Genomic DNA, 144179 nt, shown 5'->3' on the forward strand with positions numbered 1-144179 from the left:
AGTGACTTTATCACCGTACACCAGATTTTCTCAATGAAAAACTACAGTTGCTATTGATTACTTTCATTCCCTAATCCTGTAATGCTAATTCATCAGCAAGTCCTGTTCACTTTATCTCCAAACTACATCCTGAATCTAGCCCTCATGTACCACCTTCACTGTAAGCACACTCAAGTCAGCACTGCTCCTGCAGCGGCCTGCTGCTTTCCCCTCTTGCCCCCTAACCATCCACCTGGCAGCCAGGCTGACCTTTTAATAATGTAAAGCAGATCAAGTCACTTCCTACTGAAAGTCCCTCAATGACTTTCCGTTGCACTTAAAAAGCTAACTCTTGCATGACAGAGGTAGGCATCGGTCAATTCTTTGGTTATCCAGAATCCTATCCTACTTTGCATGTTAGAGAAATTCCCTGACTTTTGGGTTTTGATGGGTGATAGATTCTACATGCCACTCAAGAATGCATCAGATACTCACTTTCAGACTCTTTTGTGAAGTGAGTAAGTGACCACTTAACCAATCAGCTCTCCTTGTCCACCATGATGGTTATCTTTATTTGTCAACTTGACTGGGCCATAGGATGCCCAGGTATTTGTGAACCATTATTCTGGGCGTGTCTGTGAGGGTGTTTCTGGATGAGATTAGCATCTGAATCTGTAGGAGTAAAGCAGATTGCCCTTCCCAGTGTGCATGCTCAGTCACTTAGTCGTGTCCAACTCTTTGTGACCTCATGGACTGTAGCCAGCCAGGGTCCTCTGTCCATGGAATTTTCCAGGCAAGAATACTGGAATGAGTTGCCATTTCCTCTCCAGGGGATCTTCCCGATCCAGGGATCGAACCCAGGTCTCTTGCGTCTCCTGCATTTGTAGGTAGATTCTTTACCACTGCACCACCTGGGAAGCCCCCTAGACCTCACTCCATCACCAAAAGCTTTACTTGACCAATTGGCTGAGAAAGGAAGAATTCCCTTTCACTGCCTGTCTTCGAGCTTAGACACTGTCTTGCAGAAGACTGTTCTACTTCTGCCTTCAGGCTTAGACTAAAATTTATTCTGTCTGCCCTCTTAGTTCTCCAGCTTGCCAACTACAGATCTTGGCACTTCTCAGCTCTATAATCATGTGACTCAATTCTTTATGATAGAACAGATGATTGGTAGATAGATAGACAACTCACATCTTACTGGTTATGTTTCTCTGGAGAACCCTAATATGCCCACATACCCACTATAAAGCATCTGCCCGCAATGCGGGAGATCTGGGTTCGATCCCTGAGTTGGGAAGATGCCCTGGAGAAGGGCGTAGCGACCCACTCCAGTATTCTTGCCTGGAGAATCCCATGGATGGAGGAGCCTGGTGGGTTACAGTCCATGGGGTCGCAAAGAGTCAGACACAGCTGAGAGACTTCACTTTCACTTTTCGCTTGGTGACTACAGGGACCCAGTGCAGATGGCAGCATCAGTGGCATTGGCTGCCATCCAGTGGAGTATCCAGTGACAGGGATGATGGCAGGAGCACCATGTCAGTGTCCAGCTGCCGTCCCTTGTTCTTGCCACTTTTCTACACCTGTCCCTGACAATCCTGTGGGCTATCCAAGTTCCTTACAGTAAATTCTTTTTCTGATATAATTATCCAATCATTCTCTATTACTTGCTGTTACTTACAGAAGGGTTTATAAATGTGGCTAATGAAAGCTGGTCACTGCCTCCTTCTCCAGTTTCATCACATACCACCTCCCTACTTAGTCCCTACACTCCATCCCTTGGAGTCTTTTTCCCCAAACTCTTCCCATCTTGATTCTTGGGTCTTCCCTGGGTATATGTACAGGCTCCTTCTTGTTATTAAAGATTCAGCTCAATGGATCCCTTTCAGGGAGAACTTTCCTGACTGTGTGACTTAACGCAAATCCTTCTTCATCAAAGTGCGTTTACTGATTAGTTTTCTTTATTGCATTAGTAACTACCTGAAAGTTTATTAGTCATGCTTTTACTTGTTTATGGTCTACCAAGCCCATTAGAAGTTATCTCAGTGGAGCAGGGACCCCTTCTGTCCTGTCAATGCTGCCTCTGCAGAACATGGAGTGGTGTCAGGCACATAACCAACCTGCAGGAATCACTTGCAGGAGAGAGAAAAGGGAGGCCCCTTGAGGGAGAGCCATGGTGGCCAGACTTCATGCTTGAGCATTGATTTCTAAGTGCAGTAAACTCATGAATTTTGTCTTTCTGAGGATCCAAGCTTTGCCCCCTCAGGGTGTCAGCAGGGGTGGTTCTGTCCATGTGGATTGCTGCCATTTAAACCCTGAAAACCGCTCGAGTGTTTGACAGTAAAAAGTTAGCAGGCCAAAAGCCGCAATCACACTGAGCTACAAATGTTATCAAGAGAGCCCTGGCTGTGTTGTCAAGAAAGGGCACCCGGGGGTACTTTTCACTGAGAAGCAACAATAACAACAACAAAAGATTTATTTCTTTGCTCTGGTCTGTCTTCATCTCTTCCTATGCCTTTTGCATAGGAAGGGGCGCAAAGAGGAAGGGGGACAAAAAACAGAGGGTCTGGTTTTCCAGGCTTTGAAGCAATGTCTATAGGGCTAGCTTGGCTGACATGGGCAGAGGGAGGAAGACCAAGGTTACAGGGAAAGGAGGAGGGGAGAGAAAGGGTGGATGAAAAGAACAGACCTCAGAAGGCTGAAGGGAGCTGGAGGGAATGAGAGGAGGGAGCAGGAAGGACAAGGAAACAGAGGGAAGTAGAAGAGGATGAGAAGGGAAAAGGAGAGGAAAGGAAGAAAGGAAATGAAAAGGAGGGGTGGGGAAGAGCATGAGGCTGGGGAAGGGAAGGCAAATTCCGGGGACTGTGGATCCCAGGCCAGGTTTTTATTTTGTTTTTGTTTTCTTGAATGATGATAAGAGCAAGTTCCATCTGGGAGTTACTGAAAAGAACTCCTGTGCCTTTAATCTGGATCCCATCTTCCCCTCCTTTGTCTACTCCTTCCAGTGAAGTGAAAGTTGCTCAGTCGTGTCTGACTCTTTGCAACCCCATGGACTGTAGCCCACCAGGCTCCTCTGTTCATGGACTTCTCCAGGCAAGAATGCTGGAGTGGGTTGACATTCACTTCTCCAGGAGATCTTCCCAACCTAGAGATCAAACCTGGGTCTCCCACATTGCAGGCAAATTCTTTACCATCTGAGCCACCACTCCTGTTCAGCACCCATGGTAAGCAACAGGCCCATGTACGGCACTGACCCACTGACCTTGCGCCAAACAGTGATTTACATGTGTTGACTCATTTTTGAAAAAACTTTATTGAAGTATAACTGATTGACAATGTTGTGCCATTTTCTGCTGCACAGCAAAGTGACACGGTTATACACACATGTACATTTTTTTTTCATATTACTTTCCACTATGATTTATCACAGGATACTGAATATATTTGCCTCTGCTATACAGCAAGACCTTGCTGTTTATCTATCCTATATATAATAGTTGGCATTGGCTAAAAACCTTTGTTGACTCTTAATCCTCAAAGCAACCCTAGGAGGTAAGGTCAGTACTGTCAGCCCCATTTTTTCAGATGGGAAAACTGAAACACAGAGGGGTTACCTAACTTGCCAAAGTTCATACAACTAACGAAGTGAAGGAGCTGGGCTTCAATTCTAAGCAGTCTACCTCCAGAGTCCACCTTCTCAAATATCCACTCATTCACTACATATTTATTGAGGAGATACTATATTCCAAGCACTATAAAGTCTCTTCCAATCCTCCAGGCAAAGCTAATTGTTCCTGTCTCTTTGCTCCCAAGATGTGTATACCCTGATCCCACAGTAATAAGTTGTACATATGCGATCCGCCACCCCCAGGAACCCATACATTTCTTGAAGTCACCATCCATGGCTTGTTTTTCACCCAGCCCTCTGCTTTCTACAGAGCAGGTACTGAAAAAATAGTTGTTGCATAATTGGGATTCAGTGATTGATTGATCAATATTATTTGGTGTGACTTTGGAAATAGTGCCCCCGAATTCTAGAACTGTAGGCTTCAGGTAGGGACAATGGCAAAGCAGCAGTTAAGGCAGCCAAAAGAGAAAGTATATATGTGCCCATCTGAGCCCTGATTCATCTACAGCAAAGGGGTGCAGCCCAAGGCAAGATTGGGGTGGGGGAGGGGGGAGCAAGGAAGAGTGATCTTGAAAACCAGGGTAGGAGGCATTTTGCCACAATTCCTAAGGAGCTGTGCACATCCCAGAAGGGTTCAGTTCTGATGTTGTGCGTCTGGGTTCTGAGTCAGGGCTGGGACTGCACTTATTATTTGCTTACATCTAAAGGGCCTGGGTGGAATGCCACACAAGAGAAAGGTCATCACCTGTTCTCAGCTGATTCTGAGAATCTGAATTGCAGACCCTAGAGATCAACCGATCCAGTGGTTTTTTACAACCTTTTTCTTGCTTTGGGTAACAGACCTTTCTTCTCACCAGATATATAGATCAGATAAACATCAGGTAGCTCTGGGTAAATCAAGGGTGGGGACTCAAAGTCCCACCCACTCCCATCCCCATGTTTACTGAGAATTTCAGAAACCACTGATATATCATGACCATCTCATTTCAAAAATGGTTGAGTCCAACCCCACAGAACTTAAATGACACCATCTGAAGTTACCTCGGTGCTGAACAGCCTTTGGGTGGGGTTCAACAGATCTGAAGAAGTTTCCTCCATTATGTCCTTCTGCTTCTTTTGTAATAAATACAAGTGCACTAAAAACAATGATGAGGATGGTACCCTGTGCTGTCCAGCATGTGGCTTGCAGGGCACTCTTCTGGAGCCCATGGCTGAAATGCTGCTGCTCATTGGGACATCAAGAGACTTTTTAGACAAATAACGAATCCCTGAGTTATACTCAGTGCACTTGTCGATTTGTTGGCAGATCGACAAACTCTTTTTCAGATGTGGCAGTATAATTTGTTGGAAGATTAATTTGTGTGACAGGCAGGAGCTGCCAGAAGACAACATTCCCTCCCTTTTGGAGCCTTCATTTTTTAAAGCCTCGGTTCATAGAAGTCATTAGGCTAGCTTTTCCCAGAATGAATGAGGAGGCAAGTGGGGACTTGCCAGGGAGGCTGGGGATGTAACTGGGGAGACTGTTGGAGACTCAAAGGGTGTAGGAAATGGAAAGCCTGGCCCCCAGGTATCTAGACTCTCAGCCAAGAAGACCAAGAATTGAGTACCCGCCTGCTAACACTTAGCCTGAATTATCTCATTTAATTCTACAAACAACCAAAGAGCTAGAAGCGGTTCTTATTTCTATTTAATAAATGAGGCAGCTGAGGCTCAGAGAAATTACATGACTCACCTGAAGTCTTACAGCTAACAAATGGCAGAGCTGAGATTAAAATTCAGGTCTTCTTGACTCCAAACATTCATCATTATAATGTTCTTTTTACAATTTTCTTAATCTAAGGTAGAAGCTGATGGAATACTCCAAAGTATAATTCGGCAAAAACATTTCTGGGGTTATGGTTCAATATAGCCCGTCCATGCAAACAACTTTCTTATGTTCATGGAGAGAACTTACCTTTCGTAGGAGAGAAGAGATGAACTTTTTATCCTTTAGATGATTGTGCATAAGCATTTTTTCCAACAACTAGTCTTCTGATGGATTCGGAATGTCAGGGAGTTGGAGGTTATACGGCTTGACAGCTATTGGTATGCAGCTATTATATTTTGATTGTTGGTTATAAGCAGGCTAATGCTTAACTAATCAGCCCAAACAGGGGTAAGGATTGACATTCTTATGAGTAGGGGAACTGCAATCATTGGAGAACAGTTCAAGGAGAAAGTGATAACTCATTGCTATCTGAGCAGTGAATATCTAATGTAACCCTGGTGTGGTCCAGCTTTATTTTAATCATGGGCAGCTGAACTGTAGATGCATGTGTATGATTGGAAAATACCTCCTTTTCTTTCAATTTCCTTTAGACATCTAAGAAAAGCTAATAATCTTCCTTTTAAAATTCACTGAATAAAAATCAATCCAGGCACACTAATGCACCTTCTACTTTCTTGGCCTCTTTTTACTTACTAAAGGATATTATACTTGCAGATTTAATTAACCTTTAATGAACACACACACCTTATCTGGCATTCCTCTAGGCCTTCTCATATGGATCATCTTTATCTAATAAATTGACTAAAATCTATTATCACGTACTTCCCCAACTCTGTTTTTAACCCAAACAAACAAATGCATGTCAGCTTCTACATTTGTTAGAGGTAGGCCCCAAAATATAAGGTCTATAAACTTTTGGTAGCTAAAGTGATATTTCTTATCTGAAAACATCAGGTTTTTGGTATATCCATGCAATGCAAAATTTTAAGCTTCATTTACATGTGGTGATCTAGAGTGATAATCATGATACAGTATAAGTTAAAAACATAAGTTGCAGAATATATAATAATCCCATTTCTTTAAAGAACAAGAAATATATATATAAATATATATGCAAAGAGAGCTAGATAGATGATAGAGATAAAGATATATATTTGTATAAAATAGAAAGCTATGGAAGGAATCATATCAGAGTTCATATTGTTGACCTAAGAGGGATTAACAATTAATTTGAAAGCAACAAATTGGTTGCTTGGTGCTGGAGAGAACTGGAAAACTTGCAGACAAGGAGGGTGTAATTCCTCCAGTATCTTCCTGTTCAGTCAAGAGTGTCTGTTTAATGGCTGAAAAATGCTACCCAAATGCCCCCAGACAGGAAACCTTCTAGTAAGAGGAGCCATCAGCTAGTCAACCACGTGGAAATGCGACAGAATTTTAAGCTACTGAACTGTAGGGAACTTCTGTTTCCCAAATGTGGTCTGTGATGGATTAGTCTGGAGTGACTGTAGAGAAGGGGAATAAGAGTCTGCCAGGCACACCTCTGATTCCCCATTGCCATGGAATGTTTTGCTTCCTAGAATTTCCTTTTACCTGGGGATTCAGCAGCAACCCAGCAAAAGAAGTTGAAAATTTCTGATTCCATTGAGAGAGACTTTGGAGCCAAACAAAATTTGCTTAAATTCCCTGCATCTTAGTTTCCTCATTTGTGTAATGGAGACAAAAAGTCCTACCTCCTAGGACTGTTGTGAGGATATGATGAAACAATGCAGGACTTCCCTGGTGGTCCAGTGGCTAAGACTCTATGCGCCCAATGCAGGGGGCCCAGGTTTGATCCCTAATCAGGGAACTAGATCCCAAGTGCCACAATTAAGAACCAGCACAGCCAAAGGAAAAAAAAAAAAAAGATGAAATAATGCAAGTAAAGTGCTTAGTACTTAATAAATGGTTGTCTAAAAGGAAAAAAAGTTCACTTGAGCTGTAAACAGAAGCACACGTAGGGCAAGTGATGGGCTTGTAATACCTTTCACAGTATCATTAGCTTCAACTTTCCCTGCCAGCTTTAAACATTATGCATTTCAGAGACCTGAGTTAGCCTGGACTTGTGGTTTTTACGCACACATGTTGAGCACCTGGGGAATTCCTCCTTCTCATCCTGGGGACTTCCACCTCTGCTGTGACTCACGAATAGATACCTTCTTGTATCTGAGGCCAAGGAAAAACATGTGAGGCTTTTACTGAATGAGACTAACCCACGTATCCTGTCTTGATTGAAACAGGACAACAGAAGCAGTTTGACACAGTGCTTTAGAACCACACTCCAAAGCCAGACTCCCTGGATTCAAATTCTGCCTTGGCAATTTACTATGTCAAGTTACTTGACCTCTCTATGCCTCAGTTTCCTCATCTATAATATATTAAACATGGTCATTGAGAGGATCATATTAGTTAATGTATGTAAAGCACTTAGAACATAATAAGAGCTATATAAAGGTGTTATGTGGTTATATATATAACCACATATATATATATATATAACAAAGGAGTTATATAAAGGTTAACAAATAAACAGCATTCCCCATACCCATGTCCAGGGAGACATCATTGATTGACAGCAGCATTCTGTTTCACTGAACCTGTTTGAGGTTCTAGTATCCTTCTCGAGAAAGCCACATGAAGAAGTTATTGATAGATTAGGTCACCGAATGAATACCATTTTCACAGACTAATATCATATCAACTGGATGTAAGCAGTAGAGAAAGTCAGTTAACTCTTTCCAGTTTTTTAGACCACCCACCCCCTCAAGAGTAAAGCACACCCTGATTAGAGCAAATGATGCCATATAAGGGAGGTTTGGCACTCAGGTCTGGTGACTTGTCACGTCAACACAAATGTTTTCAGCTGCCCTAGAATGTCTATTCACATCCTGAGACAAATAACCACTACAAAAGTGCTTGCCTGTCCTCATTCTTCATTAGCTATAGAACAAAAGCAGCTGCTAAGCCACAGACCACAGAGAAAAAGGTCAGCCTCATACAATACACCAGGGTCTTGCTGATATGCTTGAAAAAGCACGCACACACTTCAAAGGCAACGGTGGACAGAGACACCTAGAAGAGCCACTTGAGAACATGCATTTCAATTAGGAGCCTTTACCCTGAGGATCCAGCCCTTGAGAGGTTAACACCGCCTACCCCCACAACCCCATCAAATCCACATCATGAAAGCTGCATTTAACCAACAAAAGTGGAATCGACAGTGGAGGAGACATATGGGCGACAGCTTGTTAATTTATAAGCAACAATAACAACTGTTGGAGCAAAGGAAAGGTGGTATTTTCACCCCCACTCTCACTGATCTGCAATTTCTGATTTGCCCTCTTTCTCCAACGCTTCTCTGCATTTCAGACTCCAGCCCATGCTGCAAACACTATTATGTTTTTCTCACAAGGCTGGAATGAACAAGACTGTTCTTTTAAATACAGAGGGGAAAATGTCCTTGAAGGAGATGAGTAGGGTCACGTGGTACATAGGTGAGAAAGCAGACGGTGAACCTGGGAAATCAGTGGTTGATTCTGGAGCCTCACATTAAGTTTGACTTCAACCACCATTCTCACCAACATTCAGAGGAGATGGTATTAATAGTAGGGAGCAAAATGGGTGATTCACTTTCTCTTTCTTTGCAAAATTGAAGGTGAAATGAAATGGCTAAAACCTCATCCAAAGGGCAGAGGATACATGGAGCTTGCCTGTCTATATAACCAACTAGTTTATAGTGATGTTGCTGTTTAAAATTCAGAGATCAAACGAACTAGAGCTTGCCTCTCAACTCGACCACTCCTAGCTGTGGGGTTTAAAGCAAGACAGCGAGCCTCTCAGAGGCAGTTTTCTGATCTTTAACTGGAGATAAATCATACCTACCTCCTAGTGTTATTTTGAGGCTTAAATAAGGTAATCTGTGTAAAACATCTGTTGAAGGACAGGGAGAATAAAAAATACCTATGAACTAAGAAGTTATCCTGAGACCAAAAAATGAGTCAGGCAGCTCCATTTAATCATTGAACCAGTTTATTAAAGAGTAACTTACAGGATGGATTGCAGAAGGAAATGGCAACCCACTCCAGTAATCTTGCCTGGAAAACACCATGGACAGAGGAGCCTGGCAGGTTATAGTCCGTGGGATCACAAGAGTCAGACACGACTTAGCAACTAAACCATCCACCACTACAAAGTGAATATATGCCTAAAGATAATGTGTGAAAAGGATATTTGCCATATACTAGCTAGTTTTTTGGAGAAAGCAATGGCACCCCACTCTAGTACTCTTGCCTGGAAAATCCCATGGATGGAGGAGCCTGGTAGGCTGCAGTCCATGAGGTCGTGGAGTCAGACACAACTGAGTGACTTCACTTTTACTTTTCACTTTCAGGCATTGGAGAAGGAAATGGCAACCCACTCCAGTGTTCTTGCCTGGAGAATCCTGGGGACGGAGGCCTGGTGGGCTGCCGTCTATGGGGTCGCACAGAGTTGGACAAGACTGAAGCGACTTAGCAACTTGGCAGCATAGGATGGATTGACCAGACAAAGATCTGGAAGCATTTGCAGTGCACCCCACACTGCTGAGGGGCCACTGGGACAATTTTATACATAACCTAGGGTATGGGGGACTTGCTTGGCATCAGAGAGTGCATTCCTAAGTCAAGATTTATGAAAGGGTAACTAGTCTCATGGGTACTGGGAATACAAAGGCCTTTGTCATTGTTTGGAGACTATCAGAACATAGAGGCCAGCTGGTTGCAATGGTTATAAGGAATATCTATTAACTACAAAGCTGTTAGCAACAAAGAAGGGATTTACCACAAAGCACAGTCCTGGGTAGGAACAGTGGAAGGACAGGAGGAACTGTGTGGGTCCAAGATGGTGTCAGTTACGTTAACCAACTATACAGCATCCAATATAGACCCAGGTACATAGTAGGCATTCAACAAATGGTAGCTTTCATTATCATCATTACCATCGTCTGCATCATCACTCTTAATATCCAAACAAGGCAACCTATCAATTATCACTGTTATTTGATCAAAACATTTAAAGATCCCAGTGATCTAAATAACTGAGTGCATTCTATGGGAGTCAAATATGTGGTGTCATCTTACAAGGCAAGAGTAATCAAAAATTAATTCATTAAAATTAGTTGAATACTCATTAAGTGCAAACAAGCATGAGATAAATTTTGGAGAAAATGTTCTAAAACTATATCATGGGGATGGTTGCACAACTCTATAAATTTGAAAAAATCACTGAATTGTACACTTACAATGAGTAGATTTTATGGTATGCTAATTATACTTCAATAATGGTGCTTAAAAAAAAAAGTTCTCCTTGGGCAGAAGCTGAAGGGGGATTTAGATAACAGGAAGAATAAAAATTACCTTGTAATAGTATAAAAAGGAAAAAAGAAGGGAAATATGAAAGATTAAGTGACATGGAGGGTAGAGTGAGATGCTCTAAGATGCAATGAATTGGAATTCTAGATGGATAAGAGAAACAGGATGGGCAGAGACAATTTTAAAAGAGCTAAGAAATACCCTGTATCCATGAAAAACATCAAACCATAGATTCAGAGTCCAAAAAAATCTCAATAAGAAATAGAAAGAAATTTGATCTCTGGCTGTTTCTGTTTTGTAAGTTCATTTGTATCAATCAGAGCTTAGACATTTCATAGTGAAATCAAAGACAGTGTTAGAAGCAACAAAGAAAAAAGATAACTCTCTTCAAAAGGACAATATATTGATCTGACTTTTCAACGACAATAGAAATCAGAAGAGGGCATGGAAATAAGGATGTTGAAAATTTTAACTGCCATTCTTGAGTTTTAAATCCAGTGAAAAAATTTTTCAAGAATGAAGGTGAAGACATCGCCTTTAGACAGCAAACACAAGAAGACCTGACATCCACAGATCTTCACTAAAATAAAGTTCCTCCTCTGGTTTTTTACAGTCATCAAAATTCTTCATTTCTTCCACATGTTGGAGCTTGACTCCTCAAATCTAGACAAGGGTTATCTGATTTAGCAAACAAAATATAGGGACACTGTTACATTTGGATTTTAGATAAACTACAAATATTTCTTTAGTATCTATGTCCCCAATATTGCATGGGACATTTAACTGGGTGTCGTCTATTTTATCTCACAACCCTAGTCTATACTGGGAGAGAAATATCAGAGACAGAGTTGGAATCATCTTACCATGACAGCCACATCCCAGAGATGATATGAAATAGATCAGGGGTTGATGGGAGCATATCAGATGAGAGAAGACATGAAGGACCAGACCTTGTGCAATTCTCATCGTTGAAGGGGTGATGGAGGAAAACAGAGCAGGAAGACAAAGCAGAATAAGGGGGGCAAGTTCCAAGGAGGAGCATAAAATTTCCTTCATTCAAGAAGTACTGCGTGTCTTCTATAGACCAGGCACTGTTCTAAATAATAAAATAATTGAAAAGTGTGTTGTGAAATTGGCATTTTGCAGATCATTTTCTTAGTTTTTCAGAGAGCGAATTTCAGTACACCAGTGAGGATCAGGCCACCTGCTACAGTACAGAGGGTTTTTGAGACACTTCTGCTATGGACTGAATTGGTATCCCACCAATTCATATTGAAGTCATAACAGTAACTTCCAGGATGTCAAAATTGACCCTACTGGAAATAAGACCATTGCGGACATACTTAGTTAAGATGAGGTCATACCAGAATAGAGTTGGCTAACCCAACATGACTGCCATTCTCAAAGAAAGAGGAAATTGGACATACATACACACACACAGGGAGAACACCACGTGAAGAAAATAGAGATCTACAAGCCAAGGAACGCCATCGATGGCTAGTGAACCACAGGGAGCCAGGTGACAGGCAAGAAACAGATGGACAACCTTCAGAAGGAATCAGCCCAACCCTGCCAACACCCTGATCTAGGACTTCTAGCCTCCAGAAGACAATGAATGTCTGTTGTTTCAGCCTCCCAGTTTGTTAAACATCATTATGGCAGGTGTAACAGACTAATACACTTTCCTTTACAGGTATCCACTGGAAGGCTGCCCAGCTGGTACTAGCCAGGCTGGTCCCAAGGCCCCTCCTGGGAGTACGTGTGCAGGGTTTCTTCATGGAGAGGCTGGCCCTACTGGGCCCTCCCAAGTTCAAGTCTAGGGTGTAGCTCTCCTGTCTTATTTCTGTACCTCCAGCCCAGGAGGGTCTTTGTAGCCTCCACACTGCACAAGAAAGAGAACTTCTGTCTCTTTCCCTTCTTCCCCAAACCTGCCCCAGCTACCCAAGCCCTCCTTTTCTCTATTTCTCTTCTCCTCTTTCCCACAAGGCAGCTGGGTGTTCCTCGGTGAGGCTGCCAGAAAGAAGTTTCTTAGTTTCCCTTCTCTCTTCTCCCCAAAGCCTCAGCCCTAGGATGAAATGAAGCTGCCTTTCCAAGGTGCTGGTCTGGGTAAATGTATATTTCCCATCTTTCCAAGACCCATTTCCTCCCAGACAGCTCTCCCTTACTCTGTGCTGATGGAATGTTTAATTATTCATTCAAAAAAGATTAATCACTCATGAAATATTGTGCTAGAAGCCTCAGGAGCATCTGAGAACACCTGTTTCTCAAGAAATCTTGAAATGTGGTGATCATTTAAGGGTGACGGGTGAATCTCTCCTTAGGCTAACTCCCACTGACAAGTACAGGCTTCCTAGAGAAGCTGAGACTAAGGCATCTCCATGGGACAGAGTGCTGTGATAGAACAGGGATGACTACACGAACACAGATGGGGAGAGGCCAGCATGTTAAGACCAGGTACTTGTCACCGTGGAGGTGCAGAGACTCCACAGACCACTGAGTGAACTTGGGCTAGTCTTCACTCCTAGCAACTTCTCAAGCAATTTAACCTCTGGAGTGTCTAATTAAATATTTTAACAAGTGAATGATAACCTGTGAAATCAGAGACCTTAGCCCATATAGGTATGCTAATTCTAACACTGAATATAGTACAGGTGGGGAGGAGCTAACACAAGAATCAAAATAATTATAGTACCAGGCAGAATAGATTGTAAGAGCAAATAAAAAAGGATGGGTACCAAGTGTCATGGGGATTCAGAGGCAACTTGCAATGCGATTATTTGCCCGGTCTTGAAAGCTGGGGGCTTGCTGGGAGAGAAGAGACAACATGAAGTCGGAATGAATGGAAACACAAGTGTGGGGCACGTTTATGAGTCTATGGTAACATGAGAGAAGAATGGAGGGAAGGCTGGAGCAAAATAAGAGCCTTGAATTCCTGGTGATTTTAATAAAATTTTAATAAAACAGAGACATCTCTCTAGCAAAGTCAAGTTTCACGGCAAACTAGTACAGTTTTGTTTGCATTTTAGAGGAAGACAGTAGCTAGAAGCACATTTCTGACCAGAGTTCTATGTGGGGTACCTGCTGGGTTACGTTGGTAGTTGGTACAAGAGCATCTTCTTCCTTCTTAAGGAGCCTAATCAGCCTAATGACAAAAGTTACCATTTTTGAGTGCTATTTATGTAATAGGCATATGAACAGACTTCAACTGAGTATAATGAGGCAGTCACCACTGTTATGGGAGATGAGATTTCAAGAGCTCATCTGTTCAGTGTCACAGAGCAGTAAGAGGTCGGGACAAGGCTGGCACCTTTGAACCCAGAACGTTGACACCAAGCATCTACTTGATTAAAGCTGGGTCAGTGAAGGAAACACCTAGACTAATACAACAGGGGCTCTGGACTGCTTCTAACTCGAGAGTGCACATACAGGAAAAGTCTAAATGACACTGAAAATATGTATAAAGGATTTTCCTGTTTTGTGGTCAATTAGCATTCATTCTTGTCTGTAATACAATAATGGAAAATGCTTAACTGAAATGTGGGTCTATTTTTCATTGATTATTGATATGTTTCTGGTCACACCACTCCCCCTCAAGACTTTAAAAGGATTCCTCTTCATTACAGGTCACCTTTAACCCCTCTTCACTCTCCTTTCAGGAGTTACTTCTGCAGGAGTAGACGCCATGACAGTAAAGAAAATAAAAACTGATGGCATCTGGTGTGCTTACCTCATTTTTAATATAATTTTGTGGTTCAGGGTGAGTATTTTAAGCTGGAATAACTCTTAGGCTCTATGCAGGGTTCACTGGTCTGGACAGCCCTCCTGAATACAAAGGATGCGCCAGTCACAAAACATACTGAATTAAATAATACAAGTCACCTCCCTCCAAGCAAATGATACAATTTTGCCCCAGAAACAAGTGAGAATAAAGACTAAAAGGTGGGGCGCGAACATCTCAGGATGGATGTTCAAAATCTAAGCCAACAAGAATACAAACCATTTTCTCAAGATTCCTCATGTCAACCTTGTGAATTACTTCACTGTTCATATTAATTTTTAGACAATCTCTTTCAGGAGGAAACAAGCTAGTTATATCAGATTGAACCACATAAAATTGCTGCTAACCAAGATGGGTCATTTCACATGAATCAACTTAATAATCATCCTAGCAAGGTTTTCTATATTACTTTTCAATTTAAATGGAGATCCTGGGCTGTAAAAATAAAATGAAAAAACACAGCATATACAAATTCTTAATAAATGTTTTTCAAATCTTTAAGTATACAAATCCTAGTGATCTGATAGGCTTGCATGTACTTTACACACTTTACACACACGCATATGTGCATGTGCTCAGTCGCAAGGTTATGTCTGACTTTTTGTGACCACCAGGCTCCTCTGTCCACAGGATTTTTCAGGCAAGAATATTGGAGTGGGTTGCCATTTCCTTCTCCAGGGGATCTTCCTGACCCAGGGATCGAACCCAAGTCTCCTGCATCTCCCGCATTGGCAGGTGGGTTCTTTACTTATGAGCCATCTGGGAAACCTCACCTTACACATACTAGGTACAAACCATTCTAATGTCAGGGTGAATGCACTTTAACACTTTTAACACTTTCAAGTTTAATTTCACTGACTCTGAAATAATAAAATAAAAATTCCATTTGACTTTATATTTACACTTTTATTAGAATTCTTTAGAACTGTGAACAGTTGGACAACATATCAGGAAAAAAACACATAGAACATCAACATCCTTTAAACTTGCACCGCTTACATATTTACACATAAAGTTACTGTATATATAAAAAATATTTTCAAGGACTCATGGGATTGGGAATATTCAAAAGACATTATTGCTACATTTCAATATTTACAAAAAAAAGCCACAAAATAATTTCAAACATAAAGCTACTGCAAAGAAACATCAGATGTAAAAAAAAAAAAATTATAAAAATATAAACTTTCAAGAATATCCAAGACAAAACTCTCAGTGAAGTGCCCCTGAAGTACCTAGACATCTACAATTAACAACCACTTTTCTTACTATAACCAAAGTCAATAGAAATGCAAAGGAAATTTTCAGACAAAAGTGTGGCAAACAGCAAAAACGTCTTACATTAGCAACAAAACGCCCCAACCTGTTACCTTTGGAAAGGTGCGAGAGCATAGAACTCCAGTGCAAATGGTTACTTTCAGATAAATGGCCACAGTTCTCTAAATGAAAGCAAAGAGACCTAGGAGGGGAAAACCGTGAGGGCAGCATACCTGAATCTTGCGAGACAACACATAAACCCTGCCATGTAACCATGGACCTCTTATAATTGGGTAGAGGCAACAAACAAACAAACAGGTAACACTAATATCCAGGCTACAGCCTAAAGGGTAGAACTGAAATATGTTTCCGTAGGAGAGTAGCATTAACAAGGTCTAAGGAACAGGTACAGTATGTTGAGTATAAGTAACAGAGTGCCTTAAGTGCAGGTGGATTGCAAATAAATACGGACTTAAGCACTCCTCTATGTAAGCTTTTGGTAAGCTTCTCTACACAGCAAGGTGAAGTGAAACAAAAGCTGGGCTGCTGCTGAAAGCCAGGCTACTTCTTCGGTGCTGAAGGACCCTCCTGGGCTCAAGGCAAGACTACTCCCAAAATGTTTTGTCTACAAGCATACATACACACGCACACATACACACTTATATAGATACTGGCCAGGTGTCCAGGACATGCCTGTGATGGAGGCTGAATCTAAAGTTTATTTTTGGCTACAGAAGAATCCAAACTAAGATAGCACTGGTTGTCACTCCTGCCAGAGTCATGCAATGAATCACTTTTTCAAACGGCATCAAATCCACTGAACACGATGACATTCTGAAGCTGGTCGGCTTGTTCTGGACAATCTCTAGAGCAAGTTCATCGGCTACAAAAGGAGATTTTTGTTAAGACTGTGCTTGGCAATAATTTTTTTTTTTTTAAAGCACTGTTTCCTTCAAACTTGTTCTGGCTCATCAGTTATTCCTATACACAGCAGACTCAAGCCAGAATTGTATTCAGAAACTACACCTTGTGGGTTTTCCCCCCTCAAATATGTGAATGCATATAATTTATAGATGAGTATATACAAAATGTGGGCTGGGAGGCCGTCTCTCCAATTCAGCTACTATTAATGAATTTGATTTAGAAACCAGGTCAGAAGCATGAAGGCTCATGCCCAGCAGTCTTTATTCAGGCCTGGAGAACATTTTTCCATGGCCTGTGTCTTACTCCCAGCATGAAATACTAGATTTCTTGAGCCCAGATAGTCATAGGCTTCTGGCCTTTGAATAACATTCTATTTTCTGCATCAAGGGATAAGGTTTCAGCTTCTAGTCTTGCTACATCATCATACCATCATGGATGATTATGAGGAATGAAGGTGACTACTCTTATGTACTCAAAACTATCAACTACATTTTTCAGATAGAAATTGGAGAAACCTTGGGAAGGACTCAGTGTGTCTAGTCCATCCCACCCTCCCTTTCTACAAGTCTGAAGTTTCCTTGTTAGCAGGGGCTAGTGTGCTATTAGGAACATAGGCAGCTTGATGGTAGCTGATGACAAAAATCATCAGTCACTAAAGGGTGCTCATAAAGACAGGATTACATCAGGGTGTCCACTACCCTGGAGTAGGATTCGAGTGGAAGGAAAACAAAGGAACCATTGTGAAAACCAAAAGAGAGGGGGGTCGGGGTTGTCAGGAGACCCCCAGATGCAGACTCTGCTTCAGACATCTTCGTGGACAAGCAGAGGCTGCGTGGAGGAGGCGCTGCTGCCCACAGAGTTGATGCGCACAGAATGGTCCACGGTGGGGTTCTCCCGGTGGGGACTGCAGTTTGCTAAGTTGGAATAAATCTGAGGAAAATAAATCCACAGTCAATACGCCAGTCCCCACAAGGAACAAAGGGGCACATGTGCAGCTTAGGAACTGCAAATAACTTAGGAAGATTCTTACAGCCAGGAGGTTGACAAGACCTTACAGCCAAGAACCGAATCACACTGACCAAGGATAAGCTTTGTTTTATCCCTCATTTTCCCATGGTCTGATTACGTAAGAAGTGCTAGTCCAAAATGTGCTTTTCTGCTGGAATGCATCCAGGAATGAGAATGACCTAACTTTTTTTAAAAGGTGCATAAATTTCTGTAGCCAATTCCCATCTAATGGCTGATGTCATTCACTAAGAAATTGGTGGTTCTTCCATTGAGAACCAAGCACTTGGGTGTGAAATGCTGTCTAATTTGAAATGTGCTTTGACACCCAGAAGAGCAAGCTTCAACCTGAAAGTATCAATGGTATAATCTTAAGAAAAGATGGCTCCAAGCACAATCCAGAAGAAAAAAGCAGCTTAAAAAATAATCTGAGTCGAAGTAAGGATCACTCATTCCTCCTTAAAAGCAAAAGAAATCATGAATTTGAGTTTTGAACTCCCTGCTTCTCAAATCACTAGGAGGGATCCCTCAACTTCAAGCAACTCTTCATTCTCTACGGTTTGTGGCCATGAAAGCTATCTGCCATGTTCTGGTTATTTACTTGAGCAGAAGGTTTATTTTACTGCAGAGAACAACCTGTCTTTTCTACGTGCCTTACCCCAACCCTCCAAAGGCTGAATGGCCTGACACGTGAGACAGAGAAGATGCAAAGCCCCATGACCAACACTTGGGGTAGAGAAGGAAAAGTGGCAAATCCTTATGGAAACTTCTATGCCCACACTTCTGAGTGTCAAGCCCTCTACTCTTTCCCCTCTTCATCTCATATCCCTTGGCTCAGAGTAGGGGGCTAAGCAAAAAGAACTTGCTTCCATTGCTTCACTTTCCTACTCAATTTATAGCCTAAGCAAAGAAGAGAAAGGGTGGGTAGCTTAGTCCTCACCCCCAGAACCTGAGAAGGAGGACATGCTTTGGAACCAAGAGAACAGAGGTCCTATGCCTGGCTAGAGTATACTCACATGATTGGTGCTCTCTGAGATCTGCTTCTCAATCAGCTGCACAATCTGCTTAAATGTTGGCCTTTTCAAGGGATCAGCATCCCAGCAGGTCTTCATGATGTCATACCTGCAAGACCAGGGCCAATTATCATTCCTCAATGCCCTTAACTGATCTGCAGGTATATGCCATTCAACAATTTTGAACATAATTCCAGGGTTACACAACTGGACATACTGAATGACATGGGTATAAAATAAAACTGTGTGTACTGAGACTCTGCCAAAACTTTATTTGGTAGCAAGTTTTATGAAACTCAGTGACAGAAATAACATTTGCCCAAGATGTCATAACAAGGAACCAAATGACACTTCAAGCTATGCTTGGTGAAAACCCTCAATATACGGGTTTCTGTTTTTAAAAAAGGAAAACAAAAGAGGAAATGTTATCTGAAGGAAGGACATCTGGGCCCTTACATTTCCGCAGGTGCATGCTCGGGGCTGAGCATTCGGAAACCTTCCTTGATCATCTTGTAGAACTTAGAATCGACTGGCATTCCAGGGTAGGGGCTGCTTCCTGAGGCACAAACAGTTTGCAAATCAGCATGACAATCAGCAAGGAGAGCACTGGTAGCACCTTAAAGAAGATGCTGAGTGTGATTAAGGTGCCTTTGGCAAGGCTCACTTTACCTAAAGAGAACAGCTCCCACAGAAAAATCCCATAGGACCAGACATCACTTTCAAATGTGTACACACAGTTGAAAATACTCTCCGGTGCCATCCACTTCACAGGGAGTCGAGCCTGCAATGGAAGCACAAAAGATCCAACAATGTTAATCACAAAGCTAAAAAAAATCAAAACCTGAATAGAAAATATTCCTATAGAGAGGTGGGGTGAGAACTTGATGGGCATCTCACAAAGACCTTCTACCCATATGACCTCAGAGGACCCTGACTGATTATGTTATGTGTGGTTATTTTAGTTTGGGGTGGTTTTTCTTTTGTGGGGTGGAGTGGGATATGCATACCAAGCAGTGGGCAGGACCCCAGTGCCCTGACCAGGGACTGAACCCAGGCCTTGTCAGTGAAAGCCCAGAATCCTAACCATGGGACCAGCAGGGAACTCTTGTGAATTATGAATTTTCACTTTTTTTCTGACTACCTCTGAAATAAGTGGATCACCAGTACAGCTGACCCCTGAACAATGAGGGTCTGAACTGCATGGGTCCACTTATACAAGAATATTTTTCAATAATAAATGCTACATGATCCATGCTTGGTCGAATCCAAGGACGTGGAGGAACCATGGATATGGAGTTCTGGCTTTCATTTATACTGAGATTCACCCCTGCCTTGTGCAATGGTCAACTGTATACTATCTTCTGGAGTGGGTTGCCATTTCCTTCTCCAGGGGATGTTCCCTACCCAGGGATCGAACCTTGGTCTCCTATACTGCAGGCAGATTCTTTACTGTCTGAGCCACCAGGGAAGCCCCAATACTATCTTCATTTTCAAGATGGGGGTCACTGAGTCTGTACAGCCTGGTGGTTATGAGCACAGTTGTCAGAGACAGATACCTGGGTTCTAACCTGGGCTCCACCACTGGCCTTGTGTAACACAGAGGTTAGTTACCAAAGAAGGTTAGTTACCCTTATCCCTTAATAGAAACGTGGCCTCCCAGGGTAAGGACTACATTGCCCAGCTCCTTCATAGCTGTGTGCAGCCACGTGGCTCGGTTTTGGCCACTAAGTATTATATGACAGCTTTTGGAAAACTTCCTTAATATGAAGTTGGCATGTGTCCTGTGGCCTTTTCTTTCTTGTCTCTTCCTCCATTGTCTTGCCTGCTGGATCTGTTGGCTGGCTTTCTTGAGGCCATCTTGGACCATGAAGCTAAGGGCCACACCAGGAATGGTGTAAAATGGAAAGGTTGAGGAATTTGCTCCCTGGTATAGGACCTCCATACCAGGCCCGGCCAGCAACTTCTATCCTTATTTTACTTTCCTTTTGGGTGTTCTGTCAAATACAGCCACAATTATCCCTCACTAACACACTGGGAACATCACATACATCTGTAATAGAAGCCTCAGGATATTCTTCCGTAAAGCAAAAATTGTACCTCAAATTCCATGAGTTGTCTTGTGGGTTAAATGAGATAATGTGGGTACCAGTGCTTAGTTCGGTATGGCTGATACACTAGGATCTGAAAAATTATCCTGTACAACCAACCACTTGATAAGACAGTAGTGGCTTATGCTGACTATGACTATTCCAAGGTGGTGAGCGGCAGATTCAGAGTTTAAATTCAACAGTTGAACTTCACATCCTGAACTCCTTCCACTAACATCCAGCCAAACTTTCTGTGACTATTCCTCTTAGAGACATTTCTGGATTCTTGGATCTTAATTTACCACAGAAAGCTAAATCAACCCTTCCCATAATCCATTTAGGACCCAAAACTGGGAAGACAATTTTTTTCTGGTCTTACAGTTATTTTAGTCAGCAGGAAAAAAATAAAAATGCTTTCCAGTATCCCCTCCCAGATTTTGTGCTAAAGTTCTTATAGGGGCTCTTAACTTGAGATCTATTAATAAAAGGTGTCTTGAAATCAGAGGTGCTGGGGTCATCTTTACCAAATACGACACACCCACCAAATGACAGAACCAGGTTCGAACTCAGCAAGACTGGGCCTGGAACCCATTAGCCTTTTGTCAATATTCAAAGGCCTGGATAGAGAACCACCTTTCATTCTTCCTTCCAGTAGTGCACCAGGATGGTGGGGACTTGGTGTTATTAACACTCCTAGCCTTAGCGAATTATTATTATAGAAACGCATGCTGTCATCAGAAAGTAAACCCAGCAACATTTCTACAAAAACCAAGTCTAGTACAGCCCACCCACAGAGACGCCTTAGTGATGGAGAAGGAAATATTACATTATGTGTAAGCACACAAATAGCTACCTCTAGGAATAGCTCTGGACTGGAGCTATGAGCCTGGGAAAATAGATGGAGAAAAATATATGTTCAGGACTACTGGCTTCCCATACTAATGGGATATTGCTCTGGGAATCATAGGCTCTGGTTTCAGCCTCTACTGATCCGTGTCATCTCAGACAAATATCACTAAAATACACTGTGCTTTTAGTTTCCCCAACTTTTAAAATGTGAAGATGCTGCATTCTAATGCCAAGGGGTTGCCCTGATGATAACAAAGAAAATTGGCAATGAAATAAAGCACTTTGAAATAAAATCACTATGTTCCATAAGCCAATTATTCCTTATGAACGTCTTTAAGAAGCTCTCTTGATTTTAAGATCCAATATTCTATATACCTAATTCTGAACATTATCTTAGATTTTAATCTTTTTCATATAGCCTCTCAATCTCAAAATAAAATTCTCCTGCTGTGACCTTCAGGTCCACATTTGTTTCACTTGAACAAAATCGAGTTCATTGCTATTCTCCAGCTATAATGAAAATTAAGGCTATTTCTGTTTCTTTCACATGCCCCATAATTACACAATTAGAATTAGGAATTCTATTATTGGAATTTTGCTAAAGTATATTTAATTTGACTGCTAAAATGCATGATATCGCAAAGGTAGGATTTGCACTATGAAAATCATAAAAAGACAATATTTTTTAAAAATTGAAACAAAAATCTTTTGTTGGACTGTCAAGAGAGAGTGAGTACTCACGTTTCCTTTGACCACATAATTAGAATCATTCTTGATGTCTCTGGCGAGACCAAAATCACAAATCTTTGTGATTCGACCATGAGTAAGGAGGATATTTCTGGCTGCCAAGTCTCTATGAATACACTATTAGAAGAGTAGGAGACAAAGAAAACCATTTAAATTTATTTTAAACTTTTTAAAGAGTGAAAGCTATATTTAATGCTAGAATGCTGCTTATGTTATATAGAGCCAATAGTTTTGCTTTACATTTAAACTATTTGGTGCACCAAAAATAAATATCTAGATTACGCTTTGAATGATGTTCAAATTTGTGTTTTACATTGTTAGGACTTTAATTACTATAATTGCTTTCAAAACCAACTTGAATAAATGCTTTTTCCCCCCCACTTAGGACTGCTTTCATTTTACATGCTTCTCTTTGAATATGTCCTTTTAAAAAGAGTTTCTAAAATGTCTACAACTTGAATTTGACCCCCTCAAAGGACAAAGGGAAGAGGCTCTTTATTTCAGCCATCCTATATCCTCTTTTAGTTTGGTAATTGTTTGGAAATGTCACCAATGACACTTAAGGGTAGGATCTGTAACCTCATCCTATTCTGTTAGCCTGGTTTCCTAAGAAATTCCTCTCACCCTTCTAGAGACCATGTTTCTTGTTTTGGTTCCTTCATTCTCTTCCTATCCTCAACCTTTTGATCAAATGTTTATTACTCTCTCTCGATTCCTTACTTCCCCAGCACTTGGTAAACCATACATGCAATATTTGAAGTCTAACTTCAAAAAGACTCAAGTATATGCTTCATCAAGCACTGCAACTACAAGAGATACCCTTTCCTTTGGCTGATAAAATAACCATCTCTTTATTTTCTAAGAGCAGCTCCTACATCCTAAAAGCCAAATTCTAAATGAATTCATTGCATATAAAAAATATATTCATAGAAAGCTCATTTAGACAGGCTTGCACTTTAAAACTTATGAGAACAGGAATTTCAAAGAGACAGCAGTTGGAACATGAAGAAACTATATTTCCTCTGCTTTTGGTTACCACACTTCAAGCGACACTCTGCATTCTAACTATGGCTCTAAATACTCCTTGGGGGTGGTGGGGGCAGGGACAGGACCCTTCTGAGAATCACCCCCACTTACATTCTTTGAGGCAAGGAACGCCATGCCTTTTGCCACCTGGTAAGAAAAGCTCAGCAAGTCCTCCAGGTCCAGGGCCAGCTCATCATCTTCCATGATAGCAGGAGTCACGTCTCTTTCTATGTATGAACCTGTTAGGAGAAGAAGGATTTTCTTAGCAATTAAAATCTTAAAGACAAGGAGAGTAAAAGACAGTGACAACACCACCAAGGGCTGGTAATCAGGGAATTGATATGAACTTGCAGGCAAATCCTCTCCCCAGTGTTAAGGACAGGAAGGTGCTGAATCACAAAGTTAATATTCCCAATCCTGGGCTAAGTTACAAAATCTTTAAGGAAGAAGAATGGTGGATGAACACAAAAGTCTCATATTTTTTTATATGTATCTGATGTATTTTGATATTCATATGTTATATATGCAACAAGATGCATATATATGTATCTGAATACAATAACACAGGCTCTGACTCCAAATACCCGCTTACCCTGAGCCTATTGTAAAGAAGAACCAGTTACTACCAGGAATGATGTTAGATTCCACGGTGATATGAGAAACTCTGAGTCAGTGAGGTTGTTCTTATTGTTTGATAGGTACCTACCTATTCTTGCAGATCTCCTCTTGTCTGCCTTGGTTGGTACAACATAAGAAACTCCAGGTTTCATGTCCATGTACTCATTAGTACTATCATTGCTGGGAGAAATGAAACGTCCATCAAATCACGAGTAAATAAAATGGGAGATGGGGGAGCATGTGAGAGGCAGGCTATCTCTCCACTCCCTTTTTTACATAAGAGGCTGATTTATTTAAATAAAGTATTGCCAAGTTTAAATGAAGAAAATCTTATTCAGTAAGATATGAGTTTTTAATATTCAACATTTGGGTCCAATCCCTAGGAATTAGATGGCCTTTTTTTGTATTCAACTGTAGAGGGGACTCTGGTTAGAAATGTCCTATCTCTCGACACCAGGGATTTAATGAGAAACAGAGAACCAAAACCATTATCCCACATCACTTCAAACTCTCTAAATTAGCCTCAAGAGAGAGAAGATGAAAGAGACAAGAAAGAGACAAAGAACCAGAGCTCCTGAGATGTGTTATTAGTGGGGGAAGACAGGGATCGTTAACATATAGCGACTGATGGAAGATAGTTTAAAAAAACCAAGTTTGGTTCAGATAAACACCAATAATTTGGATGATTTTCTGAACCATCTGGACCTCTTGAATCTGTAACATTTGGCTGGAGAGTCTTCAAGATTTCTAGTACTTCCTGCTTCTGATTAGCATAGAAACACCATGACAACAATCTCCTTCAGAGCATGCTGGTGGTTCCAATCCCATATGGGATCCCAAAGCACAAAAAACACTACGTAGGATTGAACTATTTAGGCCATTATTTCAGAAAATCAAAAAATATATGTGAGGCCAAGGTTTTAGAAATAAGGCAAAGTGGTTCATTTATTCATATAAAGAGCATATGTGCTAGAGAAACAACCAAAGGTGGTTTGGCTTACATTGTATTTTACTGCCTCTTAACACCACTCAAAGTTTACAGGATCAAAAAAAAATAAAAAGCTTCATCTAGGGTTTAAAACTTCAGCCAGAGGTACAGAAAAACACTTTAAGAGGTAATCGCCCATCAACCATATTTACCGAGGTCTCCTTCAGGGCCTGGGGTTAAGTTCAGGAGACAAAGTCTTGCCTTCTCAAAATACAGGGGATATGGTAAATAAAAAGGAAAGAGGAAACCCATCACACAACTGCAGAGATAAAATGTATAAGGGATTAGGCATGATGAATATGATTCTGTCGGGCTGCATAAATCTAGAAAATCTTAAATGGTGGATCTTAAAAGAAAGAAAAGGCAAAAGATGGCAGAGAATTCTATTCTGATTGTAAACTACACCAATTCTTCTTAAAGGAACTTGAAACTCTTGACATATTCAAATTCAGAATGGTATCAAGGATAAAAGAGATGAAAATAAGGTGCAGAATTTTTAAAAATGTGCTACAGTAGTTGTGCCTCTTGATAACCTAAGTTAAGGAAAGAGAGGGCAAGGAATACAGAAATAATTCGGAGGTAGATGGTGAGAAACCTCGGTACAGAGAGCTGTTTGGAGCTCTCTGCCATTCTGTTAAAGGTTTTAAAGGAATTCACTGTGACAACTTGGCAGCCTTTCCCATGTTCCCTATAAACAGTCTCTCACTCTAAAGATGCATATAGGACCCTATTGTACAGTATAACGAGAACGACACACAGGAAAGAACCACGGTAAGAGAAACAGGTACGAAAATCATACAGGACCCTGGCTCAACAGTATAAAGAGAATGACACACAGGAAAAAAACACAGTAAGAGAAACAGGTACAGAAATTATACAGGACCCTGGCTCAACAGTATAAAGAGAACGACACACAGGAAAGAACCATTCTAAGAGAAACAGGTACAGAACTCATTCAACTAAAGAGAACTAAAGTTCAGAAAAACACTAAAGATACATTTTTAAAAATCAACAAAAACTTAAGTTCAAGACTATTTGAATCTGTAAAAACAGTTTGAACTTTCTAAACCGTTAATCACATTTAAATGATTTAATAATTCTGATTTTGCACCTCAAAGTACCTCAGTTCACTTTTTTAAAGAATCAGCCTTGATTGCAAACCCTTATGACCCCATGAACTGCCTATCAACAGCTATTTATGTAAATCAGTCTTACCAGGAAGACTCCTTTGAATGAAGAAGGTTCTTATAAAGCGCCACTTCGGCGTGATCTTCCTGCTTTGAGCAAATAAATGAATCACGTTTTCTTCTCAAAAAATTCAGAAGATCACCATAGCAACAATATTCTGTAATGACCAGGGTGGGCCCTATGAGCATTTAAGAGAAAGTTAGAGGGAGGTAAGATATACAGACCATCCAGTCTTCCATAAAAATACTCAGTGGCAATCACGGCCATTCACATTCAGGGTCAATGCTAAGCCTACCAAGTACGAGTACAATCCTATCTATGAACATTGCTTAGCAGAACGCAGGATTCTGTGGAGTAAAACTAAACAACCTTTGTAACCTGAATTTCTGCCTGATTAGGGGTCAGGTGTGACTGCTGGTTTTAGACAGGAGTTACAGCTTTCATCATTAGTTATCAAGCTTCCTACGTGAGTCCTCTGATTCACTTCTGTTTACAGAGAGGGCTTCACGCCTTTTGTAATGTCATTATGGAAATGATGATGAGCATAAGCACAAACAGCAGCATAATAGGAAAACCAACCATCGGAACCACCAGCTGAGACTGGAAGGTGGGAGAAACCCTGAAAAGGAGGGCCATCACGTGTGTTCGGGGCTCTATCAGTTGAACTTGTTTTCTTTCCCTGTTGTAAAAGCTTAAAAAACTATAGCTCTGAAGTTATTTAACAGACAACTAATTAACTCGGGCAAAAATCTCTCATGAACAATTCATGATGTCGGTGAAGCAACATTTATGGGGGCTGTTTTAAGAAATTACAGAAAGCTGTCAACTTGACCGTGGATCTCTCCAGATCTTGAGGAATGGCTCATTTTAACACATCTTTGTTCCTTTAGACCAAAACGTTTTCTGCAAACATCGTAGAAAGCCTTGATGGGAGGACTAATGAATGCTTCAAAACTGGAAATTTCTTATTCTATCAAAGTGAAGTCTTTGCTCATTTGGTGTAGATTTGAGGGCTGGTAGGCTTGGAGGCCTATTTTTAATGATAGCATGCAGATAAACATTAACTCTTTAGTGGCTAAAGAGTCATCCAGCCTATATAAAAGCTTGCAAGATAAAAGAAAAGCTTTCTGGAGGAGATGAGACATTCTCAAGATATTCAAGAGGTCAATGCTGGTGTGACATACACGACAGTAACTAGGTATGTCCTGGGTGTTCTACCCCATGATGAAAAACACAAAATATAATTCTTAAGAACAAGACACATGAACCTGGGTCTCCTGCATTGCAGGCAGATTCTTTATCGTCTGAGCCACCAGAGAAGCCCCATATATTCTTATATACATGAAAATATACATTCTTAACATTCAGTGGGGTCGGGGGGAATCCAGCAAGAGGTTAACCATTTGGGTCAAAATCCTGCAAGGAGCTTATAATCAAGCATTGTCAAAAATCCTATCAAAATCTCCCGCCTTTTGATAATTTGACCAATTACAAGAGGCAGGTTGGCCACAGCCTTACCTCCAATGGTGCACGCTCCCAGAAGATTCACAATATTCATATGATTACCGAGGTAACTCAAGACTTTGAGTTCAGACATTAGGGCTTCTCGTTCTGTTAAATGGGCGCTTGCTAAAATTAAAAACATCTTATTTTAGCAAAAAGCAAATCTGGGACACTGACGGTGAGCACCCATAACAGCCTGCAGGAACTTACGTTTGAGCATCTTGACAGCAACAGTCATGGCTGCATCTGATTTAATTAAGCCATAAGCGGTGGCCTCAACAACTTTCCCGAAGGCGCCAGCACCCAAGGTTTTCCCTGTAGGAAGGAAGACAAGGGAATAAGTGGTGGTGGTGGAACTGAAGAAACATTTGTGTCATTTCAAAACCAATAAAGAAATTAGGGACAAATGTGTCAAGATACACTTCCCTAAAGTGTACTTGATGCCAAATCTACCAAAGGCAGTGAAATCACAGGAAAAAACCTTATTGTTTCAAGTGAAATAAAATAAAGAAAGTTGTTGGGATTCCCTAAAGGCAATGCGATGTCAAAACAAAAAGGTGTCATGGAAACCCCTGTAGTATACTGACCAAAACTCAGCCTGTTCCTGGGAAACTCCCATTTGTGATCATAAGGAAGTTGTGTTGGGTCTATGTAAACATAATTGTTTCCATTTATCTCCTCGACAACTTTCCACTGTACTTCATACATGGGTTTCTGTGGAGGGAGAAAGGGAAAGGAGTCATCTTTTAATGGTTAATGGTTCACCATTACAGCATTTGAGGGAGAGAACAAATAAATGGTTACCTGCAAATATTTGTACGTAAGAATCATCACGAAGATACACATTAAACCAGCTGCGATCACAAAACCAATCAGCAACGGCGTGAACAGGGTGTGAGCATGGATTTGTTCTAAAATCAAAGAGGGATGTGGAATCACAACCTATTAGCTGCGTCGGATCGTCACACAACACCTCTCACCTCCAACTCACCCACCTCCCGCACTACCTACCGCCCATCACAGCAGGAGTCAAACCAGCTGCATCTGAGCTCCCTGACTTGGCTATTATCTTACTCTAGGGATCTTTTAACATAAGCACTTTCAACCAGAAAACTGTGGGAAAGAAGCTGAGATTTCCACAGCACAAGAATAATGTTAGGCAGTTTTTCAGTAAAAAGTGACATCTGAGTGAACTTTGCACTTCAAATTCCTGCCTTGAACTTTTATGATGTTTCCTTTATGGATGTTTTATTACTTTATTCTTTATGCTTTCCTGTATTTCCCAAATTTTCTACATGGAGCATTGAGTATCTTTCACAACTGAGAAAAACATTTTTTAAAGTGTTCTTTGCATTGCCCTGCCTGGAAAAAAAACATCCATGATGAAGAACAATATAAGACTCTTCCCCTCATCACTCAAATACTAAACAAATACCACTTTTTGGCACTCGTCTTTGCCAACTGAAGAAAACAAAAACCGAACCCTACGAATGTATGCACCCAGTTCTTTTGTCTTCCAACTTCATACCAATTCATCAATTTGTCTACAGGATCATTTAACGTATGTTGGGAGAGCTAGTCATTCATGAATCAGATTTTAAAGATGTTAAAAGAAAATAGCTCATTAACATGATTTCACAAAAGTTAATGTTAACTTTCTAACATGGTATCTGGCGATGTGTTAAAATAACTGATTTTAAGTAACAATTTAAATAATTTTTAATTGAATTTATATTTTTTAATTGTCCTTAATTCCTTTTCTGTTTGGGTAGAAGGTAAATCTACTTCCCCTATTTTATTTCTCTACCCTTTTCTAATGGAAACAGTTGGAAATACACAATTAATTTTATATATACGCACACATGCACATGCATACACACATACATACATATGTGCACACACACATAATACATATAACACATAAGGTGCATGGTTACTGCACACACTTTATTAACAAACTAGCACAGAATGAAACTTAGTACATTTGATGACAATCACATGCGTAATGTAGATATTACCGGAAATGACATGCCAGTGATGGAATGGACTTAAAAGTCATGATTGACATGGCAGGCAGAGTCTAAACATCCCCTTAAATTGGATTAAAAAGAAATATACCTTTGCTGTTACCTTTAAATGCAAAGTTAAAAGAGGCAGAACTCTTGCCCACATCGTTATAAGCCCTGCATTCCACCGTCCCATTGTGTTTGAATGTGCTGTCATCAATGGTGCTATAAACCACTAGTTTTCCAAATGGTGAGACAGATGAGTTTTGGATCTGTACATCCACTGGCCCAACGGGAACAGAACACCTAGGTGGGAGAAACAGCAGCCCAGACTTACTCTCAGAGAAAATCAACTGAAGGCATCGGATATGGCATACTTTTAAAACCAAGTCAGAGATTCATAATCAGATACTCCCTTTTACAAGTGGAAGTGTGATGACAAATGAACATGTCTGTGGCACTGAGAGCAAGAAAAGCACTTGGAAGAGGAGGAACAGAAGAGGTTTTGAGGTGAGATGTGGGTTTGAAATCCGGACTCAAACACCTTCTCTGTTGACTTGTGAGTAGTACTTAAAAGTCTCCAAGACTCAGTTCCTACAGCTGTAAAATTGGGGTAGTAATACCCATCTTGGAGGGTTACTGAAAGGATTAGAGATGAATTCAGTAAGACGGCTGGCTCCCATCCCTGCACAGCAGCCTTTTATAAATAAAGTAATTGTGAACAGATGTATGCAGGGTTGAAAAGGAAGACGGTGGAGGAGGAAAGCAATAAAGTCTATAAGGATGAAGACAGGGCCACCCCCACACCCCAGAAGTGAGGGTGCTTTGGCTCGAAGTGCCATGGAGAGAGATGGAGATAGTGCCTGCTGGGTTGAATGAACTCCAGGTGGCAAAGTTCATTAGGAACTGGACTCAGATGACTCTATTTTAAATTATCCCCCCGACATGCCTAGCAATTTTGTTCCCATACCTGGCTTTACTTTCTCCCTTAGCTTGTAACACCTGCATATGGTAGTTGTCAGTCTTCTATCCATCTCTACTCACTAGAATATAAACTCACTAATGGGACTCAGGTGTGTTTTGTTCACTCAACCCATGTCCAGCATACATTTGGCATTCCATAAACATAAACATTTTCTCAGCGAATGTCTACAACTCCTGGGGCTGTGTCCCCTGTGGGCAAACTTTCCAGGGGTCTTGAACCTCTCTACTTCTCCCCCAAAGAAAACACTCAACTAAAACCCAGCTGAGAACAACAGTCTTATGTAACCTCTCCAACTTGCTATTTATTTTTTTTAAAAAAAGAGCTATTCTGTGAAAAATAAAATTTCTATTATTATTGTGACTACTCAATTGTGATGTTACACTGGGCTTTAAAGCCTGAGCGTAAAATAGCATTTGATGGATAAAAACAGTGAAGCTGACCCCATTTTCATCTTCAGGTAATGCGAAAGGACAATTTAAGGCTTAAGTGTGGATTGTGAAAGAGAGGAAGTACAATTCCAGATGCGCTCCACTCAGGGGCTGGGCACCTCATCAAGGAGAAAACCTTTTTAAAACATGTAGCTCCCCAGCACCATATGTATGGTAATTGTGCGATCATTACTTTTTTGGTAACTTGGCAATTAACTTCTGAGGTAATTTTTTTCATGATAACTACAGTCACATTTCCCACACATATTACCTCCTGTGTATATATTGGAAATCTAATTACTCTGTCCTGGGAAATTGCTTTATCTACCTGCAGGCTGGAAATTGCATGATAAATCCAAAAGATAACCACCAAAATAAAGACGTCGTTCAGTAATCATGTTTCAGCAAACAAAATTAATGTCTACCAAGAAAAATATAGCAATTATGCTCTCTAAAAAGCCACATGGATAGAAAAAAATTAATCAAAACAAAGTTTAAAAAAAATAATACTTTGAAAACATATTTGAAATTCAACTGAATTGCAGTCTTTTCCTGATGAGTGTTAAGTGGTAGCCAAAATAATCATCTCACCTCTGCTCGGTTCCTGGACAAAAGTACCAATCGATGGTTGGCTCCGGGAACCCTGCGGCCACGCACTGTAGCATGCCATTCACCAGCCTGTCATGCGTCAGGATTTCTGGTTTTGCTGGAGGAAGAGAGAAGCGTCCATATGTCAGACTGCTGGAAAACCTCACCAAGGCTCCCTCCACAATTTCTGAATTTTTAAAAACTTTCTCAAGGCTTAAGGGGACCCTGAGGGAACATGTTGCTCAAAGGGGAGAACGTGAACCAGTGAATGGAAGGTACAGGTAGGCGGATGTGAAGGTTTGACCAAGAAAAAGGCTTTCCCGGTTAGAGCTACCCAGCCCCCATGTGGACTGTTCATCCTGTGGATGTGGGGGTCTCTGAGCTCTCCCTGCCTCAGGGATGACTGAGGTTGCAGGACCACCTGGCAAGGTTTCTGTTCCCAGGGATAGGGAACCTGAAAGATGGGTTCTAATCAGGATTCTAGGGTTCCCAACTGTCTAACAGGTGAAGATGCTGAAGCTCCAATACTCTGGGCCACCTGATGCGAAAAGCTGACTCATTCGAATATACCCTGATGCTGGGAAAGATTGAGGGCAGGAGGAGAAAAGGGTGGCAGAGGATGAGATGGATGGATGGCATCACCGACTCAATGGACATGAACTTGGACAAACCCCAGGAGATAGTGAGGGACAGGGAAGCCTGATGTGCTGCAGTCCATGAGGTTGCAAAGAGTCAGATGTGACTTAACAACAACACTGTTTATTAAAGTATTCCTGCCATCAGAATTTCATTGGAATGTCAAGGAACTAGAAGATTGTCAAGGAACTAGTTGTCAAGGAACTAGTTATTGCAGGAACTAGAAGAAATTAGGAGGAGTTACGGGAAAAGAGAAGATTCCCTGCCCCCCTCAGAAATTTCCCCCCTCCTTTTTTTGATGGGGGTGGAAGGGATGGTGCAGACAAGGAGCTGAATCACCCCTTTAAAGAGAAGCCAAAACATGAGAGTAAAACACAATATGGGCTTTTAACTCCAAACTTTTATTTCAAATGCAAAATAGGAATAGAAAATTAGAAGAGGAAACCAGCCCAAGAGTTTTACTCATACATATGTCTAAACCCGAGTACAATCACTGAAAAAGTAAAGTGTATCAGCAGGAATGCTCTAATTTGACATTTCTGTGTAACTATAATCAACTGATATTCAGTCAAAGGTACCCTGCAAATTCTTGAGATTAGTGAACAGAAAAAGAACTTACATTCAGCTGTTCTACTGGTAATACACTTGAAGGATTCAAAGCCTCTGAGAATGAGTAAACCACACTGGAAGCACCCGATGGCAGGGACGGTGATGAGCTCACCCCGCATCCCTGGTACAGCATTGCGGGTGCCGACCCCAAGCCTGTGCACAGAGCTACGGGTGGCCATGCGTGTGGTAGACAGAACTGTACCCAAGCTCTGGCTCTTGGTGGGTCTCTGCCCTCCACCAAGTCTCCAGGTATCCAATGGGAGTAACAACAGTAACAACAGGAATTCTTCATAGGGATGTTGTGACAATGAAATGAAATGATTCTTGACAAAGAATCAAGAATGATTCACAGAAATCAAACAGTAAAAGGATTAATTCATGGGACTTCCCTGGTGCTTCAGTGACTAAGATTCCATGTCCCGCTGCAGGGGGCCTGGGTTCGATCTTTGGTCAGGGAACTAGACCCCACATGCTGCAACTGAAGATCCCACATGCCTTGACTAAGACCCAGAACAGCCAGTAAATAAATTTTAAAAATATTTTTTAAAAAGTATTAATTACTAATTTATTACTCATTTGTTATTTTTTCTCCTTAGAGTACCCACCTTCCTAGGTTAATCAAGTTTGGTACCAATTAAGTTAACTGTATTGGTCAGTCTAAATAGTCTCTTCAATATCTAAAGATGTTAGATATTGAAGAGAAACTGCTTAAGACAGCATGATAACATGTATGTGTTTTAACCCGAAGAACTGAGAATTTGACATTGATTACATTGCAACTGATAGAAAAAATAAATATATTTGGTCAGAGGAAAAGGCCAACAGGTCAGAAACTAATTTCTTTGAAGGAAGGTAATGCTGATAAATGACATCTTTGTAGAACAACCTCTCAGCACCTCATCTCCTTGCAGGCAAAATGGCTTGGCAGGGATCAAAGTGTCTGCATGCATGGCACACCCACCTGTCATTCAACCTGGCCCTGCTGACGGGCAGGCCATTTGGCTAATACACACAAAAGAGCAACACTCCAAAAGCAATCTCAAGGTAGGGGCATCCTTGAGAGTTTGGATCCAACGCCAGCTTTCACAAATAGAGCAAGAAGACAAGCCATCGTCTTGCGAAAGCATCCATCTGGCAAGTTTCATTTAATTATCATGGGCAACTGTGTGACCAGGCTGAAAAGTAGGACATAACACAGAAAATAGTGGAACTTTAGGAGAATGCTATTTGCTGAAGACGGCAGGCGCCATACGGCAGGTCTCTCTGGACTCAATTCAAGTGTCATCTCCTTTTCCTAGCCATCCTCAACTCTCCAAAGCCAAGTTGGTTGGTCTCGCTTCCCTACTCCCGAAGCACTTTAGAGCACCTGACGCACTTCTATAATATCCTGGTCTGCCTCCATCCGACTGTTCTCAAGGGCAAGGACCATGTCTTACAGATTGTACTTCTGACTCCTAGCAGAGTCTGACCTATGGCAGACACACAGTAAGAGCTGTTAATTATTAAGTCCTCCCAAAGAAACAAGTCCTTCAAATTCCAAAGGAATTCAATTAGTGTCACAAGAAGGGACCTGGAATCAACAGCCTGTGGTGACTTTCTTTTTACACCATTTTTGCAATAGTGGGCCACGAGATAAGAAATCTGCACATAAACCTGGCCATGTGGATTTTTTTCTTCCATACTGAGATTAACGAGGAGACAAGGTCCACACACAGATAGCAAAGACAACTGGATAGAATCCAACTGGACAGAATTCAAATGGGAATCAAGTTCATAATACAGATTTCCTCATAACAACCTCCTTCTTGTCATTCATTGTTCCTAATGCTACATGCTGGATTTTTAGTGGAATTAACTATTACTCAGTAGGAAAAAAAAGAGGGGGCTGAAAGGGTGCATTATGTTTATAGTTGTTATATCTGGGTAGGAGAGTTATACATCAATATCTGTTTCATTCTTTTGACTTACTTTCTAATTTTTTTTTTACAATGAACACAGCTAATAATAAACTTATAAAATATTTTTAATTTAAAAAATTGGAACAGCTGAAAATTACATAATCAATTACATATACCTTTGGTTACAAGTGCCCTAAGATCCAAGCCTTCCAGCGTGACACCTGGTAGCAGTTATACAATGGCCAGGGATGGCAAACAGTGTGGTCCGGCTGGCCTACTTGTTCGTGTGTGCTGGTTAATCAGGCACATTTTTAAGCTACTATCCCAACTATAACCTGAGGCAAGCCAAGCAGCTTTTGTCCTGTTGGCCCGTAGGCTGGCCAACCAAGCTCAGAGGGCCGCTCAAACTTCAAGGTGCATTTGAAGCACAGAGAGATGAGGTTAAAAAGCACATTCCTGGCCCACCTCACCTCCCCCAAGATTAAGTAATTTGAGAATCTGACCCAGAATGGGGTTATTTTAGAGAATCTTCAAGGGACCCCATCAGGGCCAAGACAAGGATGTGGCAAGAAAAACACCTAAGGTGAGGAATTTAAGAAGGCTCTCATCCTCCAGGCCCTGCAGATTCAGGCAGACACCAAGAGTGAGCACCTCCTTAAATTCTGCACCCTAGGCATCTCTCTTGCCTCATCCTAATTCCAGCCCTGTCCCTAATGCTGGTGACAAGAGACTTCATTCTGAAAGGGCTAAATTACACGAGTACAGCTTAGGCTATACGTGGCAAGTTGCACAAGGAACATGTTTAATGCATAAAGAATGAGCTAGGTATAATTCTGATTCCTAAAAATGAAAATCTGGGCTCATCTGCATTTTGTAAGTGCCTCAACGCACCGTCTAAGCCATTAAATATACATTTTGCTTTTAAAGATACATAACTCCCTGCAATTCGCCAGGTTAAATCTGAGCTGTGTTTTCTTAGATATTCTGCAATCAGCAGTATACCAAATGACACATTCCCTAAATCCTCCCAAGTTGGAGGTTTAGATAAGCCTAAGAGGTGTATAAGTTATGTATTTCCCGTAGAGATAAAAAAAATAGCCTTGTCTCCTTTCAAAGCACTGTGGACCTGAGTCATCTGGCATCTCCGACAACACTGATCAGCTTGTAGGCAGATTTCAGAGTGCTTGTAACTCTTCTGAGAATTTACTGCTCATGCAATTAAAAACCCCAACCATTTGCTGATTTATCCCACAGATATATGATCTTAAAAAAAATTCCTTTTCACCACCATCAGGTCCATAAGGAAGGCAAGAACAAGTTGAATTTTAAAAAATACAGCACAGATAATAGGAGCTGGGGGGCTGGGGGTGGGAGGAGGTATACAAGTAACTGGTGGGAAAGAGATGAGCATAGTTTTTGGCTTACCCTAACTGACTCCACCAACTCTTGCTACAAACACACATCTGCCTACATTCTCTAATCGGCAAAGAACTCAGATTTTAGTGTCCGTGTGTGTGTGTGTGTGTGTGTGTGTGTGAACATGCGTGTGTCCAACTCTGCGACAGCAGGGACTGTAGCCTGCCAGGCTCCTCTGTCCATGGGATTTTCCAGGCAAGAATATTGGAGTGGGTTGCCATTTCCCTCTCCAGGGGATCTTTCTGACCCAGGGATTGAACCTGTATCGCCTGCATTGGCAGGTGGATTCTTTACCACTGAACCACCTGGGAAGCCCAAGTGTCCATATAACAAAAGACTAAATGAAAAGGAACCACAAGGACGAATTTGTTTTTACAATTGTAGGTCTGATGATATTTAACAGCAACACAGTGATGCTTTGTAGCAATTTGTCACTATCCTAATTTGGATCTGTGTCAAATCCACATTCCTGCCACAATATCATTATAATATAGGAATTTAAATCAACTAAAAAAGTATTTAAAAACTTGGGTTAACTTTTACTTTTAAAAGGAGTATTATACTTAAAAAAAAAATCTCCAGAACAGATATTTTGAAGGTACATTTTGGATACTAATATATACAAAATAAACTACAAGATCCTACTGTATGTATAGCATAGGGAATTATATTCAGTATCCTGCAATAAATCATAATGGAAAAGAATATGAAAAAGTATATATACACACACTCACATACAGAACTGAAACACTTTGCTGTACACCAGAAACTAACACAACACTGTATATCAACCATATTTCAATAAAAAAAGAAAGAAATTACATTTTGTTTTATACTTTCTTAAAGACATCTAGAAACTGGTGTGTGAGTACTTTTAACAGAAATTCATTTAATGAACTAAACAAAACTTCAACTACAGTCTTCTGCATCCCGTTATTGTTTTGCAGAATGTCCATCATTAAAAAAAAAAATCATTCTCCTAATAAAGTGATGTCCTAAATAAAAAGTATGCAAACTTTTAATGTGAAAATGAAACTAAATATTCTACATTTTAGGGGTTATGAGTCTCTCTTACATACACTCAATTCTGCCACAAATGTAGCCACAGACATGTATGCAAATGTGCAAGGCTGTGTTCCACTAAAATTTTATTCACACACGCTGAAATTTGACTTTTTCACATCTCACAAATCTTGTTTTTTAAAATCATTCCTACCTCCCACCCATCCCAAAGAAATAAAAAAAATTCTTAGATTATGAGCCATTCAGAAACAGGATACTTGTAAAATCTGGCCAGAAGGCTACAGTTTGTCAATCCTTATTCTAAACAGCCATCAAAAAGATCTCCCTATCCTGGAAGTTAGCTTTACAAAAAATAATGAAACTACTTGGAGAAAGCCTTCCTCAGCCAGAATCACTGTGCTCAATTTACAAGAGCACCATCACCGGTGACCCAGGGGTTGGGGTGGGGGGATGTGTACACATGTTACAATGCAGTCCAACTTGCTGCCTAGGAGTGCAGACATGTGATAAAGTGCTATTTTTCTACTCTGTATAAGTAGTGGATTCATTTTGCCACATTAATTTAGAAGTGGAAGAGAAGGGTTAACACAATGCCCATGGAAAAATTACATACCTATTCTTGGATTAATTTAAATTTCCACTATACATTATAGGTGACCGTGTATACATCTGTAACCGAAGGGGACGAATTTGATGTAAAAACACATGGGGCTCAATTGGAAAGGAAATTTCCACAGAGCAGCAGTTCCACTTACATGAAAGCGACTACTCAGGCTATTTTTAGAAAAGTATGTCCCAGGGCCTGGGTCGATTCTAGCTGAAGTTTGAAAATGAAAAAGTGAAGTGTCTCAGTCGGGTCAGACTCTGACCCCATGGACTGTAGTCCACCAGGTTCATGGAATTCTCTAGGCAAGCATACTGGAGTGGGTGGCCATTCCCTTCTCCAGGAGATCTTCAGACCTAGGGAATGAACCCGGTCTCCTGCATTGCAGGTAGATTCTTTACTGTGTGAGCCACCAGGGAAGGCCCAGGAATACTAAAGTAGGCAGTTACAAACCTCTTCTCCTGCTTTCGAACCATAAACATGAAATAATGGCAAGATCATACCAACAACGGGCCTAATGATCTAGACAGGTTATCCTGTTCTCCAATCAGTTCAGTGATTGAATCAGATCAGATCAGATCAGTCACTCAGTCGTGTCTTTGCGACCCCATGAATCGCAGCACGCCAGGCCTCTCTGTCCATCACCAACTCCCGGAGTTCACTCAAGACTCACGTCCATTGAGTCAGTGATGTCATCCAGCCATCTCATCCTCTGTTGTTCCCTTCTCCTCCTGCCCCCAATCCCTCCCAGCATCAGAGTCTTTTCCAGTGAGTCAACTCTTCGCATGAGGTGGCCAAAGTACTGGAGTTTCAGCTTTAGCATCATTCCTTCCAAAGAAATCCCAGAGCTGATCTCCTTCAGAATAGACTGGTTGGATCTCTTTGCAGTCCAAGGGACTCTCAAGAGTTTTCTCCAACACCAGAGTTCAAAAGCATCAATTCTTCGGCGCTCAGCCTTCTTCACAGTCCAACTCTCACATCCATACATGACCACTGGAAAAACCATAGCCTTGACTAGATGAACCTTTGTTGGCAAAGTAATGTTTCTGCTTTTGAATATGCTATCTAGGTTGGTCATAACTTTCCTTCCAAGGAGTAAGCGTCTTTTAATTTCATGGCTGCAGTCACCATCTGCAGTGATTTTGGAACCCAGAAAAATAAAGTCTGACACTGTTTCCACTGTTTCCCCATCTATTTCCCATGAAGTGATGGGACCGGATGCCATGATCTTCGTTTTCTGAATGTTGAGCTTGAAGCCAACTTTTTCACTCTCCTCTTTCACTTTCATCAAGAGGCTTTTTAGTTCCTCTTCACTTTCTGCCATAAGGGTGGTATCATCTGCATATCTGAGGTTATTGATATTTCTCCCAGCAATCTTGATTCCAGCTTGTGCTTCTTCCAGTCCAGCGTTTCTCATGATGTACTCTGCATATAAGTTAAATAAACAGGGTGACAATATACAGCCTTGACGAACTCCTTTTCCTATTTGGAACCAGTCTGTTGTTCCATGTCCAGTTCTAACTGGTGCTTCCTGACCTGCATACAAATTTCTCAAGAGGCAGATCAGGTGGCCTGGTATTCCCATCTCTTTCAGAATTTTCCACAGTTGATTGTGATCCACACAGTCAAAGGCTTTGGCATAGTCAATAAAGCAGAAATAGATGTTTTTCTGGAACTCTCTTGCTTTTTCCATGATCCAGCGGATGTTGGCAATTTGATCTCTGGTTTCTCTGCCTTTTCTAAAACCAGCTTGAACATCAGGAAGTTCACGGTTCACATATTGCTGAAGCCTGGCTTGGAGAATTTTGAGCATTACTTTACTAGCGTGTGAGATGAGTGCAATTGTGCGGTAGTTTGAGCATTCTTTGGCATCGCCTTTCTTTGGGATTGGAATGAAAACTGACCTTTTCCAGTCCTGTGGCCACTGCTGAGTTTTCCAAATTTGCTGGCATATTGAGTGCAGCACTTTCACAGCATCATCTTTCAGGATTTGGAATAGCTCCACTGGAATTCCATCACCTCCACTAGCTTTGTTCGTAGTGATGCTTTCTAAGGCCCACTTCACTTCACATTCCAGGATGTCTGGCTCTAGGTGAGTGATCACACCATCGTGATTATCTGGGTCATGAAGATCGTTTTTGTACAGTTCTTCTGTGTATTCTTGCCATCTCTTCTTAATATCTTCTGCTTCTGTTAGATCCATACCATTTCTGTCCTTTATCGAGCTCATCTTTGCCTGAAATGTTCCTTTGGTATCTCTGATTTTCTTAAAGAGATCCCTAGTTTTTCCCATTCTGTTGTTTTCCTCTATTTCTTTGCATTGATCGCTGAAGAAGGCTTTCTTATCTCTTCTTGCTATTCTTTGGAACTCTGCATTCAGATGTTTATATCTTTCCTTTTCTCCTTTGCTTTTTGCTTCTCTTCTTTTCACAGCTATTTGTAAGGCCTCCCCAGACAGCCATTTTGCTTTTTTGCATTTCTTTTTCATGGGGATGGTCTTGATCCCTGTCTCCTGTACAATGTCACAAACCTCATTCCATAGTTCATCAGGCACTCTATCTATCAGATCTAGGCCCTTAAATCTATTTTTCACTTCCACTGTATAATCATAATAGATCCCCCAAATTAGCTACACACCCAGCCAGACCACCAAGTTTCTTAGGAGACATGAAAGAAAAATCATGCCAACACACCTAAATTTTTTCAAAATATAAGAGACTCAAACTCCACTTGAAAAGTAGGTTGCCATGATATTCATTTATTCTTCCAGTTTAAATGTCTATAGCAATTCTTGCATCCACAGAGATCCTCTACATAAGGAGGAGATATTAAAGTGTCACATCAAAAACAACACTCATAACTCCCAAGCAATTTAAGAACAAAAACTCATTTCAAGTTCAGGAAAAGAAAATAAAAACAGACTTCAGATACTGTCAAGTATCTCAAATTACCTATAAAAAAAATTAATGTAGAAAGACAAGAAACTATTTTTACATAGATTAGCTACCCATACTAACATTATTTCTTAATTTGGAACTGTCCTGCAAGCCAGCACAGCTTATCTTCCTAGACATATGTTCAAGATACAGGAGCATGAAAGACAATGACAGATGATAACCTCACTGACTTCCTGCCACTAGAGTAAGGTTGCTCATTTGAGATTAAATAAGATAATTATAAACTTTAAATAATCATTTAATAGATTTCTTTTAAAATTCAATCACATCATTTCAGAGTTCCACCTCATACACCACAATATCTCAAAATGGTATCAGATACTGGTTAAGGAAATCATGAAATATCCATGCAAGGAGATAGCAAAGTGATATTTGGGCTTCCTGGGTGGCTCAGATGGTAAAGAATCTGCCTGCAATGCGGGAGACCTGGGTTCAATCCCTGGGTTGGGAAGATCCCCTGGAGGAGGGCATGGCAACCCACTCCAGTATTCTTGCCTGGAGAATCCTCATGGACAGAGGAACCTGGTGTCACAGAGTCAGATACAACTGAGCAACTAAGCACAGCACTGTAGAAGAAATATTATGGCATGGAAAACGGCTCACAATGCATTCACCGTTCAGCACCAAAACACAAGGTGATACAAAAGAACTTCATTTTGTCATCCCCCCCCCAAAAAAAGTTTTTTTAAATGGTCTGTAAAGATATATATTAAGAGATATATTAACACTGGTAATCCATAAAATGTAAATCAACTTTAAAAGGAAGAATTAAAACTTATTTCAGTCTTATTTCTGCCTACTTATAATTTCCAGTTATCACACCTGTCATATAACAATTTTGTAATATGAAAACATTGTTTTAATCTAAAAACAAATGTGTATAAGTGTTTGCACAAACCAGGCCTCATTCTGGGTATACTGTGGTAGTCTTACAGCAAACTCAGAAAAGCAAGTAAATAAATCAGAAAGGAGTTCTGATTTATTTAGCACTTATCTTTGTAGCACTAGCTTTATTTAATGTTGAAGAACTCCAATAATTTAATACAGAAGTAGGTCGAATAGAATCCACCTAACCAGAAAAAAGAAAAGAAAAATACTAAAAAGCAAAGCCTCTCAAGCAAAACTTGGTAAGTGTGTTAGCATTAAGTCTCAAAATTTTAGCCTCTAACACAAGTAAGATTTGGACACTCAAATGTTTGGAAGGTCCTATCACTTTTAAAAATGGTTAAGAGGTTAGAAAACATGTCCATCTTCCAAAAAGGCAAAGTCCTAGTGACTCTGCTCTCTTGACTCATGAAGATCTGGAAAGATGCCCCAAACCCAATAGTATTACTTTTACCCTAAATATAATCACTGAGACTTGCAGCCAAGTGGGTGACTCAGATGGCTGGCAAGCAGGCTATCCAAAGCCATCTAGCTCCAAGGCTGTCCTGACAGCCCTACACTCACCTGTGGCACATGGTGGGCTGCCCAAGGTGTTGCAGGGTATTTCACACTGGGGAGCTTCTCCTTGGAAGGATGGTCTAGCCATCCATAACTGGATTTAACTATGACCACAAATGGGCTTCCCTGGTGGCTCAGTGGTTAAGAATCTGCAAGACATGTGGGTTCGATCCCTGGGTTGGGAAGATCCTTTGGAGAAGGTAGCTTCCCAGGTGGCTCAGTGGTAAAATAATCTGCCTGCTAATGCAGGAAACACAAGAGACGTGGGTTCAGTCCCTGGGTTGGGAAGATCCCCTGGAGAATGGAATGGCAACCCCCTCCAGTATTCTTGCCTGAGAAATCCCATGGATAGAGGAGCCTGTTGGGCTACAGTCCATGGGGTTGCAAAAGAGTCAGACATGACTTAGCGACCACAAATATATAAAAAGCAGCCCAGATTCTGCAGTTGTGGTCAAGGGGAACATTCCCATCAAAAGGCCTCATTCTGAATGATTTATTACTTTGACTGATTTGGGTATACTATATGATCTATAAATAATCACTTACACCAGACAGGATGTTAATTATGTGATGCAGTAGTTTAGAAATAATACATTAGTTAGCATTTCCTTAAATTGTTTCAACCCCTCTGTTAACACTTTGCCATAAATGAAGGGAAACTGATGATTCTGAGAATTTGGTGTAGAGTTCAGCAGTCATGTGGATATCCAATGGAGCTTAACATCATTTGTGTTCCATGTAAGCCCAAAGATGAAAGGCAAGCCCTTTCATTCTCCAGACTTTTCTTGTCCTACTGGCCATTATGCGCCACCACCTGAGTACCACCATTCTCTCACTCAATTGGTGAAAGTGTTAGTCACTCAGCTGTGTCCGACTTTTTGCAACCCCACGGACTGTAACCCGCCAGGCTCCTCTGTCCATGGGATTCTCCAGGCAAGAATACCGGAGTGGGTTGCCATTCCCTTCTCCAGGGGATCTTCCTGACCCTGGGATCAAACACGGGTCTCTTACATTGCAGGCAGATTCTTTACTGTCTGAGCCATCAGGGAAGCTGAAACAGGTCTGTCATTAAAGGACAAATCTTTGAGATTGAAGAGAAAACTCCAAATACCATTTGCTACAAATTTTAAATTCATAATGTGGATCTGGAAATGCTACCAGATAACATTTTATTGACGTAATGCTACTAGTGTCAATCTAGGTTACTGGCAAATCAAAACTACAATGAGCCATCACCTCAAATCTGTCAACCTGGTTATCATCAAAAAAACAAAACAAGTACAGGCAAAAACGCAGAGAAAACAAAACTCCTGGTTCCTTAACATAACGGGAAGGTGGGAACATAAATTGCTATATCCATTATGGAAAACAACACAGAACTTTTTCTTATCTACAAGGATATCTGTACTCTTACATTCACTGCAGTAATTTTTACAACAAAGTATGAAAACAATGCAAATCTCCTTCAGTGGATGAATGAATAAAGAAAATGTGTGTGTGTGTGTGTGTGTGTGTGTGTGTGTGTGTGTAAGACAGAGACAGAAAAGTCGAGAATCAGGATTAATTAGGGTTAAAATACATGTTTGGCCTTTTATTTGTCCTAGATCTGATAAAAGCCTTTATTGTATGACATTTATTATTACCAAAGAGATAAGTTTCTCTCCCCCTGCCCTGCCCTTTTTTTTTTTTTTTTTTTTTTTTGGCTAATTTGTAAGATTTCTATAATTATATTTTTTTGCATTTAAAAAAAATTTAACCTTTTTATTTTCTGTTGGGGTATACTCGATTAACAATATTGTGATAGTTTCAGGTGAACAGTGAAGGGACTCAGCCATATATGTATCCATGCCATGCTAAGTCACTTCAATCGCGTCTGACTCTGTGCAACCCTATGAACTGTAGCCCACCAGGTTCCTCTGTCCATGGGATTCTCCAGGCAAGCATATTGGAGTGGATTGCCATTCCCTTCTCCAATATATGTATCCATTTTCCTTCAAACTCTCCTCCCATCCAGGCTGCCACATAATATTGAGCAGAGTTGCATGTGCTATCAGAGAAGGCAATGGCACCCCACTCCAGTACTCTTGCCTGGAAAATCCCATGGATGGAGGAGCCTGGAAGCCTGCAGTCCATGGGGTCGCTGAGGGTCAGACACGACTGAGTGACTTCACTTTCACTTTCCACTTTCATGCATTGGAGAAGGAAATGGCAACCCACTCCAGTATTCTTGCCTGGAGAATCCCAGGGACAGGGGAGCCTGGTGGGCTGCTGTCTATGGGGTTGCAGAGAGTCGTACACGACTGAAGCGACTTAGCAGCAGCAGCAGCAGCATGTGCTATACAGTAGGTCCTTTTTGGTTATATATTTTAAGTATAGCAGAGTATACATGTCCATCCCAAACTCCCTAACTATCCCTTCTCTCCAGCAACCATTAAATTCATTCTCCAAGTCCATGAGTCACCAAAGAGACCACAGATTTCTAATCAACCATCACAGGCTACCTAACCTACAGAATCTTGGTGTTATCACTTTTTCTAACACCTGCAGGAATCTTGGAAAGGGTAATACATATTAAGAAAACACTTTTGGTTAGTTCTATAGTTCCTAAAACCCTATTTTTCACCAAATTTTGATCTGAAATGGAAACAAATGGCCGTTTTCATCAAAGATATGAAACTTCCTTTTAGAATTAAGAATCTGACTTCTATATACATCTTCAATAAGGAATTCAAGGATAATTATAGCAATGCAAGTTCAAGGCAAAGAATCACTGATTTTTTTGTTTGTTTTGTTTTTTGGCCATTACAAACCACCTTTAAGGTCACTGAGTCAACAGACCCATGCAAATCATGCCTTGTTAGAGAAGCTAAAAACAGTACTAAAACATTTTAAAGTTTAAATGTATATAGCTTTCTCTTAAAGCCTCCCACATAAGTGATTAAAACACAAACACACACATGTACAACATTCTCAAATTTTCAAAGCAAATCAAGTCTTCAACTACCAAATATTTAACTACTCAAAATCAAGGATTTCCTTGAGCATTTCTCATGGTTGAATCTATTAAGCAATTATGCATCCCTGTCACTAAAAGTAGCCTGAATTTCTACACTAACAGCATGCATTTATTATTCTGATTTTTATTCATTCTAGTTTCTGCAGAGCACAGTTCCTTTCACCCTTGGGGCTCAGCTTATTTACAGAATAAACCACGCAGCAGATCTACATATGCATTTGGCTGGCTAAAATAATATGTCAAAATGGACACAACTGGTCCAAGTTTAAATTTTAAAATTATTTTTAGCTTTTGATTTTAAATTTAACATAAAAAAATCTTGCCTCATGATAGCATCAACTAGTTTTGTTTTTTTTTTTCCAATCCAAAAAATAAAAAGTCAGCAAAGAAATTAGCTAATTATATCTGTGAAGGGCAACTGGGACACAGTTCCTAAGAAACAGATAAAGTATTCTCATAAAAATGCCACCTCTGTCAAAGCATCTAGAGATCAAGAACTCCAATGTGTTAGGTAAGTGAAGTAAATGCCTTTAGTCAGCTTAGTGTCTGTAATAAAGTGACTTCAATGAATAGACCCCTGAAGAGCTTAGCCAAGGAGAGGAGACACTGCACAGCATCATCCTTGTGCCCAGTGCTTGAAGCAGGAGCTCAGCACATGCTGGAAAGTATGTGTGACCCAGGCCCCAGGATTATAGCAAATCCAAGAAACGATCATTTGGGAAGGTTCAGGCCATTTCCTCTCTAGTCTCAAATAGGCATGAGTTCACCAGCCGAGGTGATTAATACGGATCCTGTCGGATGGCAAATTAGGCTGGTAAGTAAAAACATAGCAATTTTGTCACCCAGAGAAAAGTAAGGGTGACTTCAGAGATGTCTTTCTAAGGTCAATGACTCATGACTGACTGGTAGGCCACACACTGGCAAATGGAAGCAGGAAAAAGGGGGAGAGAGAACTTCATGAGCCCTTGACCTTGAAGCCAGGGAAAGAGATGGATACAAATGACACAATGTTAGAAAATTCCCAACAACGAAGCTTCTCAAAGTGAGGCCTGTCAAGTAGACCATGGCCACAGTCTACTAGTTCTGGTGCATAGTATGTAAGCATAGAAGCCAAGACTAAGCACTGAGAAGGAGCACTTTCACTTAATTATATCTGTTGAGTCTAGTAATAAAAAAAAAAAAAGATCCATTCTGGGATTTTATATATCTTTGTTCTTTTCCATCTCGCTATTCTAGTGACCGGTTCTTTCTGTATTTTGTTAAGAAGTATTGATACAGAACAAATTGGAAACTACAAATACACAAGGTCCTTGACCATAGTTTGAGAAGCACTGCACTGGAATGCCTAAAATAAGGTTTTGTATAGACAGTAATGCATATGATGTTTGCAAGGATATTGATTCACCTGCAATCATCTCTTCAATTACTTGAACATGAAGATTTCTCAGAAGCAGGCAATTCTGCCCATGTGTAATACACTAATCTCTGATTAACATCTGAATTAATCTAGAGATACCTGAATTGCAGGCCAATGAGAATACCATATAATCAAAACTCTTCTGAAGAACTGAGATGTTAATTAACATGTTTCCCTTGGAAAAGCAGTTTTGTGGTCATACAAATTTGAGATATATGCTCAATCTCACGCCTCCTTCTGAGCAGGCAAAATATACATTAGCGTATTAAGGATGCTGAGAAGGTCTGTAGCTCAGAAAAATCTGTATGTGGATATGATGCTCTTTATCTAAACACACGTTAACACCTTGTTCAGGAAATACAATTTTGGAAATGCTGGAACAGACAAAAGACTCCAGATTAGCAACCAAAAACCTGTCTTGAGTATCATTTGCCAGCTATTTCCATTTGTAAGGGGATCACGCTTGCCACCCCACCATGCTGGTGAGCGGCACCATCAGGGAGGTAACAATTGAGAATCACTCCACACAGCAAGTAGGAAGCTCCTGGAAGATGGGGAACTGGCTCCCCTCGTGCAGCCCAACACATATGAAGGGCTCAGCCATTACTGAGCTGTTTTCCAGGGAACGTTCCAGATTGTCATCTCACCCCCACCATACACCGTGGATAGCTAATTCTGCTGGTCATTTTGTGGACAGTCCCTTGGAATCCCACGTCTTTGGAGGCCTCCAGCCTTTGGTCCCCTGCTGGTGTGGTGTGGCAGGCACCTGACCCTCTTTCTGGGAAATGTAGGTGACCCCACAGTAGAGCCAGGAGCAGGTCGTACACTTGAGAAAAGCCCCAGCTGGTGAAGATAGCCCCTGCGGCTCAACCTTTGTACAGAGACGTTGTGGGACATGGACCACACAGGGCTCAGATGTTCAGGTGTCCACAGCCATCCTCCCACCTTAAACCACCTGCTCCCTTCTCCCCCAGTCCCCGCATGGCACACAGCAGGGACACTGAGCTGATCAATACTGCGTTCATTTCACACAAAATAATACCCTAACCCTGAAAGAAAAGGTGCTGTAACAAAGAAATTGTTTGTTGGGGCTTGATAGCACCTCTTTCCCACCTAATACCATAATCCAGCTCCTATTCAACCTCCAGCTCCCTATCTCAGCAATCAATAATAATACATTGTCCCTCAAACTGTTGTTATTTTTAACTTCTATGTCTCTTCTATTGACTTCAAAGGGCAGCACCCAGCATCTGAGCGCCAGCTACAAGGTCATGTGGTCAGCGAATTGTAGGACAAGGAATCAGTTTTTGTACACATCCTTCCAACCACCAAACCACGAGGTCTTTGTTAAGGTCAAAATTATCATGAAACATTATTGACCCAGTACACAATGAACTCGGGGCGGCAGCTGTTGCAAACACCAGCCACAACTTAGAAGAATAAAAAATAAAAAGATAAGGAACCATTTGTTCTACTCACTGTTCACGTAAACGTTAAATGTCACGGAAGAATTGACATCAGAATTGGACACGTGAAATGTGTAAGTGCCTCCTTCAGTCCCTTTTAATCTGGTTAGATGAAGTTCATTTACGTATCTACAAAAAAAGAACAACCCATCAGTCACCTGTGGATCACCTACCTCGAAACGTGTGGCTTTTTCAGTTTCCATCTGGAAATCCATGCCTGTTTTGGAAAACTACGTCCCATGTAATTCAGTGTTAACAAAATCCATGTTAACAAATGCAAATACACATATATTTCATTGAGACAAATGCCTGGTATATGAGAACAGAGTGGGGAAAGGCTTTCTCGCCATAAGGCAACCTCACTCTCATCCTGCGCTGTCCTTATGGCCAGCATCCTTCCCCGCCCTGGTCCTCTGTTCAGCCTCCCTCTCACCAGTGTCCTGAACTCACTTGCCCTACTTTAACAGCACCTGCCTGGCAAAACCCCAGGCTGGCAGGCATCTCCATCAAGGTGTGTCAAAGCAGACACTTCAGGGCCATGCAGCAAGGTCAATACCATGGCCTTCACCTTCATTCTGACAACACCAGCATCTCCTGGTTCTCCTCCTACCCCTGCCGCTTCTTCCAAGTATCCCCGGGAGCATGTGCTACCGGGGCTTCTGTTTTACACCAAGGTTATCACAGGTGGCTGTGTTCAGCACCACCATCAGGGAGTTACTGACATGGGCTCCAGTGTGGACAGAGCAGTCTGGGTGGCCCTAGACCCCCAAGGTCCACAATCAACTCTGCACGTGGGGTGGCTTGTTCAGTCTCCTGTCACACTGCATACATTCCCTGGGCATTCACGCTCCTCTGAACTACTTACTGTTGCTTACAACTTTCAAATCCTGACCTCTAGTCCAGACCTCCCTGTCCTACGCCTCTTTCCTCTCCAGACCTATGTTCATGGCCCCCAGTCCAAAGCACCCCTAGGATGGGACCGCAGCTCACGCGCATCCTGTTTACCTCCTTTCCCCCTCCCTACCCTACTTCCCCAACTCTCTGCCAGGTCTCTCTCTTCTTAATGAAGCCCTTGCCTGTGAATCCCACTCTCAGGAGCTGCATCCAGGGAACCTGACCTACAAAACATCCTACCTGAGTATCTCCACTCAAGATCCCACAGGCAAGTTCAAATTCAACAAACCCCAAACTCAGTTCACTGGATTTGCCCCTCTCCCTCTCCCTGAAATGGTATAACCTCTTATCATCCAATCTGGTATAACCTCAATCATCCCCAGTCAGACTCCTCCCTCTTCCCTGCCCCTTCAGTCACTGAGTCCTTTAAGGAGGAAGCCTGGACAGCACCCAATCCATCCTCCTTCCTCCAACCCTTAGACTTTGGTCCAGGACAGTATCCTCTCTCACCCATATTCTTACAACAGCCAAGAGCTCCCAACTAGGGGGAAAAAACAGCAATTGTAACTAGGCACCAACCTCTTATAAGCCATTGGCTCCTGATGAGATTACTTAAATCATCGAAGCCTCAAATTCCTCTTCTATAGAAAGGAGGGAAGTAAGCGTGCCTCCTCATAGCATTTGTGAGGACTAAAATTATTGAGTTAATGTACATAAAGGAATGAGAACAGTGTATGGCCAGAAACAAGCACATACAACTAATCTGAGAATCGAATGAGAAGTCTGATGTAAAAGAAACTTGGGTTCATTGCTTGGCCCAAAGATGCTTAACAATTCTTCGTTTCCTTCTAGCTTTAAAAATGTAACTAAAGGCACTAACATGCCTCTTTCTCTGAAAAGAATTATTTACTGTGGCCCTAGTATATGCTAGTCACTGCTCTGAACTATCCTCAGAACTCTAGGACAGGACTCTCCTCTAATTTACAAATGAGACAACTGAGGCATGAACTTTTCTGTGTGCTCTAAACACGTGGCAAAATGAAATGATGAAGACTCCGGGAGCAGCCCCAAACTTCCTTCTGTATCAGCTGTCTTCTCATACATTGATCGTTACAGAAATAGGATGAGGTAGCAGTTAAGAATCCACCTATACTGCAGGAGATGGGATTTCAATCCCTGGGTCAGGAGATCCCCTGGAGAAGGGAATGGCAACCCACTCCATTATTCTTCCCGGGGAGATTCCCATGGCTAGAGAACCTGGTGGGGCTCAAGCCCATGGGGTCAAAAAAAAAAGTGGGACATGAGTTAGTGACCAAACAAGTGAAGGGGAAAGGTAGAACTGCACAATAGCCAGTAAAAGGCTCTTTTCTTACCTGATGTTACTTTCATTTTCAGACTTGGGATAATCGTCCCACTTATCAGTGGAGGTTCTGTTCATATATATCCACTGTCGGTGTACAGGTTTGGGATATGCCTCATATTCAACAACCAGATCCACATTCTCTCCATCATTTACAAATACTGTTGTGTTCATCATAGGGAAGATATTAATGAATCCTTTATCTAACCACAGCAGAATGAAACGGAAAGAAACTGTTACCTGCAAAAATCTTAACAAATAACACAGCTTCATTTTTGGATTATAAAGGTAACTGACTGATTTCCAGTATTAACTGGTAGTGCCAAGTAAGCTGGTAAAGAATCCGCCTGCAATGCAGGAGACCCTGGTTCGATTCCTGGGTTGCAAAGATCCCCTAGGGAAGGGATAGGCTACCCACTCCAGTATTCTTGGGCTTCCCTGGTGGCTCAGATGGTAAAGAATCTGCCGGCAATGCAGGAGACCTGGGTTCGATCCCTGAGTTGGGAAGATCCCCTGGAGAAAGAAATGGCAACCCACTCCAATATTCTTGCCTGGAGAATCCAATGGAGAGAGGAGCCTGGCGGGGTACAGTCCATGGGATCACAATGAGTTGGACAAGACTGAAGTGACCTAGCACACACTTAGCTTGCCAAGTAAGAATTTTAACTAGCCATTTTACATTTTGTTTTGCTCTTAGAGAATCACAGTCATAAATGAGAAAGGACACACATTGGAAATGTTTATTCTCTTATTTTTACCTCTTAAGCAACTGTTAAAGATCTATCACCATGGGATAAGTCTTTTAGAACTACTAGTCCTGAGGCATATTATGCTAAAAATTATTTGGACTAAGTAGCCTATTCCTAGACCCAATATAATTGTATATGTGATAAGATGTCATAAATCAAGGAGGGGAAGATAGCCCCAATATTCAATAAAAATATTGCATTTTAACAATTAAGCCATATTTTTAACTAAACAACAAAACTGACTTCTATTAAACTTTGACCAAGCTGGGGGTGGGGGTGGGGGCAGTTTTCTAGGCTTTTTAGAAGCAATCAAAAAAATAAAACTTATAAAAGACAAATCTGAATACATAAATGTTTTCAAATGTCTACATATAGAAAAATTAATTAAGGTAATAGGAAAAAGAAGACATGAAAATATATAAGGAAAAATAAGCTAGTAATTTAAATAGGGGATCCCTTTTCACATATTAAAAACAGCAAAACTTCAATAGAGCTGTTAAAAATAATGTATATCCATTCTATGGAAAACTAGCAAAGCTAATTTGAAATAAACTTAATAATTTTGCAAGTGTAATTAAAATAGCATGCTGAATTACACATTTTAATTTGGCAGAACTTCTTTAGAAAGCATTTATAGATAAAAAATTATCTGTTTTTCAGTTTAATCCAGAGAACTCTTCTTAGTGAGGTAGATAGCTACATGCAAAATAGAAGTGCTATTTACCCTAGTCATAATAATCTTAAAAATGAGAAAAGGGAGAACTGGTTAAGTAAATAAAGCAGCCCTTAGAAATGGTTATATAGTAATACAATGAAGAGCTTAAAAAAGACCATAATAAAATAATTGCCAATATTATATTTATAACCTCCTTTTACGAAATGTTTACTATGTGCCAAGAACTGCATTAAGTTCTTTAGCATATTCTATTTAATAATTATGACAAATATTTAATCTTACAGCAATACTGAACATGAACCTTGTAACCCCTGATTTATAGATGAGAAAAGAAACCAAGTCATGGAAAGCCATATAGCTGGCTACCTACCCAAAGGCAGAGACTAAACGTAATATACACAGTGAGAGGCCAAGGCTGGCTTCTTACTGTAGCATACCCTAGAGTCTCCACATACTTTAAGTGAGAAAGAGAACCTAAGATTACATGTATAATTAAAATCCTGTTGCAGTTGGAGAAGACTCTTGAGAGTCCCTTGGACTGCAAGGAGATGATTTTCCAGGCAATAGTACTGGAGTGGATTGCCATTTCTTCTCCAGGGGATCTTCCCAACCCAGAGATTGAACCTGGGTCTCCCGCATTTGTAGACAAACACTTTAACCGTCTGAGCCACAAGGGAAGTCCATAAACCATATACCAAACCCTAAAAATGGTTATAGCAAGTTAGTGGAATTACGAAGGAGTTTTAATCTTATTGTTTTATTTCTTTTTCAAAATTGAAGATGGAATTATAACATTTAAGACTGTCATCCACTATCTCTGGTACTATTTAAATATATTTACACCCTAGGCTTCCCTAGTGTCTCCATCGGTAAAAGAATCCACCTGCAATGCAGGAGACACAGATTTAATCCCTGGGTGGGGAAGATTTCCTAGAGAAGGAAATGGCAACCCATTCCAGTATTCTTGCCTGGAAAACCCCATGGATAAAGGAACTTGGTGGGCTACAGTCCATGAGGTTGCAGAAGTTGGACACAACTTAGGGACTAAATCACCACCACCTACTGAGTAGATATCCTCTGGAGAGCATCTAACATGCAATTGGTACCCCACATGAGGTTGCCATTAGAATATTTACTATTTAGTTTCCTACAGATTCAGAATTAAAAAAAAAAATGGAATCCAACTGTCCCTTGTATCAATGGAAAAACATTTTTCAGGCGAAATTTTAAAAAACATCCAAATGAAATCAAGTTGGAAACCAACAGCTTGTTCTAATACCTGAATCATAAATGATGCCCCTCTGTCATTCTTTAAGCTAACTTAAGTTAGTTTTGAGTAAATAAGTTTTATCTGAAAGCTACATTAAATTTTCAGGTACTCAAGGTCATAAATTCAAAGATAAAACACAATGCAAAATATAGAAATATTACAGGCAATATTATTTGCACTGATTTCTGTCACAATCATCATGAATAAAATACTAGTTCCTCCGGAGTTTTCTACAGTCTAGTCTGATCAATATGATTTTATGTCCTATAATAGAACAGAGTTTCAAATTCATGAAGTGTAAGAATTATTAGAATCAAAAAATCCTATCTGGCTTGTTATAAAGGATGGTTTAAGAAACTGATGAGACATTAACAGTTACAAGTACAAACACTATATCAGGCACATCTATAAAATCTGTTGCTTTTCTCCCTTCTACAGCCTTGGGAGTTAGAGGTTGTGTGTCTCGTAAGAGAAAACAGAGGCAGAGTTAAAGTGGGGTGCATTTGAAATTTAAGTGGTAGAGCCCCAACTCAAAACTAGGTAGGGGTCATCCTAAAGTCTTGTGCTGCGCACCACTCCACTATGTGTCCAAATTCTACTCCCAGCCCCGAAAGATCACTTTTCTCTGTCTCTTCCTGCTCTTGTCCCATCCCAACCCTCTCCCGAAACAGTACAGATTCAGATTACATGGCCCCAAGTCTTTCCAGTTATACAGTTATATTCTTGGAAATTGATGAATGGATTTTAAAAATCTGATTACATACAACAATATGCTCAAAACATCCTTACTAATTGCTTTCTGGAGCTGAAGCTGATATATCAGCATGCTCCCTAATCAACTTAGCAAATTAGCACTTATGGAGTTTAATATTTTAAAAGCATAGCCTTTTATTCAAATTAATAAATGGTTCACAATCATGTTTAGGGACAGAACAGTACTCTTTCTCTGGGCTAGCTCTGTAATTGCAAATAAAGCGTCTTTTTCACGTTCATTTTGGTGAGACACTTTCCATTACAACATGAGCAGAAACACCTAACTCATATGAGATAATTGTGGGATAAATTGCAAACCTCTAACACTGCTACATAAATTATTGAAGAAATATGGGGGGAGAGAAATGAAAACAAATATATAATTTTATTATTGATAAAATTATGAGGAAGAATTTCACCACCCTACAAGTACCTAATCAAAATCAAGCAATGAGAATACGGTGTCATCAAAAAAAAAAAAAAAACCCCAAGAAAATAGATCAAATGCAAACAATACTGAGAGCCCAAAGAGTGTAAAAGAAATAATTTTAAAATTACTATACTTTTCAGTAACTCAAAAACGTCATGTACTTTACCACAGTCTACTCTCATTAAGTAGATACTTGGGAAATAAGTATTTAGTAAGATTGCTAGATCAGGGAAAACTAAACCAGTTGTGTATACCAGTTATGATATAGGTTAGGGCACAGGTTAACATGTTTGTTTATGCTCTGTAGAAACAAGGAGCCATGCCCAGTGGGCTGCCTTCCTGAAGGTTTATGTTATAGCCTGTAGGGTCAGAGGACAGGGTAAGGTGAGGGGCATACTGAGAAGGAAAAGTCAGTTCAGCCCTTTCTGCTGCCAAGTGCCTAGAGCCCAAGAACTGTAAAACAATAAACCAAAAGGCCGAAGAACCTCACCAAAAGATCCAGAGAAATACATTAAGGTCTAAGCATACGTCTTTCTCCAAAGAATAACGTCTCCATCCATTTCCAAACTCAGGTCATTCAGCAAGGAGTAAAATTCTGGGGAAAGCTCAATCTACATTTGTTGGGGTAGGGGGGTTAAGCAGAGAATGACAGGTTCAAACACCTTCACAGTTACAGCTTTTCACTTGCCTCTATTAAATGGGTAGAATTTGCTTTTGTGCTCTGGTTGGAAGATCATTTTTTTCCACGTATTCATTCATTCAGTGATACTAAAAGCCCTAAAGAATCTGTTAACATTCCATTAATGTAAAAAGGAAACTATCAGGTAATTTCTTCATTCACTATGCCAAGTAATTTAACCATTCCCAGAGATATTTACCTACTACTTCTAAGGTTGTTGTGACATTTGCTGATCCAAAAGTATTATTGGCGTAACACATGAACACACCAGAATCATTCACTCTTGCTGAGCTGATAGTCAACCTTTCCTGACGGAGATAACTGAAGTCACCCTGATGCCAGCTATTCTTCTTCGTCTGTGCTTTAGTCTGCTGCTCTCAGAAGGGGAGGGGAAGAAAGAAATCAAAGATTACCATACAATTTATATTCAGGATCTTTCCTAGATAAATTAAAAATAGCAGCAATTAACTTCTCCATATTAGCATTCATTATACACTACTTAAGTAAGAATAATAAAACATCATGACAAGTCTGTCATTGGAACACTTCATATTACAGGATTATATTGAAAGATAGTCATTATTAATGATTGGGAAAAAACATGAAAATTCATTTCTTAATAATCACAGCATACATAATTCCAAATTCTCTGCAGTGCTAAACATTTTTTTTTAAAACAGTGCCAAATTTTAAAAGCTAGTATATAAGACATACTACAGGATACTGATATTTTACAAGTCAGCATACCTGCATCCTATCAATATTTCCTGTTTTATATACATATTTATGTGTTTTCTATTCTATAGCCCAGTGACTGAAAGAAAACACATCACTACTAGCAATCATGTTCTATTTTATTAACATTTATTTTCATTAACAAAAATAAATTTACAATGTCTAAGATTAACTTGAAAATTCATCCTATTGTTCTTATCCTGCAGAATTTTGGCAGCTATTAAAGAGCATTCAGAAGTACACAAGACATGTAAGACCAAACTCCAAATTATTTACACATGAGCTGAAGAAAAAAGGTTGTGCATTTACCCTTGTGATATCACCATCCTACTGTTAATATCTGTCTGCACATAAGACATGGAGAGAGTTCTTGTATGGAAACCTCATGAGGAAAAAGCCATAATATAAACTACAACCATTCTCTGAATAAATGAAATGGAATAGCATAGAGTTTTCTGCATCTTCCAATTTTTTTTTTACATGAACACATTCCTATTACAATGGGGAGGGGTAGGAGGGAGAGGGGAAACAACTAAAAAAACCCAAAACAACAGCGGATATTGACATGCAACAAGATCAAGGGTGACTCCCTGTACAGGCTATGGTGGACCTATTAGCATTAGACCATTTTGACAGTTCTCTAAAGCAGAACAATCCTTCTGGAAAGCAACTAGGAAGCATGTTCAGAGCCCTGATCAACTCCAGCAAATATATCTCAAAGAAACAACTCAACAGGAAACAAAAGCTTCAAGATATTTGCTGAAGTGAAAAACTGGAGATGACCTAATGTGTACCAAATCAAAAAGACTATGAATACATGAAAATTAAAAATGCTTATTTTATGTAAAAAGTGTAAAATGAGTATACCTTAAGACAGTAACCATGTGTTCATACATATGCATGGGGACAGAGAGAAAAGAAACATGGAAAAAAATGTGGGCAATATAGCATTTATAAGGACTAACCACACGAGACTGCAAGCGCTTGAAATGCAAACTGAAGGGTGTTGTAAATATGAAATATGTCCCAGACTTTAAAGACTTAATATGAAAGAAATAGTATAAAATAGCCCATTAATAATTTTAATTACATGATGAAATATTTTGGATACATTGGACTAAATACATTAAAATTGAGTTTACTTTGTTTTAGTGTCATGTGCCTACTAGGAAATTTTAAATTACATAGGAGGCTCACATTCTATTTTTATTGCACAGTACTGCTAATGTACAGTGGCAGAATTATAGCTATTTCTCTTTTTTCTCATGTTATTATATTTTTAGAAATTTTTTTTACACTAAAATAAGCACACATAAAAGCTGACTGCCAAAGCTAAATGTTTTGAAATAAAAAGAAGAGAAACCTGCTTGGTTAACTAACTGTGAGATCTTGGCCAAGTCAAGGATGCCACTATGGTCTCAGATTTTATTTCCAAAAATGAATAAGAGAATAAGTCTTTAAAGGCCTGTCTAGTCTGGAGCACTGTGTCAACTTGAAGATACTCCCTTCTAAGAGATTTTTCTAATAATTGGCAGAAATCTGACATTTTTGCTGCCTAACAGCAATTGTTAAGAAGAGACGAAGGGGAAATGACATTTTTCTCTGGCCTCTCCTAGTCCATCATGTTACAGACTTCTCCTCTGTAAAGGCAGAGAGACAATGGACAGGTCACATACTATATTCCACATTTACCGAATCTTCCCTCTAGCTCCTGCAAGAGCCCAGGAGTCCATTGTTAGGGAGCTAAACAGGACAATGAATACACTGGTGTTGGAAGGAATAGTTTGTCGATAATTTATACAATATCAACATCCAAACCCGGAGGCCATAATTTAGGATACTGTCAGAGATCATGATTAAAAGCAGTAAAAATATAAGAGTTTATAAGCCTTAGAAAAGCTAACCAAGATTTACAGTGTTGAATAAACTCCAAGATTCTCTTACATTTTAAAACAAACAATTGCAAAAACTCTCCAACACTCAATTCACCCTAAATTTCATTGTGAGTTAAACTTATTCTAAATGATTCAAATCAAATTCTACAGATTTTTAAAATAATTTGATAGTGCTATAATAGCACTAAGTATTCCAAATTAAGCCAAAGGATGTCAGTAAAAGATTCATGGATGAACTCTGGCATTCAGCCATGAGCCCCATCTGCAAGTCACACGTTACATAGTGTTTGCACGTGATTTGGTTTTCCTTAACCCTTGGAGGTACGCACTGGGATTTCCCCAAAGAGCTCCCAGCACTGCAGCCTTATCTACCAGCGCCAGTGGATTAATTGGGAATGGCAAGCAGGGCTCCTGGGAAAAAATGGTTCAGAACAAAACTGCCTAGGGCAATTTATTTCTCATCTCAGAAAGGCTAATTTTCAAGTTATACAGAGGCTCAGCTATACACACAGTCTAAACTGTTCTCTCATCTGAAATCAAGGATCATAGAAAGGCAATTAATATGGGATTGTGTTCTGTAGGGTTAGTCAAAAATCCGTATGTAAGCTATTGTTTTTATTAGGCTATATGATATGAAAACTAGGACTTCTTTCTCAGAGACATTGGTTCCATTCTCCTAGTCAATGGCAGACTTCACTTAGCAAGGTATCATCCATCACAGGTCTGCAGGAACACCATCAGAATGCTTTGCATTAAGCTAATTGCCATGGTTACTTATTTAGCATAGGATTCTCTAAACAGGCATAAAATTGCCAATTCAGAGCATGAGGAGGAAGAAGAGGAAGAGGAGGAGGAAAAGACAGTATTTTCTTCCTTCCAATGTAATATATATGTGTGTACTGAAGAAAAACTACTATGATAGCAAATTAACAAGATGGCCAAGATTATGCAAACAGAAATTATTGAAAACTCAGTCAATGGGAATTTTAAAAGCAAAATACTAGGGAAACTGGACATTTCAAAGTCCTTGCTATTAATGTGAGTGAATTCAGAGGGAAAAAACCCTTCAAATATACCTAGCCAAAATTTATTAAGATATGCCTAACACAGTATCTGACATACAGTAGACATTCAATATGCATTTGTCAAATGAATGATAACCTAAACATGTCCAAATGCTTCATATTGAAGATAACCATTTTATTAATAGCAACTGAAACAAACAGAAAACCATTAGCAATCTGATCTCAGGTAAGCAGTCTCAAAGGAGGAAATCAGACCCATATACAAAGAAATCCATTTCTCAAATGGACAGGCCTTTTCATGGGGGAGGGAAGGGCTTCCTGGTTAATACCTAAGATCACGTTTCTTAATATGGAAGGGGAAAATGGCAACTTTTCACAGTATTTTAAATAATCTGGTCTGAATAGTTTCCATAATAGCTTTATAAAAATCAAGGTAGCTATTCACTGAACTGTTAATTTTTTAAAAAATTTTCCCCATTAAAGTCATTCAGAGAAACAGTATAGAGTAATAACAAGTCTGAAGTTTTCAATTTTCTCAAAATAAATTTACAAAATGACATTTGTTACTCATAATGAATGTACATGTCTGCATATGGTGCTATGAAATGGGGAAATACGCATCTCAACACACTCCAGACAGTTCCACCTCTGACAGACACACCAGCTGAGCCATCCTCAGGATGATTAATAGACTCTCTCAGAATTTGAAAAAGAATGCATATATATGTACTACTGAATCACTTTGCCGTATAGCGGAAATTAACACAACATGGTAAATCAACTAGACATCAATAAAATACATTTCTTTAAAAATAACACTTCTTTCAAGAAAAGCCTTCAAACCTCCCACACAGCATGATACATTGAGGAAAACGGAGAAGACAATCCACTCACCTGGCTGTTTTCCTTTATCCACATAGAGTCCACGGAACTAGACACGTCTTTAATCAAGCATGTCACTGCAAATTCCTCTCCTTCCCTGAGAAGATAGCTGGTTTTGGACACAGACACAACTGGCACAGCTTTGATGGCTAGAATAAAATGAAAAGTGGCCCTCAAACGACTGGTTGCACTGTAACTTAACTTCTTAACTTACCATTTTTCCTAAGCCATGCCCAGCTAACTCTGTGGTCTTTTAAGCAAAATATAAAGTATAGCACTAACCAATCTGTATTACTTGTGTACCTGAAGACATCAGGAATTAAACTATGTGTCCCTCAAGTAAATTAATTAATATAGAGTGAAAAAGAGAGAATGTCTACTTTGAGATGGTAATAATCCTGAACAAAGCTAGGTAGAAACCCTAGCATAGTGAAGCTGCCTTTATCTTTACTTCACATAATGGTTTCATAAGGATGTGACCGACAACTAATTACATCCTTTTAACCAAACAGGCAACTTTCCCATGTACTGTAAAATTAATATCTTGATTATTTCTTAAAATAACAGGTTTTAAACAATCAAACTTTCCTTAACTCCAAAGAGAACCCTTTTCAAAAGCCTTAACGATAACTACTCAATAGCTAAATGCCCACTGGTATTGAGTTAGATGTTCTCTGAAATACAAAATTCTAGGTATCCTCCAGCTACCAAAATATTCTACCTCATGTCGAATTCATAACAAGGTCTATTGTCAGCTGGTACTTTCCTTCTCAGATTGTGAACAGTCTAAGAAGGCATTAAAATTAAATATTTAAGGAGGAAGTCAATTCACAGATCAACAGTAAATCAAGGAGTGAATAATCTGTATGCTAATCTTTTCAAACAGTGTAAAGGCTTCCCAATAAGTTTTCCTTGAAAGGAACACTGTGCATTTACGAAACTTTGGGATGTCCTGATGTCAGTAGGTTTAATGACTGTCCCCAGGACCATCTAATTGCTCATCCCTGGTAGACCCACCCAACTGGAGGCGGGTCTTGGGCCAGTCATGTAGCATGAGGACTGTGAAATAAAGAATTTACAAGCAGCTGGCATTATTTTGAGGCTGGGAAAACCGATCAGAGCAGCTGCCTGAGTGACCAACATACTAAGATGGACCAGCGAGAAGAGAAGTCTTTTAAATCAATGGATGCTCCGACACCCAGCAGGAAGCAAACAAGGACCCGTACCTGCCCGCACTTTCAGAGTGAATTTCTTCGACAGCATGGACTTGCCCCTCTGATTCGCTGAGCAGTGCAGACAGAGCCGATGGTACTCGCGCTTCACATTTCTGATTGTGATGCCTGCCTTGGGGTCAGCCACAAACGTCAAATCCTTGGGGAGAGGTTTCCCCTCACACCCCGTGAGAGAGTAATTGGTCACCTCGGGGTCTGTCAGGGGACAGCGAACCAGCGTGTCGTTTTCTTCTTTCCCGTACAAGGGAAGGTCAATCAGGAAAAGCTTCTCGGGGTCTATGGCATAACCGACAATCAGTATTTCAAACAGCACGTATATAAAATGACAATGAAAACATTTTATAAAGATCTAAGACATTGCCTTTCGGGGACTTCCCTTGTAATCCTGTAGTCAAATGCTTCCACGCAGGGGGCACAGGTTTGATCCCTGGTTAGGGAATTAAGGTTCCGCATGCTGTGTGGCTTGGCCAAAAAATTAAAGAAAAATAAAATGCTCTCTCACAGCAAAAATCCCCAGTAGCCCAAATGGCTGCCGACTTTATTCTTTGCAAATGAAAGTAGAATTTATCTGAACTATACTAATAAGGAAAAGATAACACTTAAACCATACGTCAGGCACTAAGATTGGACCATTACACATTCACCTTTCTCATTTAATCCTCAAAACACCTATCATGGATGCATGCTGATGTATGGCAAAACCAATACAATATTGTAAAGTAAAAAAGAATAAAAAATAAATAAATAAATAAATTGCAATGTGATGGGTGCTATCATTACCACCATTTTATAGATAAACCGAAGTCTCAAAACTAGCAACTCTTCTTAAGTAATGTGGCCCAGAAATGGCTAGAAAGAACTCAAACTCAGGTCTGACTGATACCACAATCTGAGCTCTATATTCCCAAATATAAATATTATAAATTTTAGTTTTTATTTTAAATTTTATTTTTAAATTATGAATATTTAAACATATAAATGTTTTATAATATTTATGAATATTCTAAAACGGATAACACTGCAAAGAACATAGGCCAAGAATAGGCAGCCTGATGACATCTAGTAGTGTGGGGAAAAGTGTTCTCCACTAACCCAAGTGACCTTCTTTCCAGAGTTCACAGTCTCCAGGATCCTCCAGCTTCTGTAAAGAGTCTAGAAAACTATCAGGGGGCCACACAGTACAAATAACACGTGGTCCGTGCTCTATTCATATTCCTTGAAAGATATGTATAAATAGAATTTCTGGAAATCAAATAAATTGATATGCACAAGGGAAGCTTATGAGGTTCAGAAATGCTGTGGCAAATACATGATTGTCCAAACCAGGACACTTGGACGTGAAAGAGGTACGTTAGCAATTATGCTGGGATGCCTGGCATGGACTGGGAAAGCCTTAGGCCGACTGGGACCTCTATACACACCTCATTCTGTACACACAATATGCTGCCACCTCTATACTGTGTAACGATCATACAGACACATGGTTGAGCCAACAGATTACACTTAAAAAGTTTTTTCATCTTTTGGCTACACTGTGCAACATGCGGGATCTTAGTTCTCCAACCTGGGATCGAACCCGTGCCCCCTACAGTGGAAGTGTGGAATATTAACCACTGGACCACCAGGGAAGTCCCTAAAATGTTTTTTAAAATGTCCTTTGCACATGCAAATTGAGTGCTCCATAAAAATCAATGAAATAACTGAAATCCACTTATCATATAATTTTGACCAATTTTCAAAGAGTTTTCTTAAACGAATTATGCACCTCCCAGCCTAACTAATTTATTCCGCAAATAAATTATCTCATAATGGCTGAAATATGGTTCGAGGCTATCGTTGGTTAGTTTCCCACTTATTCTTTCTCAGTCACTTGAGCTATAGGTCCCACAACAATGCCCCAATTTCCTTCACTGCCATAAGACAAACTATACAGGCATCTAAACATCTTAAACCGGTAATAATTAAACATAGTTCCAAGTTATTGAGGATGACTTCCCCTATAAAGAAAACCTGAGTGCTCTGTGAAACTGATTTGGCTAATGCAGCAGTTTCCCTATTTATTCAGACGTCTACCCATCCTATTAATAAGCAGAATGACACTTCATTACCACCTGGAAATTACAGAGTACGTTCTTGAATGTCAAAGAACAGAACACGGGTGGCTCAACAATTATGGAAACATACCCAGAGGGTAGCTGTGGCTTGTGAACGTGTATTTCTTTTCAGCTAGCCACCCAGGAAAGAGTAAAAGATAAAGTAAGGAGAGGCAGTTTCAGTTTCATGGCAACCTTCCTCACAGCAAACAGGACAGTCAATTTTACTAACCTTCCATAGAGCTAGAATGTGCATTAATTCTGTCTCCCTGAAAACAATTATATAAGGAAGACAGAGCAGGTGATCTTATCCAAGTGTTGCTGTGAGGAACTGTGACTCCAGAGGTTGCTCAGATCTACAATCTAGGACAAATTTATTGGACCTTCTTCCACAATATCATAGATGAGGCTGCAATGACAACCTCAGTCCAGGCACAAACCCAGGACGAGAACTGAAACTATTTCTCCTCCTATAACCTTGGTATGTCTCTTAAGCTTTAAGTATTCTAGTTTTCACACCAACAAAAAGACCCCTCCCCTATCCCTTCCCCTGGCCCCGCCAGGAAACCTTCTTCTGACAAGCTTATTAAAAGCACAAACACAGATGAATCACTGCATTCATCACAGGAAATGAGGAACAGAAATCCAACCATCACATTTTCCTTTTATTTCTCAGAGGTCACAATTTTTTAAATGAATGAACTGACTACTATTAAGAACTCAGGAAGGACACAGGGTGCTTAACCAACTGAATTGTTTCTGGAATTTACTCTCTAAATGTGGGTCAATTCATTTGAAGCTTTGGTCTGTTTGGGGCCCTTAGAGGCCTTTAGTTCCCTGAAGTGTTTTTACTAAGTGGGAATATCTGGGATCTCAAGGCATTAAAATGCTGTCTTCCCAAAGGGCCTAATTTATTCTCAGGGTTTCCTGACACCACCAGGACAAACGGGCTAAACCATATTGTGACCTCATTAGGAGCATCACAGCCTTGCAAGACCTTCAGCTGGAGTCCTACCCGAAGCCACTATGTATCAGAAGATGTGGGAAAACTAACCAAGAAAACTGTGTTTTATGCTTTCTAGACCCAGCCAGTAATTTATCCATGACTCAGCTATCTTGTCCTAATTAAGGACAGGATATAAAGTTCTCTAAGCATAGCATCAAAGAAAGCTGAGCATTTACCTCTAACAAACACATAAATGGAACTGCTCAAGCCGCCTTTATTGGTGCACGTGTAATTGCCTGTATTTGTGGCCTCTGCTTTCTCGGTGATCCATTCCGGGTTTGTTTTCTCACTCAGTTGACCCAGGATCTCAAAAGTCCACTTGACAAATCCTGGATCAGTGCATAACAGCCTAATCTCGTCGCCAACGCTGACAATTAACTCTGATTTTGCTGGGTGGATAGATGGTAGAGACAGTTCCCCTGGACTCACAGATGGCTGAGAAGAGCCTGCCAAGAAAAACGAAAACCGTGTTGAACATGATCTTTTTCTTGGGCGAAATAAAGCATTTTTTCCAATATTGATTTCCATCTTCTGTGTACTCGACAATAAAAATAGGACAAAGCTGCCCAGCTATTTATGGTGAGAGAGTTCTGTTTAAAGTTTCTAAAGTTCATCTAGAAAATCAAGTTATTTTCGGCAACTCTCAATTAATCCTGAGGGTCACCCTTGGTAGGCAAGCCAAGACTTGCTGGATGCCATGGCATTCTCTGGGTTAAACATACAACGGGGTCAAGTTTCCACTCTGAATATGGGCCACTGCAATGACACTGACATGCTGACACCCAGTCTAGAAACAACAAAAACAAAACCTCACACGATTAAACAACACAACAAAAAAACTACCGGCCCATCACTCTTTAGGCAAAATATACATGATCATGATAGCCTGGCTTTTCTTACAGCTTTGTGAATTCAGTTATTTCTATGCAATTGTCTTTATTCGGTGATGGTCATTTAAAAAAAAAAGATCTTTGTGTTTCAAATGATAAGGCAGAAAATGAAAATCTTATTTTAATCATCAGATCATCAGATTTCATAGCAGATGTTGGGTTGCAGCCTGATCAACCTAATGCCTACAGAGATTTGCTACATAGCAAACTAAAGATACAAAAACTAAAAGAAGTGCCTAAATAGCTCAGTTGGGAGAGTGTCAGACTAAAGACACAAAACTAGAGACTCTGAATATGAAACTGGAACCTTAGAAAAGCACAGCAGCCAATCCATTCATTCATTTGTGCATACAAGTATATACATGCATCCGTTGCATGAAGGTTAAGTATCTGTTCATTACTTATGAGCTGCAAAAGCACTGTGTCAGATGCTGGGAGAAAATCCACGTAGACGGGACACACAGTCCTTACAGTCCAGAGCTTAAAGTACACAGTGTTCAATGTCAGAATAATGCAACATAGGTACAAGACTTAGCTTCAGGCGACAGAGAAAGAAGTGGGCTGGATTTCCACAATATCAGAAGAGGAGAAAGAGCAGACAGACAGATACCACAGACAGACACCAGAGACACTGGTGCACAGTGAGATACCTGAGGTCAACTAGACTCAAGATCAGTGAAAAGTTCTGGCCCTCAGGTCAGCAGAAGCCACAGAACTCACAGTTAAGGATTTAAGACAAAAGAGGCTGCCAGAGAAAGCGCACACTGGTGGTGACGGTGCCATGAAGAACACAAAAGGCTGACTCACGTACGATCTGGGTGAGGGGGGCGAGGGCACCAGGATAACAGAGCTCCCTGGGGGGCTTTCAGTCTCTTCTGCAGGATCATGGGGGGAATGGTTCGTGTGCCTTGGATTTGTGCCCCCCTCCACACATATAAGGTCAGAGACAAGAACTGATGTGGCTTTTCAAGGAGCAACAAAAGCCGTCCAAGCCAGTGGAGGAAGCGGTGGGTGGGAGGCAGGGGCGATCAGAGGAAGCCACAGCAGGAGCCTCTGCACACGTTCAGGGCAGAGATGGAGATAAGGTGAGAAAGGGCCAGAGATGGGAGAAGCAGGACACCTGCTCCCAGGTGCTGCATCTGGCAGTAGGTGGACTTCTCCCCACCAATTCAGATGGTGAGAAAGGGACAGGCGGGAGAAGCAGGACACCTGCTCCCAGGTGCTGCATCTGGCAAGCAGGTGGACTTCTCACCTGATGATGTGAAATTCAGATCGTGGGGAAAGAGCAGTACCTGTGAAGTTATAAGACAGGATCAAATAATCCGAGGAAACAGTTTTGTAGAAAAAAGAGGAACACAATGAGTACTGGTCGCAGAGTTCTTCCAGCTAAGAGTGGGTAGGAAAGAGTCAAGACAGATTTTTTTTAAATGGGACCATCAGAAAGGAAGGGGAGAAGCTAAAAAAGACAAGGGAGGCAACACATCAAAAGGTTTCCAAGAGAAGGTGGGTGGGTCCCAGGGCAGATGCTGAGCATGATCAAAGGGAACAGAACAGAGGTCCCTAGATCTGGTTAGGAAGACACCACAGGAAATCCAATTTCAGTTGAGTGGGAATTTCTGCTGGCTTCAAGGTTAAGCCTGCAAGTGTAGACCTCTTCCTGGAGAATTATGGCAGGAGAAAGCACAGAAATAGATCTACAGTTAAAACTTTAGTAGTAGTTAAAAGGTTACAAGTTTATAAAAAAAATAGGAGGCATGCTGACATCTGAAGATAGCAGGAACAGAATCCATGGAGAGGGATGGCCCAAAAGTACTCTACAGAAGGGCTGAAGTTGCCCCCTGAAGGTGTGTATAAATCACCAGTCTCAAGTTTAGTTATCCAGACAAATATTTCATCTGGGTGCCTTCCAACCATGCCATCAATTATAGCCCCATGATGTCACGCAAAGTACACCCCAGATCAGAAGATGCTGGGCAGCCTTGAGTCACAGAAGACTTAACAATAAGGTGAATTAGTCATCACATGTTACCGAGCACCAACAGAAAGAGAAGTGCTATGGCCCAGACTGTGTGCCCCCAGACTGAAGCTCTAAATGATGGAACCAGACTATGGAAATGAAGTGGTTGGGGTGATTTTTAGTCATACAGACTGTTAAATAATGAAAATGGGCACAGTGGTAAGTGAAGATGCTGGTTTTTCAAGTATTTATCTCCTTTAAAAACGAAGTACTTTCAATTTAATCCAAAAATTCTTAAGAATTTATATTGCAAATGTATTTCAATCTGGGCTTCCATGGTGGCTCAGTGGTAAAGAACACAGCTGCCGACGCAGGAGACGTGAGTTCAGTCCTTGGGTTGGGAAGATGTCCTCGAGAAGGAAATGACCACCAGGTTCCTCTGTCCATGGGATTTCCCAGGCAAGAATACTAGAGTGTGCTGCAGTATTTCTTTCTTCAGGTAGTTATTATAGTGAAAGCAGTAAGGCATCCTTGGTAAGAACTTGACTCTTTTTTTTTTTGAGGTTTCTTTTTTTTTAATTGAAGTACAGTTGATTTACAATTATGTGTTAATTTCTACTATAAACAAAGTGATTTGGTTACTCATATATATATTCTTTTTCTTACACTTTTCCATTGTGGTTTATCACAGAATACTGAATATATGTGCTATACAGTAGGACCTTGTTGTTTATCCATCCGACTTACTTCCCTCAGTACAATCTCATCTAGAGATAAGACTGTCCAGATCTGCATCTGCCAGGATGCAAGTGTGTGATCCTTAAGAAAGTTACCAAGCATCTCTACCTTGGTTTCCTCATCTGCAAAGTGGGGACAGTAACAGCACCTAATTCATAAAGCTTTTATGGAAAGCACTCAGAACTGTCCTCAGGCATGCAGAAAACACATAATACATACAAGACACGATTACTCTAAAAATAGTCTCATCTTCCCTCCAATCAGTCCTGACATTTCCTATGGAAGTAACTGGGCCCATCATTTCCCAGATTTCTGCCTGACTTCTCCCTCCTTGGCAATAAATCATACCAGTCATTCCCCAGAGTCTGTCACACATCCCCGTATGCCTCTCCACTCCTGCTGCCCTGATCCCAGAAGTCATTTACTATGTCCAGAATGAACAGCCATTCCTGAAAGATCCCCATGCCTCCAGCCTCCACTCACCCCACCCCCAAATCATCCTGCCTCATAACCCTGATATCCATCAGCCTAAAACACTTTTTCAACAGCCCCAATCCCAGCCTCAAAAACCCTAACAGAGGCAAGCAGCAGCTAACACTGACATCATGCACAGCTTACAAAGCACTCTCATGGTGTCAATTTCTAGCTGTTTCCTCTGGACCCAACCTGCCTCTCCAATCCTTTTAGCCTAAGGATCCCGCGAATGCTCTTCATTCCATGCTACGCCCACCTCTCTGCCCATGCACCCAGGATATAACTACTGCATCAATTTGCCTCCTTATCAGGAAGAAAGCCCAATCTTCATAGATATTGTTTGCTCTCTAACTATTTCAGGTCACAACCACCTGTTCCCACTAAACTCTCCAAAATCTTCAGCTCCATCACCCATTTGGCTTCTGATGTACAATCGTGGTCTATATCTAGATCTTACCTCTGCCTACTCTGGGGTATTAGGGCCCTCAGAACAAGGATCATAAATCATATTCCCTCCCCACCCGAGCACAGTTACACAAAAATTCCCTTCAATCACTGACCATATAAAAGATTGGTGGAAGGACAGATTCCAAAACACCTAGCCCCAGTAACAGATGTCAACAGTCTACTGACCTATTCTCCAAAGGAGGACAATGTCTATTCTGCTGCTCTACTAAGAAAAAGCAATGGCTTGATTCATCCATTAAAATTACTATAGATACCACCAAAAGAAAAGCTTCCAAATTTGAGATCACTAGCTTACACTTTCAGAGAAGGCAATGGCAACCCACTCCAGTACCCTTGCCTGGAAAATCCCATGGATGGAGGAGCCTGGTAGGCTGCAGTCCATGGGGTTGCAACGAGTCAAACATGACTGAGCGACTTCACTTTCACTTTTTACTTGCATGCATTGGAGAAGGAAATGGCAACCCATTCCAATGTTCTTGCCTGGAGAATCCCAGGGACGGGGGAGCCTGGTGGGCTGCAGTCTATGGGGTCACACAGAGTCGGACACGACTGAAGCGACTTAGCAGCAGCAGCTTACACTTTTAGAGTTTAAAAAATAAATTTTTAAAATAGTCACCACCAGAGGCATTCAGGGTTTTCTTTTCAAAATAAAGTATAAGTTCAACCCTCAAACTTGAGCATATACTAGAGCGTGGCTGTGGATATTATTTATTCTCTTTTCTCCAAACTATCTTGAGTGCTGTTATAATGTTCTCTCTCTCACACACACACAAGATTAGAGGTTCATGTTAAATATATATACACACACACACACACACACATCCACACATATACACATACAAACACACAGACATACACACACACACACACACACCCCTTTATATTTAAAAGTCAATATCAACAAATTAGTCCAACTGAGCTTTGAAACTGCTCTGGAATCATACATTTTGAAATGTATCTGTATATAGCAAGTTCTCAACAAACATTTGCTGAATGAGGTTTTATCTATGTCAGGACCCTTTGCATTTGAAATGTACTTCCCTAATGATGTTTCACTGACTCAATGGACTTGAGTCTGAATGAACTCCGGGAGTTGGTGATGGACAGGGAGGCCTGGCATGCTGCGATTCATGGGGTCGCAAAGAGTCGGACACGACTGAGCGACTGAACTGAACTGAACTGAATGATGTTTGACTAATAAAAACACTGAGTTATTTTCTGTTTCCTGAATATGTTAATTAATGAGTCCCCCAAATATGACAGATGGCAAAACCTACCATTCTGAGGACCAACTAGTCTAGTGAATGATGGCTGGGGGCTAGGAACTCCAGGATCTATTCAGAAAATACACATTCCAGGTATCCTGCTAAGTGCTGGACCTAGGAGACAGTCCCTGCTCTCAAAAAGCATACATAAGAGAGGAAAAGGGCACTTATGAACAGTCAACAATGCAAGATTTTGACAGTCGTTCAAAACAAATACCAACATACCCTCTATAACCTCTGACCAGTATAAAATTCAACCACACCCAAAAGAATTGAAAGCAGGAATGCAAATATCTGTACACCAACATTCATAGCTGCAGTATTTACAATAGCTAAAAGGTGGAAATAATCCAATTGTCCATCAACAGATGAACGGGCAAACATAATGAGGTGTATACACAAAACAGGAGTATTATTCAGCCATAAAAAGGAATGAAATTCTGACATGCTGTAACATGAACTTTGAAAACATTATGCTAAGTAAAATGAGCCAGACACAAAAGGTTAAATATTGTATGATTCCTCATATATGAGGTACTAATAATAGGCAAATTCATAGAGACAGAAAATAGAAGAGAGGCTGCCAAGAGCTAAAGAGAAGAAGGATTGGAGAGTTATTCTTTTAATGGCTACAGAGTTTCTGTTTGGGATGATTTTCTTTAGGACACGGTGACGGTGGCACGTCATGGTAAACGCACTTTAATAGCACTGAATTAGACACTCCTATGGAGAAGGCAACGGCAGCCCACTCCAGTGTTCTTGCCTGGAGAATCCCAGGGACGGGCGAGCCTGGGGGGCTGCCGTCTATGGGGTCGCACAGAGTCGGACACGACTGAAGTGATTTAGCAGACACTCCTAAATGGTACTTTTTATATTTTGTGTATTTTGCCACAATTTTTTAGAAACTTAAAATCAGTAATTCTTAGATTTAAAATCAATAATAATTAAAATTGATCTAATTTAAAATCAAGGCCCAGGTGAAGCTTCAAACTTTCTCATCCTCCTTGGCTCTTTCTCATCTGACCACTTGGACCTTCAGTAGCAGCCTCTGTGAGACCCCCAAATTTATCTTAAATCCACATCACTAAAAATTAATCACTGTTAATATTTTTATTCATTCCACACAGTTGTGCTTAAGGGCATGAACAGCACCTTTTCTTCCTAGCTTTCTACTACCTTATAAAGTAGGCATTCATAGCAGAAGCTCTTTAACTCTCTGGGCTGAATAACCCAGAGTTTTAAATCACACTGACTACTGCCCAAGAGACTTGAATGCTCAAGGCTACCAGATTCTTCTTCCATCCATCTTTCCTTCCCTCCTCACACTATCTGAGTCCTTTGGTTTTACTTTCAAACCTGTTTATAGAATTTGGACTTGACAGTATATTATATATAAATTGTGTGTGTGCTAAGTCGTTCAGTAGTATCCGACTCTGTGTGACCCTATGGACTGTAACCCGCCAGGTCCCTCTGTCCAATACTAGAGTGGGTAGCCATGCCCTCCTCCAGGGAATTTTCCCAACCCAGGGATCGAACCCACGTCTCTTATATCTACGCACATGTTATGAAAGTTGATGAAATATAAGTATGTGTTGGGGGGACAGCTGTTGATTCTCTGATAACTAAGCAATACTCTACAAGGGTGGCTCAACTGAAAAAAAAAAACCCACAAGTACTTCAAGTTAAATGTGGGTGAAACACTAGAAGAGTGAGAGAGGGCCTCCAATTTGCAAACACGGGGGGATTCTGCATTCCAAGCTAAAATTAAAAATTGCAGACTTTGTTTTGTGGGTATGGAGGACAGCAGCTCAGAACGGTCTGAGAATGCCCATCAGTCAACCCAAACTCAGGAAAGGTTCTGCTTCTCCATCAAAAAGAACAAAGCTATCAAACTTTCTTTTCTTAAGCAAAATAAGCCCATTCAAGGTAGACCTGTTATTTTCTGTAATCTTTGGATTAAAAGACTCTTCGAGAGTCCACACTGGGCTTCTACAGAAGGCTTTTAATGACCTGCGTAAGTAGGGGTGACTTGCTTGAGCACAGGAGGCTCCCCAAGCATCTACAGTACTGGTTGGACCATGTCAACTGTTTATTCAAACAAGTCTCACTTGTCCTCCTTCACAAATAACTAAAATATCCTTCACAAATATCTAAAGCTGCAAAAACCAGATTTACAGCTGAAGTTCAAAGTAAGGAAGTCATTACAAAACCTTCTCCTCTTTGGACACAAGTATAAGGACCCAGGCAAAATAATGGCATTGAAGAAGATCCACGTAGAGAGGCTATTCTAGTTTTGGGGAAGTAAAGCTATGACAAAGGCAAAGTGCAAAGCTCTACTGCAGTTCAGCTACTCTTTGGTTCACATACTATTCAACCACAATTCGTAATAAAAGAGCTAAGGATTTGTATATCCTACTGTTTCTGACATACTTTTATATTCCCACAGGAGTAAACTGGATAAAAATCAAGATGGAAGGATTGTAGTAATTGCCCACAACACCCGTGAGGCTTTAAAAACAAGTGGATCATACTGGAAATAGAATAGAGCTGGGGGAGGGAGGTATGAGCTCAGTGAAAACCATACAAGTCATAAAAAAATGCTCTTGCCCAGTGGCAGGGAGAGTGTGAATCCACTCTGGATCCCCACGCAAACTGAAGAAAGCCCTGCCATGGAGGACCCCAGCATGGTCCCCATCCCACAATGGTGAAGCCATGCCACCAGAACCATTAAGAAGTCACTGTTATCAACATGGATCTATTGCATGATTATCACCATGGTAGTGAACTAGATGCTGGTAGGGAACTCAGTTTTGTAAAGGAGACAAATCCAATGCAAATGAAGCAAAAATACTGAAAGATGACAAACAGGTCCCAAGACTCAAAGGAGGCAGCTGTCATTCTGCCTAAAAGGAACATGAAAAGCTCCACGGGGAGGCACTGTGACAGCTGAGCCAGGAAGACTGTGTCTTTGTATGTGTCTGTATGTGTGTTTGAGGAAAAGTTCATCCTATGAGGACCCCACCCCACCCACTAAACAGTGAGCTCTCAGAATCCAAAGCAAGGTTTGCACCCATCTCTCGCCTCAAAGCCTCACGGGGTACCAGGAATACAGAAAGTGCTCAGTAAGTGCACAGTGAAGGAATGACTACATACAGGAAGTGCAGAGGTGCAGGCTGGGGAAGATAATTTAGGACGTCACTTTACACAGCAGTGCTTTTCTCATCTAGAAGATTGCGTAACAGTCTTCTTGAAGGTCAGTTTCACTCAGTGACAAGTAACTGCCAACGTTTGTTTTATATTACAATACATACCGTAAAACAGAAAAAAAAATCAAATGCATCTTTTCAGGGGTGGGGGAAACATGAGCTTTCAAAGAAACTGAACTACATCCCAACTACACACTTCCAAACACATCACCCAAATCCTGAGGATCTCCAACCTTGAAGAGCACCTCCACAGGTCAATCTGAGAACAGTCCTAAATGGATCATGTGAATTCGAATTTACAATTGTTCTGTTTCTGATGGATTTGGGGGGATAGGAGAAAAGTTCAGTTATCTTTAATTTTGTAACATAGAGATTTAAAGGACTCAACCGAGTAGAACTCACTGCCTAAATCTACTTGGTTTTGGACTTGAGATGAATAAAAAGTAACTGACACAACTTCCTTACCGTCCTTTAAGTCTCTCACTGTAATATTCCCATGTTTGGGGACTGAAAAAACATTTCCTTGGTACAACTGAAATTTATACTTAGCTTTTGAAAATAAAAGAAATTTTCTCTTTGCATGCTAGGTCTTGGTACTACTTTAGGTCCAGGATATTTAGGGATTACACAAAATCTGTTTCCATGTTTGAGACAGTTTATGGTTTCAAGTAATAGCAATAGACCATTGTAAAATGATCAGCTGTTTGAAAGTCAGTTTAAAAATCACAAAATAACAAAGGTTTCCTGCAGCACAGCTTTTTTTTTTAAGCAACTCAAGTGTCTTTCAATGTCGGTCTAAAGATTATGAATTAATTAAAAGAAAGAAACCAAAGGACAGAGAAAGAAAAGCTGGAGTGTTAGTCATTAATCGCACAGAGAAAGGGCTCAGAAACAAAGCCAGCGCCTGAAATGTGTGTTCACGGATGCAATGGTAATTGAGCGTCTACTATTTCGCCTGGGTGGGGCCAAGGACCAGGAATACAGAGCAGGGGATGGCAGCCCAGTGGGGAAGCTGGACTCACACAGATAATGACAGTACAATGAAGCAAGCATAGGCAAAAAGGGCGATGGGGGGGATGGTGAGAAGAGGGGTCAGAAAGGATTCCTAGAGCTCTGATTAAAGAATGTGTGTGACCTGGCCAGGCTGCATGCAGACAGAGAAGAAGGTCTACCAGGTCAGGGACCACAAGAGCTAGTGTCACAGAACCAGTAAGGTGCATGCTTAGAAGTCACGTGTTACTCAGAATCCCTGCAGCATCAGGGTGTGTAAGGCCAGAGACCCAGTAGGGTCTCTGTTCATGTTAAGGAAGTGAGCCTGCCCTGATGGGGAGCTACTGGTGCATGTTTTGGGGGGACCCCTCTGGGAGCAGGGGAGGACAGTACTGACAGAAGAGGACTAGAGACAAGAACAGTCAAGAGACTAGATCCAGACAGAAGCTAATGAGAGCATAAGCCAGGTGTGGGGATGGACAGGAGAGATGGGCTTACTGGGTGAACATGGGGCCTTGCGATAGGCTGGATCTGAGCAGTGAGGAAGTAAGAGGAAGGAGAGAAGACACCCCAGTTTGGGGCTTACACCTATGAGGAGAGAGGGTGCCAAAAGACTAGAGGGGGATAAAACTGATTTAGAGATATGTGGACCAGCAGGCGGTCGCTAAAAGGTCCTACAAACCGAGAGGGGGTGGTGGGGGAGATCAGGGCCACAGACATACTCGTCAGCACCCAGTGGGTGGTCAGATGGTGGTATGAGGGGTGTCCATGAAATCATCCACGAAGGTAGTGGAGACTACAAAGAACAGAGGGGCCAAGAAAAAAGTGACAAGGCCCAAGGTGGCTGGAGTAGGGTAGAGATGGCAAAGACTTGATTGGTAAGAAAGGAGGAAACTCCAAGCTAGATGGTGAGGAGAGACTCCTAGAAGGATGCTCGATTCTCATGGCAGCAGGTGAGGGGAGCAGAAATGGTCAGAGAACCAGTCTCAAAGTCTTCAGCACAGAATTTATCACTGACAGTAGGGAGGAGGGATGAGTCATAGAACTTACATCACTCATTCGCACCCCTGACTGCACACCAGCACCCCAACCTCCCAGCCCTACATCACGCCAATTCCAGCAGAATCTCTGATGGTACTGCAGTCATAGGATATGGGAGAAGAGGAGCCCTGACTGCATGGCAAGGGAAGGAGGGGCAGGAGGGGAGGGATAAGTGGGGGAGATGAGGGGGGAGGACTCCTGAAGTCAGTGAGTAGAGGAGGCCCATGTGAAAAGGTGGGAGGATGAATATCCACAGGAGCAGGCAGCCAGGGTGAACAGCAAAGGAAGAGGGAACAGGAAGAAGAGATAAAGAGGAGAGATAGCAGAGAAGGTCCGTAGGCAGACCTGATGGAAGCACCAAGGGAGCCACTGCCTGACCTCAAGTGCTGATGAATGTGGCCAGAGGTGCATGAGGCAGAGTAAAAACACTATTATTTTTAAGCCCCTCTTTCTTTGGACCTGTTCTTTTCAGAAAAATATCGGTGCACAAAGGAGCCATGGGACCACACGTGGGTCCCACATTCTGATGGACATCTGAGCAAGAGTGATTCATTCATGCTAGGAAGGGATGTCCCGTTGCGAACGGGGGTGCCCTTCTCCAGGAGGCAGGACTGAGCGACACTACCCCCACCACTCCCTTCACTGGCTCACCCTTCTGCAGGCTTTCAGCCTGGGTGGATTCACCTGTGGTTTGGGCTCTTCCTGCCTCTGCTCCCGAGAGTGGTTTCCTCCTGGGGCCAGAGTCAGCCCCTCTATTTTCTGCCTTAACCACATGGGCTAACCCAGAACTAATAAATCACCTGTGCTGCTCACACCTTTCCTGCAGTACTGGCATTTTCTGCTTTTCTGGCTGTTATTATGATCCTGTGCCAAATCATGCAGGCCTGGTGCTCTGCTATAAAGCATGTCCCCACTCAGATCCACCAACAGTCCCCAACTGGGAGCCTCCCTGTGCTTGAACCCCCAACTCCTTCATTCCATCAGTTCTCCACTCACAAGTGTGCCATCTGGTGGCAAGAGAAGACATCCTTGGGCTGTTTTTGATGTTTGAAAAGCACAGCCAAGATCAAGGAGATGTTAGATGTTCTGCACACCTGTAAGGAAATATACTAAGAGGACTCAGCATCAAGGATTCGAGCTTCCAATAAATGCCTTTTAAAGATACAACACATGTCAAAGCTTTTCTCCAGTTGGAGGCGACAAGCAAAGTTATTAATTGGCTGGTGTCTGCTAAGATATTTAATATCTGTATGTTTTAGATGAAATGTGTAATTGCATATTTTTCCTCTGAAGCAGTTAGTGAAGGATGTGAAGAAAAAATGTAATGGTGGGGACATATAGAAACTCGAGATTCTAAAACTTGAGCAAGTCCACAGGCCTGTTTCCTCTTCTGAAAAACTAAAAAGAGGGCATCGAAAGCCATCCAAAGCTCTAGGATCTGTACCTAATCAAATACTTAGGCCTTAAAAGAGTCATGATAAAAAAAAAAGTAAAAAAAAAAATTCAGTAGCTAGACATAAAAAGTACTCAACTATTTGTGGCAATAATGAACAGCAGCGATTCTCTTATTATATAAGTAATATAATTAATTGCCTGCTTTGTTTGAACACAGAATTAGAATAAGGGCCTAAACATGGAATTCAGTCCCTAGCTCTTACATCTTACAAAGTGAACAGTAAGCATGTGTCATTCATTGGACAATGAAAGGAGGGTCCTTCTCATCTCGTTATCCTGCAAAATCTCTTCTAGATACACACACATCCTCCACAGCAAAGGCTTTCACAAGGCTACTTAATATATTTCCTACTCACTTATCCTAAGAAAAATACAACCTGATGTTTGAGGAAGCAGAACTTTCCCTTTTGATCTTAGACAAAGATCTGCAAGGCCATTATGAAGTGTGTCTTTGGGGAGTCAGATAAGGTCTGGACTTGACAAGCATGATGTATCAGGATCCACCCATGCAGCAGAAAAGAGGAACTTCCTCATTTCCAGTAGATTTTCCCCAATAGCCTAGTGCAGCTCTTGTTGTAAATATGTAGATTTCCGTGTTTTGAGTTCTGGAAAGCACTTCCAGAAAGAAGCACCAGATAAGAAACAGAAGGACTCAAATCAATAAACACCAGAACAAGACCCTTACCATCTGTGAAGTCTGGGGTTGGGGGTGGAGGTGGGGGAGCTCTTGATTTCTTTCAATGTTAACTTCCTTGACTTAAAGAACAAATACTAAATATCTTAGCAGACACAATTAATAACTTTGCTCATCACCTCCAACCTGAGAAAAGCTTTGACAGATGTCGCTTCTTTTAATGGCAAAATGAAAAGGAACAGGGCAAGAAGGGCATGGAAGGTCGGCCATGCTAGTCAAAGGCTGGCTTCACCCCAGACCTACCAAGGGCCAAGGAAAACTGACATGCACGCATCTCACTTCTCAACAGAGTCCCCTGGCTGCACGCTTCACAGAGGGCAGAATAGCCAGACCCTTGAAGGGACCTGTAGATGGACCTGTCAGACAGAAACTGACTTCATGTCAGCACTGTCCTGGACACGTGTGGTTGAGAGTGAGTGTGGGCGTAGAGTTCTAATCTAATCACCACGCCTGTCCGCCAGCCAGGAAGCTGACAATTCCTCAAAATGCCAATTCCCAGGCTCAAATGGGGAAATGAGCTGGAGTTAAAAGCAAATGAACGCTTATACAAAATAAAAATGTGACACTTAGAAGTTCTAGTTTTAATTCTACAATGACATCAAACTGTTACCAATAAACAAAGGACTGTAATATATAATGTAAATATATGCCAATGGGGGTATTTAGACCATTTTTTGTTGGCAAAATATATGGAACATAAAATCTATCACTTTAACCATTTTTAATTAAACAATGGAATGGCAGTAAATAGATTTACAATGTCATGTGACCACCACCACTACCCATTTCCAGAGCTTCTCCATCATTCCAAAGTCAAAGTCTGCACCCATTCAGGAATAACTCTCCATTATACCATCACTCCCACACCGCAGCCCCTGGTGACCACTGTTTTACTTGCTGTCTCAAAAATCTGACTGCCCTAGGGATCACACGTAAGTGGCCCCATACAATACTTGTCCTTCTGTGTCTCACTTAAGTCAGCATAAAGTCTCCAAGGCTCACCTACATTGTTAGTGTGCGTCAGAATTTCTTTTTTAAGGCTGAATAGTATTTCACTGTGCGTATTACATTACATTTTAGTTTCTCCATTTATCCTGACATTTGGGTTGTTTTCCTGAGGCGCTTTTTAAACTCCGTCTTCAAACGTGATCTATATTTTTGAAAGAGCTCTCTCTGCTTTTCTAGCTTGGAAAAATGCTTGGAATAATATGTGGCTTAAATAGATGTTTAAGCTAACTGTCACCATAATGGGTAAATCAATGTTTTTAATTAGTGATTATACTCTGAATTCTGTTTTTAATAGACCTGTCAGACAAGGGAAATTGCACCTTCCCCTCTATCCCAAACACTAGGAGGACAGAACTTTTTCCTTTTGTTTCCACTTTCAAAATGTCGTTTTATAGCTGGTTTAAAACAGAAGAAATAAAAACAAAATTATTGATTTAAAAAAAGGGAATTTTATCTGAAGCACTTGCCAGAGAAAAGGTAACCAGCATTGGTTGTGTCCAGTTCTTTGCGACTCCATGGACTATAGAGTCCACGGAGTTCTCCAGGCCAGAATACTGGAGTGGACAGCTGTTCCCTTCTCCAGGGGATCTTCCCAACCCAGGGATCGAACCCAAGTCTCCCGCACTTCTGGCAGATTCTTTACTAGCTGAGCCATAAGGGAAGCCCCAACTCTCTTGAAAACAGAAGTCAAAAGGAAGAGGTCAAATAGTTTATCTGTAGCCCTGAACAAGGTAGAACGAAACCCCATTCTCCCCCTTTTTCACAAAGTAAGTAGAAACATATGAGGAACCCCTTTTTATTTGCCTGTACTAGGTGCCATGGCAGAGAAGGCAATGGCACTCCACTCCAGTACTTTTGCCTAGAAAATCCCATGGACGGAGGAGCCTGGTAGGCTGCAGTCCATGGGGTCGTTGAGGGTTGGACACGACTGAGCGACTTCACTTTCACTTTTCACTTTCATGCATTGGAGAAGGAAATGGCAACCCACTCCAGTGTTCTTGCCTGGAGGATCCCAGGGACAGGGAACTTGGTGGGCTGCCGTCTATGGGGTCGCACAGAGTCGGACACGACTGAAGCAACTTAGCAGCAGCAGCAGGTGTCATGGCACCCCACTCCAGTACTCTTGCCTGGAAAATCCCATGGACGGAGGAGCCTGGAAGGCTGCAGTCCATGGGGTCGTTGAGGGTTGGACACGACTGAGCGACTTCACTTTCACTTTTTACTTTCATGCATTGGAGAAGGAAATGGCAACCCACTCCAGTGTCCTTGCCTGGAGAATCCCAGGGATGGGGGAGCCTGGTGGGCTGCCGTCTATGGGGTCGCAAAGTCGGACACGACTGAAGTGACTTAGCAGCAGCAGCAGGTGCCATAGAAGAGGGTCTATTGGTTAGATGCTGGAGAGAGCCCATTTTCAGAAAGGCAGTTGCATGGGTTTTAGGATCTAAATTAAAGGACTGGGACTAAGGCTGAGGGCAAGAGTGAGCTGAGGCTCCCTGCTTGGGCCCAGGCCCCAGCCTGGGGGCTGGGGGTGTGGTGGGGGGGGGGGGGGGCAGGTGGAGGGGGTAGAACCACGTGGATCGGGGCCAGAAAAGGAACTCAACCTGGGTGGCCTCCATATTCTCATAAGTCCAAGGCTGAGGCTCAGATGGGTTTTCAGGGAGGCATATTAGCAACTTAACTCTCAAAAGAGTCAAAAAAACTAATATGTATATACATGGACAAAGCAAATGAGGCAAAATGTTAATCCGTGAATCTAGTTGAAGAGTATCCTGAAGTTCTTTGCATTCATCTTGCAACTTCTGTAACTTTATTCAACAGTATTTTAAAGTCTAGTAGCCAACTCAGAGACTGGGGATGACTCTGCTTTTCTGAGCTTGGATGAGCAGGGGGGGCCACAGGAATAAAATGGAAAAGGTATGGGTTTTAGAGATTCCAAGTTGAGTGATGTGAAACTTGGGAAGTTACCTAACCTCTCCAAGTTTCAGAGTTCCAACATCTATAAATCAGTAGTGAGCTACATCAGGATTTAGACATTATCTCTAAATCCTATACCTACCTTATGGTCAATAAATGGTTGCAAATGAGAAATAGTGTTTATGATGTTTGTTCCAAAACTAACTGTGTTTATTCCATTTCACTTTACCTATCAGGAGTTTACACTGGGTATGAGAGTATGCTGAGCCCCAAATGAAAAATAAACACAACAATCCATTAACTGACAAATACAGAGAGCAGATTATCAGCTTCCTATATTAAAAGTAAGAGTCTCAACTAGCCACTCTAGATCTTGAAACCACCATCTTTAAAGAGGATTTAAGTTACTTCTCCGGCTGTCCAGTGGTTGAGACTCTCTGCTTCCACTACAGGGCGCACCAGTTCAATCCCTGGTCGGGGAACTAAGATCCCCTGTGCAGTTCAGTTCGGTCGCTCAGTCGTGTCCAACTCTTTGCGACCCCATGAATCACAGCACGCCAGGCCTCCCTGTCCATCACCAGCTCCCGGAGTTCACTGAGACTCACATCCATCGAGTCAGTGATGCCATCCAGCCATCTCATCCTCTGTCATCCCCTTCTCCTCCTGCCCCCAATCCCTCCCAGCATCAGGGTCTTTTCCAATGAGTCAACTCTTCGCATGAGGCGGCCAAAGTACTGGAGTTTCAGCTTTAGCATCATTCCCTCCAAAGAAATCCCAGGGCTGATCTCCTTCAGAATGGAATGGTTGGATCTCTTTGCAGTCCAAGGGAGTCTCAAGAGTCTTCTCCAACACCACAGTTCAAAAGCATCAATTCTTCGGCGCTCAGCCTTCTTCACAGTCCAACTCTCACATCCATACATGACCACAGGAAAAACCATAGCCTTGACTAGATGGACCTTTGTTGACAAAGTAATGTCTCTGCTTTTGAATATGCTATCTAGGTTGGTCATAACTTTCCTTCCAAGGAGTAAGCGTCTTTTAATTTCATGGCTGCAGTCACCATCTGCAGTGATTTTGGAGCCCAAAAAAATAAAGTCTGACACTGTTTCCCCTGTGAAGCATCCCCCAAAAACAAATGAGTCCTCACTCTTAATATGTGTATTTTAAATAAATTATACCCATTGATGCTATTGCCAACCCTTCCACTGATTGTTAGCAAGGCTTACTTAGTTTCTGATTTGAGGCAAAATGCTCCCACTTTGAAGCTATCACCTCTGGGAGGTAACTCGCATATTGTCAACCTTCTACAACAGGAATGAAAAATCCTAGCTTATCTAGGCCAAGACTAATTGACCAAAATGAGGCAAAGGAGTGTGTGTCAATTCTATCAAACAGATCTGAAAGGGGCCGGGGAGAAGGAGGGTGCCCCAATATCAACTTCTGTGAGCAGAGTGAGCAGGTCTTCCTGGAAGCCCTGAGGGGACAGAGGACAACAGTCATTTCCCTGAAACCCCCCCAGGTGCCACCTTTACCACTTGGGCTACTGGCCTGTGTATTATGAATATCTCCATGATCAGAGGATTTCTCCCCTTTCCCACATCCCTGAATGCATAATACTCAAGAACCTCTCTTGGGCGTCCCATAAGCCAGATTCCAAACTAGAAATCATGCGATTCTGCTCCCCTGTGCAAAGGACTCCCCCTTCCAGCAGCAGGAATAGATGATGGTGGCAACTGCTCTTATAAATAAAGCGCCCTAGGTGACACACCACCAAAATTGCATACATTAACCACCCCACATGTCCTAGGAATAAAATGGGACTACTTCTCCCTACCTTTCATTCATTCATCCAAAAACTTTTCTTGAATGTTTGCTATAGGCTGGCCCCTTGGGCAGCAGTGAAAAAGTCAGGGTCTCTCTCTCCCTCACGGAATTTATATTTGGCTGCACCGGTCAACCAGTAATTGTCCAGTCACACAATTACAGTGTGCAGAGTGGGGAGACATGCATCGTACAAGGTGCCCTGACCTGACCTACCCTGGGGGATCAGAAAAGAAACACGCCAGCCGGGGTGTGAAGGGCACCAGGAAGCAGGGAGAAACTGGTTCCCCTGGCAGGGGCAGAGGGGCAGGGAGCTCCAAGGAGCAAGGACAGCTTCAAGCAGTGAAGCAAGCACTGAGAACAGAAGATGAGGCAGGTACTGTGTGCAAAGTGGAGATCAAGTGGAGCCACTGGAAGTCTCGGATGGGATCTACATGGACAGACTTTATTCCAAAAACACTGAGAAGTCTCTGAAAGGTTTGAGTCAGAGAGGAGCACAATCACACTTATTCCTTTAAAATACAATCCAGAGGGGCCTTTCCATCACTGTTCCCCCACCCCCACTTCCATGAACAACTTTTTTGCAGCCTCTACCAGGGGCATTGTCCCCGAGAACTGCAATTGTCTGCTTTCCTATCTGGGGCAATTGAAACGCCTATCTATCTTTTCAGTGCAACAGAAAGAGAATAGAGAATTGCACACTGTTCTAACATTCAAGAGGCTACATTAGCTTTAATTTTTTTAACTATCTCAGCCCAACACTGTAACAAAGCTCAGTCATTTTTATACTCAGGACTGGTGGTTTTAAAACTTTAGCCTACACCAGATACAGCTGGAGAGCTTGGTAAAAGGGACCACTGGGCCCCATCCCTAGAGTTTCCAAATTTGGTGGGTCTGGGGTGGGAAGGGAGTCTGTACACCCCTGAAAAGCCCCAGGTGATGCTGCTGCTACTGCACGTCTACGACCACACTTGGAGAACCAACCATCCCCTCCCCGACAAGGCAGTCAGTTACTAGGAGAAACCTATGGCATTAGTGCAACAAAAAAAAAATTCTTTTTAACCAGCATTAATCTGGATCTGTATCTTGGAATTCAAAGCGAACCTGCAAAAACAGATTTTCTTGAGTGAGCAAATCTGCCTGGCTTTTACACCTAGAAATCGGCCTCGTGCTGGGTCCCCCTGACAAGCTTTGGCAGCCACTCGGGCACAGATTTCTCGAATCCCCAAGCTTTAGAAGTGGGAAATATTGCAGAATTCACCAGTCACAGCTACAGGACTCCGGAAGAGTGACACAGGGTGGCAAATACAACTTCTGCAGCACACCAGACCTCAATCTGGTGCATGACATGCAAGAGCCCACATCCACAGCCCAGGCTAACCAGTGACAACCTCAGGGCTCCCACCTGCAGTGGGTCACAGACAACAGCCCAACATACAACAACTCTCCTTAGACTGTATGTGCTCCTGCACAAAGTCCTATGAAATGCCAGGCACTGTGAGTAGTCAGATACCACTCACCAATTTTCTAAATTGCTAATCAGATAATTGCTGCAATCATTAATTCTGCAGCCATTCTACATTTGAATACACAAAATAAAAAATAATTAGACTAAAACAATCACATTGGTCTAAGAGCACACTAATGGACAAAATTAGTTTATTCAAATTTGTTGCAACATTTATCAAAACACTTGGCTGGTCAATCTGCTTAATGAGTATTGACTTTTCCCTTAATTTTTCTTGGGTGACATTCACTTAGAGCAATACATTAAGCCTGCTACCCTTTGCAAAGGATTCTTAAAGACCAGCTCCATTTTGAAATGATTTCTTCTCAATCTCTTCATAGAAAACCAGAAGGAAATGTCTGAAAATGATCTTGCTCTATTTTCCAGAATTTTTTAAAAAAAAGTTTCTACTATGCCCTTTGAGTAAGTTTTACTTCTTTCAATGGTTTTAGAATAATGGTTGTCCCTAAATACAGGAGGAAAAGGGGGCCAATTCTAAATTGTCACCTTTTAGCATGTAATTTAAATCAATGGCCAATTGGAGGAAACTCAAGTTGAAGGAAGGAAATTTTGTATTTTTGGAAATCTAAATTAATATTATGTCAAATCCTGGCAGCATTTTTTTCAAATGACTATAATTAGAGATATGCAAATTCTGCACTGGGGGGAAAAAGCTGAAAGAGAAAAATGCACCTAATTAAGTAATGATTTTATCTTTATTAGATGGTATTAAAAGTGCAAATGTGGTTTAATCCTTTTAAAACTATACAATAGAATTGTCTCCTTTAGAACTCAAGGAATATCAACCCAAACAAATAATGGCAAAAGTGGGTGGCTCTTTACACCTTTTCCTCAGAAACAACAGCCCAGAGATGACTTCCTGTTCCTCAGATAATTTCAACCATTACATTTTGTAACACTAAGTTTAGAATATGGCTTAGGTAGCCCATAAAGTGGCCAGTTTTCAGATAGTTAGAAGCACTAACTTTTCTATCACGCATTCTTATATTTTGAAAGAAAATTACTTTTAAATAAGGCAGCTATTATTAGTGATTTAATGTTTTAAGACTTTGCTATTTTGCTAGCAGACCCAAAGATTACCAATTTTATGTTAAAAAGCCCATAGATATTCTGGCAAGATGGTGGTGGGAGCGTAATTCATCGAATCTCCCCAATTCATCCTAACCATAAAAACAGACAAATAGAGCAGAACCAAAAACCCATAGATAGCATCTACAGCAAACCCAGGTGATAAGGTATCCCCGTGAACTCTGTGTGTGAAGGAAGTGGGCACAGACTACCAGGAGCTTGAAGAACGGCCCTCACTGGAAAGCTCCAAGTCCCCATTCTGGAACACCCACAGAAGCTGGCAGAGTACCCTGCAGGTTCCAACTTCCCTAGTGTAGAGGGATTGTGTCCCATGTACCTCTCTAACGTGCTGGAATGCTCTGGGGGTGGGGGAGGTCTAATCCTTATGAACTAACCAAGTCAAAGCTCACACTGAGGAGAAACTAAGGATGAATCCAAGGTGAGTAAATTGGGGTAAAGGAAAGATGCAGTCAGGTAAGAGCTGCAGACAGAGACCAAAAAGTTAAGATCTTAGAAGTAGAAAAGTCAAGTCCATTTTTTTTTAATTTATTATTATTATTATTTTTAATTTACAATATTGTATTGGTTTTGCCATACATCAAACCAGAATTGAAAGAGACACGTGTACCCCAATGTTCATTGCAGCACTGTTTATAAAAAGTCCATTTTTTTAAACCACTTCGTGAAAACAATGTAAGTGGTTCTTTACAACTGTGAAGCTAGAAGAGCTATAATGGTTCTACAAAGAGTATAGAAAAACTAAAACTCATAGTGAACAACAGAAAAGAATCACAATTGAATTCCAAATGTTTTATTTAAAGAAAGCGTAAGGAACAGAATCACATCCCTAGTATAGACAATAAAATCAAGCCAGAAAGACACATATGCAAACTATAATACTTCAAAAATGAGCTAAAAGAAATAAAGTTATAAAGAATAGACTAAATCCGAATTTTAAAGTCATAAATGAGCTGATTGATTGAATATATATATATATGTAACTGAATCACTTTGTTGTATACCAGAAATTGACACAACATTGTAAATCAACCATACTTTAATTAAATAAAAAAGAAAGAAAATGAGCTGACTGGAGAAAAGATTTGAAAAATGGAGATAAAAACCTAATAAAAATGAAAGAAAAAAATCATTTCAGAAATAAAGGGTAAATAAAAAGAACACAAGAGCAAATAAAATGAATAATGCCTCAAAAGAAGTAGAAGGAGGAAAATGTTTTAATTCTATCAAATTATGAAGATATTAAAAGGATTTGAGAGAAAAAGGTCAAAATAAAAGACGGGCAAAGAATATCTAACATGCACACAATGGGAGCTCTAAAAGCCAAGAGGAAAAATAGAACCAAGAGCAAAGGCTGCACTGTAAGCAAATTTAAATTTATAGTCGAGCCCAGGTTCCCTGCATTGTCAGTGGATTCTATACCATCTGAGCTACCAGGGAAATAGCACATTATGTCCTTGGGAGGAAAAAGAAATCAACCCAGAGCATCTAACACTACAGAACTACTCGACTTCAAAGAATAAAGGTAAAAAACAGTCCTTTGGGTATCTAGACAAACATACAAGCTAAACATGAAGGAAAGAAAATCCGATTGCCAGCAGACTTTGACAACACTTTATGGCAAAAGACAATATAGTAAAATATTAAAGATCCTTGAGCAAAAGAAAGATGAGCCAAGGATTTATATCAAACAACCTGACTTTTAAGTATAAAAAGCAAAGGCTACAGACAAGCTCCTGTGAACATAATTCAGGAACTACTTCCCATGAGTGCTTTCTGTGGTACTTTAGAGAATGAGCTACAGAAAACCAAAATGTCAGGAAAGACAAGACATAAGCCATGGTGGCAAGCATTAAATATACATTTACTTGCAGAACTAAGATTAAATGATGATTTAAAAAGGAAATAGCAGAATATGTGACTGCTATATATTGTGATAAAGTAATTTTGGTGTCGTTTCAGAAAAGTTAGGGGACGGAGGAGTATCTGCAAAGCAGAATATGCTTGCTGACTGCCTTATAGATAGTAACTGGGAGTACAAGAGTATCTCTTCAAATCCCAAGCTAGGAGAGAAAAGGCAAAGAACAGACTAGTAACTAATTTAAATGTTGCTCACAGAAGGCAACCAGTAGGAAACTGGGCCCAGAAAGAGTGAACCAAGAGTATTATATAAAGGTATCAGTGTAAAGGCAACCATTAGAACAAAAGCCAAAAACTTTGCAAGTACTCAACAGTATATCCAAAACAGGGAAAGAAAATAAAATTATAGAGGAACACACCATCTATTGACGTTATCTTGTTAAAAAAGAAATCAAACCTGAGTATAATCATACCTCTATATGACAAGTTTACAGGAAATTCAGGGAACAGAACATGTTACACAGCACCACAGGAATGCAGGCAGCAGCATTTGGACTGTGGAAAACTGCACGGGACAAACCCTCAGTTTCTTCAACAAACACTGGGGAATACAGCCTACAAATTAGAAAAGACTTAAAGGCCATATCAACCAACTGACAATGTGGCTCTTGTGCGGATTCTAGCAAAAATTTTTATGTTCACATGTTTTCATATTTATTTTCAATAAGGGAAATGTAAATCCTGGATACTCAATGACATTGTGGAACTTTACTGATTTTTGAAGGCTGGGACACTGGCATCGTTATGTTCGGAGAAGGGAATCTTTCTATTTTAGAACTACATACTGGAAACATTCACAAATGAACTTCTACAATGCTTGAGATATGCTTCAAAATATTGGGAGGAAAAGGTGGGATGGATTCTCTGGCAGTCCAGTGGTTAGGACACAGGCTTTCAGTGCCATGGACCAGGGTTCGATTCCTAGTCAGGGAACTAAAGATCCCACAAGACACACAGTGCAGCCAAAAAAGAAAAACAAAATGGGAGGACGAAGTAAAGAAGAAAGACTGTGCTGATCCAATTGCTGAAGCTGGATGATGGGTATATGAGGGTTCGTTACACTTGTCTCCATGTGTGAGATGGCCCCATAATTATTATATATATATATATATGCCTGTGTACATGCTATGTCAATTCAGTCGTGTCTGACTCTTTGTGACCCTACGGACTGTAGCTAACCAGGCTCCTCTGTTCCAAGAATTCCGTAGGCAGAGTTCTACAGTGGGTTGCTATGCCCTCCAGGGGATCTTCCGGAGCCAGGGATAGAACCCACATCTCTTAACATTTCCTATATTGGCAGGTGGGTTCTTTACCACTAGCACCACCTGTGAAGCCCCACTATACACACACACACACACACACACATTTCTGTGTATTTTAAAGGTATATATTTATATAGTCTTTAAAGTTATTGTGAGATCCAATTCCTTCATCTTGAAATAAAATGGCTGCTAATAAGTTTTCAAATAACCCAGGAAATAACTGAGAAGTCACAGGCCCCTCTCTTGTTTTCTTCAACCCTTCCCTAGTCAACCGAGAGCAAACTTAAAAGGTCTATTACATTTAGGCCCTGATGTTCTCACCCAAAACAACAGGTACTAACGAATGACGATGACACTGGATTTTTATTTCATTTCTACTCTCAGCTTAGAAACACTAGTCTTCCATCTAGACTGCTGCTACTGCTGCTGCTAAGTCGCATCAGTCATGTCCGACTCTGTGCGACCCCATAGACGGCAGCCCACCAGGCTCCCCCGTCCCTGGGATTCTCCAGGGAAGAATACTGGAGTGGGTTGCCATTTCCTTCTCCAATGCATGAAAGTGAAAAGTGAAAGTGAAGTCGCTCAGTCGTATCCAACTCTTAGCAACCCCATGGACTGCAGCCTACCAGGCTCATCTGTTCATGGGATTCTCCAGACAAGAGTACTGGAGTGGGGTGCCATCACCTTCTCCGTCTGTCTAGACTAAGTGCTTTAAAGCAACTGATTTCATAATTACTTAAGCACCCGCACTTGTATACCTAAGGCTGTTAGTTTCATCAGAATTGTTAACTGACACTGTCCCAAGTGCCTGAGTACCCACCTTAATGCCGTCCTTAAGTAACCACAGCTGTAGTCAGTGGGGATGCCTTCTCTTCCACACACAACTCCTGAGGGTACCACTCGATGTCCCCAGACAGTCTTGAGGACTACCACCACCAAAGGCAGCACGAGTCCTACTCCGCGCCCAAGAGCAGACAGAGGAGGAGCTTTCCTGTCCTGTGTACCCAGAGTATCCATTCTCACTGTGGGGAGTCCTTGATTTGAAACTGGAGGGCTTATCACTTCATGGACCTCTGAAAGTTCATCCTAAGGCTAAAATGCAAAGAAGTCATCCTGTCCTCTCATCCACGCTACTGCAGTTAACAGAGGAGTGGAAACACCATGCCCAGCATGACAAGACAGTGGCTGAATTGTGTTTTAGCTTCACCACGACCTGCGTGCTTTGTCAGACTCAAAGCGCTAAATACAGGTATCATTAAAAACTGAAGATGGTCAATTTCGACAAGAAAAAGATGAAAGAATGTGAAAAGGAGGTACAGAGCCTCCCGTCCTTGGAGACAGACTGGAGAGCATTCAGCCTGCATCCCTGAAGCATCTCTCTCAGCTGTGAAAAACCATTCTGGTCCATTCGGAGGAAAAAATGGTTCCAAACCTACAGACGGATGACGGACTTCTGGCACATTCAAGGCTCCGCAAACTCCTGAGAAGTAAAGACATTCCCTGGCATTGTGGACACTTCTGTCACCCACTCTGGTAGCTCCTTCATCAGTACAGTCTCATATCTGCTAGAGAGGCTGAAGCTACAGAGACTAGAGCCATGACAAGCTGGGCGACTGGTAGGTGCTCAGCCCTTTGAGGGCACCACAGAGGCAGACAGGGCTCAGGAGACAAACATCTCACAAAGCTCCTCCTGAGTTGCCGCAACCCGGTTCCCTCCCCACTCCCATCTCTCTTCATTTTGCCTCCTCTGGCCCCTCCTTCCCTGTGACCAACCCGCTGAGAAATCTTGCCTTTCTTTACTTCCTTCTTTAATTGACCCTAATGCAAAACTGAAATAAATCTAAATAAAGCTGCTTTCTCGCAGAGAGACCCTAGACTTTTTCTTTCTTCTGGGCTCTTTGTAAATCTGGGCTCATGAAAGGAAAAGAATTAGCTAGAACATAAGCCCCAAAAGGACAAGGATCTTTGCTTGTTCATGGCTATGCCCTTCCACCACATCAATAATTATTTGTAAACAAATCTACAAATTCCTGGTACATGTAGGGTCCATTGAAAAGATACTGAAGGGACGAAGAGAATGAAGCTGTAAACCTTAAGCACTATAGCTTTATGCCCAGAGGTGCTGTTCCAAGATTCCCACATGGAGAGAGAAGCCACCTGCACCTGCCTGGATCGTACTCACCTGCCTGGAGTGTGCTCACCTGCCTGGACTGTGCTCACCTGCCTGGATCGTGCTCACCTGCCTGGACTGTGCTCACCTGCCTGGAGTGTGCTCACCTGCCTGGAGTGTGCTCCCCTGCCAACGGCAGGCTGCTTGGCAGCTGCTCACTACCGTAGCACTTTGGGCATCCTGGCCAGCCTCTCCTTAGAAGGCACTCATTCTGAAACTAAAGTGATCATTTAAAATAATATCCCTTGAAAATGCTGGAATGGAAATTAGGCTACACATTCATATCTCCTTAAAAAATTCATAAACCCTTCTACATATGCTAGTTTATTTTAAAAGACTGGAAAGAAGGGTTCTTTTTCATGAAAGTGAGCTAGAAACTTGCCTACAATTTCCCTGTAGTAAATACACTAACTATACTAAAATAACAAGAAAAACACTTAAACACCCCAATTAACTGTTTTCAAGTGGCGATTCTCATGACGTATTTTTAGAGAAAGGATCCTAGTTTAATTTAACTAATGATGAAATGCCTAAAGCCTGTGCGGTTTTATCAGGCTGTTTCTTGAGATGAAAATCTTCCATCAGCCGTTAAAAAAGAAATCTACATTGTGAAGAACATGATGGAAACACATTTTTAACATTTTACAAACTATAAAACACACTTTAAAAGGAGCCATAGTCTTTCCAAGTAGAATAATTCTCAATTTTTTAAACCATTTAGTCTTGTTTTCTTTAAAACATATCCTAGCGAAGTACAAAAACAGCCAAAGGCCACACAAAACCACTAATATTTCCCCCAAAAGTCAAATCTGCGTTAGATCCATTTCTATAAATACTTCCCTTCCAATAAAAAAGAGACACCAAACAATTAGCAAACCTGGTAACGCCTCCTTTGTTCAAACCCTGCAAAGCAATTCCTCTGCTAAATCTGCATAGGCCATTATATTTAACTTACTGGCAGCCCTGATTGTTTTCAAGAATTTTAAAACGTCCTTTGAAATTATCTGAGTCACCTGGGGGTAAAACCAATTTTTTTTTAAGAGATACAAAGGAAAAAGTAAGGACTTCTCCTCTTTTCATTTACCCTATTATTTTTTAATCCATTAGGTCAAGTACAAGGCATTCCCTGGAAAATACCATCATTCACATCTTTATCTCAAATAATAGATTTCCACCTCTCACAAACAGCTACTACCTCTTCCCCGAGGATCACTGCTTTGGAAAGGGCAGTAACCAGCACCTCTCATTACCTTTTAATTACCTTCTAATGCAGGGCTAGAGAATCCAGAGCAGATCAGAATTCTTTTCAAGGCTTGAGGGTTTTACTTGCTGCTGGGTTTTTTTGTTTGTTTGTTAAATAAATGAATTTATGCATATTTATGCATAAATTTATGTTACACACTTGAGTTACCATTATAATAAATATTTAAAATTTGTTAATAAGCTAAGACTCAAAGATTATCTCTTGCTACTATCAGATGTCGAGCACACAAAATCTGTGATCTTGGCTGGGGGTGGGGGCAGGTAGGTAAGAAGGTAGGGGAGGGTGATCAGCCCTGGACTTAAAAGCAACTCCAAGTACACATCCGTGGACCTACTCTGGATGCGCACCGTGCATTTTGTGTGTGTGTGTGTGTGTGTGTGTGTGTGTGTGTGTGTGTGTGTTCATTGCTCAGTTGTCTCTGACTCTTTGCGACTCCAGGCTCCTCTGTCCATGGGATTCTCCAGGCAAGAATACTGGAGCGAGTTGCCATTTCCTCCTCCAGGGGATCTTCCCAACCCAGGGACTGAACCCAAGTCTCTTCAGTCTCCTGCATTGGCAGGCAGGTTCTTTACTACTAGCGCCACCTAGGAAGCCCACAATATATGTAATGCCATGCAAAAGTGAGATCTACACTCTTCCTAAAATTACTTCTCTGAGTAAGCACCTACTTGACCAGATGACACTTATAAAAACCTCATCACATATGGCATTATAGGAAATACTGCAATTACTGAAGAAAAACCCAGGTGCTCTAAAACTTATCCTATCTCATATTCTGTTAGTCTCCACAGAGATTGTTTTCTACTGGAGTCTTTCAGCTAACTGTCACCCTCTGCTTCTATTGTTCACACCCTGACCAATCGCCCCACTCTTCAAGGTTTAACTTGGCTTCCAAATCTTCCTTGCAATCAGCCATTCTACCTGAAAAGTGAAACTTATTCCTTCAGCCCAATGCAATACAATATGTGTCTTACTTAGCTTCTGGACCCGAACTGTTATTTAAGTCTTATTATAAATTTTACTACATTAGCCTGGCACTTCTGTTTCCATAGATTCCCGGCTCCTTAAAGGCAGGAAATCACATCTCAGAAATCTTCATGCATGACGTACATGACAGGTGTAATGATGTAATCAAATAGAGGCTGCTGAATTGCAGTTCCATTTCTACCACCTTCCCCTGCTGGATGGTTGGCTGATTTAGCAACTGCCACTGAACCATGAACACCAAATGGCCAAAGGGAAGGGGCAGATTCGAAGGGAAGTGAGAATGTCGGGCCAGCCCCACAGCAAAGAGTCCATCCCTGAGTAATCAAGGGGAAAGGGCTCCTTCATCCTTACAGACCTAGCCTGTGTGCAGCATGGCTGACTGTGTCTCAGAATCACCACTCGGTGGTGCAATCACAGAGCACAGCCATTCTTAGGTCAGGGCTAATTATGGCTGATTATAGATTACTCTAGACCTCGAACTTCCTTGTTTTTATTCTGGCCCTCAGCTTAAGCTATGGCACTGTACAATTCATTCTGTGGTTATTTTCACCATCCCCACCTCCAATACATCAATAACCCAATTTTAGGTGCAACTTCTTTATTGGCTACCTTGAATATAACCAAAAATTGTGAAGATCCTGTTAGTCTACTCAGAATTGATGACAAACACTCCACTCCACAGCCACGGCAGTGAAGAGAGAAAAGGGGCTAGTTATTTTATTTACCAAAGATTTCAGGTAGGCCCCTAAAAAGTCATCATGCCAACTGAGGGACGCAGGACCTAACTATTTAAAGACGAAAATTACTTACTTGGCTTTTGTCATACCTGCAGCCAAGACCCTATAACTAGTTCTGGTAACACAATAAAGTCTTTCCAACCTTTCCAATCAAAGGATTTTCCACACACACACACACAAACACACACACAAAAACCTGACTTCCCTTCTGGGGCAATTTAAACTAGTCTTGTTTAGTCCCATTCTTCACTCATATTCTGCAAATATTTGAAGACTGTCATTCACTAAACCTCCCTTTACCTTATCTTCTTCAGGCTTAATAAATCCAATTTCTTTAAGTTGCTTTCAAAGGGCCTATTTCCCAAAGCTTTAATCAACTCTATATCCTCTTCTATACCTAAAACATCCATTTTATTCTCTGAGAAAACCAATAAACATACTTTTTAAATGGTCTAATGCAGAGAATAAATGCAGAATTATCATCCTGTCATTTCTTTTCAGGAAAATTTGCTTTTCATTACATGACTGGTACAGAACACACAATTCTTTCTAATCCCCAAATCCTACTGTAACATTACAGAGCCATGTTCTGTTGACCTTTGGAGCTTAAGTTTTGTTTTTCACTTGGACCTGACCCTAAGAAGAATTTCATTTGTATCTATCGTAGTTTCTGTGAAATTGGGTTTCAAGAAAATGCAGTCTGTAAGTAACCAAAGAACAAACATAGCATCCCGTGCCCTCTTTCAAAAGGGCTCATCCTCTTAGCTTTATTTCTGTTAATTCCATAGCACCCCCAGTTCTGTTACCACACCCACAGAAACTCCTGTTCCCCCTCCTCACTATCTCACCAGTGACTGGCAAATCCAAGATGCCTGTAAATTGGCCAAGGGAATGAACCAAGTCTGCCCCCTTTATCTTCCTCTTATTTCTAAAGTTTTTCTTTCTCTCCAGAGCATGGACCCCAACACCCAAGCGCTCAGTTCTTCATCCAAAGACCATCTAATCATCTAACGAGTGTGACTGATGGACCCCTGCCCAGCTCCCCACTAACATATAACTGCTCAAAGGCTTAACTCCATTCTAACAGAGGCTCAGAAACTCTCCCTTAGATATTTGTACACCCATGTTCATAACAGCATTCTTCACAATAGCCAAAAGAGGGAAGCCAAGTGTTCATTGATGGATGAATGGATAAACAAACTGTGGTAGACACGTCCATGTACATGCACTGCCTTCCTTAAAAAGGAAGGAAATTCCGACATGCACTACCACGTGGTGGTGTGGTCACCAAGTCGTGTCTGACTCTGCAACCCCACGGACTGTGGCCCACCAGGCCCCTCTGTCCATGGAATTCTCCAGGCACGAATACTGGAGTGGGTTGCCATTTCCTTCTGCAGGGGATCTTCCCAAGCCAGGAATCGAACTAGACAAATTCTTTACTGACTGAGCTATGAGGGAAGCCCTGAACCTTGAAGACAGTATGCTAAATGAAATAAGCCAGTCAAAGACAAGTACTGAATGATTTCTCTTATGTAAGGTCCACAGAGCGTCACAATCATACAGACAGAAAGTAGAATGATGGTTGCCAGGGGCTGACGGACTGTTTCATGGGTTGAGAGTGCTAGGTTTTTGCAAGATGGAAGTGTTCTATCTTAAATAACAATGTGAAGGTAATACCACTGAGCTATACACCAAAAAATGTTTACGATGGTAAACTTTACGTGTATTTTACTAAAACTTACACACACACACACACACACACACACACACACACACACACACACATACTCCTTAGTTTCAGCTGCCCACAGCAAGGGGGTGCCCAAGTTTTCGGAGCTGGCTGGGGAGTGTGCATCAGGACAAAATGGTGGAGCAAACAGCCCTGGACTAGTGAGCAAAGCTGGGAGGGCCACTACTGGGTCAAGTCTACCGTAGCCTTGACTACAAAAGTATTTTGCAGAATCTGGACCAAACCCCAAACTAAAACGACCCTCCCCCACCAATGATCCTTGAGGCTAACCAAAGTCCACCTTTCCAGCCTCTTCCCTCCAATTCCTTCCCCCTAGTCCTAACACGAATTGAATCTTCAAATAAGATCTTAATCTCTTGCTCCCTCTTTCAGGAGTTTTTTTTCCAATACAAGCCTCAACTACAGACACTCTGCCCTCCTTTAAAGTGTAGAACTTAATGTCAAATATTATCTCCCATATGGACACTTTTACTGATCCCTGATCTCTATCACATGCCCACCAAGATGTAAACTCCTCTCCTTTGAAATATTGCATGGGTACTCTACACTTATGACACTGAATTCTACTTTGAATTGATGGTTCTGCTCTCAATTTATTCCTCCACAGCCCAGGAGTCACACGTACAGTACCTGCAAGGACCAAAGCATAGGGAGTGATCATCCTTTTGCTAAACTGAATCTGAAACGTTGACTGAGCAAAGCTCTATACAAGTGCTGGAGAACAGGCAAGAGTTTAAACTAGTATTGACTGAGCACTGCTGTGCGTCCAGTAGTGGGGGCAACGGACAAGCCCAGCTTGGTCCTTCAACGGCTACAGAAGAACCTCTTACAGTCACGGAGCAGCCTCTCCCTCTCAAGGCTTTCAATGCCACTTTGCAAGGCATAGGGTTCAGGGACCCTCTGTGAGCTACACTTACTTATTCACATTGAGAAAATGGCCATCTACAGAACTTTCCCCTCCTAAACTTTTATCCAGAAAGCTGCACCCCCTTTTGTAGAAAGCAGCTATGAATAAGGTTAAACAGAACCAGGGAGAGAACTATGCACAAAGCTAACTGAATCTTTAAAAAAAACAAAACAAAACCAGACATTAAATGGATAAGCTTGAGGACTTCCCTGGTGGTCCAGTGGTGAAGACTCCATGCTTTCACTGCAGCGGGTGCAGGTTCCATCTCTGGTCAGGGAACTAAGATCCCACATACCTCTCCATGAGGTCAAAAACTATATATAAAAGTAAAAAAATAACAGTAAATGGATAAACTTCATCTTGATCTGGGCTTCCCTGGTGGCTCAGATGGTAAAGAATTTGCCTGCAATGCAGGAAACTCGGGTTTGATCCCTGGGTCCGGAAGATTCCTTGGAGAAAGGAATGGCAACCCACTCCAGTATTCCTGCCCCATTCCAGTATTTCTGGAGAATTCCATGGACAGAGGAGCCTGGTGGGCTACAGACCATGGGGTCGCAAAGAGTTGGACCTGACTTGATTAATAACTCGTCTTGATTAATACTAAGACAAACCCCTCTATATAACCTGGTTTTAAACCATTTCTAAATTTCTTTCCTAAAAGACAAAGCTGAAAAAGAAACATTAAAATCAGCCTGATGGTGGAGTTCCCATGCTTTCCCTGTAAGGGACGCTATGCAAATGTGTTTTGTGCATAATCTAATTTTCTCCTTTTAGTAGCCCTATGCCATCATTCCCATTTTCCGGGTGAAGAAATGAAGCTTGAGCGAGGTGAAGGGTCTCATCCCAAGCCACAGAGCTGGCAAGAGGTAGAACTGAATAAAAATCCGGCTTGTCAATTTCAGAGCCCAAGCTCTTAACTCCACATACGCTGAATAGCAATTTCGCATAAACTTGAAAGTTCGCAAAAGCCTTAAAAACATAGCTGTCAGAAAAGTATGCAGCCAAAGATATCTAGCAAAATTTTTTCATAACTAAAAGGTAAGCACTAAGACTAAAGCATAAGATGAATGGAAAAAATTAGGAAGGATAAATATTTTCACTGGAGAAATCTGGGGTTTTTTTCCTCCTGAGGAAAAAATAGTCCAAGATCTGTTCAATCTCTAAGACTAGTGATTCCCAACTGTTATGTCAAAAGCTATATAAAATTCAAGACAAAAATTAAAGTTTATTTCATTTTAAAAGTTGTCAAAATCTGTTGGATCTGCATGCAAGGATTATAAAGAGAAATAGTCAAATTCTACACACTTATGAAGTTTCTTCATTTGTTAGGTGGCTATCCCATCCCAGATCCTGCGCCAAGTATTTTTACAAGAATCTGTTTCTAATCTTTAAAGTAATCGTATTAGAGAAGGCATTAATCCCATTTAAGGGATATCAATAATTTCTAATTTATAGATAATACTTATATTTTAAACTTGACATGTATTGAGTTTGTACCATGAGTGTGCCAGGCAGCACCAAGCTAAAAACTTTATATGTAGCCACATACGTACTGACACAGAGAGGTTAAGTAATTTTCCCAACGTCACACAGCTAAAACTAGGATGAAAGAGGGAAGCTCCGCAAGAGGAAGCAATTTGTTCCAAGGTCACAAAGCTGTCAGTCATGGAGTCAGCAGACTAAAACAAGGCTGTCTTCATTCCTTAGGCCTGTGCTCCTTCCACCAGGTACCTGCAATATCCCACCTGTGCTCACTAGAGCCCAAGGCTAAATGCCCAAAAGCCTGACTGGCAGTAGAGAGGGATTGTCTAGAGCAACAGGAAGAGCTGAGGTCCCATGTAAAGAGGCAATTTTCAATTCTTCAAGAGAATTGAGAAATCTAGATTTTGATACAAATTCTCCATATTTTAAATACTTCCCCAATGTTTTCTAAAATAAAGCATTATGTGAGCCAAATAAAACACATCTAAGTAAGGGCTATCAGTTTACAATTAAGTGTCTGAAGTCAAAAGATGGGCTGTCTCAGGTCCAAAATGTCAGAAACCAGAGTTGCTAAGCCAGGCTTATTCACAAGTCCTCTCTACTTTCAACAATGATTTACACTGAATTCGCTCTATATTCAAACTTTTACCTCTTCACTCTGGATTTGCAGCCATGAAAATATCTATTCAAGTTACAGAGACCACATGTGAAATTTTGCATGCCCAAGGTTTCTTCAAATGTCTTTCAGTGTCTGCTTTTAAAAAGACACTGAACACAAACACAGCAACATTTAGCACTTCCCCAGCCTGTCGGCTGTTAAACTAAATTCATTCTGGAAAACACCGCTGCAGCCTTGACCACTGCCTTGAGGGGTTCCCGCACTGCAATCCAGCTTCAAGAATTCCGCTCAGGACACCACGGCTCATTTCCTGGTATCCTTTAATCAGCTGGGGAGATGAGGAAATGAGTCAAAATCCTAAGGGCAACTTTTAGCGGCCGTCATCAACAGCAGCAAAATCCATCACCACAACAACATCTGTACATAAACGTGCTCCAAGGGAAGCCCACAGAATAACTTGGCACACCATTTGGGGGAGAGAAAGGTTTTGAGTAGTGAACTGCATTATAACTCATGGTGCTCATCTAGGGTAAACGGCCAACGGTGTTATCCATCACTGGGGGTTTTCTCTCTCACAAGTTCACCACAAGTATACAATGCAAAGACCATTTATAGTGGGGATGGAAAAAAATTTCAACTAACCTGCATCATCATTTTAGAGACAGCGCATCTTCATTTTGGAAGGATTCTAACTGGAACAGGACAGTTCACACCTAAAGCCCTCATGCTGTGCTAAGCCCCTTCAGCCATATCCAACTCTTCTCGACCCCATGGACTGTAGCCCGCCAGGCTACTCTGTTCATGGGACTCTCCAGGCAAGAATACTGGAGTGGGTGCCCTCATACCCAGCGTCAAAAGGGGAGCTATCATACACACATATCATACATAGCCCTGGGGAGCTATCACTGAATGACCCCCCCCCTTCGATGAAACTTGCCTCAAATTGAGAACTCTAATTCAGACACCCTGTGACAGGCAATTCAAGGTCTTTTTTCACCAACATTGGGAAGGTAATAATCTTGACAAGCCTATATTCCCAGAACAATGCCTAGCATATGATATATAATAGTTTCAAATAAATCTCACTTTTTATAACTGACTGAGAAATCATGTGAATGGATATACACCTGGGCAGATGGGGCCAATCTCAGGCTTCACCACTGATTATTGTGGGAACTGGCTTATTCTCAGCCAGTCTCTCCAGATTTGGTAGGAATGGTAACAGGACTACCTCCAAGGCTTTAGAGGACTGGAAATTTCAGGCAATGGAACCCAACACAGGATCTGGCACTAACGTGAAATTTAAGGCACACTAGAAAAACATGTTGCAATAACACAGCATGAGTGATTTATAAAGTCTTGAGGAAAAAAATGTGTGGATGGGTGGGAGAGACCAGAAAGGGTATAAATGAAGTATCTGGGTTTCCTGTATAAAAGTGTCATGTTATTTCCAGCAGGATAATAATCCAGAATGTTCTGTGTCCAGCTGCTGAGGATGACTCTAGCCTCACACCTGCAGGAATGAGGGCAGGGTATGATTCACTATTCCTTGCAGGTTCATCCTGCTGGGTACAGGAGTTGTAAACACTGCAGTGGAGGGGGGTGGGGGGCGGAAATAGAGGATCCTGCAGAGTGGGCACCTCCTAGCCCTCAAAGAGAAACTACAGGCGAGCATGTGAGAGAACACACACCTCGCTGCTTTAACCAGAGGCAGACGAGTAGGGTACCACCAAGGAGTCTCTGTGACCAGGAGAGGCAGTGGAATTTCAAGGAGGCAGGAAGGATTCAGGGAAAGAGTCTATGCTCACGACACTGAAAGAGGAGAATTTGGGACCCAAAGGATCCTTCATAGTGCAGAGCCCTCACTACCCCGTGGAGGACCCTGTGCTCCCCTGAATTTAAGGGACTGGCACAATGGCATGCAGCCAATAAAAGCTGAGAAAAGGCAGAAAGGCAGCACAAGCCTTTGTCACTATACCACACTGCCCCCCGCGAGCCAGACCTTAAAATCCCCTCTGCCAAAAAAATTCTCTAGGATGGAGCAGGCTAATTCTGAGGAAGAAGGAAGCTATTCATTTAATTTTCTAAAAAATGGGAAACAGTCTGTGTGGTGGTTCTCGTGCCCCCATCAGGTCCAGTGCACATGTCTTAAAGGAAATTAAAAAATCAAGGCACCAAGATTTAAGGGACCAAACATCTCATTTGAAGCTTAGGCAGTCAAATAAGCCACCGGAACCCGGCCACTCGTCATGATCCTTCCTACCTCTCTTCCCCCACAGGAAAGCCCTCACAATGCCTTAAGATTTTATGGGAAAACTGACCAGCAGTCAGAAAACTGACGAGACAGTTCCACAATACTTCATAGCGATGCTTCCTCTGGAGCCCTTGAATTCCAGTTCAGACTCACTTTCTATCCTAACATCAAGTTAGCCTTAAGGGTTTAAAAAAACAAAACAAAAAACAACAAAAAAAAAACGACGTGGAAATAGCAGAGCTTCAGGGGGTTAGCTGGGCGACTTGCACTCGCTTGCGCTCCAGAGATACCCAGAAAAAGAGACAGGGGGCAGGAATGTGATTGAGGGTTTCCAGGAGTCTACAAATCCTCCTCCTCCACCTGAAGACCCAAGTTCCCGCGCAGATATAACCGATTTTCACAACAGCTTTAAGATTTAAGTAAGATTTGCTTAAAGTTCCACTCGATCTCCCACCCCCCACCACGGGCAGCCGTTAAGTAAATCACGCGAGAGGCTGTGTGGCGATTCTCAATATTCCCAAAGAAAACAGGGACCTGCGATTAGAGGTCGCAGACACCGAAGGTGCTGGCAGAGCCCCGTCAACCTGGCCGGGCACTCTGGCCTGGCGTGGGCGGCGGCTAGGGTCGGGGACCGCAATGTCTAGGCGCGCCATCCCTGTCTCCCCCGGGAGCAGGCAGCAAACGCAGCCACCAGCCGCTCCGAGGCGCGTTGCAGGAAAGAAACGGCACGCGGCAGAAAGGGGCGAGCCTCGGGCACGGGGTGTACAAAAGCAAAGTCTGCAACCTAGCGGCTGCTTTCCACACCCCTGCCCAAGTTGTCTCCGGAGCCGCACCTCCAGGTTCGCGGCCACAGAGCCGCACGCTCCCCCCTGCTAAAAGCATAACCGGGGAACCCGAGGACGCCGCAGCCTTCGACTCCGGTCCAGCGTGGCGCCTGGAGCAGAGGAGGCAGCGGGTGCGTCCCCAGCTCTGGGGCACAAAGAGCGCCGCGGTTTGGAAAGCAGCCGCTGCAGAGCAAAGAAAAGGCTCTCCTACAACTTTGCCCTCGACGTGGCTGAGAACCTGCGGGCCGGTTCTCACGCACAACTTTTAACAAAAGGATGTAACCGCCGCGCCTCAGCCGGCGGAGATAACGCGCTGCGTGAGAACTCCCTCGCCGCCCGCCTCTGACCCCGCTCAGCTCGCCCTCCTCACAAAAGCAGCCCTAAACTCACACACAACCCGCTGCCCTCAGCCTAAGCCCCTCGCCGCCCGCCTTCCTGAAAGACTCGCAGCTCAGCGCCCCCACCACCGGCTGAGGAGGGCTCCCGGCGCAGGTGAGCAGGGCAGGGCGCAGTAGAGTCCCGGGGCCGCCCCGAATCTTCCCGAGGCTGAAACGCACCGGCAGCCGGCTCTCCCCAGCCACCCCAACGTATTCGGACCCTAACGGGCACAGGCTGCGCCGGGGGGGGAGGGGGGAGGCGCGGTCCGAGTACCCGCAGCGCCCTCCCACCTGTCTGGACGAGGAGCAGGAGCAGCAGAACGAAGAGGAAATCCCAGGCGCCGCGAGCGCCTCTCATCGCGGTGGCTGCGCTGGGACCGGAGCTCTGTTCCACGTTCCGGCTCTCGCCCGAGTGCCGGGAGCGCGGCAAAGCCGAGCCCCCAGAGCCGCGAGCGCCAAGCCGCGGCCGCTCCTCCCAGCGCCCTCCCCCTGCGCGGCGGCCACGCCCCTTCTGCGCGCCCCTCCTCGCCTTGGTCTGGGTCTAGCTCCCTGGCGGCGGTGTCTGACCCCTGTTCTTTCGAGGTGCTGATCCCGGGGGACTGAGCCCGCGGGGAGTGGTTGGGCACGTCGGCCCTCGCCCCGCGCTCACGACCCCAGAGCCCATACATCTCTCCACCTCTCCTCCCCGGTGATGTTCCTGGACGAGAGTGGTGTTGCCCGCCGCGCGCTTTGTGAAGCTGGGCACCACGCGCACATCAGGGGATCGGCCCGCCACCTGGCAGATGCTCCCCAGACAATAAAGGTCCGCCACCGCCCCTCGAGCAAGCTCCCGAGGGAGGAGACTGGACGCCGGTGGTGGTGGAGGGGTGCGGGGAACAGGAATTTGAGGGGGGGGAAGCAGAATTGGGCCCCGACATTCTTCTGTACTCCTGTTGTTCGAGGGGGACCAAACGTGGCGCCAGGAGCTGCGGTAGAAGGCTGAACCCAGGAGTAGGTAATTTTTAATGCTCAGTTTCTGCACCTGCTCCTCAACCTGTAAGAGCACAGTTGGTTTCTATTGGTCGGCTTGGCCTCTGCCGAGACCTTTCTGGAGACTGGGGCTTTGGGGGTAGGGAGGGGCCTTGTGAAGTTTACTCTGCGAGCTCGAGTTTTCAAACCCATTTGCGCCAAAGTTCTTGTTCTTTTAAGCCCTCTGAGCGTCTTTTTTTTTTCCCCTTGTACTGTTTCTGTGCCTCTCTATCAGAAGGTAGTTACAAGGGTGGGGATTCTTGTGTTCCTCTTAGCTGCCCTAGCCTGTACCAAGAGCAGAACAATTGTAAAATGATCCTCTTGATCCAAGTTTTTCACGGCCTAGGAAGTGCTTTACCCAAGGAAACAACAGTATCTGTGTAGGGTTTTATAGTTCCTCCTTATGCTGAATGTTATTTCATGCTCACAATAACAGCTTTGTGAGGTAGGTAGATTTATTATTTCAGTTCTAAAAGTGGCCCAAGATCACACAGTTAAAAGAGGGGAGACCCAGCCATTATAAGATTGACTCCAGGTATGATGAGTCTTCCTCTGCATTCTAATAAATCAGTAAGACACCTCTCCATTCTCTTCAGAATGGAAAATAAATGGGAAGTGCCCATAAGAAAGAACTGTGGAATAATTTAGATGCATTTAGACTCTTCTCTAAAGTAGCAGCCAAAATTTATCATTAACCAGTTCTCCTCCTCCCCTTATTTCATACTGAAAGCTCCCTTGTTCCATGTTGGTAGGGCCTAAACTGGTTTAAGAAATGTAATTTTCAAAGTTAGCTAATCACTTAAAAATTATCACTACTCAATCAATATGGATATATGATCACCTCTCTTTAAATATATTTATTTAATATAATATAATATAATAATAAATAAATATATTTATTCAGTAAGCTCTTAAGTGTCTATGGAAAGCAAGGAGGAACTAGGCACTGGGAGGACTATTGTTCTTAGACAGGTGTGGGCACCCTGCCACAATCTTTAAGAGTCAAGTGTGGGAACCCACAGTCCAATGTCCTAGCAAAAGGTTCAAGTCACACAGCTATGGGATGACTGAAATTCAAAGGGTACTGTACTCAGGGCCATCAGACCACATCTTTTTCTGAAAATGACAGAGATAAAAGGTACCACTCAGAGCAATGATAAGTTTCTGGGATCTTGATTTATTTCTAAAATCATTTCATAGTGGGGAGAAAAATCACTATGTGTTAAAATATCAACATTATGAGTGAACTCCAGGAGTTGGTGATGGACAGGGAGGCCTGGCGTGCTGCGGTTCATGGGGTTGCAAAGAGTCGGACACGACTGAGCGACTGATCTGATCTGATCTGATCTGATGCCTGAGAGAGAAAATTTACAATTTTTTCTTCAATCAACTGATATTGGAGAGGATAACAAGTCTTCAGAAGATTGAAGAGAAAAGAGACCATATTGCAATTTAATTCTAAGCAGGAAACTTCTATCCAGAAAAAAAAAAAAATAGAGAATTATACAATGCTGGACTATCATTCATGTTCTCTCTTCAAAAACACCTATGAGCATCTAGGTAAGCATATGCTACAAAACCAATAAGATGGAGTCTCTGCCTAGAGGATTCTCATTCCAGGAGGGAAAACAGATACCCCAATAAGAAACTATAATATCTGTTAACAGGGGCCATGTTCAGCCTGTATATACCCAGGGTGGCCATATTGGTTGGGAGAATATTGAAATCTTTCTGTACTCATGAGAAAAACAAAACACTACTTCCCTAAACACCTTCTCATCCCAACTCCTCTTAAGAACACCCCAAATCTCCCCAGATATAGCAATTAAAGGTTTAAGGCCAGGCATGGCAGACAACCACCGGTCCTAGTGCCTTTAGGGTTATTAGCTATTTTTCATAATATCCTCTGCTAGCTCTGTCCTAAAGGAGGCATGTAGAAGGTGTTATGAGTGAAATGCCAGTGGAATGGACTGGGTTTTAGTTCATGTCCAGTAGAAACATTTACAATAATGGAAATATTTTACATCTCATGTGTGAGACCAGTTCTGTACTATTTTGTGATAGCCCTTGCACCCTTTCATGAGTTATACTTTATATATTTTTATTGTTTTCATAATTTATTAGTGAGGGCTCTTGATTGCAAGTTGTAGAAACTCAACTCAAACTGACTTATGCAAACAAAAACATAAACCCTATTAGCTCAGATAACTGGCAAGTCCAGGGATGATGATGTTCCAGACTTTCCTAGGTCTAAGAGCTCAGTCATCAGGACTTGAAGATGTGTGTGTGTGTGTGTGTGTACACGCATGTGCATACACACATGCATTCTTTTTCATCTCCATCCTTTAGCAATGCTTCCCTGTATTGCTTTCCTGACTTCATATGTAGCTCTACACTTACAGCTCATTGCAGATGCAAGCAGAGTTTTTCTGCCCTCAGGAACATCTCCTACAAAAGTGCTGACTTGGCTTAAGTCACATGCTCATCTAGAACCAGTCACTGAAACCAGACAGATGGAACATAAGGATCAGCCAGGCCTGGGTCACATGCCCCGGCCTGTGTCACATGCCTATCCCTGGAGCCAGGGTTGGGGGCCCACTTCATCCGCATCACAAGGCTTCAGAATGTGGAGGGCTGTGTTCTCAAAGGAAAACTGAGGAGGAATGTTGCTGCACAAAGAGAACCAGAAAGGTTCACTATAGCCTCACACAGCCCAAATCTGTAATTTGAAATTTTTTATATTTCTGATTGTAGAAGTAAAAATGCTTTCTGTAGAAAATTTAGAAAATACCAAAAATGATAACGAATGAAACAAAACAACAATCACCCAAGGTATAATTACCGAAGAGTTCATTTTGTTATGTTTCTTTTGAATCCCTCTTCTCTGTTTATTCTAACTTCTTTTTTTCATTGTATGATTTAAGATTTTACAATATTTGGTAGGTTTCTATCTAGCTTTTTCACTAATCATAACACAAGCATTGTCCCAAATCATTATCAGTTCTTTGGAAACATACCATATAATGGTAATATAATGTTCAGTCAACCCTATATATGTACCATAATTCTGGATGTTTCATCATTCCTTTATTTTTTCCAGTTTTTTTCCTATCATAAGTTACTTGGTGATGATCTTGTTGAATAAAATGTCCCTGCCTCTGATCACTTATTTAGGATAGATTCCTAAAGATGGAATTACTACATTGAGGGGACAATCATTTTCAAGTTTGCTCCTTGATAGTCACTATTTTTCCAGTAATGATTTGAAAGTCCATCAAGTGGGAGAAATGAGTATATGATCTTTATTGGTAGACTCTGTTTTAGTGATAATGCTCAGAGTTAGTGAGGACAAAAGAAGATGATGTGTGCTCTTAGTACAAGCTTTCATGCAGTATTTGTTGAACACCTACTATGTGCCAAGTGTGCTCTATTTGGTGCTAGGAATGTGGAGTTGGACAAGACACAGATGATGTCCTCATGGGATTTGCAGAGAAAGAAGAGGGACACATCAGGGGGTCAAAGATAAAATCATTATACGTGCTCTAACAGAAATCTGCCCAGGGTGATGTTTGAATGCAGAGGAGATCCTTGATCATATTGTACAGTGGCCTCATGAAGCTCCCGCAAAGAGTTGGCAGATTCTGAGGCATGCAGAAGAGAGGAGGACCAAGAGGGAGAGGGAGAAAGCAGGCATGCAAAGGGCTAGAGGCTGGAACCAGCATGAGGCAGATGAACCACACAGTAGTTCATCACAGCACAGCTAGGGAAGGGTGTGTAGTGCAGCACAGCTAGGGAATCAGGGCCTCACAGGAATGGGAGTCCACAGAGATAAACAAGAATCATTCCTGCCAAGAACCATGAACTTCATCCTCTGATGAAGAATGAAGCTATGAAGAGTCACTACAGGGCTACTCTGGGGCCAGATGTGATTAAGATTTACATTTTAGAAAGATAGTGGGAAGACTCAGTGAAGGGTAAATGAATAGGAGCCAAAACTTGAGAAAATAGTCAGGAGCCTAATGTGGTGATCTACAAGAAGAGTGGTGAACTGGATTAAGTTAATGGAGGTGAGAATGGTGAGAAAGGGTGAAAAAGAGATACCGAGCAGACCTTAGACCTTGATCCCCAACTGTGCTGTGAAAGGGGAGTGGAAAGAGGCACGGATTTCTGATGTCGGTTCCAATGTGCTTCCCTTCAGCAAGACACAGAAGCAGGCTTATAATGGAACGTGAAGGATGTGGAGTCGGGCCTTGTGGGTGTGAGGTGCCCACTGATGCTGTGTAAGCTAGATATGCAGTCCTGGAGCTCAGCATGGGTCCTGGCCATAGGGAAGTGGTGGGGGCCAAGGGTTTGGATAAGATCACCCCGATGGAGTAGATCACCCCGATGGAGTGTCCCTCGTGAGGAAAACAGGGGGCTGATGTCATACCTAGGGAAACGCCCACATTTAAGGGATAAGCAGAAAAAGTTCTGACAAAGGATCCTGATAAGCAAGGGTCAGAAAGGCAAAGAGAGAGAGCTATGGCTCAAGGAGATTTCAGGGGCATGGGCGTGTTCAGGTGTTGCCTATCTCTTAAGAAGGTCAAATAAGATAGAAATGCATCGGTTGCCTTGTAATCATATTAGGAAATGGCAACACCTGAGTTCGTTTCAGTTCAGTCACTCAGTTGTGTCTGACTCTTTCGACCCCATGAATCACAGCACACCAGGCCTCCCTGTCCATCGCCAACTCCCGGAGTTCACTCAGACTCACGTCCATCGAGTCAGTGATGCCATCCAGCCATCTCATCCTCTGTCGTCCCCTTCTCCTCCTGCCCCCAATCCCTCCCAGCATCAGAGTCTTTTCCAATGAGTCAGCTCTTCACATGAGGTGGCCAAAGTACTGGAGTTTCAGCTTTAGCATCATTCCTTCCAAGGAACACCCAGGACTGATCTCCGTTAGAATGGACTGGTTGGATCTCCTTGCTGTCCAAGGGACTCTCAGGAGTCTTCTCCAACACCACAGTTCAAAAGCATCAATTCTTCGGCGCTCAGCCTTCTTCATAGTCCAACTCTCACATCCATACATGACCACCGGAAATACCATAGCCTTGACTAGACGAACCTTTGTTGGCAAAGGAATGTCTCTGCTTTTGAATATGCTATCTAGGTTGGTCATAACTTTTTTTCCAAGGAGTAAGTGTCTTTTAATTTCATGGCTGCAGTCACCATTTGCAGTGATTTTGGAGCCCCAAAAAATAAAGTCTGATACTGTTTCCACTGTTTCCCCATCTATTTCCCATGAAGTAATGGGACCAGATGTCATGATCTTCGTTTTCTGAATGTTGAGCTTTAAGCCAACTTTTTCACTCTCCTCTTTCACTTTCATCAAGAGGCTTTTTAGTTCTTCACTTTCTGCCATAAGGGTGGTGTCATCTGCATATCTGAGGTTATTGATATTTCTCCCGGCAATCTTGATTGCAGTTTGTGCTTCTTCCAGCCCAGCATTTCTCATGATGTACTCTGCATAGAAGTTAAATAAGCAGGGTGACAATACACAACCTTGACATACTCCTTTTCCTATTTGGAACCAGTCTGTTGTTCCATGTCCAGTTCTAACTGTTGCTTCCTGACCTGCATACAGGTTTCTCAAGAGGCAGATCAGGTGGTCTGGTATTCCCATCTCTCTCAGAATTTTCCACAGTGTATTGTGATCCACACAGTCAAAGGCTTTGGCATAGTCAATAAAGCAGAAATAGATGTTTTTCTGGAACTCTCTTGCTTTTTCCATGATCCAGCGGATGTTGGCAATTTGATCCCTGGTTCCTCTGCCTTTTCTAAAACCAGCTTGAACATCTGGAAGTTCACGGTTCATGTATTGCTGAAGCCTAGCTTGGAGAATTTTGAGCATTACTTTACTAGCATGTGAGATGAGTGCAATTGTGCAGTAGTTTGAGCATTCTTTGGCATTGCCTTTCTTTGGGATTGGGATGAAGACTGGCCTTTTCCAGTCCTGGGGCCACGGCTGAGTTTTCCAAATTTGCTGGCATATTGAGTGCAGCACTTTCACAGCCTCATCTTTCAGGATTTGAAATAGCTCAACTGGAATTCCATCACCTCCACTAGCTTTGTTCGTAGTGATGCTTTCTAAGGCCCACTTGACTTCACATTCCAGGCAACACCTAGCAAGTCCCAAATTCTTTACGTTGATAGAAACTAACTCATTTCAACTTCACAGTAACTCTACCAGGTAGGTACTCTTGGTACCCCCAGTTTATAGATGAGGAAACTAAGGCTCAAGAAAGTTAAGTAACTTACACTAAATTTACACCAGGATTCAAACCCTTGGCAGGCTGATTCCATCCCTGGTATGTAATTCCTGTGATAAGTCACTTCCCTACTTAACCTCAAGGTTATTGGTGACTAAATCCATACTCTCGCACTCAGACACACACCGAGACACACACACACACACACAGAGTTTATGACACCAGAATTTAGGCTGCAGTGGGTTGAGTGATACATTAGGGGTGAAGAGATGGAGCCAAGGATTTATTGCTAGATACATTTTCAAGAAATTGAGTGGTATAAAAAAAGGAGGGGATGGGGCAAAGGACCACAGGGAGATTGGGAAGCCTTGAGCAGTTTGTAGGGTGAGGTGAGAACACCAGAAGAGGGAGATTTGAAAGATCCAGCTGGTGGGAAAGGGGAGATGAAAATAGAATCTAGGGAATTCCCTGGTGGTCCAGTTGATTAGGACTCAGTGCTTTCACTGCCAGTTGGTTCGATCCCTGGGCTGGAACTGAAATCCCACAAGCCAGGCAGGCAGAGTAGGCAGAGAGAGCCTCTCTGTGTTCAATCACTCAATCAAGTCCCACTCTTTGTGGGCCCATGGAGTATAGCCCGCCAGTCTCCTCTGTCCATGGGATTTCCCAAGCAAGAATGCTGGAGTGGGCTGCCATTTCTTCCTCTAGGGGATTGGGGGTCAATTTTTAAATCCTGAAGTCATTTATATGTATATATAAATATATACATATTCATGTATTTTAGTACTTAGTACTTATATATTTTGGAAATAAACACACACACACACACACACATATATATATATATATATATATATATACTTTTTATACTTAAAAGATGAAACTAAAAGATTATTATACTTAACAGCAAGTACTCTTCCTGGATCTCTGTAAAAAAAATAAATTAATTAAAATCAACTCGATAGGGCCTCTTATCTAAATCCTTGCTACTTCCCAGAATCAGAAGTATTTCTAAACTTAAGAGTCACATTTGTGTTCCATAAATCTCCACAGCACATGGCTCAGGCATCTCTGAAGTCATATATCTTTCCTTGCCTTTTATTAGAATTATTTGTAACCTTGTCATAGCCTTTCCACTAAATAATACATTCTTTGAGGAAACTGTGCTGTAATTCAACTGTGGGTCTCACTGAAGGCCTTGCACAAGACACAGCCATGATACACACAGTAGGGACTGAATGTCGTCAAGATGGAATTGCTAATAAATGTGCATCTAACAGGGTGCCTTTTCCTTTAATTTTTATTTTACCAAATTTTATTTGGGCTCCAAGAAATCTAGCTTCTTTTTCTGAAATTATTATTGTTGTCATAAATTTGTGTAATCCAAGTTTGTCTTAATCACGCACTAAATGCCATGACCTTTTCACCTTTGACATTTTTCTTAGGCTCTGATAAAGAAGTCACATTGCAGGAGAAAGGGAGGAAGGAAAACTTGCTTTAAGATTGAAAGTATTAATTGATCAAGTAAATACCAGGAGGAAAAAAGTATTTAAAACACACAAAAAAAGAATACATATAAATCAGGTATCCTGATTGATGAGGGAGGGAGAGAATAGAATTATTTAATCTTTTTAGCAGTCTTGAAATTTGCAACTAAATGATCTCAGATTAGGGACCTTTCCCTCATTCTTTGCTTTTTCTTTAATTGAAGGATAGTTAATTTAAAATGTTGTGTTATAAAGTGTACAGCAAAATGATTCAGTTACACATATATATGTATATATTCTTTTTAGGATTCTTTTCCATTATAGGTTATATAAGATATTGAGTATAGCTCCCTGCACTATACAGAAGGTCCTTGTTGTTTACCTATTTTATATATAGTCATGTGTACATGTTACTCTCAAACTCCCTTCATTCTTGATTGATAAAAACTACTTCCATGATTGAAGGGATAGCAATACTAACATGGTCCTTGTTATTCCAGTGCTGTAGCAGAAACCATTCCCAGTGTCAGAAGTGGCTCTGGTTGTGGCTTGTCTTCTGGCCCCCAGTGGTTAAAGTGACTGTGGAGATGGGGGTATATACAGAGCAGGCAAGGGTAGGGGTGAGCATGAGGAAGGGGCCTGAGACACTTTGAAGAATGAAAAGGGACAACAGGCATAAACCAAACAATCCAGGAGGAATGATTACTCTAAGCATAAAGATTATAGCAACCTCTCCGCCACGGCTACCTCATTTCAATTCGGAATCAGATCTCTTCTATCCCTTGGGCCCTTTAAGACAGAAACGTCTTGGAGATGTGTCTGCAGGGATTGAGTCCTTCTGTCCTCAGCTTGGAGGAGGGTGTGAACCCAGAGAGAGAATGAGAGAGAGAGAGGATGCAAGTGCAAACTCACTAGCAAGTTGTGGTTGACAATTAACTTTAATTGACTTGCACATTAAAAAAAATAAATCCTGGCCAAAATCATCATCCTCATCCTCATCATCCATAGTAATTATTATTGTGTATTATAATTATTCCTGGCATAATAACCAGAACTCCCCACCTTTCTACTATAGAATGCCTTTAAGACTTATTAATGGGTCATAACCACTTCCAGATTTAATAATAATAGATAATGTTTGTTGAGTAATTATGATGCTTATATGCTGATCTGTTTGCCTGTATTAACCCATTGCTTTTCCAAGCAACTCTTAGAGGTCAATCTATCTTTAGCCCCATTTTACAGATAAGGAGAGGAAGGCACTGATAGATCAGGTGATTTAGTTATGGCCACCTGGTTAGTAAGTGGTGGAGATGGACTTGAACCCAGGCAACCAATGAGCAAACATCTATCTGTGCTGCTTCCCTCTGCATATGGTTTATTTCACTTAGATAGTGGGTTTTCAACTTCATACTCAACTGCTCAGAACCAAACGGTAAGGATTTTTTTTCCCTACCATCTCTGTATCCTCCACAGTCTTTTGTACTTGTTGAAAGTTCAAAATTTGCTTGCTGCAAATTAATTATTTTAAAAGAAGTTGAAAGTGTTAGCTGCTCAGTCATGACCGACTCTTTGCGACCCCATGGACTGTAGCCTGCCAGGTTCCTCTGTCCATGGAATTTCCCAGGCGAAAACACTGGAGTGGGTTGCCATTTCCTCCTCCAGGGGATCTTCCCGACCCAGGGATTGAACCTGGGTCTCCCACAATGCAGGCAGATTCTTTACCATCTGAGCCACCAGGGGCCTAAGTGAGTGGTAAATGGGGAGGGCAATTGGAACCCTGATAGGCTGTTTGATGAGATTATTGTTATTTTTAAGATAATATCATTGTGCTAATATTAAAGAGTCCTTAGTCTTTAAAAAAAAAAAAAGAAATATTGCAGCAACATGGATGGATCTAGAGAATATTATGCTTGGTGAAATAACTCAGAGAAAGACAAATACTATAAAAGTGAAAGTCACTCAGTGTTGTCCGACTCTTTGTGACACCATGGACTATACAGTCCATGGGGCGGGGAGCTGTTCCCTTCTCCAGGGGATCTTCTCAACCCAGGGATCAAACCCAGGTCTCTGCACTGTGGATTCTTTACCAGCTGAGCCACAAGGGAAATCCAAGAATACTGGAGTGGGTAGCCTATCCTTTCTCCAGTGATCTTCCCAACCCAGGAGTTGAACAGGGGTCTCCTGAATTGCAGGCGGATTCTTTACCAACTGAACTATCAAGGAAACCCTATGTGATATCACTTATATGTGAAATTAAACAAAAAACAAATGAATCTATATACAAAATGGAAGAGGACTCGCAGAAAACAAACTTATGGTTACCAAAGGGGAAAAGGAGGTGGAAGGAGGGATAAATTAGGGATACAGGATTAACAGATACAAACTACTACATAAAATAGATAACCAAAAAATATTTACTGTATAGCACAGGGAATTATACACAACATCTTATAATAACCTCTAGTGGAATATAATCTGCTGAAAAAACACACCCAAACCACTATGCTACACATCTGAAACTAACACAATATTGTAAATCACCTATACTTCAATAAATATTTTTTTAAATGAGTCCTTATAGTTTAGATACATACTGAACTTTTTATGATGAAATGTGTGATGCCTAATGGAGGAGGAAATAGCAACCCACTCCTGTATTCTTGCCTGGAGAATCCCCTGGACAGAGGAGCCTGACAGGCTGCAGTCCGTGGGGTCACAGGGAGTTGGACACAACTGAAGTGACTTAGCATAATGCCTGAGATTCCCTTCAAAATTATCCAATGAGGGCTGGTAGGTGGAGATTGAGTGGGAATACAGAAGAAGCCAGATTGGCCAAGCAGCTAATGATTGTTGAAACTGGGTAGTAGGACCCCTGGGGCCCATTATACTATTGTAGATGTTTAACTTTCTCCACAATAAACAGTGTTTGGTTCTTTAAGTTGTTTGTGGTATTAAAGCAAGTGGGAAAAACCATGGGAATGACTGAGAATAGTGGGCAGCAAGATCTATGCCCCCACATGCTCATCAACAAATTTAAACTTGACCCAGCTCCCCTAAATGCTCTGGACCCAGCATCTTTCTCGCTTAACATGAGAGGTTTGCCCTTGACATACTTCTGAGATTCTCCAGAAATATGTCCAGCTCCAAAATGTTGATGACTCTGATATGGGGGCAGTAGTTAAAAGAAAAAAACAAACAAACACCAACTCTTTGCCCTTGTGGCCAAGAGGAGATGCTATGTGTGTGAGCGTGTGTGTGTGCTCAGCCCCTCAGTTATTTCTACCTCTTTGTAACCCCAAGATTTGTACCCCGCCAGGCTCCTCTGTCTATGGGATTTCCCAGGCAAGAATACTAGAATGGATTGCCATTTCCTTCTCCAGGGGATGTTCTCAAACCAGGGTTGAACGTGACCCTCTTGCATTGGCAGGCCAATTCTTTACCACTGAGCCACCTGGAAAGCCCTAAGAAGAGATGCTAAAGCCTCTCATACTCTTTAAACTTCTTTAAGCACTGCACCACTGGCTTTCATTCCTTTTGCTCCCTGGCTATGTGATTCTGGGCAAGTTATTGATATTTAACCTCTGCACCTCAGTTTTCTCATCTGTAAAATAGGGTTAAAATATCACCCCAACCACCTCATAGGGCTGTGAGTTAATATATGCAAAGTGCTGAAAGCAGTACCTGGTATACAGTAAACACCCAATAAATGAGAGATTTTTTTTTTTTTTTGCTATCTTAATTCTATAGCTATTAAAACAAATTGTGGTTCAATGAGGAGAAGTGATTTGGCCGGTCTATCCATTTTAATAAACAATGGAGCAGACACTTAAAGGCAAGTTTTCTGATCATAAATCCAAGGCTACTTCCACTCAAATTGCCCTCTGAGGGCATTATTATGAAAGATAGCAATTATGAAAAATTATACTGGACAGCAATCTAGGAGGATAGGGTACTAGCCTAAGACTCCGGCAATCATCAGAAACCAAGTTAACATTTGTTGTTAACACAAAAACTTAGTCTGAGTCGCAGACTACGGGCTCTGGGTCTTGGAGCCAGCCAGCCTCTCTCCCAGACAGCCTGGAGCCCGGCGCAGTGCAGAGGGAGAACGCTGGGTGGCTGAAAGGTAAATTACAAGAAGCAACAAGAGCCAGCCTAATACAGGGGAGGGGATGGGCCATTCTTTTGTTTGCAAACTGAAAAGCTTCTTAACCAGGAACACTGGGCCCCTTAGAAAGAACCAGTCTTCTGGTCAGGCTGAACTCAGGCGAGCCGTTTATTTTTCAAATGGTAGCAAATTATGAGTAATTTTCCCAGCAGCTCCACCATCATCGGCCTTAATCTGTCATCTCAAGATTATTTTTGTAATGATCCTTGTAGAGACGTTAGATGACAAAGAAATACAGTTGATCTCTGTTTATTCACATAGAGTTTAAAGATATGCTGCTAAAGAAAAATGCAAGTCACAGAGTAGGACGTGTCAGATGACTAAATATTAGGTGGCATCCTACAAAGGTATTGATCATTTGACCATTTTGATCAACTAAAAGAGCAGTTTTAGATGGCTCCACCTAATATAGAACTACTTTTCTAAAAGGATACACGTCAAACTGTTAACTGTTCATCTCAGGCAAGGAGGGTAGATTTGGGGAAGGGGGAAGGAAGTAGGCAGGTTCACTTTCTTCCCCTTTTTCTTTTTGTACTCATTGAACATTTATTCAAGTCAGTTCATGCATTACTTTTATCATTTACAAAATTTTTTTAAAGTTGCTGTTTGCCAAATTTAGCTGTGTCAAGTATTTTCTGAAAGAAACTTAGGAATTAATAAATGCTTATGTCAAATTAAACATTCCTATCCACAAATACTTTTGCATTTTGCATATCCCAGCATACACACTTCAGATTTCATTAACTTTCAGGTTCCCCCTCGACTGAATTTTTTTTCTAATTGAAGTATAGTTGATTTACAATGTTGTGTTAGTTTCTGGATGGACCTAGAGATTATCATACTAAGTGAAATCAGTCAGACAGAGATTTGTAGTTATTTTTTTGGCTGCACCACATGGCTTGTGGAATCTTAGTTCCCCAATTAGGGATTTGAACCCTTGGCTGGCAGTGAAAGCATGGAGTCGCAAAATCCTAACCACTTTTTAAGAGTTTTGTATTTTTATCATCCATTTGACCTATCCACTTACTTACTTTACTGATTTCTTTATTTATGAGGGTAATGGGGATAATTTTCTTTATATTTGTTTTTGAATGGAGGCAACAAACATTTCTAACCCCTGAAGGCTAAGTTAGGGGCCCCACCATGTGTTTCAATTGGTGTGACTGCTGACACACCTTTTGGGTCTTAGGACTTCTCACTCTGTATTATAATCGCCCGTTTACCTGTCTGTGTCTCCGAAGCTCCCCCATCCCCTGCTTCTACCAGAACAGCAACTGGAAAACCATCACCACATTCACTCATTGAGCCCTTAGCACAGAACGTCCACCGTAATAGGGGCTCATCAACATTCAGTAAATGAATGAAAGCTTACATGTCTTGGGGGTGACAACTCTTTTCATAAATTGTTCATTTTTATCTTAAAAAAAAAATCTGTGCCATGTTTATAGCAATGGCAGAGCAGAGCTGTAAAGAATTACTCATGTAATGGTTCAAGGGCGAAGAGCTAAAAGCAAGTCAGAAACTTGTTCACGTTTTGTTCAAAGCCCACTAACATTTCGACATGTATTAAATGTTAATAAGCAGCTATCTGGGTCAGTGGGTTAAGTAATAGCGGTGGTAGAAGGTGAGAGGTGAAGAAATACATGAAAATTACATTCACGGATGACGTGGTTCACCAGAGCGCAACTTGTAGAATAACATGCAAATGATTTAATCGTGTTATAGTTTTCCCTTCTCCTGTACAGCAGGCTTGGTAATGTGACAGCATTCTCTTTACTTGGGCATCTGCCAAGCCTGGTAAAATCTGAAAATATCAAGAAGAAGCCAAGGGGTGGGTCACCTTCTTCTCCTTAGTGGCAGGAAAAAAATATCACTACATTTAACAAAACTTTCAGTTGCTGGTGATCCAGTTTGTGGCTCATCCTTCCCTACTCCACACATTTGACCCTTTGTCTGCATGTTCTCATCAAGGCCGAGGAAAGAAACAAAGAGGTTTTTTAAGTTACTGCTCCTTAATGACAACATGTGTGTGCTAAATCACTTCAGTTACATCTGACTCTTTGAGACCCTATGGATGTAGCCCCACCAGGCTCTTCTGTCCATGGGATTCACCAGGCAAGAATACTGGAGTAGGTTGCCATTCCCTTCTCCAGGGGAACTTCCCGACCCAGGGATCGAACCTGTGTATCCCAGGTTGTAGGCAGATTCTTTACCATCTGAGCCACCAAGGAAGCCCTTAATGACAATACAATGACCATACAAAATGATAATAACTAATGGATTTTGAGCACTCATTGTGTGCTGAGTACCCTATTAAAATCACTGGTCAAGGGGAGAGGGTGGTTTTGCCCACTAGGGGACATAAACTTTGCTTTGGATGAATTGTCTCATTTAACACTCAAACCCCAGCTAGGAGATTATTGTCTCTATTTTACAGATTTGGTAACTGAGGCATGGGATGGTTAGGTAGCTTGCTCTAGATCACACAGCTAGTAAGCAACCCAAGTCTGTCTGGCTCTGGAGGCCCTAAACTTGGCCATGGAGTATGGGTGGAAAAGGAGTAGATCCTCTTAAGTTTGCTGTGTATTTTATGATTGCATGGCAGAGGACTGCTGCCATAGGGCCCTCGGGTCCATCACTGGCATCCCCTAGGAACTTGGAGGCAAGTGACATCTCTTTGCTTAAAAATGTGAACTCTGTAAGTGTACTTAGTGCTCTTTGTTCTATTTCCAATTAAAACAGTCCAAGACTGTATTATTTTTATGAAGATAATACTGATTTGTAATTAACAGTAGTTATATTGAATGAAAATAACTTATAAAGCAGTTTGTGTATAGTTCTCCAGAATAATAAAAAGTACTGGCCAAAGAAGGAAATAGTAAGTGCAGCCTTTCCTCATTCTATGGAATTTTTCTTCAGCCTTGCATCTCAATGGGCAGACTGTATTCCAAGTTATGTGAAATTCATGAAGCAGCCTTATAGTCCTTATCAGCTGTCATTTTCCATATTTTACAAGAATTGAAATTTTAAGTATCTCAGTGCAGTGCCATAGTACCAGACCCAGCAAGAAGATATTTCACATGGTTGTAATTGTACTTTATACGTAAGGGCTACCTTTCCCCTTCAAAATCCTCAAAGGCCTGTCATTGGCAGACTCTACTGAAAATCATCCATCCTTTCATGAGGCCAAAACAGGTTCCATATTTAATGGGCCAACATAAAACATACTAGAAATATTAGTGTGTATGTTATGTTTTTTCTTCCTCTCAGTGGGTAATGTTTCTTTTACATTCCTACCTCTTGTCATGATCAGATTTTTTGTTTATTGACTTATTACCATATTTGACTTGATAGTTTTCATCCCATATGTCTAATGACATTCTCAGCTATTGATAGCAGGACAGAACAGGTATCTCTAGGATCACCCAGACCCCCAAAATATATCTGAAATATTACTATCTCCATAATAATGCCCAGACTTTGTAATACTGCTCCAATGTACTGCAATAGTACTTAGTTAGAATTGGTGAAAAAGAGGAAGAGGAAAAGACCCTAGGAAATTCATAAGGAGGAGGGGGAAGTTTTTAAATAACTGAACCATTGTTGTTTTTTTAATTATACTAGTTTTTAATGAAAGAGTATATTCAGTTCAGTTCAGTCGCTCAGTGATGTCAGTCTCTTTGCAACCTCATGGACTGCAGCATGCCAGAACTCCCTGTCCATCACCAACTCCTGGAGTTTACTCAGACTCATGTCAGTGATGCCATCCAACCATCTCATCCCCTGTCATCCCCTTCTCCTGCCTTCAATCTTTCCCAGCATCAGGGTCTTTTCTAATGAGTCAGTTCTTCACATCAGGTGGCCAAAGTATTGGAGTTTCAGCTTTTCAGCATCAGTCCTTCCAATGAATATTCAGGACTGATTTCTTTTAGGATGGACTGGTTGGATCTCCTTGCAGTCCAAGGGACTCTCAAGAGTCTTCTCCAATACCACAGTTTAAAAGCATCAATTCTTCAGCGCTCAGCTTTCTTTATATTCAGTTCAGTTCAGTTCAGTCGCTCAGTTGTGGCCAACTCTTTGCGATCCATGTACTGCAGCACGCCAGGCCTCCCTGTCCATCATCAACTCTCAGAGTTTACTCAAACTCATGTCCGTTGAGTCGGTGATGCCATCCAACCATCTCATCCTCTGTTGTCCCCTTCTCCTCCTGCCTTCAATCTTTCCCAGCATCAGGGTCTTTTCTAATAAGTCAGTTCTTCTCATCGGGTGGCCAAGGTATTGTAGTTTCAGCTTCAGTATCGGTCTTTCCAGTGAATATTCAGGACTGATTTCCTTTAGGATGGACTGGTTGGATCTTTATATTCAATTCAGTTCAGTCACTCAGTCATGTCTGACTCTTTGCGACCCCATGAACTGCAGCACGCCAGGCCTCCCTGTACATCACCAACTCCCGGAGTTCACCCAAACTCATGTCCATCGAGTCGGTGATGCCATCCAGCCATCTCATCTTCTGTCATCCCCTCTCCTCCTGCCCCCAATCCCTCCTAGCATCAGAGTCTTTTCTAACAAGTCAAATCTTCGCATGAGGTGGCCAAAGTATTGGAGTTTCAGCTTTAGCATCAGTCCTTCCAAAGAACACTCAGGGCTGATCTCCTTTAGAATGGACTGGTTGGATCTCATTGCAGTCCAAGGGATCTTTATATTAGGATATATAAATTGATGTAGCCACTATGAAAAACAGTATGGAGATTCCTCAAAAGACTAAAACTAAAATTACTGTTTTATCCAGCTATCCCACTCCTGGGTATATATCTAGAAAAAATAAGAACACTAATTTCAAAAGATATATGCATCGAAATGTTCATAACAGCACTATTTATAGTAGCCGAGATATGGAAGCATCCTAAGTCCATCAACAGATGAATGGCTAAAGATGTATTCTATATATATATATATCATGGAAATTAGCCATAAAAAATAATATTCTGCCATTTGCAGCCATGTAGATGGGCCTAGAGAATATTATGTATAGTGAAGCAAGTTAGAGAAAGACAAATATTGTATGATGTCACTTATATGTGGAATTCAAAAAATAGTACAAGTGAGTATATATGAAAAACAGAAACAGACTCACAGACATAGAGGACAAACTAGTGGTTACCAAAGAGGAGAGAGAAGGGGTTAAGACCAAATTAGAGGTGTGGGATTAAGAGATACAAATTACTATGTATTTATAGATAAGCAACAAGGATATATTATATAGCACAGGGAATTGTAACCATTATCTTGTAATAACTTTAATAGGATATAATCTGTGAAAATACTGAATATGCTATATACCTGAAACTAACATAATATTGTAAATCAACTGTACTTCAATAAAAAAGAGTATTAGGATAAAATAACATATATCCTTTATTTTGGAGAAGGTCATAGCAACCCACTCCAGTATTCTTGCCTGGAGAATCCCATGGACAGAGGAGAGTGGTGGGCTACAGTTCATAGAGTATCAAAGAGTAGCACACAGCTGAAGTGACTTAGCATGCACACATCCTTTATTTTAACAAAATAATTCAATTTCCTGGGTGATCTCTTACTCAAATCTAATATTAACATTAAACCACATCATTGAACAAAACCTAAACTAATACATATTTTATCTTTTCATTTCAGGAAGAAAATAATAACAAATATTTAAGTTAGAAACCTCAAAACAACTTTGTCTCTTGCCACTACCCCCTCCTCCACCTCTCCAATCCATGCTGCACTCTGCAGGGAGAGTTATCTTTCTAAAATAAAAGTATGTTAATTTCAAGGCCTGTCTCAAAACCTGCGATGAATATCACTCTTCCCTAAAAATAATGCTCCAATGCCTTAACATGGCATTCAAACCCTTCTAGATTTGGCTGTAATTTAGCTTTCTAGCCTTATTTCTTGCCAATTCTCACTTCTTTTTATTTCCCTCATCACCCAAGAAGCTTTCATTCCAGTCATAGCAGACCATTCAAGGCTCCTCAAACATGTGTACTATTGTTAGGCCCATTACCTAAATGATCATTGTCATTTTACCATCCATTTCAACCCATCCTTCTAGGCCCAACCTAAATAATACCCTTCTCCCATTCTTTTCTCAACAATAGAATCCTTTAAAACATCTAGTAGGTATTTTTGGTCACTTACATAGATATTTGTAGTATATACTAGTTTCTGGGCTCAAATTTTATCCAATTTTTATAACATAGAATTATGCCTATAATTGGGAACCAAGAAATGTTTGACTTGAATGAATTGATCATAGGGGGTGTGTTTTGGGCACTAATTTGCCTGAGGAAGCTGAGATTATTGTCTACACTGGCCACTCTTGGCATTTGGTGTATTTTGAAGGTGTGTAGGAGTAAGTGGTATGAAAAAAACATGTCTTGAATAGGTCAATTCTGCCAATAACTGTGAGATCTGATTCCTTTACCATCAAGTTTTTATCATTTCAACAGCATTTCCCAGAGTCCCTCAACCCCAACTATCCCACCTTTAGGCTAAAGATGCTTAAAAAGCAAAAAAGAACTTTTCCCACTTTTGTTTTCCCAGAAAAGCCACTTCCCTTCAGTAACTCCAGTCATACAGTAATTATTATATTGGTACAAGGATTTTGGACTCAGTGCCATACAATTTTCATTATAATTTGCAAAAACCTGGCAATTTAGCAATGTCTTTACTCTTGGTGGAACAGCACATAACCCATGATACAAACATTTGGCCTAAGTAAGGCCCACTTGGGTATATTGTACTTAGGAATTTGTAAACAGAGAAATTTCAGCTTTTCAAATCCTTTATGAAGAAGCAGCCGCCACATTCCTTCAGGCTCCTACTCTCTTGTTCCTCTCTTAGAGACTCCCTAGGCCCTAAAAATGGAACAGCAGAGATTGTTTTCCTGACTCAAAATTTAAGGAGGACCGAGTAGCTGCTGAGGTACCAGTTAGACTTAAGCCTGGTTAAAGGACCCACTCCTAGGATGCAGTCTGTAGGCAAAGGTTGTTAGTCTTGAGAATGACCTTGAGGCAAGAGTCAACAGCTCCATAACCTCCAGGCACCCAGCAGAAACAATGTAAGAGCAGACTGGTAGGTAGGAAGTGTGGTTACCTTTGGGATATAAGAGGTTGTAGCCCTTTTAAAAGGAACAAACCCTACCCTACCAGGCAACAGTTCCTGGGTAGGAATCAGGGGGCCATTTTTGCTCAGAATTTCCAATTTTCTAAGAGAAGCTGAAAATCTAGATTTGGGGCCAAGGGATCTCCCTATTAGGAAACTAACCAACTTTTATTTTCAAATATCATGTAGAGAAATCAATCTGCAGGCTGGATGTGGCCTGAGGCTACCAATTTGCAATCCTGGTCTTAGGGACCACTTAGTCCACCTCCTTTATTTCATAGATGGATATAAAGCAGGTGAGATTGATTTTACACAATTGGTTGGAGGCAAAAAGAAGAGTAGATTCCAAGCCCTCTGATCTCCAGTCCCCTTATCATCATTCACCTTGGATTCGGCATTGGAATCTGAGACTCTGGAATGTAAGGACTGAATTAGCCTAGAGGTCTCTTACCTGGTTCAGAACATAGATTCCAGGCTCACTTGAAGTTACTGGGTAACAGGATGATGGATGCATTTCAGGTCCCTCTATTATCTCAAAGCCCCTGGAACTAGACTAGCACTTCCTTTATATGGATCATCAGATACACCTGAAAGAAAGTGAAGTTGCACAGTCGTGTCCAACTCTTTGCAACCCCGTGGACTGTAGCCCCCCAGGCTTCTCCGTCCATGGGATTCTCCAGGCAAGAATACTGGAGTGGGTTGCCTTTTCCTTCTCTAGGAGATCTTCCCAACCCAGGGATTGAACCCAGGTCTCCTACATTGCAGGCATACGCTTTAACCTCTGAGCCACCAGGGAAGCCACAGATAAACCTGAGAACCTTACCAACTACAGATTTCCAGGTTTGAACCTAGAACTAAGCAGTCTGAGGCTCTGGACACATGTATATATTTCAGTAAGCCCCATCAACAATTCCCAGTGATTCTTAAGTTTGGCTGCTCTAGGCTGGGGAGCCAACGTGGGCCATACCAGGAACTCCACATTAATTCCATTTCAAGGCTCCGGGCTTGAACATGGAGCACTGCTATGCTTCTGTTAACTTTTTCCACATTTTAAAAAGTGTTGTCTTCCAGCTTCCTAGATTCTTGTTTTTTTTTTCCTTCACACTTTCAGGAAAAAAAAGGTGAAGGAAAAGCAAACCCTGTCATGGTAAAACTTTTGGTCTTTAATAGTACTGCTGGATGCAGGATATTTTTGTTCAGAAATGAACCTGAACAGCTGCAATGAGCTACTTAATTAAATCATGAATGATACATTCCTCATAAATTATACTTACACATTTTATAATTTTAATAGTTCTTATTTTTTTTACTATAATCTGTAAACATTTAAGTAGAAGCTATGAATTAGATTTTGAAATAGATGAGTAATTTTAGACTGTGACATCCATTTTCATAGCATTCTAGTTTATTTTAGGGGATAATTAGTAGCACTTATAAAAATGTATCTAATTGCTAAGCTAAATCAAACTCTGCAGTACTTGGATGTTTTCACCCTCATCAGTCCTATTTTTTCCCCATAGTGACCAAAACAATAAGAGGATGAAAGCAAAAAAAAAAAAAACATTCTAAAAGCCAAGTGCTTATCATAAACATAATTATCATTTTGAAATCAGTCCAGATTTGCTTAGGCTAATAACTCTTCATTTCTAGATCTAGTAAATCCCTTGTCAAATTGACCCTGATTACAGACAAGGCTAAAGTACTTACTGATCAAATGTAACTTGAACCTCTTTATATCAACTTCGAACGATTGGTTACATTATATGGGCACTTCACTTGTTTTCAAATGCCTGGATTAAAACTCAGATTTCATCAGTAATGATGATGATGATGGTGATGGTGATCCTCTGCTGCTAACTCATCATCAATCGATGCAATAAATACTTTGACTTGTCCAGGAACAAGCTGTTTGTCAACTGTCAAGGCATATGGCCCAGACAAGGTTTAAATAATGCCCGTTTTTTTCCTCCTTTCTTTGGGAACATAGGGTATCCTTGCATAGCTTTTATTAGCTGAGTTAGCTTGATCCCAAGAGGAAGAAATCCATTCAGCTTCTTACACCATGCCTAGAATTTAACAACAAAGAAAATCTCAAGAATAGCAAAAAAAATTTCTATTATTCATTACTGTAGTAATAAATAACCTACTGCACCACTGGCAGAGAACTTTAGAAGAATCTCTGAAGGACCAATCAGGCCTAATGCATCTCAATCTTGCACAAATATTCCCTGAGTTGATTTTACATTCCTGAAGGGTTTGCTGCTGAAATTCTGTATTTATCTAGTTTTAAAATCCCACTTGTTTTCAGGATGACTGCAATGGGGCAGGATCCCCAGGATCCTTGGGTCAACACGAATTGTTAGTAAAAGCAAATGGAGGGGACATGGACTTCCAAAAAGGGCAGCTTCTCGCCAGCCTCAGCCCCTTGTGCCATGTGGCAGAGGTTCCCATGTGGCTAGATCTTCTGGCTTTTCAAGAAAGATTGGAGTCAGGATTTTTATGTGATACCCCAACTTTTAAATATAGCACACTCATTTAAGGCCTTCCCAGGTGGTGCTTGTGGTAAAGAACCCACCTGCCAAGGCAGAGACACGGATTCAATCCCTAGGTTGGGAAGACCCCCTGCAGGAGGGCATGGCAACCCACTCCAGTGTTCTTCACCTGGAGAATCCCATGGACAGAGGAGCCTGGCAGGCTAGAGTTCTTGGGGTCGCAAAGAGTTGGACATGACTAAAGTGACTTACCAAGCACATAACTCATTTAGAACAATTTAACATACTACCCAGATTAAACAAAAACACTTCTGTAAGACACTTCTAGCTGAGACAATGCCAGTTTGCAAACTCTATATTGTGAGAACCATGGCTCTGTGCATCTATAGTTTTAGTGCATCAGGTTAGAACTGTCCCTGGGATAGCCTTTATGTCACAACACTACATACATGTGCCAATCACTGTTCTAGATGTTGAAGCTGCAGCAGTGAACAAAACAGACAACGTGTGCTAACATTCGAGCAAACATTCATATTCATAAAATCCACAAAGGATGAGACAAGAAGGCATGAGGAACTGGGGAATGAAAATAACCTCAATGAAATTGAGAGCTAGATGATTTTAATAGAGACTTCAGCATGTCATATAGAGCTTAATAAAATTAAAAATTTCTTAAAGCAGACTTTTTTGTTGTTGTTGTTCAGTTGCTCAGTCATGTCCAACACGTTGCAACTCCATGGAGTGCAGCACATCAGGCTTCCCTGTAGTTCACCATCTCCCGGAGCTTGCTCAAATTCATATCCATTGAGTCCGTGATGCTATCTAACCATCTCATCCTCTGCCACCCTCTTCTCCTTCTGCCTTCAATTTTTCCCAGCATCAGGTCTTTTCCAACGAGTTGGCTCTTCACATCAGGTGGCCAAAAGCAGATTACTTCATGGAAAATGTAGCCTTTTAAAAAACCACCTATCAAAATAAAGTGTTTCTTGATATAATAGGTATTTGTTGAGTTCCTACTTTGTGGCAAGTACCTTGCTACACAAGAAAAATACAATGATGAATAAGAGCATGATTTTAGCCCTCTACACTCAAGTTCAGGAGTCAGAAAATATATCAGAAAAAAGACAAATAAATAATAATAATAATGTGCATACTCAGTCACATCTGATTCTTTGTGACCCCATGCACTGTAGCCCACCAGGCTCTCCTGTCCATGGGATTCTCCAGGAAAGAATTACTGGGATGAGTAGACATTTCCTACTCCAGGGGATCTTCCCAACCCAGAGATTGAACCAGGCAGACTCTTTAACACTGTGCCACCATGATAAATACTATGAAAAGACTAAAATAGAGACTAATGACCAGAATGAGAAATCTAGTTTAAATAGGATAGTCTGGAAAGTTCTGCCTGAAGAAGTGACATTTAAGGTGAAGTCTAAGGAATGAAAAAGGAGAGCCACTTGTAAGAGAAGAATAGGATGGAGTGAAGATTTTTTTAAATAAACGAAATAGCATGTTCAAAGGCCCTGAGGCCTGAAAGCTCTTACTTAAGGAATTGAAGACTAGCAGGGCCAGAAAATAGTAGATTGAGCCTCCAGGAACAGTCAGTGCCATAGATCCGCAGAAATGATTTCAGATTTACCTAAAGTGAAAAGAAATTACTAAAGACTTTTAGTCATGTTGTTTGTTGTTTAGTTGCTCAGTTGTGTCCGACACTTTGTGATGCCATGGACTGTAGCCCTCCAGACTCCTCTGTCTATGGGATTCCCCAGGTAGGAATACTGGAGTGGGTTGTCATTTCCTTCTCCAGGGGATCTTCCCGACTTACAGATTGAACCTGCATCTCCCTGTAGCAGACAGATTCTTTACCGCTAAACCACCAGGGATGACATAATTTGATTTATACTTTTTGAAAATCACCTTGGCCATTGTGTGTGGGAAAAACACACAGGAGTCAAGCAAGCATTGACACAGAGAGATAAATTAGGAGGTCATTGTAAGCAATAGTCTCAGTTGCAGGTAATGGTTGGCTGCCCTAAGAGACAGGCATTAGAGACAGAAAGAAGGGCATTATTTCAGATACATTTTGATTGGGGAGCAGGGGCGGGTGGTTCCCCTCAAGTCCTGTGACTCTCTCTCCTTGTCTATTCTTATTTTTTCTAGGAAATAAAAATCATAAGATTTTAAGTCAACCTTGCCTTCTGATATGAAAAGTCAGTACAGGAAATGGACAGTCCACTCCCACCTAGTAATAATAACTCTGTGAGCTGAATTTCACTGAGGTTAAGTCCACAAAGATAAAAATCAGGGGCATGGTTCTGCCTGCTGAGTATCTCCCTTAATGCCAAAAACTTGGGTCACTAGGAGTTCTTCAGACTCTGAGAGATACAGACAGCATGATTGTTCTTCTTATCAAAATACTTTGCACATTTGTTTTGTTGCTTACTTACTTTAAAAAAAACGCTGACACCATAGTTTCAGGGGAAGCCTCACTGTGACTCTTAACTAAATAAAACTAATGAGGAATTAGTCTTGAAGAAAAATTAAATGAGTCCAACAAACTGACTTGGTGACTTGGGGTTCCTGTGGCTAATTTTTTTGCTTTGTGTGATAGGAACACAGTGAAGCCAGCCTGGGCCCAATGGGGCAGTGTTCCCAACAAGCTGGGCTTTAAAATCAAGCATATTTGAAAAAAAAAAAAAATCAACATAAATATCTGTGATACAGAGAGAGGAATAAGGAGAGAAAGTGGAAGACAGAGTAAGAACTCTCAGCCCAGAACCTCTGCAAGGAGATAGTCTCTTGAAGCCCCCTCTCTGCCTCCTAATTCAATAGTATGGTCCTAGCTTTACTCTGGAGAAGGCAATGGCACCCCACTCCAGTACTCTTGCCTGGAAAATCCCATGGATGGAGGAGCCTGGTGGGCTGCAGTCCATGGGGTCGCTAAGAGTTGGACAAGACTCAGTGACTTCACTTTCACTTTTCACTTTCGTGCATTGGAGAAGGCAACGGCAACCCACTCCAGAGTTCTTGCCTGGAGAATCTCAGGGACGGGGGAGCCTGGTGGGCTGCCGTCTATGGGGTCGCACAGAGTCGGATACGACTGAAGTGACTTAGCAGCAGCAGCAGCAGCAGCTTTACTCTGATCAGTCACATCTTCTGTAACCCTTTCTGGTGTGGGTTTGGACTAGGGAGAAAGAAAATTGGAGAATATCAATACAAGAGAAAGTAGCAGAGGTATTATTGTTGTTGTTCAGTCTCTCAGTTGTGTGACCCCATGGACTGCAGCACGCCAGGCTTCCCTGTCCTTCACCACCTCCTGGAGCTTGATCAAAATGTCCATTGATTTGGTGACGCCATCCAACCAATCTCATTCTCTATTGCACCATTCTCCTCCGGCCCTCAATCTTTCCCAGCATCAGGGTCTTTTCCAGTGAGTTGTCTGTTCGCATCAGGTGGCCAAAATATTGGAGCAGAGGTATTAGGGTTGGAGTATTTGAAGTTCCTCAAGTTTTAACATTCCAAGTGGAAAAGGAACTAAGAAAAAGGCATAAAATTCGTAAAAGGTTTAGTCTATCTTACCAACCCTTATTTTACCTTGAAGGGAGGCCCAGGATCCTCAAAGAACACCAATCCCTTTAGCTGATCCCTGGAGTCATTTTTCTTAAGCTCCTTTTTCTCCATCCAATCCCAGCTCAAACTAAAGTTAGCATCACCCTCTTTGACAACCTGGTTACAGTTGTAAAAGATTAAATGCTTAATCCAGGGAATCAGTGCTATTGGAGAGCTAATCTACTAACATGAAACAGAGTTTGTAGCCAACTCCAAGAATTCAGTCAGGATATCTAAAGATTTTAAACTTCTTGGGAAAAGTGCAAGGTCTAAATCAAGGGCTTCTTCCCTTAAAGTTGCCTTTGGGGATATGTTGTAGCCTAAGAATGATTATTGGAGAAGGCAATGGCACCCCACTCCAGTACTCTTGCCTGGAAAATCCCATGGATGGAGGAGTCTGGTGGGCTGCAGTCCATGGGGTCGCTAAGAGTTGGACACAACTGAAGTGACTTAGCAGCAGCAGCAGCAGCAGCAAGAATGATTATGGCAACCATACATGGCTCCCATGGGCTTCCAGGTGGCACTAGTGGTAAAGAACCCACCTGCCAATGCAGGAGACATAAGAGACGTGGGTTTGATCCCTGGGTTGGGAAGATCCTCTGGAGGAGGGCATGGCAACCAACTCCAGTGTTCTTGCCTAGAGAGTTCCATGGACAGAGGAGCCTGGTAGGCTACCGTCCATAGGGTTGAAAAGAGTTGGACACGACTGAAGCAACTTAGCACCCACATATGCACATGGTTCCTATATGTGTCAGGCGGTGTCCTAGGAGCTGTACTTGTGTGATGTCATTTAATTCCGACAGTGACCCTCCAAGGTCATCCAGCTAGTTTGTGAGTGGCATGGAGTCTCACTAAGGCAGCCTGGCTCCAAATATGTGATTTTTTTTTTAATTTTTATTTATTTATATATTTGTTTTTGGCTGAGTTAGGTCTTTGTTGCTTCAAGGGCTTTTCTATAGTGTGGCAATCAGGGGCTACTCTCTAGTTGCAATACACAGACTTCTCATTGTGGTGGCTTCGCTTGTTGCAGAACACAGGCTCTAGGGCACATGGGCTCAGTAGTTGTGACATATGGGCTTAGTTGCTCTGCATAATGAGGGATCTTCCCAGATTAGGGACTGAACATTGTCTCCTGCATTGGCAGGTGGATTCTTTACCTCTGAGCCACCAGGAAAGCTCCAGGTGTGTGCTGTTAATACCCCTTTTCTCACTCTCTAGCCCCAATCCTCAGAGATGGCAATGGCAAGCCACTCCAGTACTCTTGCCCGGCAAATCCCATGGATGGAGGAGCCTGGTAGGCTGCAGTCCATGGGGTAGCTAGGAGTCGGACACGACTGAGCAACTTCACTTTCACTTTTCACTTTCATGTATTGGAGAAGGAAATGGCAACCCACTCCAGTGTTCTTGTCTGGAGAATCCCAGGGACGGGGGAGCCTGGTGGGCTGCCGTCTCTGGGGTCGCACAGAGTTGAACATGACTGAAGCGACTTAGCAGCAGCAGCAGCAGCAGCAGCCCCAATCCTGGCCCTAGCTTTAGTGATATGTCTTTTTAAAAAATATTTATTTATTTATTTGGCTGTGCCAGGTCTTAGTTGTCACATGTAGTATCTAGTTCCCTGACCTGGGATCCAACACAAGTCCCCTAATTTGGGAGCGCAGTCTTAACCACTGGACCACCAGGGAAGTCCCTAGTGATATATGTCTTTAAGTCATGTTGGGTATTGGAGAAGGCAATGGCACCCCACTCCAGTACTCTTACCTGGAAAATCCCATGAACAGAGGAGTCTGGTATGCTGCAGTCCATGGGGTCGCTAAGAGTCGGACACGACTGAGCGACTTCACTTTCACTTTTCACTTTCATGCATTGGAGAAGGAAATGGCAACCCACTCCAGGGTTCTTGCCTGGAGAATCCCAGGGATGGGGGAGCCTGGTGAGCTGCCATCTATGGGGTCACACAGAGTCAGACACGACTGAAGTGACTTAGCAGCAGCAGCATGTTGGGTATTCTTGTAGGATTCTTCCCTCTCCTTTCTAGCTCACATGTGAAACATTTGGCTTTGGGTTGAAAGAATAAAGTAGGAAAGGAGGTATGAGAATATTGTTAACCACAAAACCTAACACATATGGGATTCACCAGATGTTAGGCACAGTTCTGAGACTTCTACACTGACTATCTGTTTAATCTTTACAACAATTCTAAGATAAATATTATTGCCCTCTAAATTAGAAATGAGGAAACAGAGACACAGAGAGGTACAGTGATGTCCCTAAGTCACACAACAGGAAGAAGTAGAAAAGAGATTTGAAGTCAGGCTTACCTGCTTGAAAGCACAAGCTCAGAGCCTCTGAACCTGTGAGCTGCACAGTCTGTCAGGACTCTTACAGTCTGTTCTCTCTCTGGTCTTCACTCAATAAAACAGAAGGGTTAGCTGCTATAGCAGATACCAGGGTATGCTCCCCAGGTCTCTACTCCAGGATGCATTCATCCAGATACTGGAAGCATCAACCGCTGCTGTGTGCTCTCCAGAGATACCCTTGGTGGGAGAGAACCACCTTGGCCAACATCATGCCCCTCCCCAGGCAACTCATGGCTAATGACTACTTTCAGGTATATAGAAGAAGCTCAGCCCCTCACCCTAACCTGAGTCGACTCTGAGTTATCCATTGGGTAGGCTGAGGCTTGCATCTCCATCACAGTTGATCATTCCCCTTGCCACCCAATTCAACTTTCAACATACTCCACTAGTATTGATCCTGAGACCACGAACCAATAAACGTCCTGCATACAAATCTCAGTCTCAATGTCTGTTTTCTCAGAAATTGGGCCTGTGACAGCTCCCAAGAGTCCTAGCGCCCTCTCCAATGCCTAACCTTGTAATGCCTCTCAATCATGTGCTAGAAGAGGGCGGGGAGCAAACATCTCACTTCAGTTCAGTCGCTCCATCGTGTCTGACTCTTTGCAACCCCGTGGACCACAGCACACCATACTTCCCTGTCCATCACCAACTCCTAGGGCTTACTCAAACTCATGTCCATTGAGCCGGTGATGCCACCCTACCGTCTCGTCCTCGGTCATCCCCTTCTCCCATGTTCAATCTTTCTCAGCACCTGGGTCTTTTCAAATGAGTCAGTTCTTTGCATCAGGTGGCCAAAGTATTGGAGCTTCAGCTTCAGCATCAGTCAGTAAGTTCAGTCGCTCTGTCGTGTCCGACTCTTTGCAACCCCATGAATTGCAGCACGCCAGGCGTCCCTGTCCATCACCAACTCCTGGAGGTCACTCAGACTCACGTCCGTCGAGTCAGTGATGCCATCCAGCCATCTCATCCTCTGTCGTCCCCTTCTCCTCCTGCTCCCAATCCCTCCCAACATCAGAGTCTTTTCCAATGAGTCAACTCTTCGCATGAGGTGGCCAGAGTACTGGAGTTTCAGCTTTAGCATCATTCCTTCCAAAGAAATCCCAGGGCTGATCTCCTTCAGAATGGACTGGTTGGATCTCCTTGCAGTCCAAGGGACTCTCAGGAGTCTTCTCCAACACCACAGTTCAAAAGCATCAATTCTTCAGCGCTCGGCTTTCTTCACAGTCCAACTCTCACATCCATACATGACCACTGGAAAAACCATAGCCTTGACTAGATGGACCTTTGTTGGCAAAGTAATGTCTCTGCTTTTGAATGTGCTATCTAGGTTGGTCATAACTTTCCTTCCAAGGAGTAAGCGTCTTTTAATTTCATGGCTGCAGTCACCATCTGCAGTGATTTTGGAGCCCAAAAAAATAAAGTCTGACACTGTTTCCACTGTTTTCCCATCTATTTCCCATGAAGTGATGGGACCGGATGCCATGATCTTTGTTTTCTGAATGTTGAGCTTTAAGCCAACTTTTTCACTCTCCTCTTTCACTTTCATCAAGAGGCTTTTTAGTTCCTCTTCACTTTCTGCCATAAGGGTGGTGTCATCTGCATATCTGAGGTTATTGATATTTCTCCCAGCAATCTTGATTCCAGCTTGTGTTTCTTCCAGCCCAGCGTTTCTCATGATGTACTCTGCATATAAGTTAAATAAGCAGGGTGACAATATACAGCCTTGACGTACTCCTTTTCCTATTTGGAACCAGCATCAGTCCTTCCAATGAATATTCAGGACTGATTTCCTTTAGGATGGACTGGTTGGATCGCCTTGCTGTCCAAGGAACTCTTAAGAGTCTCCTCCAACACCACAGTTTAAAAACATCAATTCTGTGGTGCTCAGCTTTCTTTACAGTCCAACTCTCACTTCCATACATGACTATTGGAAAAACCATAGCTTTGACTAGGTGGACCTTTGCTAATAAAGTAATGTCTCTGCTTTTTAATATGCTATCTAAGTTGGTCATGGCTTTTCTTCCAAGGAGCAAGCATCTTTTAATTTCGTGGGTGCAGTCTGATCTGCAGTGATTTAGGAGCCCCCCAAAATAAAGTCTGTCACTGTTTCCATTGTTTCCCCATCTATTTGCCATGAACTGATGGAACTAGATGCCATGATCTTAGTTTTCTGAATGTTGAGTTTTAAGCCAGCTTTTTCACTCTCCTCTTTCACTTTCATCAAGAGGCTTAGTTCTTTGCTTTCTGCCATAAGGGTGGTGTCATCTGCATATCTGAGGTTATTGATATTTCCCTTGGCAATCTTGATTCCAGTTTGTGCTTCATCCAGCCCAGCATTTCGCATGATGTACTCTGCGTATAAGTGAAATAAGCAGAATGACAATATATAGCCTTGACGTACTCCTTTCCCGATTCAGAACCAGTCTGTTGTTCCATGTCCAGTTCTATCTGTTGCTTCTTGACTTGCGTACAGATCTCTCAGGAGGCAGGTCAGGTGGTCTGGTATTCCCATCTCTTGAAGAATTTTCCACAGTTTGTTATGATCCACTGTTATGATCCACACAAAGGCTTTGGTGTAGTCAATAAAGCAGAAATAGATGTTTTTCTGGAACTCTCTTGCTTTTTTAATGATCCAATGGATGTTGGCAATTTCATTTCTGGTTTCTCTGCCTTTTCTAAATCCAACTTGCACATCTGGAAGTTCATGGTTCATATACTGTTGAAGCCTGGCTTGGAGAATTTTGAGCATGACTCTGCTAGTGTGTGAGATGACTGCAATTGTGTGGTAGTTTGAGCATTCTTTGGCATCGCCTTTCTTAGGGATTGGAATGAAAACTGACCTTTTCCAGTCCTGTGGCCACTGCTGAGTTTTCCAAATTTGCTGACATATTGAGTGCAGCACTTTCACAGCATCATCTTTGAGGATTTGAAATAGCTCAACTGGAATTCTATCACCTCCACTAGCTTTGTTCAGAGTGATGCTTCCTAAGGCCCACTTGACTTCACATTCTAGGATGTCTGGCTCTAGGTGAGTGATCACATCATTGTGATTATCTGAGTCGTGAAGATCTTTTTTGTATAGTTCTTCTGTGTATTCTTCCCACCTCTTCTTAATATCTTCTGCTTCTGTTAGGGCCATACCAATTCTGTCCTTTATTGTGCTCATCTTTGCATGAAATGTTCCCTTGGTATCTCTTATTTTCTTGAAGAGATCTCTAGTCTTTCTCATTGTATTGTTTTCTCTAATTCTTTGCATTGATCCCCAAGGAAGGCTTTATCTCTCCTTGCTAGTCTTTGGAACTCTGCATTCAAATGGGTATATCTTTCCTTTTCTTCTTTGCCTTTTGCTTCTCTTCTTTTCTCAGCTATTTGTAAGGCCTCCTCAGACAAGCATTTTGCCTTTTTGCATTTCTTTTTCTTGAGGATGGTCTTGATCACTGCCTCCTATACAGTATCACGAACCTCTGTCCCTAGTTTTTCAGGAACTCTATCAGATCTAAACCAACATTGCTGCTGCTGCTGCTGCATCACTTCAGTCGTGTCCGACTCTGTGTGACCCCATAGACGGCAGCCCACCAGGCTCCCCCGTCCCTGGGATTCTCCAGGCAAGAACACTGGAGTGGGTTGCAATTTCCTTCTCCAATGCATGAAAGTGAAAAGTGAAAGTGAAGCCGCTCAGTCGTGTCCGACCCTCAGCGACCCCATGGACTGCAACCCACCAGGCTCCTCCGTCCATGGGATTTTCCAGGCAAGAGTACTGGAGTGGGGTGCCATTGCAACATTACTGCACCTTTAATCCACATGAGACACAGTAGTGGACAGCTTACGAAGATGGCCCCTATGAGCCCAAAAGGAATCAAGTAAAATGTTGTCACTTCCCCTTTACCCAATGGAGACCGCAAGGTTTAGGCTTGAGGGAGTTGTTTCCAGATTACGAAGTTGATAAGGAGATAAATCAGATTTCTGGTTATCAAAGTTTAGATAGTGTGGTGAGCTGAATAATGGCTTTCTCCAAAGATGTCTGATCCCTGGATCCTATGAATGTTACCTTCCAAGGCAAAAGGGCCTTTGCAGATGTGATTACATTAAGGCTCTGGAGATGGGAGGAGAGGCTGGATTATTCAGGTGGGCCCAACGTCATCACAAGGGTCCTTAAGAGAGGTCAGCAGGAGGGTGAGAGCCCATGAAGGAGATGTGAAGAGAGAAGCAGAGATAGGAGTAATCTCAAACCAGGAGTCAAGAGACTTGGAGAGCTTCTGGAAGCTACAAAATGCAAAGAAAGCAGTTTTCTTCTAGAGCTTTCTGAAGGAAGGTTGGCCTTCTCCAGCCACTCTAGATTTCTGACCCCCAGCGCCGCATCTGTTGTTGTTTTAGACCACTTGTGGTGACTTGTTACAGAAGCAGTGATAGGAAGCTAACACCGCTAGGCTGTATCTGCTCGCCCCAGCTCGCCCTTTTGCATCTGTTTATGTGACTCTCTTGTGTCACCTCATCCCACTCTTCCCTTTCAGTAACGTCAAGGTTACCCTTTCCTCCGTTGTGGGTACTCTGAGAAGAAGGATGATGGAGGCTCTCCCTCTGACAGCCTTGTCTCTGGTAGAGCCAGTCAGCTGTGGGCCAGCGTCCGTATACCAGGCCCTGCTCTGGGTGCAGGTGGAGAAATTCTTATTAGTGCTTTTTTTAGTGGAACCCCTGTACTTACCTTCTGGATACAAGCTGGTCACCGCTAACTTTGGGTTGCTTTTCTTGCTGTTCATTCCTATCTTCCTATCCCTCAGTCTCAGAGCCCAGGGTGAAGCTCCTTGAGGAGTCTAGTACAATTTGAAAGGAAAAACAAGGGTGGATACAATGTCTTCATTCCTCTTTTAAGATCAAAGCTTTTCATCACTGCTAAGAGTTCATTGGGTTTTGACTTTCTCGGGTCTGGGGTGTGGTGGCTTGGGTAGAAACGCAACCCTGGCTGGTTGGAATGGAAAGTAGCATTTATGGAGTCTAGGCTCAGTGTTAGTGTCATCCGTATTTTACCAAGGAGAAAATGAAGGCCCTTACTCAGATCACAAGCTAAAATGTGGCAGCTGTGCTGTGCTCAGTTCTCAGTCATGTCCAACTGTTTTGCAACCCCGTGGACTATAGCCTACCAGGATCCTCTGTCCATTGGATTTCCCAGGCAAGAATACTGGTGTTGGGATCAAACCCGCATCAGTCCGATTCCAAAGTCCATATGCTCTTTCTATGCTCCCCTTACTAAAAGACTTATATTTTATGAATGATAACATTGCAAGTTCTCTTTCTTTCCAGCATCACATCCAAGTTCATGAAACACAGTGCCACTTTTACTTGTTTTTTATGTTTGTTCTTTTAGCAATTTTCCTACCTTCTACTCTAGGTGAGTACCACACCTCCACAGTGCTCACCAGCTCTCACTTCCCCTGGAAATGCAACACTGGTATCTTGCCAAGAAGTTTTATCTACTGGCAGTCTCACTGGAATCTCTGATTTCAGACATCCCAGGGCTCCTGCATGAAGTACCAAACTTGTGTAGACTTCCTCTTCTTGAGTTCCTAAAATTGCAATATTTGCTACCCACTTGTTCCAGAAGCTGCAGTGATTGCCCTCCAGACTCCTATTAAGAGATGCTGACTTGTTAAAGTACAGAATTACAGAGCTGGCAGGGTCCTTGGGGAACATCTATTTTACAGATGAAGAAACTGCAACCCCAAATCACACAGTTAGCTTAAAGTGGTCAAGGCTACTCCTTGAGTCAGGGACAGGATTTTACATGTTGCTCTGCTCTCAGTCATCAGTTGGGTTTCTTATTGATTAAGAACACAAACTTTGAATCTAGGCTTCCTGTTTCCAAGCCAACCTCTGCCACTTGCTAACTCTGACCATGGACAAGTTTCTTAACATCTTTGTGATTAATTCATAAATCAGGAATAAGTACAAACTTCTTAGGATTGAGGTAAGTGTACAGATGTGAGAGTTGAACCATAAAGGCTCAGCACCAAAGAACTGATGCTTTCAAACTGTGGTGTTGAAGACTCTTAAGAGTACCTTGGACTGCACGAAGATCAAAACAGTCAATCCTAAAGGAAATCAATCCTGAATATGCATTGGAAGGACTGATGCTGAAGCTGAAGCTCCAATACTTTGGCCACCTGATACGAAGAGCCAACTTATCAGTGAAGACCCTGATGCTGGGAAAGATTGAGGGTAGGAGAAGGAGGTGGCGGAGAATGAGAGGGTTAGATAGCTTCACCAACTCAATGGACATGAATTTGAACAAACTCCGAGAGACAGTGGAGGACAGAGGAGACTGGCATGCCACAGTCCATGGGGTCTTAAATAGTCAGACACGACTTAGTGACTGAACAACAACAACTAAATGGTTTAATATGTGTAATCGCCTGAAGTAATCATTCAACAAGTATTCATTATTTCATCTGATGATGGACTGAAGATTTTAATGAAACAGAATTACGAAATTTTTCTGCAGTGGTTTAAGAGACTTGCAGATCTAGGTGGGTATTACAGCAGAGTGGGGAGAGTATTTATTAAAATGAAATTGTTAAATGGGGCTAAATGGGGCTCCCCATTGGCACAGTGGTAAAGAATTCGCCTGCCAATGCAGGAGACACAAGAGACGTGGGTTCTATCCTTGGGTCCGAAAGATCCCCTGGAATAGGAAATGGCAACCCATTCCAGTATTCTTGCCTGGAAAATTCCATGGACAGTGGAGCCTGGCAGGCTACAGTCCATGGGGTCACAAGGAGTTGGACAAGACTGAGTGACTGAGCACATATAGCAAATATATTATTATATATATTTATATATTATTATAGAGATAATGTAGACTGCTCTCTATAACTTTTAGTCTAGTTATTAGTAAGTCATGCAGAAGAAGTACTTAATATGTATAAAGCTTTGCATTTACAAAATAATTTGTAATCACTACATTCCTTAACCAATTAATGTGTATTGCTCAAAATAGCCCTGGGAAGTTATCTGACAATCTCTGTATTTATGATAAGTCTTAGAAACTCAAGGTCACACAAGGAGTTGATGGTAGAATTAAGAAAGAAATTTGCAGTCTCTGTCTGTTAGTTAACTCCCTGAAACGTCTTTTCTATCTATTCCTGATAATTTATATCCCATAAAAAAACTGTGCTTATTTAGCCTGATATCACTGGGTGATGACTGCACAGGGGCTTTGAGGGACTCAGTACAGAAGCCTCTCAAACCCGCTTGTGTGTGTGTTGCTCAGTCGCTCAGTTGTGTCTGACTCTTTGGGACCCCATGGACTGTAGCCCATCAGACTCCTCTGTCCATGGAATTCTCCAGGCAGGAATACTGGAGTGGATTGCCATTTCCTCCTCCAGGGAATCTTCCTGACCCAGGGTTCGAACCCATGTTTCCATCTCCTGCATTGGCAGGGGGATTCTTTATCGCTGAGCCACCTGGGAAGCCCCCAAACCTGCTTGCATCCTTGCAAAGAGCATATAGCTCCAGTGGAGACTGAGGGCACCAGATGTGTGGAAAGCTCTGATCTGGGATTTTCTGGGAAGACAGGGGAACAGAGTAGGAGCTGGGAAGTTAAGTTAATAAACACAGGATTCTGCAAATGTCTTAAAGATAGCAAAAGAAGGTAACTTTCTAGGGATAAGGTCAAGGGCAAAGAATATTTTTGAAGAAAGGCTGTGCATATCTGGAGATATGTGATATCAGTTAAATTACAAACAGTGTGTCCTAACTAAGCTGTCCTGGTATTGATGGCCTGTGCCTTTCTAAGGACGGAAGCACCTGGCAGGAGAAACAGCCACAGGCAGATTTCAGGAGGCCTGAGCCAACCCCCCACAGGAAAAAAAGGAGCTCTAGTCTAAGCCAGGAGGAACCAGCCCCACCCCCACCCAACCTGTGGGTCTGGGGAAGCCTCCGAAGAGTGTGGCCTGGGGCCAGAACTCCACCTCCAGACAACTGGATAGGGCCTTTCACAGGCAAATGCACCCGATAGGAATCAGGAATCAGTTTTCTATCCTGAAGTCCCTGCTCGCCTTTCCAGGCAGATGAGTCTATTTCCCCTACTAAAGTCCCCTGTGCAAATGGATAGTCTTTTACACAATAGCTCTGAACCAGGCAGCAAAAAAAAAAAAAAAAAACCAAAACACAAAGACCCAGAGCTGGGTGGTGAATCAAATTGTATGTATGTGCATAGCTCTCTGTGCAAACTGAGTCCTTTAACATACAATAGAAGAGCTTCAAAGAATCCCCTCTTGATATAACAGAATTACGTTCAGTTTTTGAGTTGTTTTAAGACTGAATTTTTGCCTCTAGTTTCCTGAAGTAAAACATACCTTTTCCCTGCAAGTGGTCTCTCTTTAGAAGATAACAAAAACAGTTAATAATTGTTGTAAAACCATGATATTGATTGGTCCTTGCTTTGCTTTCTTGACCTCTGACCTAAAAATAAAGCCCTACAGTAAAAGACCCCCCAGAGACTTGATTATAAAACAGAAGTATTTACATAACACAGCAGAGTTTCAGGAAACTCACTCCAAGGACACCTTTTCATTCCAAATAAAGCAAGAGTTTGGAAAGATATACCACATTCCAGTGACTTTGTAGAGAAATTCTAAAGACCTGACTACAAAGTAGCCCTCCCAACTAGACTTGGGGGTGTGGTTTTCAACTTGACCTCATCTCTTCCCCCACATTTTAAAAATTGCTCCAAGCCAGAATTCAAGTTCCATACATGAAGTTTGACACCTCCACTCCTATCGCTGCCACACACTGCTTCCAAGAAGGGGGGTTCCTCCTGTTCTGATGACTTATGAAAATGTACCCATTGTCTATGAAATCAATCCACCAAACCAAACACCAGCCCTACGGAAGGATGGGCTGTCCATGCCCGACCCTGAAAGTCAACAACCAGGCATTTCTCTCAGGCAGGAAAAAGGAGAGGCAGGTATTCAAATGTCAAGGCCCTCTATCTTGAATATCCAGTGTCTCCATTTTAAATTTGAGAGACCTCAGCAAAGAGCATCCTGGCATGTCTTAATAGTTGCCAAGGGATGAAGGGGGATTAGACAGATGCTGGTACCCAGCTGTTCCCCAGCTTCGCTGAGGTCAGAACAAGAAATAACATTTTAGACCAGTAAGGGGGAGGGCATGGCATTTAGATATAATAGGAAGTATTTAGGCACTAGTAAAAGTTGCTCAGTTGTGTCTGACTCTTTACAACCCCATGGACTATACAGCACATGGAATTCTCCAGACCAGAATACTGGAGTGGGTAGGGTAGCCTTTCCCTTCTCCAGGGGATCTTTCCAACCCAGGGATCGAACCCAGGTGTCCCACATTGCAGGTGGATTCTTTACCAGCCGAACCACAAGGGAACTTCACATAGAAGGTGCTCAATACGTATCAGATTGAATCCTTGAAAGAACACATAGATGAATGGATGATGGAGGTAGGAGAGTTCTCCATCTTAAATGTACTGGGTTCACTCCTTAAATGTATCTGAGGGATGAACTACATGGTACCTTGATAAGCAGTCATACCATTAGTTCTTTTTTAAAAAAAAAAAACGTTGCTTATTTATTTTTGACTGTGCTGGGTCTTCGTTGCTCAATGGACTTTTCTTTAGTTGCAGCAAGTGGGGGCTACTCTCTAGTTGCAGCGCACAGGCTTCTCATTGCGATGGCTTCTGTTGTTGTGGAACACAGGCTCTAGGCACTCAGGCTTCAGTAGCTGCAGCTTCTGGGCTCCAGAGCACAGGCTCAATAGTTGTGGTGCATGGGCTTAGTTGCTCTACAGCATGTGGAATCTTCCTGATCAATGTCTCCTGCATTGGCAGGCAGATTCTTTACCACTGAGCCACCAGGGAAGCTCCCCATTAGTTCTTTAAATCCCTAAGATGTTACAGTCCCCCAAACACTTGAGGGGCTCCTTTGTGCTGGGCACTGAGAATTTGCCTGAGGAACTTCAGGCTCAGTTCAGTTGAGTTCAGTCGCTCAGTCGTGTCCAACTTACAACCCCATGGACTGCAGCATGCCAGGCCTCCCTGTCCATCACCAACTCCCAGAGTTTACTCAAACTCATGTGCATTGAGTCAGTGATACCATCCAACCTTCTCATCCTCTGTCGTCCCCTTCTCCTCTTGCCTTCAATCTTTCCCAGCATCAGGGTCTTTTCTAATGAGTCAGTTCTTCACATCAGGTGGCCAAAGTGCTAGAGTTTCAGCTTCAACATCAGTCCTTCCAATGAACATTCATGACTGATTTCCTTTAGGATGGACTGGTTGGATCTCTGGCAGTCTAAGAAACTCTGAAGAGTCTTCTCCAACACCACAATTCAAAACCATCAATTCTTCAGTGCTCAGCTTTCTTTATAGTCCAACTCCTATTCATACATGACTACTGGGAACACCATAGCCTTGACTATATGGACCTTTGTTGGCAAAGTAGTTTCTGCTTTTCAATATGCTGTCTAGTTTGGTCATAAGTTTCCTTCCAAGGAGTAAATGTCTTTTAATTTCATGTCTGCATTCATAATCTGCAGTGATTTTGGAGCCCCCCAAAATAAAGTCTGATACTGTTTCCACTGTTTCACCATCTATTTGCCATGAAGTGATGGGACCAGATGCCATGATTTTTGTTTTCTGAATGTTGAGTTTTAAGCCAAATTTTTCACTCTCCTCTTTCACTTTCATCAAGAGACTCTTTAGTTCTTCTTTGCTTTCTGCCATAAGGGTGGTGTCATCTGCATATCTGAGGTTATTGATATTTCTCCCAGCAATCTTGATTCCAGCTTGTGTTTCATCCAGCCTAGTGTTTAGCATGATGTACTCTGCATATAAATTAAATAAGCAGGGTGACAATATACAGCCTTGACGTACTCCTTTCCCAATTTGGAACCAGTCTGTTGTTCCATGTCCAGTTCTAACTGTTGCTTCCTGACCTGCATACAGATTTCACAAGAGGCAAGTTAGGTGGTCTGGTATTCCCATCTCTTTCAGAATTTTCCACAGTTTATTGTGATCCACACAGTCAAAGGTGTTGGCATAGTCAATAAAGCATAAATAGATGCTTTTCTGAAACTCTCTTGCTTTTTCGATGATCCAGCGGATGTTGGCAATTTGATCTCTGGTTCCTCTGCCTTTTCTAAAACCAGCTTGAACATCTGGAAGTTCATGGTTCACGTATTGTTGAAGCCTCTCATCAACTTGGAGAATTTTGAGCATGACTTTGCTAGTGTGTGAGATGAGTACAATTGTGCGGTAGTTTGAGCATTCTTTGGCATCGCCTTTCTTTGGGATTGGAACGAAAACTGACCTTTTCCAGTCCTGTGGCCACTGCTGAGTTTTCCAAATTTGCTGACATATTCAGTGCAGCACTTTCACAGCATCATCTTTCAGGATTTGAAATAGCTCAACTGGAATTCCATCACCTCCACTAGCTTTGTTCGGAGTGATGCTTCCTAAGGCTCACTTAACTTCACATTCTAGGATGTCTGGCTCTAGGTGAATGATCACACCATTGTGATTATCTGGGTCATGAAGATCTTTTTTGTATAGTTCATCTATGTATTCTTTCCACCTCTTCTTAATATCTTCTGCTTCTGTTAGGTCCATACCATTTCTGTCCTTTATTGTGCCCATCTTTGCATGAAATGTTCACTTGGTATCTCTAATTTTCTTGAAGAGATCTCTAGCTTTTCCCATTCTATTGTTTTCCTCTAATTCTTTGCACTGATCACTGAGGAAGGCTCTCTTATCTCTCCTTGCTAGTCTTTGGAACTCTGCATTCAAATAGATCTATCTTTCCTTTCTTCTTGGCTTTTTGCTTCTCTTCTTTTCACAGCTATTTGTAAGGCCTCCTTAGACGCCATTTTGTTTTTTTCCATTTCTTTTTCTTGGGGATGGTCTTGCTCCTTGTCTCCTGTACAGTGTCACGAACCTCCATCCGTAGTTCATCAGGCACTCTATCAGATCTAGTCCCTTAAATCTATTTCTCACTTCCACTGTATAATTATAAGGGATTTGATTTAGGTCATACCTGAATGGTTTTCCCTACTTTCTTCAATTTAAGTCTGAATTTGGCACTAAAGAGTTCATGATCTGAGCCACAGTCAGCTCCCCATCTTGTTTTGTGACTGTATAGAGCTTTTCCATCTTTGGCTGCAAAAAATATAATCAATCTGATTTTGGTTTTGACCATCTGGTGATGTCCATGTGTAGAGTCTTCTCTTGTGTTGTTGAAAGAGGGTTTTTTCCTATGAGCAGTGCATTCTCTTTGCAGAACTCTATTAGCCTTTGCCCTGCTTCATTCTGTACTCCATGGCCCAATTTGCCTGTTACTCCAGGTGTTTCTTGACTTCCTATTTTTGCATTTCAGTCCCCTATAATGAAAATGACATCTTTTTTGGGTGTTAATTCTAGAAGGTCTTGTAGGGCTTCACAGAACTGTTAGGGGAAGCACACTGACTGAAACTGCCCACCCTGGCCAGGCACCATAGTAACCATTTACATGAGTTGTTTTATGACAGGAGATCCACCAACCAGAGAGTTCAGGAAAGGTCGAAAGGAGACACAGCATGTTCGTCCACTTCCCAGAATCCCTCTCACTAGCATCCATCTTGGCTGAGCTATGAGTGCACCACCAGGAAAGACTCTGAATTAGAATGATTGGCCAAAGACCACCCAGAAACTAATCCCATCACCATAAAACCCGAGACTGTGAGCCATGCGGCAGAGCAGTTCTCCTGGGTTCCCTTACCTTGCTGCTCTCCACCAGGGTACCCTTTCCCAATAAAATCTCTTGCTTTGTCAGCACATATGTCTCCTCGGACAATTCATTTCTGGGTTTTAGACAAGAGCCCAGTTTCGGGCCCTGGAAGGGGTTCCCCCTTCCTGCAGCAGAACCGTTCAACTTCAGCTTCTTCAGCGTTACTGGCTGGGGCATAGACTTGGATTACCGTGATATTGAATGGTTTGCCTTGGAAACGAACAGAGATCATCCTGTCGTTTTTGAGACTGCATCCAAGTACTGCATTTCGGACTCTTTTGTTGACTATGATGCCTACTCTTCTTCTTCTAAGGGATTCCTGCCCACAGTAGTAGATATAATGGTCATCTGAGTTAAATTCACCCATTCCAGTCCATTGTAGTTCGCTAATTCCTAGAATGTTGATGTTCACTCTTGCCATCTCCTGTATGACCACTTCCAATTTGCCTTGATTCATGGACCTAACATTCCAGGTTCCTATGAAATATTGCTCTTTACAGCATCAGACCTTGCTTCCATCACCAGTCACATCCACAACTGGGTATTGTTTTTACTTTAGCTCCATCTCTTCATTCTTCTGGAGTTATTTCTCCACTGATCTCCAGTAGCATATTGGGCACCTACCGATGCGGGGAGTTCATCTTTCAGTGTCCTATCTTTTTGCCTTTTCATACTGTTCATGGGGTTCTCAAGGCAGGAATGATGAAGTGGTTTGCCATTCCCTTCTCCAGTGAACCACATTTTGTCAGAACTCTCCACCATGACCCATCTGTCTTGGGTGGCCCCCCATGGCATGGCTCATAGTTTCATTGAGTTAGATGAGTCTGTGATCCACATGTTTAGATTGGCTAGTTTTCTGTGATTGTAATTTTCAGTCTATCTGCCCTCTGCTGGAAAAGAACAAGAGGCTTCTGAAAGCTTCCTGATGGGATAGACTGACTGAGGGATACTGGGTCTTGTTCTGATGGGCTAGGCCATGCTCAGTAAATCTTTAATCCTATTTTCTGTTGATGGGTGGAGCTGTGTTCCCTCCCTGCTATTTCAGTTCAGTTCAGTGGCTCAGTTGTGTCCGACTCTTTGCGACCCCTTGAATTGTAGCACGCCAGGCCTCCCTGTCCATCACCAACTCCCGGAGTTCACTCAAACTCACGTTCATAGAGTCGGTGATGCCATCCAGCCATCTCATCCTCTGTCATCTCCTTTTCCTCCTGTCCCCAATCCCTCCCAGCATCAGAGTCTTTTCCAATGAGTCAACTCTTCTCATGAGGTGGCCAAAGTACTGGAGTTTCAGCTTTAGCATCATTCCCTCCAAAGAAATCCCAGGGCTGATCTCCTTTAGAATGGACTGGTTGGATCTCCTTGCAGTCCAAGGGACTCTCAGGAGTCTTCTCCAACACCACGGTTCAAAAGCATCAATTCTTCGGCACTCAGCTTTCTTCACAGTCCAACTTTCACATCCATACATGACCACAGGAAAAACCATAGCCTTGACTAGATGGACATTTGTTGGCAAAGTAATGTCTCTGCTTTTGAATATGCTATCTAGGTTGGTCATAACTTTCCTTCCAAGGAGTAAGCGTCTTTTAATTTCATGGCTGCAGTCACCATCTGCAGTGATTTTGGAGCCCCCCAAAATAAAGTCTGACACTGTTTCCACTGTTTCCCCATCTATTTCCCATGAAGTGATGGGACCAGATGCCATGATCTTAGTTTTCTGAATGTTGAGTTTTAAGCCAACTTTTTCACTCTCCACTTTCACTTTCATCAAGAGGCTTTTTAGTTCCTCTTCACTTTCTGCCATAAGGGTAGTGTCATCTGCGTATCTGAGGTTATTGCTATTTCTCCTGGCAATCTTGATTCCAGCTTGTGCTTCTGCCAGCCCAG

The 144179-nt window shown here is 41.9% G+C and overlaps 1 protein-coding gene across 2 annotated transcripts; it reads right to left on the reverse strand.

Moving 5' to 3' along the window:
* Nucleotides 1-15419: 15419 nt before the first annotated feature.
* On the reverse strand, nt 15420-101848 carry KIT (KIT proto-oncogene, receptor tyrosine kinase). Of its 2 annotated transcripts, none has more exons than XM_006058312.4 (21): nt 101290-101848; nt 64087-64356; nt 60806-61087; nt 59592-59728; nt 55242-55413; nt 50499-50688; nt 48245-48360; nt 31750-31864; nt 29858-30051; nt 28544-28650; nt 28327-28453; nt 27950-28054; nt 27755-27865; nt 26264-26414; nt 24149-24240; nt 23554-23681; nt 22411-22533; nt 19403-19514; nt 19190-19289; nt 18737-18842; nt 15420-17645 (listed from the first exon to the last, which is right to left on the reverse strand). In XM_006058312.4, the coding sequence occupies exons 1-21, from the start codon at nt 101354-101356 to the stop codon at nt 17517-17519; spliced, it is 2934 nt and encodes a 977-aa protein (XP_006058374.2). In that variant the 5' UTR covers nt 101357-101848; the 3' UTR covers nt 15420-17516.
* Between the last annotated feature and the right edge of the window lie 42331 nt (nt 101849-144179).

Source organism: Bubalus bubalis, chromosome 7 (genome assembly GCF_019923935.1).
Source record: "Bubalus bubalis isolate 160015118507 breed Murrah chromosome 7, NDDB_SH_1, whole genome shotgun sequence".
Classification (NCBI taxonomy): domain Eukaryota; kingdom Metazoa; phylum Chordata; class Mammalia; order Artiodactyla; family Bovidae; genus Bubalus; species Bubalus bubalis.

Bases quoted from the DNA above. Each gene is read 5' to 3' on its own strand.
- KIT (XM_006058312.4), bottom strand. From the start codon at position 101,356: ATGAGAGGCGCTCGCGGCGCCTGGGATTTCCTCTTCGTTCTGCTGCTC. The intron at 59,729-60,805 runs GTACGGGTCCTT...ATTTTATTCTAG, and splicing joins CACTCTGAAAGTGCGGGCAG to CCATCAAAGCTGTGCCAGTT. The intron at 19,515-22,410 runs GTGAGTACTCAC...CTTCCATTGCAG, and splicing joins ATTATGTGGTCAAAGGAAAC to GCTCGACTCCCTGTGAAGTG.